This window comes from Lathamus discolor, chromosome 19 (genome assembly GCF_037157495.1).
Source record: "Lathamus discolor isolate bLatDis1 chromosome 19, bLatDis1.hap1, whole genome shotgun sequence".
NCBI classification, from domain to species: domain Eukaryota; kingdom Metazoa; phylum Chordata; class Aves; order Psittaciformes; family Psittacidae; genus Lathamus; species Lathamus discolor.
This window is the reverse complement of record NC_088902.1, coordinates 4,971,890-5,074,017: the sequence shown is the minus strand read 5'-3', so window position 1 is coordinate 5,074,017 and position 102,128 is coordinate 4,971,890. Positions and strand designations below refer to the sequence as shown.

At 48.3% G+C, this 102,128-nt stretch overlaps 2 protein-coding genes across 2 annotated transcripts; both read left to right on the top strand.

Moving 5' to 3' along the window:
- Positions 1-6,719: 6,719 nt before the first annotated feature.
- IGFN1 (immunoglobulin like and fibronectin type III domain containing 1) lies at positions 6,720-37,549 on the top strand. Its single transcript, XM_065698742.1, has 25 exons — positions 6,720-6,798; positions 8,846-8,869; positions 12,713-12,835; positions 15,272-15,411; positions 16,017-16,116; positions 16,586-16,633; positions 17,169-17,214; positions 17,703-17,877; positions 18,443-18,556; positions 19,562-19,733; positions 20,355-20,627; positions 21,618-22,268; positions 22,347-26,606; positions 27,818-27,942; positions 28,658-28,799; positions 29,307-29,603; positions 30,067-30,366; positions 31,271-31,444; positions 32,244-32,372; positions 32,857-33,159; positions 33,547-33,635; positions 34,632-34,827; positions 35,386-35,685; positions 35,943-36,269; positions 37,511-37,549. Exons 1-25 carry the CDS (start codon positions 6,720-6,722, stop codon positions 37,522-37,524), a joined length of 8,601 nt encoding a protein of 2,866 aa, XP_065554814.1. The 3' UTR covers positions 37,525-37,549.
- Positions 37,550-50,088: 12,539 nt separating this feature from the next.
- On the top strand, positions 50,089-90,213 carry PKP1 (plakophilin 1). Its single transcript, XM_065698375.1, has 14 exons — positions 50,089-50,290; positions 57,395-57,495; positions 67,177-67,601; positions 74,284-74,428; positions 75,968-76,175; positions 77,006-77,183; positions 79,090-79,204; positions 80,368-80,523; positions 80,627-80,803; positions 82,736-82,889; positions 83,391-83,577; positions 87,211-87,295; positions 89,305-89,405; positions 90,161-90,213. The coding sequence occupies exons 1-13, from the start codon at positions 50,089-50,091 to the stop codon at positions 89,374-89,376; spliced, it is 2,205 nt and encodes a 734-aa protein (XP_065554447.1). The 3' UTR covers positions 89,377-89,405; positions 90,161-90,213.
- Positions 90,214-102,128: the final 11,915 nt, after the last annotated feature.

Sequence of the window (102,128 nt, the reverse complement as noted above, 5' to 3'; positions counted from 1 at the left end):
CAATAGAGTCCTCTCACGTGTCCAGCAGGAAATCATCTTTGTGAGGGCTGTCAAAGGGAAGGGAATACCCAGGCTTACAAATCACTGGAGTGGGTTATAGGGACGGGATGTGTCAGGAGATTGCTAAGTTAAACACATTACATGAGCTTGCCCTTTGGATTTCTGAGCCTGGTGACTGGGACATATTTTCAAGTCTGTGAGGCCGATTTTAGCATCTCCTGGGTTGTTGCAGTACGTTGCTTTTGGGAGCAGAAGGAATTTTTGCTCTTCTACAGCACTAAATAGGACCTTATATTTATATATTTTGCTGACTGTAAATGTGCGTAAATGTGTACAAATGCAGATTCGTTGGGATGTGTCACCTGCACTTTATGGCTTAAATCTGTTGCGGTATAACCTCAGCAGATTGGGTACCAACTTAAGCTCTCTCATCAACAGGAAGGATGCTGAACTATTGAGCAGCAAGATAAGAAACTCCCAGTAGATTTCAGCTGGCCACTGTGATGCCAAGGGACTGAGAATCCAAACCCCAAAACCTGGTTAATCCAAAGTAAAAGACTTTGGGAATGATGACCACATTTCGGTTATCTGACTTAAAAGCCCAGGCAAACCTGCTGTCCTCCTGCTTGTTCACCCTGCTACCTCTTGCTATGCCTTCTTACAGTTACTTGCTTGCCCAGCTTGGTGCATTGGAGGTATAGCGTTATGCAGGGGGGCAATGGGCCCGTTGCCTGGTGTGGGGGGGATTACTTTCAAGGGTTAGAAGCAAAACCTTTGGAAATGAGGTTGGCTTTAGATTCTTGCCTCTTCTGTTGGGTGGTGCTGGACTTGGTGTGATGCCAGGGCAGGTCACATTGTCGGGGCTGTGGAGTCTGCCCACATTTCAGTGCTTGGAGTACTTCATGCACAGTCTATCCCACAAACACATTTTCCTCCTTGAAGAAGACAAGCTGTTGAGCTTTATCCATCTTCATAGAGGCATTGATGTGCTCATGTCCCCCCTCTCATGGGGTTGCCTTTGAAGTTATTGGGTATGACTGGCATTATCACTCAAGGTGTGACTATTTGGTCAGTGAGAAAATGAACATGGGCTGGCAGTGTGCGCTCGCAGCCCAGAAAGCAACCGTATCCTGGGCTGCATCAAAAGGAGCGTGACCAGCAGGGCGAAGTAGGTGATCCTGCCCCTCTGCTCTGCTCTTGTGAGCCCTCACCTGGAGCATTGTGTGCAGTTCTGGTGTCCTCAACATAAAAAGGACATGGAACTGTTGGAACAAGTCCAGAGGAGGCCACAAGGATGCTGGAGCACCTCCCGTATGAAGACAGGCTGAGAAAGTTGGGGCTGTTCAGCCTGGAGAAGAGAAGGCTGTGTGGAGACCTCAGAGCAGCTTCCAGTGTCTGAAGGGGGCCTATAGGGATGCTGGGGAGGGACTCTTCATCAGGGGCTGTAGTGACAGGACAAGGGGTGATGGGTTCAAACTGAAACAGGGGAAGTTTAAATTGGATCTAAGGAGGAAATTCTTTCCTGTTAGGGTGCTGAGGCACTGGAATGGGTTGCCCAGGGAGGTTGTGAGTGCTCCATCCCTGGCGGTGTTCAGGGCCAGGTTGGATGAAGCCTTGGGTGGGATGGTTTAGTGTGACAGGGCAGGGGGGTTGGAACTACATGATCTTGAGGTCCTTTCCAACCCTAACTATTCTATGATTCTATCCCTGTGGTGAGCAACATGGGCAATGAAACACCAGAGATGTCTACAACTTTCAGACCTGCGAAGGGATGGGAGCAAGGGGAGTGCTGGGTGCTCCATGGGTGCCCACTACCATCTGCAAGCTGGAGAAGCTGCCTGTAACCTCTTCATCTCCTGCCTTGGATGCTTGAATTTTGGGACTCGGTCTTGTTTCTCTTGGATTATCTACATCAGCTCCAGGTGACTCTGGATTGCTGTTCCCAGCACAGAAAGCCTTTACTGATAAGCAGAACCTAGTCTGCAGGAGCATCTGATCTCCATTTCCAGCCTGACCTAATGGTTCCTAATCCCCTGCTAATGCTTCAGAGGGTACCTTTTATTCCCAGGGGTGTACAAAGCTATGGGGGTAGCAGCCGCTGCTCCCAGCCATGTAGCTGGAGTGCAGGCTCCTGCTTTTCAACAGTGAGGTGCCCTCTCTGTCCCTCATATTCATAACCCGAACTCTTCAAGAGTTATTTAGAAAGGAGGAAGCTTGGGGAAGCCTCATCTTTCAATGTGCTTTGAAGCCAAATTCACCTTACCTGGTGGGTTACTAGCCCTGGTTCGTGTCGAGATTGGCTTCAACCCAACTCAGCGGCAGTTTCCTTTAAAGCACCCGGAGCCCTTGGGTTGTGTCCGTTTTTAATGAGTTGCCGTGAGGAGGAAACACAATCTGCAGTGAAAGCCCCACTCCAACTGGGACACATTGGAGAATTACGTTAATCTCAAAATCGTCCAGCACCATTACTGGTATGGACTGAAATAATAACGAATAGGAGTCAGGTGCATCACGTCCTTGCACAGAAATCATCTGTCGTGCCGGCTAACAGCCCTGTGACAGGCTTCACCTACCAGAGCGACGGAGTACGTGTGAGAGAAGGGGAGGCAGAGGGAGCAGCTGAGAAGGATCCCAGGGACTGATCCCACAGCTGAGCGCAGGCTGCAGGAAGGACTCGGCTGAGCTGCGGCTTTGCCAGCGCCAGGGAACGCAAGGAGCTCTGCTGTGGCACCCGCAGGTGAGTGCTGGGCTCCTTGTGGTCACCTTCACAAGGCAGAGGAGGTGACTGATGGGGAGCCGCGGTCCCTGCTGGTTTCATGCCGGGGAAAAGGGAAGCACTGCGACCTTTTTGGGGCACTGGGGGGTTGCTGGAGCAAGTCGGGGTGAATGGGGAGAGATGGCCTCTCCTTCCCCTGGGAGTATTTCTGGTTTGGTTGTTTCTTCGCGGTGTGCTGGCATCATTTTCCGGCTCTCAATGGCACTTTGTGGCGCGCTTGGGAAAGGCGAGCGTTTGACGGAGGACAACCTTCAGAAGGAATAGGACGGCATTCCCAGCGATGGGAGTCCTCTGGAGGTGCCGGACTTGAACTTGTGCAGGCACAGGTCAGGCAGGGCAGTACTACAGCAACGTTGGGAATAATGTGAAGCTAAAGCGAGTGGGAAGGTGCCACATGCTGGAGCCTCTGAGGGTTTCAGAGGGATTTTCTTCCCATTTGCTTCAGTGTCAAACTTGCTGGCACATCAGGGCATGGAACATTAAAATAGCTCCTCATGAGGACTGGGTTTTCCTCATCTGTTGCTCCTGGCTCCTTGGGAAAACAAATAAATCACAACGGGAGGGTTTGTTATGTCTGGTTGTGTTGTGTTGTTGGGGAGGGGGAGAAATGAGAAGCAGCTTTGTAACTTGAATGCCTCCTGGCATCCAAACAGCACAATATAGTGGGTTTCAGTGCATGCAGTGAGCTTTATTAACCCTCCGCATGCCCAAGGGGTGCATGTGAAATGGTTCGGGCGTGCATAGTTGGGTTTAGCTGGAGAAGAAGACTTTTGGCAAAGCACAATGGCCATATGAGGTCAAGTGCAGGTGGTGCAGGCATGTCTGACTGCATTCACTAAAGCACGTAGTGGGTGAAGATGTCGTCTTCAGCTCCTCAAGAAGTGCTGATGGGGTGTTGTGTCTGGTAACGTGTATGTTTAATTGCATCTTTGTTGTCCATGATTTTGAGAAGGGCAAGGAAATTCCAACGCTGGCCAGCCCAGGTGTTGGAAGATGCAGGAAAAATAGTTGTGAGAGCAGCTGTGGCAAGGGAAAAGGAGGAATGTCAGGTTTATGGGTAGCCAGGCTCCATCTAAATCACAGATCATGCTAGCAAGTCGCTTCCAGTCAGTCATGGATGCAAACAGATTAAATCAGTCCTGAACAAGGGAACAGAAGGAATTCTATACACTGTGGGAAGGAGGGGACTAATCCTCAGTGTGAAAGCAGACACTGCTGCTGCGTGAATTCATCACCCTGATTTTAATCTTTTCCTTATGTTGAGTTGCATCTCAGCATGTGAAAGTCCAGTTAACTGCAGATCATGGCTCTGTGTGAACAATGATGGACCTCAGCTTGCTGGTGACAAAGGGCACTGGCATCTTGAGTGTGGTTGGTAAAATAACCAAGGCTTTGAGCCTTAAAATAGTCCCTTACATTTCTTTTGGGGTGTACAACATGGATGAGATGGTCTTGAGGGCCCAGGCGTCTTAGAATCATAAAATGGTTTGGGTGGGAAGGGACCTTAAAGCTCATCCAGTTCCAACCCTGTGCCATGGTCACCTTCCACTAGAGCAGGTATCTCTAAAGAGCTCCAAGCTCCATCTTCCACTGAAATCAGAGGGAACTGTGAGTGCTCAGTGCTCAGTGCATCACATTTATAGTGAGCCCAGAAGACTCATTTGGGGCACCCCCATACATGGTGCATGTGCATTCCTCATCCTAGTGCAGGGCATTCTCCTGCTAAAACCAAAATGCCATTCTGTGACCTGCCTGGTCCATTGCTTGATCTGAACAGAGAATGTCCTTTAATTTGTACAGGACCAGCAAGATCAGTGCTCTCAGCCCACCTGATCTGATAAAGTGTGTTGGGTGGTTGTAGGGCTGCCGGTAGTCTTCACTGAATTTGGACCTTTATTCCATTTTCCATGCCCTTGTCCCTCCTTGAATGCAACTTTTTGTGTTCTTGCATAGTGTTTATGGGGTTCTCATTGCTATTATGTCAAAAGAGACTTTGAACCTAACTACTGAGCTTTGCATGTCTTCACCTCTTACATATCTCTGAGTATTTCTGCCCCAAAGCCTCCCTGACATCACCTTGACCTTCAGCGCAGTGACCATGCTGCAGGGGAATGGTGCAGCTTGGCCAAGTGACTCAAGTATTGACCTTGGTCATCTGCTCATGAGCTGGAAACTCCAGTCAGCTTTTTGGACCTACTACGTCCTGGTTTCTTCAATTCTTGCTTCAAGCCACGTGGTGGGCACCAACAGTCTGTAGGAGGTGTTGTGCCCGTTGTCACTGGTCAGACCGGGTCGCCTTCATCCTCATATACCAAAGAAGGGAATCGCAGGGAGAACAGAAGATCAGAAGAGTCTCATTTCCACATAAAATGCACTTTCAAATACAGTCCTGAAATAACTGCCCTGCAGCTGTTGCCTCTTGACACTTCCTCACTGCCCTTCATCAGCGGGATGAACTTGCTTCCAGGGCAAAACGCGTCCCCTTTGCAGTGGAAGCAGTGACCGCTGCTGAATGTACCCGGGCTTCCTTGTGACATTTTGCAGGTTTTCAGTGGTATGTGGTAGCTTATCCACTGGCATGCAGGGGTTAACAGGACTTTTGGGTGGGCGGGTGGCAAACAAACTGTGAAATGGAAGAAGGTCAGTCGCTTGGAGGAGTTTGCTCTGTCACAGATGGTTTTGAGTTATCAGCCCATCTGTAGGAGAGGTCTCCATTCCTTCCAGCCAAGGAAACCGTAAAACCAGGGCTGGAAATAAGGCAAAGCCTCATCAGGTCTGGCCTCGGTGGACCAGGCAGAATTGTGGCTCTTCTGGTACTTGCTAGATCCAACTGTCTTTCTAATCGGGAATTCCTCAGTTGTTCGAGCAGATCACACCAGCTAAATGTGACTTGAGACTAAATATCATCGGCAGTGCACTGCCAGTGAGGAGCAAACCACTGGAAAGGGAGCGTACATGGGAACAGCAGGAAGCCGTGTGGCTCTGGGAAGTGCAGGTCCTTTGGCTGGGCTAACTCTGCTTAGGGGAAGGCTCTTGCTGCAGCTGATGAGCCCTCAATTCAGGTTTCGGTAGATGCCAATAAATGCTTCCTTTGGGAGCGTTCCTGTGGCTTACATGAGGTGTCTTCAGAGACTTGTGTAGCAAGGGGTTGTATTAAAGGTACTTAATGTTATGGCTACAGCACCCAATCAAGGTCTAAGGATGATGATGTCCTGATGGCCTAAAGGTGGAGAAAGGTGCTGTGGGAAACCGCCGAGGACATGGCTAGAAAATAGGATCTGCTACCAAGAGAGAGGGTTCTCCAGTATCAGGTGGGAAATCCTTGTTGGTTTCTTTTCTTAGCTTGTTAACTCTCAAATTGTTCATATCTTTGGTTTTGGAATTGCTTCTACTTTTGTGTCACTGTGAACATGACAAGGGATGCAGAACAGAATGATCTCAGCCCAAGCTTTGGAACAACTGCAGTTTCCTCTATTGACATTGTTTTCTTAGGAATGGGGAAGGTGCAAGCACTGTCACCAGCAACCACTGTCAAAAAGAAAAGAAGGAACGAAGAAAATTACTCCAGAATTTAATTGTCACATTTATATTTTAACTGGATTAAAATGGTGCTCCCCAGTGCTGCAAAGGTTTTGATCTCTGGATCAGAACAGTCGATGTGTGATAGATCATAGTGCTACTGCCAGTGCCTTTTCAACTGAAAGCTTCTCTCAGATGAGCAGAAATGGTGCTCTTTGTGGTTCTCTTCTCTTTGTCCTATTTGACACGAGTCCCAGCTACAGGACCAAGTTTTTGCTGTATGTTCCTTTTGTTGACCACAGATTTAAGAACTTGAGTCTTCTGATGGGAAACCAGGGGAAAACTTCATGTGAGCCATGGTCACCGTGATAGAAATACTTTGATTGCCAACTTCAGGAACCAGCCCTTCACCTCAGAGTTGAACATGAGGATTGAATATGAGTATGTTGGACACAATGCAAAGGGAATCAAGACTGTATGCTCGCAGCCAGAAATGAATGAAAGTAGACTTTCATGCTCAAAGAGAGCAGGCTTTGTTGTCTGCATGTAGTGCTGCTGGGAGAAGGTAGCATTCAGTCCTAGACTGACCATCTCTGAACATCAGGAATTAAACAGAGGTACCTCGGTGTTCTGAGTAGGGGAAGGAGGTTTACAAATTGCAAGGGCAGACTGGAAACAAAGGATTTCAGGGCACAATATGCTGCACTTGCACTTCTAGCATAAACCTGTCCATGGAAATCAGTGGCCCTGTTGCTGCTCATGGAATCAGCCTGTGGCTTGGATGGAAGGAAAGACTGCGCTTTGAGATGTCTGGTTTGGCTGTAGCAGTGGGGCTGTTCTAGGAGGAGCTGGGTTTCTTTCAGACCTCTCAGAATAGCACAGACTGAAAGACTCTGGGTATGAAGGCCAAGCCCAGGCATGGTCACTCTATGCAGAAGTGCAATAACCCACTGTTTTGACTTCTCTGCTAAGGAATCATGAGATCTAAGGACATGCTGCCTCCAATCTACTGGTGTGTCCTACAAAACTTGGATATACAGCTTGTCTCTTCTTTGGAGAAGCCATTGATCCATACAAATGTTTGTCCTTCTTTGAGGCACGAAGTCTTGACTGAGCTTGCATTTGGAAATCCAGTGTTGTCTTGACTGATGGTCACATCTGACCAAGCTGGCCCGCTGCCTTGCTTGGGGCTTGCCAAAGGCTTTGGGTTCAATGGCACCTCCCCTGGTCCTGTGGGACTATGGGTGTAGAATGAGCCCCCTACAACTACACACAGCAGACTGTGGGCAGGTCCTGAGCACAGACATAGCTTCTAGGAGAGGGGAGAGGTGTGAGCGGGACAGGAATCTCATTTCTTTTGCCACTGAGTGACATTTACAACAGGCTAATAAGGGGCACGGCTTCTTTCAGACAGATCGCTAATACCTGTGCCCAAGAGACCTATTGAACTGCTATGAAGAGCTCTGCGGTCTGAGCCAACAGAAGAAGCCACCGTGCTGCTGGGAGATGCAATATTGACTTCGAGCAGGATCATCTCAGAAGCTCAACCTGTAAAGCAGTGAGTTTGGTCATGTCCCCGCTGAGATTTGCGTGTGGATGATAGAGAGCTGGGAGTGTGCAGTGCCCCCATCACTCTCACGGCAGCCGGTGCTCTGTGGTGTAGTGGGTCTGAAAATGGGTGTAGATGTTCTGGGAGGAGTGGTGTCCTGTAGCGTGCACTGGTTTCCCTGGGAAGATGGCAGGTTGCTGTAGATCTGCCATAACTATCCCATGCAGCTAACGTGGGACTTGTGGTATGGGTACACTATGGTTTCTAATGTGTTTTGCACGCATTTCTTGGGACAGTAAGCAGGGATATGTTGGTTTTTCCTAAAGGACATCTGTTGTGATCCTTGCTTGAAATTCATCGACTGTGTGAAAACACGTCTGCTAGGCAAGAATTCATGGATGTGTTGTGGACATCGACAGGAACAGACTGACCTGACCTTGTGTTGTCGTCCCAAAGTGACCCGAGTTCACTCTTCAGTTCATTGCTGTTAGGGCTCCGTTGCTTTCCTTCACTTCGAAAATGCAGCTGGTGCGTGTCTCCTGATGGCATTTTGTGTCAATGCCACTTTTGTAAACAAATAGCTATAGAGCGTATCTGGTGTATGTGTACGTAACTTGTGGGCAGCGTGAGCAATCACTTATAGTCATAATCCCCGAGGCAGAAGAGAAGATCAAATTAAGTATAGATTTACCAAAGGAATAAGTCACACAAAATCTGATCCTTGGGCATTCCTCCCCACTCTCCACAAGACCTCAATTCATCACTGGAGTGCTTGTGACGTTCCCCCTCTCTGACATGCCCAGGAATTTGCATGGAGCTGTGCTTCTGCAGTTGCTGGCCTTCAGTTCCGTGGTTCTAACCAAACTCTTAGAGATTTTCCTTCGAAAGTCTTTTGAAATAGGAAGATTCAAGTTGAAAATATTAAAGTCAACAAATCATAGAATGGTTTGGGTTGGAAGGGACCATAAGATCATCCAGTTCCAAGCCCCTGCCATGGGCAGGGACACTTTCCACTAGGCCAGGTTGCCCAAACAGAGAAAGTCCACCCAGACATGAAAGAGCAATTTAAGGTGAGAGATGCTTCTTCTCAGTGAGTACCTGGGTCTCTGGTGTAAAGCACGGCAAGGATTCGAGACTGAGCTCACAGCGCCTTGGTGTTTTGTTTAGGACATTCCTTGTGTCAGGACTGTCCTGATCTTTAGGAATTACAAGAACCAGACTTGCATCTGCTGCTGATTGATTTGTTGTAATGATTCAGGTCTTCTACTGCTGTCTGTGCTAATGGCTTTGTACTCCTCATTACTCATGGGATGTGGTACCTCCCATGGCTCTGTACCCATCACCTCTACATGAACCACTCAGTGCCTGTCACTTCTCCACAAGTCTGGTTAATTTTGCTCACCGGCCTCTGCCAGCAATTATGTCACATCTTGTCTGTGTGTTCCACTGTCCTGAACCTCGTAAATAACTACTTGTGACACCACGAGTACCTCCAAACCCTGTGACTCCAAAACGTTTTGCTTATTCACTGAGCTGATTTATGGCCCTGTCACTAATGTCCAGTCCGGCTGCAAAAGGGAATGGGCTCTTGCTCTGCTTCAGCCAGCCAGAATGATAGATGGACAAGCTGAAGAGCAGACCTCCCATCCCACCAGGCTACCTGGTTTATTTTGGTAGGTTAAAAATAGCCTCACTAGCCAAGGGCTTGCTCCAGCTCTGCATTCAAAGCCGTGGAAACTTTGCCACTACCTCCAAAGGGGACATCTCTGCAGCTGAAAAGCAGGCAGCCTTCTGCCTGGGGTGAGGAGTATCCAAGCCTTGATTATGAACAAGCCTAACGCATAACAAGGATGTGTTTTTCAGAGGAGTGGGATAGTTGAGCCACTTCCAGTATTAGCCCTCTTGTGCAGGGGATGTTGGTCAACAGCATTTCCCCTAGGGAGGAGTAGGTTGCCTTTTGAAAGTACTTGCCCCTGTTGAATAAATAGCAACCTCTGTGATCATCTTAATCTGGACATCCATGTTTGAAGCGCCTGTGAGTGAAGATGTGATTTACACTGTGGTCATTCTGGGAAGGCTTTTGCTGCCTTCCATTCCTTTGCAAAGATGCTGTGATTTCTTTTTCTGGGATTGACCTGAAGTCAAAGCAAAAACCATGGTTATTCGTGAAGCAAAGGAGTAGAAATGTTAACAGTAAGCAGGGCAGGGTCTGAATGGCTCTGCCAGCTGATATGTCATTTTGTGGGCCTCTTTTAACACAGACGACACTAGGAAATGCAATGTGGTTGGGTTAATTCTGCAGAAGGAATGTTCTCTCGCATATCCCGGCACTGTTATTTTAACTGTGCAATCAATGTGTGGCATTACCATGCTGCTGTCTCGCCCTCCAGAAGGTATGAATTCACAGGAGTTTAAGCACTCACAGCAGCTTATCTTTAATCCAAGTGGATTTCTGGGATATTTCAGGCCCTATAAACTCAGCAGTTTACACATAGTGCACATAGCGCATGTTGTACATTGAGAGAACGCGTACATGGTGCCTAACACCACCTATACAAACATCACCAGTATTTGTTTCCTTTTATAAACTAGGTTTGCATGTAGCACTCTCTCAATAGGTTAGCATTAAACGTATATCCACTGTCACTCTGGACTGAGAACAACCATTGGTACCGTAAGCAATAGGTTTCTTGATGGCTTTGGACCTGAGAATTCGGACCGTGTTTGTGTTTCGGTATAGATGCTCGTCAGTGTTGCCAAGTGTTGGGGGGGGAAGAAGTCCGGAGTAGCAAAGAATAAATGTGAGTGTAACATCATAAGAGCTTAGGGGAATGCCTCTGCGAGCTAATGTCAAGCAATCATGTCTGTTGAAAGTTGTAAGCATTAGACACTTCAGCTCCAGGAGTGGTGACATGTTTAGGAAGATAAAAGGCTGCAAAAGGCAATAGGGGATTATAATGTTTGCTATTAATACAGTTCAGTACTTTGGAGGACAAATTACATCCATCAGAAGAGGGTTATCAAGAGTCTCTGAAAATCTCTGCTATTTGCTGTGCAATGCCCTGCCGGCTGCAGGGCAGGGTGCCCTGGAATCATCTTCATTTCATGTCTGGTTTGTGTCTTTTTCCCTCCCACAAGCTATTCTTCCCCTTCATTGGCAATTTTTACACCACCTACCAGTGGTTTGCAGCAGTAACTGTGGGGATGTGCCAAAATATCAGCACACAAAAGCTGAAACACTCTTGTTTTGGTGGATAGCAACAAGTCACCCACGCCAGACCAGGAGGTGCGAGAAAGCGACTTGGCTGTTGTTCACGCAGTCCCAAGTATCATTTCCCATTCCTGTTTCATGTGCATGTCCACTGAAGTCCACAGGCTCACAGAACGGTTTTCCGAGTTAGGAGATTTGGATAGTAGGTAGAGCCCTAAAATAAGATTTGTGTTAAGGTCACAAAGTCAGTATCATACAGATCATGCAGCTCCGAGCTAGATGTATGATAAGGAGGTGTTGGGGTCCTGCTCTGGGTTTTCATCGGGTGCAGTGTGGCAATACCAGGCTGGATGGCTGTCTGATGTAAGGAACTGAATTACAGTCATAGGTGTGCTGACAAAGTCCGTCTGCCTTTTCAAGCTGTTCAAAGTCTCCTGCTCTTGTGTGCCTTTGTTGACTGAAGGAGTGCAAGAGGTAAATGGAGACGCAGCATTAATGCCACGCGGGAATCTAATCTAATTGCTCTTTCAGGCCTTCGGTAACTCTAGAGTTTCTGAGCATCTCTCATGTGACAAGAAATCTGCCTTCACAGTTTGCTTGCAGGATGGTGATGTGTTACATTACATGTTGTCCAGTTTATAAATACAGGGGGAGAGACACCTTTGGCAGAAGGTCACACGAGTGATCTGTAACAATAAGTAGTTAATGCCAAGTTCACACTTTACCTTTTCCTTCCAAAGTAAGTAGTAGCTTTTAGTGTGCTCTCAGGTCTGTTGCTAATTTAGACAAGCTAATTTAGATCAGGAGGTGCTGCTGCTTCATGCCCCAGTTTAGACATCCATCTCTGGCTTTCTTCTCAGCAACTGCTCTTGCCATCCATCAGAACTCACCACATGAGTGCCATGTGGTGTAATATTTGCCTGAAACACGAGAGGAGGTCTTTGGAGGAAAGCCAGGTGACATGGAGATGGAAGAGGTGACAGAGGGATGCTGTTACATGTGTACATTTCCCATTTAGCCCCGCTAGCCATTTTCATACCTGGTTTGTGTTGGTTCAGAACTGTGTCATGATGTGTTCATTGGCAAGCCTTTCAACTTGGCTGCTAGGATGTGGCAAGTGAGGAAGGGCAAACGGTGTCATAAAAGTGAGCATTCCCCTTGGGAACTGTCAATAACAAAATGATTTGTCTCTTTCACAGGAGAACCCGTAGCCTGTTTGTGCTGACCAGAGGCAGCTGAGCAAAGCATCATGACAAGCCATCAGGAAGGTAAGAGAACAGATGTGGCTGTGAAAGCTCCTTGCGGTACCCATGGGAATAAGCCCAACTTGCTTTCCTTGTTCAGCAATCTGACATCTGCCTCACCACCATAAGGAGAGACACTGGTAACTGGCCCATCAGGTTCTGCTGACCTTTGCAATGGTGTCTTTCTTATGCTAGATTTAGAAGTTTTCTATAATAACTGATATAAAGCCTGCTCTATCCAAATCATGGCTAGACCTCTGATGCTCCAGCCTTCAGACATGCTTCCAGCCTACAGTACTGCAATGGCTGGGTCCTTTATAATCCAAGAGGAGCTGAGCAGGAACAGTCCCAGAGAGACAGTGCAAAGGACAAACATGTTATTTAACGAAATGTATTTTTCCCTGACTTTCTAGTAAAACCCCTCAAGAAATCTTTGATCCCGGGCGTTCTCATCACCCAGTTTGTGGATGATGTTCCAGAGGGATGCAGTACACCTGACTTTGAGCGGAAACCTGTCTCTCTGACGTTGGAGGAAGGTGAGAGTCTTAAATAACAGTCAAAGCCACAGTCCTGGAGACTTGACTCCAAGTCTCACCTACATGAATCATTGTAGTTAAATCAAGCTCCTTTCTGAACAGATTTGACTAGACCAGAAGTTTTGTATGGCCCAAATCTTTATCGCACTGTTGACAACTCCATCAGTACTGATAGATGTCTCTTGAGCTTTCATTAGTGCCTGCAAGATCAGAATCTGGCTCCTAACGAATGCAGCAATCCAGAAAATCCTACAGGAAGCTCTCTAAGTATTTTGCTGCAGAAAATAAAGCACATTGAAAAAGTTGGGGTTTTCCTGTTGAACTACCTTGTATTATGAGTGTTCAGCTCTAAAATTCACTGCTTTTTAAAGGCAGCTGCACTGCTTGCAGATGCAAGAAGCAATATCAATCTCACATAGAGTACAGAGAAGACAGCATTTTAGTGCTGAGACCTAAAGCAATGGGAAACCTCCCGATAATGTCTTCACTTGCAGAGCAATTGAGTAATTTTGGGTTTGGTTGGGTTTTGGAGTGGAGTGGCCTGAGGAGCTCGTGTGGCTCCTCTTTCCTCATAAGACTGAACCCATCCTGGCAGCCTGGATTTCAGTGCGGGCACACTCGTGCCTTGAGTTTCACGAGCCATTGAGATGTTCTGAAGGAGCACAGTGGCCTCTAGTGGAACATCCTTCCTGCTCCACCAGCTTCCCCTCGCTCAGCCATGAGCCACGGTGTGCCAACTCACCCTCTCTAACGTTTCCAAGTGAGTTCATTTACAGTAGGCTCCTCGTAGCTCATACACAACATATTAGGGATTTCAGGCACGATGAGTGTCTTTCATTATATCATCATTGCCCCATTGCCGTCAGTGCGTGGCAGAGCTGACACTCCTAGCTGGGGAGCTGTCTTGGGACAGATGGCAAGCATGGGGAATTGCAACCGGAATGACTAAAATTTGACAAAGGCATAATCAGAGTTTAATAATAGTGCTGCAATCCCAGGAAAAGTCAGAAGATGCCTTTTGATGAGAATCTGCTGGCAGCAGCGTTTGCTGCATCAAGTGAGTGTTTTGGTGGTGACTGCAGAAGGGTGTGGGAAACATTGCAAGACTGCCTGGAGAGGACTTTGTGTTGGTCATCTGAAGGCCAGAACTATTGCAAAAGAAAGGTAGCAATTATTCCCACCCTGAACTACGTCCATGGATAACTCATCTCCATTTCTATTGCCCTGTGACAGACACTCCCACTTACCTACACGAGTCACTTCTCTGGTCTGTTGGTTCATAGTGTTTCTAATGTATTTGACCTCTTCTGGAAGAAAAGGTTTGTACTGGGCAGTGGTAAAGCTGTTGGAGATGTCTGTTTGCAGCTGCAGCATACTGAGTTTCTTAGGGGAGCAGAGAGGAGAGAGCTCACAGGTAAACCCCCTCCTCTTCTCCCTCCCTTGCCTCTTCGAACAGCAGAGCCTGGTGTGGTTGGAGGACAAAGTGGTGCCAGGCTGGCAGATGAGGAAGAAGCTGCGGAAAGATGACATGTAGGGTGAACCATCTTACCCTGCATGGGTGCTCCCAGTTGTGGTACAGTGTGGTCTGTTCAGAATGCGTTTTCTTCAGTGTGCAGAAGGGGTATTTTCCTTTTTCCACCTTCTATTAAATCCAAACTCATCCAAATGAAAGAGAGCCCAGGAGCTGCAACTATTCCCAGATGAGCTTTACTGATGTCTAGAGACAGGGGACTCCAGCACAGCGAGTCCTTTGTTATTTAACATCCTGCCCAGCATGGTCCCAGCAAAGAGAAGGAATGGAGAAGGAATGGGAACTTGCGGGGGAATATGTGTGTGATAAGAATGGATCTGGGCATTTCATGGCTGTGGTACAAGTAGTGCATGCAAGCTGCCAGAAGCAGGTCTAGGTTGAACTTCCTATAGCATCATTTAATTCAGAGCTGATCAGTGGATGTGTGCAGTCATGTCTGTAGGCTAAGACCACATGGTAAAGGACTTTTATGATTGAATACAGACAAACCTGCACTTGAGCTAATAACTGCTTGTTCTCTGGCCCTGCCCAAATATTGAGGGAGATGAAAATCAGACCAAGACACCAAAGAACTGCTCTTTTGGCTGCATAACTTCCTATCTGTGTGGCAGTGCGATAAATCCACTGAGACCAGTGATGATTTTAGACATGAGTTTTCAAGTCATCCCTTTGAAAACCAGTAAATTAGAGTGGAGATTATGGCAGATGGCTTGCAGTGATTTGGGCATTTAATGCAACTTTAACTGGTAATTTAGGTGTCTTTTAAAAAGGAAAATAAAAAGATAGAATTGCCTAAACCAGAGATGTCTCACTTTGGGGATCACGCTATTGATAACCTAAGGGGCCTGCCATGAAAGTCTTCATGTTCAAGCCTGTCTTAACTAATTTCTTGCCTCTTTTCAAAGGTAAAAATGCCATCTTCAGAGCCGTGGTCAAAGGTGTGCCATCCCCTGACGTGAAATGGACGCGTGCACAAGGCAGAATGGATGACCCTGCCAAATATGAAACATCCTTCAATAGCGTTACAAATGAATTCATTCTGCAGGTACATATCAACTATTTCAGACAGGACTCATGAAAGCAGGAGAGCAATGGAAAGGGAAAACCTGCAGTGGGCTGATACAGATGTGATTGGAGACCTCATAGCAACCTTCCGGTATCTGAAGGGGGCCGATAGGGATGCTGCGGAGGGACTCTTCATTAGGGACTGTAGTGACAGGACAAGGGGTGATGGGTTCAAACTGAAACAGGGGAAGTTTAGATTGGATCTAAGGAAGAAGTCCTTTACTGTAAGGGTGCTGAGGCACTGGAATGGGTTGCCCGGGGAAGCTGTGAATGCTCCATCCCTGGCAGTGTTCAAGGCCAGGTTGGGCAGAGCCTTGGGTGCCATGGTTTAGTGTGAGGTGTCCCTGCCCATGGCAGGGGGGTTGGGACTGGATGATCTTAAGGTCCTTTCCAACCCAAACTATCCTATGATTCTATGTCACCAGATCTGAGATATCATAAAGGTAAGCAAACAAAGCTCTTTAGAGTAGTTCTGGGAACACAAGAAAGATCTGAGACATCACTGAGTAGCTGTTAGAAGCTGAGCGGGTGTGAACTGATCCACAGCACATCCCTGTGAGCTTTCACTGTGTTCTTCTTTTTAAGATAAACAAACTCACTGCAAAAGACAGTGATTTGTATCGTTGCTTTGCTGTGAATGAATATGGGGAAGCTTCATGCTCTGCTGGCCTCAGGATCATACAAGGTAGGATTGACAGGTTCTGTGCTCCACAGGTCTGTTGGGCTCAAGTACTTTTGCTGCCCTCAGGGGGTGGGTGCCCAGAGCATTGTCCAAGTTTCCTTGGCGTGAAGGTCTACTTTTTCCCTCACTGAGGACTGGAGCTCCTCTGTGACTCCCCCCAGTTTGATCACTCCATGACAGTATGAGGCAAGGGAGAAGGAAGTGGTGTTATTATCACCACACTGGACCATAATCAGGCACTCTGGATTTAGTGTCGAAGTGGCTCAGTCCTTTCTTTATAGCATTGAATGAAGCAGTCTTTTGAGAGGGATCCATCCCACTTGGATGCCACCTGACCTTAGTTCCCTGCTTCCCTTTATAGTCAGTGTGGAGAAATGGGCACTTTGTGGTTAAATATAACTGACCCATTCTTGTCGCTGATTTACTGCTGTTAGTCTGAATTATGGCTTGTTCTGATTTGTTTTGTTTTCAGTTGGCTTTAAGAGGAAAGCAAAATATGTCCCTGTTCATGCTGCTGATGGTAAGTTTGCTAGATTACTCCTTTCTTTTGAGGCAAGGGGTCAAAGCTAATACTCTCTCTACCACATTATTACTGCCCCAAACTTGTAAAGTGAGAAGGGTTAATGGATCTCTAATGTTCTGTTGTCTCTGCTTACTGTTCACCTTTGGGAAAAGTGATGATCTCAGACATGGCTTTGAGCTGTTCTCTTTAATGATTCAGGAATCATTAGTGCTGGAAAAGGATTTTGTGATGTCAAATACAGCTGGATCCAACATGTTAACACAGCTGGGAAATAGTAGGTTTCTTGAGTCTCCTCTCTAGAAAGAGAGGAATCACTAGGAAGCGAAGGACTTTAATGACATCAAAGGGCATGAGGATGGCAGAGAAAACTGGCTCCAAGTTTCATGTCAAGAGTGGAAAAAATCACCAAAAGTGAACAGCATCAGTAGAATGGCCTGTGGCCAGGGGCTATTTTGCATTATTATGTTTTGGGGGATATATTTTACACTGTTGGGTATCTGAATGTGTCTTGTTCCCCCTCCTGCTGTGATAGAGTTGAAGAGGACGCTTGAGGACTCCAGGAAGCGGCTGAGGAAGCGGTAAGCCTCCCCAGCGAAAGCCATGGTTACACTTCCTAAAGGTTTCTTGAGGATAGGGGACAGCTTCCTAGATCTTGAAGGCAACAACACCTCTTGGTTCCGATCCCTTCATTCCGCAGGAGTTAACCCCCAAAGATTGCCTCATGGGAATGACCTCGGAGTGTGCCAACTCCTGAACTGTGCTGAGAAATTACCTGGGAGAGGGCAAGTTAGCCTGAACCAAACAGTGCCAGTGGCTGCTGCTGATTGAACAGTGTACGACTGCCTATATGTGCCAGGGCAAGACTGTTCCGTGGCAGCAGTTAATGTGTAGTATAGATGCAGCAAACCTATTCTGTAAGAGTCCCATTCTTTCTCGCCTACATCTCCAGGGCCAAGTGAACTACAGAACTGACAAAGAGAGATGGAAGAGGCTTAAGTATAGAAAACCAAGACCTTTTGTTGTCTGTCAAAATGTCTAGATATATATTTTTTCCCCTGGTTCTAAGGGCCCCAGCACCAAAACCCAAACCCTTGGATAAAGAAGCAGTCTGGCAATTGCTGCTGCATGCAGATAAGAGAGATTATGAGAAAATCTGTATCAAATATGGAATTGTTGACTTCCGTGGGATGCTGAAAAAGCTGCAGGAGCTGAGGAAGGACGCAGAGAGTGAACAAGGAGAGGTAAAATAAACTGCAACCACAGAAGGCACTGATCTTATCAAACTAGAGAGTCCTACAGTTTCACAGGAGCTTCTTCAAATAGGTTAAACCTTCCTAAATTGCTTTGTAGATGCAACTATTGTATGACAGAGGATGTTTTAAAGGAGTCCTACTTTTCTACTCATGCAGATGAAAATGCTAACAGTTCTGAAGTTCAATTCATAAGTTTTAGGAGTTATACTGAATGTAAGGTAATGCTAAAATCTGTGCTCAGGTGTCCCTGATGAGAATTTGGATGCCCAATTGACAAGTTACACACCTGAGAGTCAAAATTGGCTTTCACATAGAGGGACATGTAGAAACCTGGACAGCGGTTGCATAGTGTGTGAATGACCAGGAGGGAGCATGTAGAATATAACTTGCCTACAGGAGAAAACTGTGGAAACTTAGAGCTGCTACTTCCATTCACTTGGAGGTAGCTCTTTTCCATGTAGATATGAAGTAGATTTCAGATTAGTTCGACAGCTGAAGAACTTCTGTTGTGGCAGCCTTCTCATTTATGAACTTCTTGTGTCTTTCTTTGCAGCTAATACACAGTATCAAAAACCTCAAACACATCAAAGTCACCAAGGATGGAAAAGCTACGTTCAGCCTGGAGATGGACCTGAAAAATAGAAAAAGCAGAGTCTATCTGCTTAAGGTGAGGGAGCGACATCACTTGGCCAGTTCATAGCAGCCACTGAAGTCATCTTCACCATTAAATGCTTGATCTGGGCAGTGGCTGAGAGGAAATAAGCTTCTTAACGTTGTCTGTCCATTGCAGAACCCTCGGCTGTTCAGGGAGAAGTGTTGATGTGGGGGTCCAGGTGCATGGTGGTGAATATCACTTGGGATTTGTAGCTCTTCAAGCACAGGGGAAGCAGTCGGTTACTGACATCCTTTTGACTTCAATAGCTCTTCCAATAAAAGGAAATTCAAGCAGTGCCTTTCAGGCTGCAGAAATTCTGCAGGCTCGTCTAAAAACCAATTCTGCAGTCTCATCTAAGAACCCCAGGCCCATTTTATGCACTTTCTAGAGCGCTATTCCACTAAAATTCACTTCTGTGAAAGAAGATCTCAAGGAAGTAAAACATCCCATTGAGTTCTGTGGTTATTGCAGTGTGATGCCCAGGTTGATCAGTGCTGTAGATGTTTTTCTGGAAGATACATTTTAGTCAGACTGTTGTTAGTGGCTTTAATACAGGGGAAATTGGAATCCATTGAAGAGGAGGTCACACTAGCTCTATGAACTTCCAAATCAAATGCATGATATGAAGTCTATGCAGCCACCACGTGGAGAAGTAACCAAAGTGGTACAGAAAGGTGGTGAACTCACCTGCCTATCTATCTATTAGGATGCTAAAATCTAAGCAAAGAAAGTACTTTGTCTTCAAGGTTATAGTAACTGTGTACTACTTAAGCTTGAAAACACCCTGTGAGCTAGTATTGTTTTGCCTAATTTGAGAGCCTGATGCTCTGTTCCATGCAGGCCTTACTGTGAGTAGCATTGCCTGGGTGTTCCATGAGCAATGAGTCCACTGTGAGTAGCACTAGTGTAGAATTCTCTGTTCTTATTCATTTATATCAACAAGGAGATCCCAGCACAGATTTAGCCTGGTGTGTTTGAAATACCTTGCCTCGAAGTGTCTGCTCTTCTCTCTTCTAGGATGGTGAAAGGCTCAGGTATGAAACGAGTAATGAGTATGGGAAGCACTGCCTGAGGCAAATTGGGAAAAAGTACATATTCATTGTCAATGATGTGCAGCAGGAAGATGCGGGATTGTATCAAGTCCGAGTGGAGGATGTGCCTGTTTTCTCAACTGAACTGGACCCTGACTGTAAGGAACTGAGTTACATGTATGGGAGGTGCAATTGCAGCAAAAAAGTAGCTCCTGCTGGAAGTTTTCTACTAGGAGTAGTTGCAAAGCTCAGCAGTAAATCCCGGTAACTCCAGAACATGTTGTTTGGTGACCACATAAGGGCTCCTTAGATGACACAGGTGAAAAAGAGCAGGGGGGTGATCGTGTGATTTGGGCATTGCATTTGTAGTCCAAAGGACTAGGTTCAAGTGCCACTTTGGCTCTGAATTTTAAATGACAGTGAGGAACCTCCTTATCTTACCCCATGCCATAGTTCCCTTTTGTAAGCTCAGAATAATAACTACTACCAACTCGATACAAGTATCATGCTGCTGAAATACATTAATGACTACAAATCCTCAGCACATCACAGTGATGTGGGGTGTAAATGCCTCTGAAGATAATAAAGACAAAAATCTGCTCTTCTGGCTGGTAGAAATGGGCACAGGAGCACACCTCAGTCTTTCCTTTTTCTGCTTAAACCAGTGCTCACAAGCGTGGCACGTTCTTGTCTGTCTGGCTTCCTTTAGCTGCAACAAGTTCTTCTTGGAAGACAGAAATAGCTGTTTCTGTTCTGTAGCATTTGATTTTCCATTGCAGCCATCCCTGTGGGATTTGAGCAGTCACTCAGCAATATGAGTTGCCCTGAGAAAGAAGATGCCATCTTCAAGTGTGTCCTACGCACCCCCTGCCATGATGCTGTGTGGCTACACAAAACCAACATCCTGGAGGCAAGTGAGAAGCACCAGATCTCTGTAAGTCCTGATGGGCTGACCCACCAGCTGACTATCAAAAACACTGTGCCCTCTGACAACGGCATGTACACCATTGACACTGGACTTTCCTCCTCAAATGCCTGGCTTATTGTAGAGTGTAAGTGCCACTGTGTTATTCCCATGGTGCTGGCTTGGGGTGTGTTAACAAAATTACATTCCACTCGCTGCCTGGTTGTTCATTGAGATGATTCTATGATGAAAACTGAATTGCAGAGCATCTGGTTCCTAAGTTACACCTGGAAAATGAAGGTCTGGATAGACCCTCTTTCATCTTCAGATAAGGCACATTTTTCCCTTTTTCTTAATCCTGACAAATCCTATTGGCTTCTTTACAGCTGCTATGTAGTAATATGTTCTCCATCAGTTATTGAAAAATACCTCCATAACTCAACATATGCTTTTGCTGAAGCTGTCCCTGTGTGAACGCAGCACAGCATGCAGAGGATAAAGCAGCCTTAGGTACTATCAATTCTATACTATCAACACTATTCAATACTAGCTTGTCAGGTAGTAATTTCTTTCCATACTAGAGGTTAAACAGGTTAGAAGAAGCTCAAAAGAAGATGGGAAACACTCAGTGTATTTTTTTGGGTCTGAAAGGTGGTTAATTGGTTGCTTTTGAGATCCTGCTTTCTAAAAAGTCTTTCCTAAAGTGGGAACTGATGGCCCATCTGTGTGCTAGTCTGTAACTCCTCCAGGGCTGGAGGGAGAAGGCAAAAGGAACTAATGGGTCCCAGCTACAATCTAAGCCCCTCCAAAGTAGACCTATTGTGCTGGAAATGTGCCTTGGTTTAATCCTCTTTTTGCTTGCTTGGTTTTCTTTAACAAGCACATTTCTACTCACAGTGACTGTGTCTTCAACTAAGAAGTGGCAAATTAGGTGTGAATGTGGCACTGAAAAGAATCAGGACTTGAACTGAATTGAAATACATTATGTCCCAGAATGGAGCTATAACAGAAGCTACCATATTCTCGTTGGTTATTTATGCAGTGCATGACTTATTCTTTGTCCTCTTTTTCTCCCCCCCTCCCCCCCTTTTCCTGTAAATTCTATCTCCTCCAATCAAACCATACATCTTCAATACAGATGCCAAAGGAAAGGGGAGACCAGGTGAAGGAGAAGAAAGCTCTGAATGGCTGGAAGAAACATTGCCAAAGAGAGACTGGGCAAAGAAACTTCGACAGAGAGAATCTGTTGGTGATGGAGACCATCTTATGGACACTAGTGAGGAAAAAGGTGGCTGGTACAGAAACGGTCAAGGAGGAAGCCAAGGCCATTCTGTTGATGCTGATGGAAGCCATAGATTTTTGGGAAAGGATGGACTACGCAGAGCCAACAGAAATGAAAGTATGGGGGGTGAACAGTTTTCTGAAGCAGATCTAGATGAAGACACCGTGACAAGTGACAGGAGTATCTTTGGATTAAAAGGCTTTGGAGGCAAAAGTAGATTAAGGCCTTTCCAAGGCAAGGATTCTATGGCAGGCGGAGCAGATACTGGTGATGAATCAGGAGCAGTAGGGGAATGGAATTCTGTGGATGGCAGAGGTGGTGTTATCCTACGTAGTGTTAACGTTGACATGGCTGATGAAGAAGGTGTGGGCTTTCAGCATGGCAAGGATGGTAAATTAGGTGATACTAGTTACAGAGCTGGCTTTGGGGGTGTTGGGAGATCAGGTGCTGCTGGTGGAAGTTCTGAGGTAGATGGACTCGATCCCGATTCGACCAGAGTGGGAGATGGTAAGGGTGGCTCCTTCAGAAGGACTAGTCCATGGACTGGAGCTAGAGAGAATGCTGCAGGCACTGAGACTGCAGGAGGAAAGAGGTCCCCCTATGGCAAGGGTGGTCTGCCAACTGTGGTTGATAGGGATGGAGCAAGTATGAACACAGAAGGACAAATAGGTATTCCTTATGGTGAGGATGGCCTGGCACTTCATGCTAAAGGTCACTTAGGTCAGAAAGGAAGGTCTGGCCTGATGTATGGTCCAGGTGGTCCTCCAGTTGGAGATGGGGCTATATCTGGTGCAGGTGGCAGTTCTATAGGGGAAATGGAGGCTTTGTATGGTCCAGATGGTTGGCCACTTAGACAAGGTACTGGTGTAACTGGTGCAGGAGGAGTTGGATCTCCATATGGAAAGGATGGTCTCCCAGTTGGAGGTGGTCTTGGTGGTGCTGGCGTAGCTGGTGCAGGAGGAGTTGGATCTCCATATGGAAAGGATGGTCTCCCAGTTGGAGCTGGCATTGGTGGCGCTGGTGTAGCTGGTGCAGGGGGAGTTGGATCTCCATATGGAAAGGATGGTCTCCCAATTGGAGCTGGATTTGGTGGTGCTGGTGTAGCTGGTGCAGGAGGAGTGGGGTCTCCATATGGGAAGGATGGTCTCCCAGTTGGAGCTGGCATTGGTGGTCCTGGTGTAGGTGGTGCAGGAGGAGCTGGATCTCCATATGGAAAGGATGGTCTCCCAGTTGGAGCTGGATTTGGTGGTGCTGGCATAGCTGGTGCAGGGGGAGTTGGATCTCCATATGGGAAGGATGGTCTCCCAGCTGGAGCTGGATTTGGTGGTGCTGGCATAGCGGGTGCAGGAGGAGTGGGGTCTCCATACGGAAAGGATGGTCTCCCAGTTGGAGGTGATCTTGGTGGTGCTGGTGTAGCTGGTGCAGGGGGAGTTGGATCTCCATATGGAAAGGATGGCCTCCCAGTTGGAGCTGGCATAAGTGGTGCTGGTGTAGCTGGTGCAGGGGGAGTTGGATCTCCATATGGGAAGGATGGTCTCCCAGTTGGAGCTGGCATTGTTGGTGCTGATGTAGGTGGTGCAGGAGGAGCTGGATCTCCATATGGAAAGGATGGTCTCCCAGTTGGAGCTGGATTTGGTGGTGCTGGCATAGCTGGTGCAGGGGGAGTTGGATCTCCATATGGGAAGGATGGTCTCCCAGTTGGAGCTGGATTTGGTGGTGCTGGCATAGCTGGTGCAGGAGGAGCGGGGTCCCCATATGGGAAGGATGGTCTCCCAGTGGGAGCTGGCATTGGTGGGGCTGGTGTAGCTGGTGCAGGGGGAGTTGGATCTCCATACGGAAAGGATGGTCTCCCAGTTGGAGCTGGCATAAGTGGTGCTGGTGTAGCTGGTGCAGGGGGAGTTGGATCTCCATATGGAAAGGATGGTCTCCCAGTTGGAGGTGGTCTTGGTGGTGCTGGCGTAGCTGGTGCAGGAGGAGTTGGATCTCCATATGGAAAGGATGGTCTCCCAGTTGGAGCTGGCATTGGTGGTGCTGGTGTAGCTGGTGCAGGAGGAGTTGGGTCTCCATGTGGAAAGGATGGTCTCCCAGTTGGAGCTGGCATTGGTGGTGCTGGTGTAGCTGGTGCAGGAGGAGTTGGATCTCCATACGGAAAGGATGGTCTCCCAGTTGGAGGTGGTCTTGGTGGTGCTGGCGTAGCTGGTGCAGGAGGAGTTGGATCTCCATACGGAAAGGATGGTCTCCCAGTTGGAGCTGGCATTGGTGGTGCTGGTGTAGGTGGTGCAGGAGGAGTTGGGTCTCCATATGGAAAGGATGGTCTCCCAGTTGGAGCTGGCATTGGTGGTGCTGGTGTAGCTGGTGCAGGGGGAGTTGGATCTCCATATGGAAAGGATGGTCTCCCAGTTGGTTCTGGCATTGGTGGTGCTGGTGTAGCTGCTGCAGGAGGAGTTGGATCTCCATACGGAAAGGATGGTCTCCCAGTTGGAGGTGGTCTTGGTGGTGCTGGCGTAGCTGGTGCAGGAGGAGTTGGATCTCCATACGGAAAGGATGGTCTCCCAGTTGGAGCTGGCATTGGTGGTGCTGGTGTAGGTGGTGCAGGAGGAGTTGGGTCTCCATATGGAAAGGATGGTCTCCCAGTTGGAGCTGGCATTGGTGGTGCTGGTGTAGCTGGTGCAGGGGGAGTTGGATCTCCATATGGAAAGGATGGTCTCCCAGTTGGTTCTGGCATTGGTGGTGCTGGTGTAGCTGCTGCAGGAGGAGTTGGATCTCCATATGGAAAGGACGGTCTCCCAGCTGGAGCTGGCATTGGTGGTGCTGGTGTAGCTGGTGCAGGAGGAGTTGGGTCTCCATATGGAAAGGATGGTCTCCCAGTTGGAGCTGGCATTGGTGGTGCTGGTGTAGCTGGTGCAGGAGGAGTTGGGTCTCCATATGGAAAGGATGGTCTCCCAGTTGGAGGTGGTCTTGGTGGTGCTGGCGTAGCTGGTGCAGGAGGAGTTGGATCTCCATACGGAAAGGATGGTCTCCCAGTTGGAGCTGGCATAAGTGGTGCTGGTGTAGCTGGTGCAGGGGGAGTTGGATCTCCATATGGGAAGGATGGTCTCCCAGTTGGAGCTGGTCTTGGTGGTGCTGGCATAGCGGGTGCAGGGGGAGTTGGATCTCCATATGGAAAGGACGGTCTCCCAGTTGGAGATGGATTTGGTGGTGCTGGCATAGCGGGTGCAGGGGGAGTTGGATCTCCATATGGAAAGGATGGTCTCCCAGCTGGAGCTGGATTTGGTGGTGCTGGTGTAGCTGCTGCAGGGGGAGTTGGATCTCCATACGGAAAGGATGGTCTCCCAGTTGGAGCTGGCATTGGTGGTGCTGGTATAGCTGGTGCAGGGGGAGTTGGATCTCCATACGGAAAGGATGGTCTCCCAGTTGGAGCTGGCATTGGTGGTGCTGGTGTAGCTGGTGCAGGGGGAGTTGGATCTCCATATGGGAAGGATGGTCTCCCAGTTGGAGCTGGCATTGGTGATGTTGGTGTAGGTGGTGCAGGGGGAGTTGGATCTCCATACGGAAAGGATGGTCTCCCAGTTGGAGCTGGATTTGGTGGTGCTGGCATAGCTGGTGCAGGGGGAGTTGGATCTCCATATGGGAAGGATGGTCTCCCAGTTGGATCTGGCACTGGTGGTGCTGGTGTAGCTGGTGCAGGAGGAGTAGGATCTCTATATGGAAAGGACGGTCTCCCAGTTGGAGGTGGTCTTGGTGGTGCTGGTGTAGCTGGTGCAGGGGGAGCTGGATCTCCATATGGAAAGGATGGTCTCCCAGTTGGAGCTGGCATAAGTGGTGCTGGCGTAGCTGGTGCAGGGGGAATTGGGGCCTCATATGGAAAGGATGGTCTCCCAGTTGGAGCTGGTGGTGGTGCTGCTGTAGGTGGTGCAGGAGGAGTGGAATCTCCATATGGAAAGGATGGTCTCCCAGTTGGGGCTGTATTTGGTGGTGCAGGTGCAGCTGGTGCAGGAGGAGTGGGGTCTCCATACAGAAAGGATGGTCTCCCAGTTGGTTCTGGCATTGGTGGTGCTGGTGTAGGTGGTGCAGGGGGAGTAGGGTCTCCCTATGGAAAGGCTGGTGTCCCACCTGGGGGTGTGTCAGGATCTGGTCATTTTCCTTTTGGAGGTGCAGAAGTGATGGGGTCTCACCATGGCAGGGATTCTGTGCCTAGCAAAGCTGCAGGATATGCAGGTGGATCAGGAAATGTCTTTTTCTCTGAACGTGGTGGTATAGGTGGATCTGCAGTAAGGGATACTGGGTCTCCCTATGGCAAGGACAGTGTGACAGCTGGAGCTAGGGCTGGTGTGGATGGTACTGGGAGTTTGAGAGGTGATGGGAAGGGATTACGTTCTGTAGGTGATAAAGAAGGTGTGGTAGGTGTTGATGGGCGAGGGGGTAAATATGGGCTGGATTCACATCCTGGCAAGCCTTCTGCTGGACATGAAACTGGAAAGGGCACTGCCAGTGATTTCAGATCAGGGAGCAAAGGTTCGTCTGATGACAGAGGTTCACTTTCAGGTCAAGGAGCTGCCAGGGGTGGGGGCAGAGATTTAGGGCAGTTACGGTCCCTTCATGGCACAAAATCTGCCTTTGGAGGGGCAGGGAGTAAATCCCTTAACAGATTTGTTGGTGGGAGGAGTTCAGGTAGTTTTGGTCAAGGTCCATTGGATTATGGTCAGATGTCAGCTCGTTGTGGTGGACTTCCTTCAATAAACCAGCGGAAAGAGGAACCCAGCCTCGATTTTAAAACGAATGATTTCTTGAAGAATATAGAAAGTGTGGAAAAAAGACGACATTATTGCCTTGATGATCTGAAAGGTACGTGTCTGATCCATGACTTCTGTTCTCCTGGCCTTTGCATGCTGATCCTCACATCCCTAATCCTGGAGAGAAATGGGATCTTGTGCTTTAGACAACTGCAGCTATATGTCACAATTCGGTTATACTATGATCTGTTCCTAATTCTACCACTCATTTGCTGTTGGACCTTACACAATTTGCTCAGCTTGCACTCCTTAAAAGTCTAAATTCTCTTTGTTTAAATTATCTAAACCAGGTATCATCTGTTCAATCAAATATGTGATTCAGATCCACATGGAACAGACTCGAGTTCACAGACATACTAGTTCCCATAGAGTTTCAAGGAATATGGCCATGTTTCTTTGATATTGTTCCAATTTAAAACTTACTGTTATCACCTTATTTGTCCTAAGATCTAATGCAGGTATCTTTTCTTCCAAGTTCTGGGAACAAATCTGTGCCTGTGTATAATGGATCAATAGACTCATTGGGCCTGATTTAAAGTGCTCTTTTCTCTTGTAACATCAGAAGTAATAAGGTGTTGCATATACTAAAAGGAAAGTGTATGCAGCCATTTGACTAAGACCAATGGCTACACTGGCGAGATGATAATGTGAAAACACCTTCCACTAGTCTGGTTGCTCAAGGCCCCATCCAACCTGGTCTTGAACACTTCCAGGGATGGGGCATACATATAAATAAGGAAGAAAATCAATGGAATTGGAGTTAATAGGGAAGGAGGTGGGGTGTTTGTAAGGGAGGGGCTAAGGAGAACAGGGGAAGAGAAAGAGGGGGTAGAGATAGTGACACTTGGGGCTGTTTAGGGGGAAGTGGTTGGGCAGTCCTATATCTGCTCAATGCAGAGAAAAGAATACCCTGCAGTAGCCCAGTTTTCCCAATGGCTTCCATAGAGGGAGCCAGGAAAATTAGCAGAGACTTAAAATAGCAAATCTGTAGATAGATGATGCGATTTGTGATGAATCCATTCCCCATGAGGTTGATGTTGGGGCTATATTGTATGCCAACCAGTTGGCATGTCCCTTCAGTGCAATGCATTCATGCCAGCTGGCCCACAGCCTTGTGGTACAAGATCCTGTCATGACTACAGTATATATAGCCCCAAAAGCTCTGTTCTCCTCGTGTGCACATGCATTTTCATCTATACATTTCTTTGTCAGTGTTAATGCAGAGTTAGCATCTTTTCAACATCTTCCTTTCTGAATGTTCAGCACCACGCTGTCATGTCAACAAACAGCTACTGAATGTCAGAGTCCTGAAAGGGGAACCAGCTGAGCTGTCTTGCACTGTCAGTAAAGATGGAGTGACAGGAACCTGGTTTAAAGATGGATTAAAGGTAGGTGTCTTCTAAGTGCTGTATTCTTCGATGAGCTCTGCTCTCTGGCTCTGCCTCTTAGGTGGTGCGTCAAAGTGTCCTTCCCTCTGCCATTCTTACTCTAGTCCGAGTGTGGCCCTGGAAGGACTCTGCAGGAGACTGTTGATAATAAAATTCTTGATAGAAATCCAGCAAGATTTCTCCCTTTTACTGCTACAAGCCAGTTTCATTCTTGCTGACCATAGGAGGCTTTGTGTTTGCCATTCATTTTCATGGGTGGAGATGGTGTGGGGCACTTCCTTGCCATGCGATGCTTTTCTTTGGTGAATAAGAGAAATATGCAAAGAGCAAGGGGGAAATCTTCAAAGGATACTTCAGAGGGGTGTAAAGCAAAGAGTGGTCTTTCAAATCAGTGCTTAAGGTCAAGTGTAGACATCATATTCTATGTTCCAACACATCACTGAAGAGTAATTCCTGCCATGGGATCCAGTCATACTCGAGCATGGACCCAAGTTTTTGTCACTAAGAATACAAATAGAGAACTTGGACGTTGTACTAAAATGTCTTTTAATGGACTTTAAATCAAGCCTTTGTGGAGAATATGTTGATGATGCTTGTGCAACATTATCAGATGAGTAACCTCAGATTATTACTGTAATTAAACGTGTGTCATTCCTGAGCCTTTTCAGTTACATCTCAATTTCTTGTGTTTTGCTTTCTGTGCTTCATGTCGTAGCTAACCAGCATGGAGGGAGTGTGTTTTAAAAAGGAAGGTCTAGTCCACAAACTAATTATTGACAAAGTGGAAGATATTCATGCTGGGAAATACAGGTTTGAAAGTGGAGATATAAAAACCGAAGCTTCAATTTTTGTTGAAGGTGAGTCTACTCAAAAAAAACCTGCCAATGCAGCGTGCTGGGCTTGATGCGCTTCAAACAGAACACGTCTTCTCAGAGACCTGTTGCTGGTTATTGAGAACTTTATAATAATGAGTTACCATGTAAATGGGAGATGGTTTTTGTACGGTTTAGTGCCTTTTGTCTTTACAGATTTAAGTAGGGAGCTTTCCCGAATAGCTTCTATTAGCTCAGAGATTTTTGAGTGCACTGACGCTTTATCAGGCAAGATTCTTCATTCATGTGTTCAGTCTATTTCCTATGAGAGATTTGCTCCCATGAAAAGAATGGTGTGATACCAAATATACCTTATGATAAACATCCCCTAGCAAAGTACATGAATGTATGTGAAACATGCAACTAAAGGTGAAGGTCCAAATATGAGCTTCTAAGCATTATTTGCAGCATCAAGAGGGAAGCCCTTCCCTCCAAGGTAAGCCTTCTCCTCTTTGAACTGCAGATTTTAATGACCTTGTATTACCTGCTTAGATCCTCCACAGGTTGACAAAGTGCTCCTCAAAAACTTAACGAGTGTTCCTACTGTGGCCAAGGCAGGGCAGAATGTAACCATCAAGATCCCTTTTGAGGGCCGGCTGCCAATCAGAGCAGCTTGGCTGAAGGACAAGATGGAGCTAGCAGATGACACAAGGATCCGTGTTGATAAAACAGACACCTTTACCAAGCTGTCCATCTCCAGCAGCGAGAGAAAAGATGCTGGGGATTACAAAGTCAGGCTGAAGAATGACAGTGGGGTCCTGGAGATCAACTTAAAACTTGTGGTATTTGGTAAGAGCCCCGCAGCATCCACTGTCGTTTTCATTGTAAAGCTGAGGCAGGAAACCCATTAACAGCGGTAACAATCTTATTTAGAGCTACCGGGTGTTCCAAGATGAATTTCCCATCAAACCAGAGTACAAGCAAAGATTGCTGATGTGTTTCTTACTACAAGGTGACACAGATCTAGTTTGGTTTTGCATGGCATCAGCAGGTGGGTTTTGAATGTTGGGCAGCTGTGGGAGATGGGACTATGTGCAAGAGGCACATCTAAAATAGATGATCAAGGCCAAATTCAGCCCTACCATAAATGTCTGAGCTCTTTTGGAAGACCAGAAATGGTGCTCTTCCTTTATAAGCAGGCTGAATTGGTGCAGTGCTTATGAGAGTAATGGGAGCATGGAGGAAGGGCCTGGCTTCCACCCAGCTGCTGAGCAGGAGGCAGCTCATTGACTCTTTGTGTTCATCTTTTCAGACAAGCCCCAACCACCTACGGGACCCATCAAAATCGTGGAGAGCTCTGCAAACGACATCACCATTCAGTGGAAGCCTCCAAAGGATGATGGGGGCAAACCAGTGCAAAGCTACATCATTGAGAGACAGCAGGTGGGCAAGGACGAGTGGGTGACTTTGGGAGAAACCCCCAAGAGCTGCACTACCTTCACTACCAACAAAGTGGAACAAGACATGAGCTACTACTTCAGGGTGAGAGCTGTGAATGCCGAGGGCACCAGTGATGCACTGGAATCGGAGGAAGTGAAGGCTGTCAGTAAGGGTAAGGAAGAACTTTCCATAATGGTGTTCTGGGGAATTCATTGTCAAAGATGACATCAAGGGAATCTCACCACGTTTCAGATGTTGCTACAGACCTAACGTTGAATTGCAGCTCTGAAGTCTGTGGAGATTGCACATCAAGACTAGATGTTTTCTGTAGGCTTTGGTGATGCTGAGTGGGGTGGTGTTAGGTTCTCAGTTCTGCTCCATTCTGAACTGGGAAGTGAGTTTCACAGGAGAAATGCAACACTGCGTGAAGATCCAAGAACGTTTTTCCCAGGGTGGCTACAAAGGGACCATGTGAGGCCTTTTCTTAACTCCATAGGCCAAGGAATGTCTCCCTTCTGCGCAGCAGTTTTCAGCATGATGACTTCATTCCCCTCATTTCCAAACAACTAATTCTATTCTTTGTCCTTCCATGAGTTTAAATACTAGAACACTTTTGCCATGAGCATGAAAGTAGTACTAGAGAGAAAGCAATGCTCTGATTCTGACTTTAATCTTTCTACACTCTTCTCATGATCACGAGAAGACCTGCATTTTGAATGCGTTAGCAGAGGGCTAAGAAGAGCTATTCTGTTTCTGGTTTTTACCATTAAAAGCAGGAATGATGCTGTCTTTATCTTACCATGTAAGAATGGTATTCCTCACTCTGTAGGCTGACAGTGGAATTGTCACTTGTGATGGCAGCAGGTTGTTAATGAAAACAAAATTGAGGAACACAGGTCCGTGCTGAATTCTCTTTGTGTGGGGGATAGGATCCACAAGCTCAGGTCTCAGTCAGGCTTTCAAGACACATCCGCATGAATACCTTGGGGAAATCGGAATGAGAAATGCCACAGAGCACTTTGTCATCTTGCGATGAAAATATACCTGCTAATAATGAAACGTTGACCTCTTTCTAGCTACGCCTGGTGCCCCAGATCCCCCTGAGATTGTCAGTGCCAGCAGAGACACCATCACAATAGCCTGGAAAGCACCTCAGAAAAGCGGCAGTTCCCGAATTGTGGGGTATCTCGTTCAGAAGCGCAAGAAGGGTACCATGACCTGGCTGCCAGTCAACAGTGTGCCTATAGCAGGTGGGTTGCTTAAATCCTGGAGCAGACTGGAGGGTCTGGAGAAGGCAAAAAGGTCAGCTGGGTTTCGGAGCTGCTGAGCATCTTACACCTTTTCACATCAGTGTTTCCCCTCTAATTCTTGAGCTGCTGCCTGTCCCCATCACAACCACATCACCCCTGTATGAAGTTTTACCTTCTCTTCCGTAGTGTATATGTTTTCCCACAACTACATTCTTCTCACGACTAAGGTTTCACAGCGGTACCACAGCAAAGCCAGCTCTTGGGTTTATATACAGCTGAATGCCTTGGATTATGAGGATTATGATCTCCAGCATACGGCTGGAGAGGAGTGCAGACAAGCTCGCACCTGTATCCTCTATAAATAAACTGATGTCTTCAGTTTCTGGAGCTGAAGTCTTCATTCCATGTGCAGAACTACTGTCCTTAGTCCTTGCACTAGGAACTTGGCAGACAGGAATTTATAAATGCAAGGACTATGTAAATACAATACATAAATGCAACGAATATATAAATGCAAGTGGTGTTTTGGTTGTAGCTAGCATTATCTATCAGGTGAAAGCTAGGACTTCTTATCTGGTATAGAAGAGTTTAGGATTATCCCATGAGGAAAAGCAGTATTTATCCTTTTTTCAAACTTCATAGCTCTCAAGTGCTGTTTGGTTTGAAAAGAAATACAATGAGCACATTCTGGAAGTACACATGCACTTGGATAGGGAAGGGCAAGGGAATCAGTGACAGCATTCATATGTGACTTCTGATGGCATACATCTGAGCCAACACGCTCCTTTTCATTCTGCAGACAAGAAGCTGGAGATGACCAATCTCAAGAAAGGTCTGCAGTATGAGTTTCGTGTGGCAGCTGTCAATGCTGCAGGCACAGGAGATGCCAGTGAACCGTCAAAGCCTGTCTTTGCACGGGATTCCACAAGTAAGTGCACTGCCCCCCCCCATCCTTCTGGCTTGGAATTGGTACATCTGAATGTAAACTGGTGATAGTGGAGAGAGAATGGCTTCAAGTGCTTGGTAAAAGTATGTGAAGATCAAATAATTGGGAACGTTTCATGGCAATGGATAGAATCCATTACCAGCATGAGAAAGGAATGGCAGGATTTCCTGTGTGATGTCTTAGTCAAGATGTGGCAGACTCCATGTATGGGGGAGATGTACAGTGTGGAGAAGTACTCAGGATGGGTTGCAGACTGTTTCGGGGTTGATATCCAGTGCACTTCAAGTATGTAACCTGCTTTAAGTAGCCCTGCCTTGGGAGGGGAGTTGGACTAGATGATCTCCAGAGGTCCCTTCCAACCCTAATGATTCTGTGATTCTGTAGTGCTGGGGTATCTCAGAAAGTGACTGAAAAAAAGGGGACAAAATTCCTAGAAAAATAGCTTAAATAAAATTTCACTTTTCAGAATCTCTAGGTCAAGTGCAGGACCTTAAAGTGAGCAGCAGTGACAGCTCTAGTATCACCTTGACGTGGAAGAGACCTGAAACAAATGATGGGAGTGATGTGAAGGGCTATGAAGTGGAAGTGCGGTCTTCTAACAACCTCAACTGGACCAAGTGCAACGCTCTTCCCATAGACACAACCACTTACACAGTCAAAGGCCTCCAAGCCAAGGAGATATACTTCCTGCGTGTGAGAGCCGTCAATGACAGTGGCCCAGGAGAAGCCGCAGAGCTGGAAGCTCTCCTTGGCCCTGCTCCCCCTGTAGGTAAGCCAAAGTGAGCTTTCAGAATGAGCAAGGTCATTCTATAGGCAACAGCATGCAGGCAAGGTCCGTAGCTCACTGACAAGCTTCTTTTAAGTCCCAGACTGTAGCAGAAGGACAAGCACTGCGTTGCTCCTCTACAGTATGGTCTTATGGTCACATCATCAGGAAATTGAAGATATAACTGATAATAAATGTGCAATCCACAGTGTTCAGCTGCTGTTAAAGACTCACTATGACAAAAACCCCTCCAAAACTGCCTTTTCTCCTCTTTTCTTTCCAACTAGCTATTGGGGAAGGCATTAGGAGTATAACAAACACAAGTGTGTGGCTGTCAGCTGGAGACTGTAGTAATGTACAACTTTTCATTGTGATCACTGTCTTTTCCAGTTCCTCCAAGGCTACTAATAGACAACACAGTGAAAAGCTTCCTGGTTATAAAAGCAGGAAATACTATCCGAGTGAATATTCCCTTTGAAGTAAGTATTCAAATGTGTTAGTAAGAATTCCCCACCTGTTTTTATGTTGTATTCAGTAGCAGACAGGAAAACTGAGCTTTCTTGGTGTGGAATTTTATTTACTAGACATTGGGCAGATTCTTTAAGCTGCATGTGCTGTGTATGCTCTCTGCATGTGGAAAATATGAGCAAGAATTTGGCTGTCACTCTTAGCATTAGTGCTATAAGAGATTAGGGTCACTATTTAACCTCTGCAGATGGCACAGTGCTGGCCATCCAACCATCGCAGTATTAGCATCATCTGGTACTCATCTGTCACACTTAGTCTAAAAATCAGTTCTTTCCCTCTGCCTCCCTCAGAAGACCTTGAGGTAGTGTTTCTAGCCACATCTTCTTAGCTGTGTTTGTAATACTAAGCAGCAGGGCTTCAAATCTATGACTTGAGGAATGGATGCACTGAAATCCTGTCTGCTTAGACACGAGCTGGGGGTAACACAGGTAAAGTCCGGGATATCCGGAAGAGGAGAGACCAAAGATGGCATAATGGAAACAAAGACTTTGAAGATGTTTCTTCTATCCAAAGCCAGCAGTAGAAAATATTAACTACTGATTGCCATCTGTTTGTCCTGATGTCGCACACCTTGTTTGACATGGTTAACCTGGACAACTTATTCCAATAATAGTCTTAAAAGACACAGAGAAAGAGAAAGTTGCAAAGAAACTTTAGAGCAGCCCTTCCTTTAGATCTGTTATGTCCATCTTGCATCCGTATTTCTAAATATTACCTTAGTGTGCCATGTAGCTACACATTTTTGCAGGTATGCTTTGAGCAACCTGCTCTAGTGAAAGGTGTCCCTGCCTGTGACAAGGGTTTTGGGACTAGATGAGTTTTAAGGTCCCTTCCAACCCAAACCAGTCTGGAATTCTATGATACGGGACAGGATAATGAAACCAAAGAATTAAAGCTGCACTCTGGAGGCAAAACAAGTGGGCCATAACTTGTGTTTTTCTCTACAGGGGTCTCCAGAGCCAGTGGTGACCTGGTTAAAGGATGGGCATCCTCTTCCAAGCCAGGCTACAATAAAAACCAAAGATGATACCACGCAGCTGTTGATTGGAGCAGCTGAGTTCACTGACAGCGGCACCTACACTGTTGAGCTCCAGAATGGGTTAGGGAAAAGAGAAACATTCAGCTTCCAAGTTCAAGTTACAGGTGACTCCCTCGCTACCAGATATCCATGCAGATTTATTGCAGATAGGCCACAAACTGAGTTGATTGTGGTGAGCGCTGGTGCGATTCAGTGCAGTTTTCTATGAGGTTGGGTGATGTCTGCAGGACAGAGCAATCCACTGGTTAAAATGATACCTGGTTTCCCAAGTGACTTTGCTTAAATAGGGGAGTGCAAAACACAGGAGAGCAGATCACACCCTTTGTAACAGTCTATGGTTAGGCAGCAGCAGGCTGTAGGACATTTAGTCATAGCTACTACAACTTTATATGCTGTCTCCCCAGGAGGTGAAAATATTTAGCTGTACCACCCTCATCTCCTCCCTATAAGAAGGGAAGAGCCGAGCAATGCAGATGTAATGTGGCAGAAGTGCAGTTAATAGCTACTGAGTTGGTGTGACGGGTGAAGGAATCAAATCTTGTCCCTTCTAATGACCAGGCTGTTTACTCAGCCCCCAGAACTAGAATATATTCCAAGTTTTTAGGGTTCTGTACTGTGCCACTTTCCCTGCATCTTTGATACTATTTGTCTTCATCTGACAGATATCCCGCAATCACCTGGACCTATTCAACTGCAAGAGAATGTGCCAAACACAGTGACAGTAACCTGGGAGCCGTCAGCATCCGAGAAATGGGAGAGAGATCTCCACTACACAGTCCTGAAACGCGAATCACAGAAGGGCATGTGGCGTGTGGTGGGTGACCTGATCTACACCAACAAGTTCACATTCACCCACCTGATCCCAGGCCGGGACTATTACTTTAGAGTTGTGGCAAAAAATAACTTGGGAACCAGTGGTCCATCTGAAACTGTGCAGCCTTGGCGAATCGGGAAACCAAAGGGTAAATCAGCTTTTACAGGTGTTTGTGTGTGCTGTCCTGCTTTGTTTCTTGTATTGTTTCTAACACACCATCCTGAAATGGGGGTGGTCGCCTGGGAATGTTTAGCTGCCTACAGAATGCACGGAGACACCCTAAGGCCTTCCAGTGTGTCAGGGAAGGAAGTGTCATGATTGAAAGTCAGTCTTGTAACCGCTGCCTTCTCCTGCTGTGGAGCAGTGTCTGAGCCGGGTTTTTATGCTGCTTGTTGTCTTTTACAGCCGAGTTTCACGTCAAACCCCAGAAGTACAAGGGAGTTAATCAAAACCAGCCCCCGAGGTTCCTTGTCCCGTTGAAGCCTCACGTGGTGACCACCGGCAGCGAGTGCCACATGAGCTGTGCGGTTGGAGGCCATCCAGCTCCAAAGATCAGGTGGTACAAGGACAGTAGAGACCTCTCCAATGATCCCACCTATTTTTGCACAAACGACTTTGGAGTCTGCTCCCTGGTCGTCCTGGGTGTCACGAAACAGGATGAAGGAGAATATATGGTAGAAGCCACCAATGAATCGGGCCGTGCGTTCAGCAAAGCCTTCCTCACTATTAAAGGTAACAACAATCTTTTGTGCTCCTCTTCTTGCATGTCAAGATACATCGCTGCTGTTAAGATGCCTTAAAATTGTACCCATACAGCTTTATTTAGTGGCAAGAGCAATCTCCCATAAGGCAGTGGATATTTGGACTGCTTCATTGAATTTTTAGTTATCTTACTAGTCATCAACTATGAAATGAAAGAGAAATGAAAAGGCAGGCATGAGAAAAGCTCCTGATTCCTACATGATCCCGGAATTTTGTTTTTCTTTTGGAAAGAAATATCCCACCTTCATTTGATAAGATAATGTCTGAGGTTTCTATAGTGCAGGAGCTGCAGAGCAGAAGGTCCTGCAAGATGTGCAAGATTGGGTGAAGCACTGAGGAAAGAGCTGGTGGCCAAAGGGAATGAGAAAGGAGGAAAGAGAGGGATGAGGTGTAAGTTAAATAGGGCCATCCAGATGTGAATAGAGAATCAGTGTGGTTGACTGAGAATAGGACTGATCATAGAATCATAGAATGGTTAGGGTTGGAAAGGACCTTAAGATCATCCAGTTCCAACCCCCTGCCATGGGCAGGGACACCTCACACTAAACCATGGCACCCAAGGTTCTGTCCAGCCTGGCCTTGAACACCACCAGGGATGGAGCACTCACAACCCCCCTGGGCAGCCCATTCCAGTGCCTCACCACCCTCACAGTAAAGAACTCTAAACTTCCCCTGTGAAATGTTTAACCTGTTACCCCTTGTCCTGTCACTACAGTCCCTGATGAAGAGTCCCTCCCAAGCATCCCTATAGGCCCCCTTCAGACACTGGAAGCTGCTCTGAGGTCTCCACGCAGCTTCTCTTCTCCAGGCTGAACAGCCCCAACTTTCTCAGCCTGGATCCATACAGGAGGTGCTGCAGCCCCTGAGCATCCTCGTGGCCTCCTCTGGACTTGTTGCAACAGTTCCATGTCCTATTTATATTGAGGACACCAGAACTGCACACAATGCTCCAAGTGAGGATGGTGTTCTTGTAGCTGTTCTTGTTGCTGATGGTGGATTATACTTACAGATAAACACTGCTGGCAATTTTACTCAGTTCACTTTGAAATATCCTTTACTTTGAGCTAAATATTTTCCTTCTAATGCAATTCAGAATACCTTGGTGGGATTATATGAGTGGAGAAGATGGGTCAATTCAGTCCCTGTAATCCTTTAGCAGACATCTCCCTTATTACAATATTGAGCTACTTCTCTCTTCCTCTTCTTTTCAGACTCCACCCTGTAGCATGACCTTCCCGAGAACATCCCTGCGCTGCTGTGTAAATATGAAGGGTTTTATTGAGAACTGGTCTACACAAAGGCTATGTCTTTATTTGCAGATGTGTATTATAGTCCGAGTGCTTTCGTTTTCAGATCCAGTAGTTGCATTTGGAACATGATGCTGCACCGTAGCCAAAATGGGGGGGGGGGGGAAGCATTAAAAGGATTTTATCTCTTTGTAATGATCATGGCTTTCCACTAGACCTTTAAAGCACAATTAGAAGCTTCAGGAGCTTAGAAGATGAGAGGAAAAATAATTGGCCAAAATGAAACTTTCCATGGAGAACAAAGGTGGGAGAGATTTTCTAATAGTGCGTGATTTTCTAATCCGAAGCAATCACTTCAGATTCCATGTAATTCTCAGCAGGTTTCCTGATTGCGTTCTGCATTTATTCCACCTCCAATCGCAGCCAAGTGTTTTATTTTCCTTAACCTCTAAGCTGAAACCAGGATCTGCCTGCTGGTTTTATCTGGGCTATAAAGGGATGCATTCTCAGATTGGCCAACATGGGGTAGTGCTACTCCCAGTGAAAATTCATTGATGGGAATGATTGGAAACCTAGAATCAGTTGTATTCGTGTGTGCAGATCAATGCTGTACTTAGAAAATCTCCTCTAGCAAGTGCTATAAATCAGGATGTATCTGTCCTAAACCATCACCTTTGAAACAGAACTGCCCCTGCCTCATGTCCTTGCTGGAATGTTTTTGCCTAATGCAAAAAGAGGTTCAAAATCTTCCATGTTTGACCAGAAAGATGAGTTACCACCAGAGATCTTCTGCCATGGCTGGGGAATTCCATCACTGAGTGGAGGAGGAGACTGGAAAGCACAAATGTTATGAGGACTGTATGAATATATAGCACTGGAGCCTTAGCACCGAAGGTACTTTGACAGCATCTAGACAACAGGAGAGCGTAGATCAAAGACTCAAAGGCACTGGATCCTCAGACCCAGTCAAACATTTATGTGGGGCTTAAATGTTCTTTCTGCTGCTATTTTGTACGATGTTGTAGACAAAGCAACGGTAGATTATGAAATTAAACCGTCATTCAGGCAAATCCATCATGAGTAAGTTTTTATTTCAGAGAAGGAAGCGCAGCCAATTCCTCACTGTAATCCCTGTCAGCCATGTAACGGCTGTGTGAGCTCAGCCCCTCACCCTGCATTGTGTGTGTAGGCTCCTGTTTCACCTGGGGAGAACAGAAGAGCAGCTACAAGGCTTTTACAAGTTTGGTTCTTGCTCATCTGTGCCCGTACTGATGGGGTGGCAGAGTGGTGCAAGCTCTCCTCATGCTAACTAGGCTCGAAAGGATATAAGCATGTTCATGGTGGCATGAGGCAACCACTCGCTAATGAGGTTGTACCCATAGCAAGTGATCTCATGCCTCCTTGGAGCTATCACTACCAGTTGCTATGTACTTTCATGTGGTATGGTAACCTTCAGCAAGGATCAGTTTATTCACAGTGTGATAACCCAGGGCTGCTCCCCACTGAGTGTTGTCTTCCATCAGGGCCCAGCTTCTGCCCTTGCTCCTCCCTTGGCTGCTCAACTGGTCCCATCCCTTCATCTCCAGGGAGTGGTGCTGTAGGACTGCAGAGCCCTCCATGTCTCCCCAGGCTTCAGAGCAGGAGCTCTGTGGTTCCAGCTCCTTCAGAGGCCTGAGAAGCTTTAGATCTCCCATGAAACTCCATTTAAGAGCTGCCATTGGCAATGTCTTCCCTCGAGCTAAAGGCCTGAACACTTCTTTCCTGGGTTATGAGGTTATGGCAGGAGTACATTCAAGGGAGCATCACCCTCAGATCATTGAGGATGATGCCCTTCTGTGTGCTCCTGTAGCTTAGATACGAACATCATCCAATACATAAAGGGGGCTGAGAAGAAATCTAGAGAGGGAAGAGGGCATTTGGGATCATCAGCTCTGCTTCCAAACCTGTCTCAAAACTGCCTTTGCTCCTGAGTGGAGACAGTGCAGCTGGGCTGGAGATGCAGACCAGGAGGTGGCTGCTGCTGGAGTCCCAGAGGTGGGTGAGGAAGCCACTTACACCCCATGCAGAGGGGTTTGCAGGCTGCACCAAGGCAGGAATTCAACCTGCATGGAAGCTCACAGCCGTGGTACCCTGGTGCGTGTCCTGCTGCATTCCCTCTGTTCCATGGTGGTGTGGCTGGAGGATGGAGGCCAGGGAGCAGAGCATGGGTGCACACTAGCCACTGTGGTTTACATGACTGTGATCACCAGCACGGGGCAGTGTTATGTGGTGGGGCAGGATGAGGCCGTGGCTTTGCTAAGGTCCAGCTTGGCGTCCTGCTCTAGATGGGAGAACTGCCCTGGTCTGCCTGGTGTCCATGGCTTCCTTTTCTCAGCATCAGGTAAGACTTTTGTCCTTTTATGCTGTTTCCCATTCCCCAAGGGAGCTGTCAGCCTGGCACAAGTGTGTTCTGAACTGGCGGAGTGCAGTGTGAAGGGGCTGATGCCCGAATTCCCTGCCTTATCTTACTTCTGGACCTGGTACCATGGCAGACAAAACCAAACCATTGCAGCGGGGATGGGGTTGGCTGTTCACTGCTGAAGTCAGTGAGGTGAACGCAGTGTGGACAGGATCTTCACCTGTGTGACCACTGAGTATGGTCTGTGGGCCATAGGTGTGCGGTTAACCTGAGTGCTGCTCAATATGATGGAGCTCGCTGTTGTTCAAGTCTCATTTTAGGGCAGGATGCAGCAGCACCAGCTCAGTGGAAGTGATGCTCTGTGTGCTCAGTTGCTCTGAGAGCAGCCTCAGGAAGTACCTTAACTCACACAAAAGAGCCTGTTAAGCCTTAAGGAGCTGGGGTGTGGGTGATGGGGAAACCATCGCAGCATTAGTGCAGCTCACCTGCTATTCTTGCTGTAAATAGGGATTTAAGAGGCCTCCAGCTTTAGTCCATTCCCTCCGCCCTGCCCTGCCACTGGGTGGCTGCTGTGGTGCTCCAGGGGGTCAGGGCTATTTGAGAGCTTGCCCAAAAGGGATGGTGCTGAGATGAAATGGGAGTGAAATCTCCCAGAGGAGCACACTGCAATGTGCTTGTGCTGGCTGCTTCCCTCAGCCTCACTGGTGACACTGGCACCTCCTCACCCTCAGCAGGCTTAGCCTTCTCCAGCAGCTGCAGATCTGCACGTCAGACCCAGAGGCACTGACCTATGAAGTTCTGTTACCCTGCAGGTGGCATCTCCTTGCTCACTCTGACCTGGTCCAAACCTCTGGTCTGGGCATCACCATTCCCTTTAGGGTGGCCTTGGAGCACCCGGAGCTTCTGGACGTGTCTTTGTGTCCATGTGCAGCCGCCTGCCCTCTGCACTGACCCTTGGGTGGGATGGTGGCTGCCTCCTCCTTGCCTGCTGCAACCGCTTAGTGCCGGGCAGGCAAACCCAGGTTTCTCTGCCCTCTTTCCCCTCCTCTCCCTCACCCGCCATTCCCAGCACAGCCGCAGCTTTCCACATCCCTGATGTAAGGCTGGCAGTGGGCTGAGGTTGTTTTGCCTCCTCCAGCCGCCTGCATTGCCTCTGCCTCCACCCGGCCCTTGGCTCTTCTGCCTTGGTGTGGCACGTAGTGGCCTTTGTTCTCACCCGTTGCATGGTGAGCAGATGAAAGCCGACCATGAAGCATAATTTATAGCTAGCTTGAAACAGAGTTTTGGCAGGGCAAAGCACGCCAAAAGATGTAGCAATGCCTGAGGAGCTGCGCTCATAGTGCTTATCAAATGATGCTTGAAAGGCTCCGTAATGCAAGAGGAGGGTTGAGTTGCTCAATTCTAGCAGAGGATAAACTGCCTCTATTACAGGGACACGTGTTTGGGAGCAAGGCGCTGATAGCTGGCTTTTGGAAAACTCGTCCGGCGAGGCAAATCAGAGCTTTGGGAGCCTTGGTCCAGAGGGCAGCCAGGCTGCAGGAAAGGGCCCATGCGTATGCCTGATCAGGGCTGCACCACCTCTCCTGTCCACCCTTCTAGAAAACTGGCCTAGAGAGGAGCTCATTGCCTTTAACGCAATCAAATATGTGAGTAACCTTCACGCTGACAGCCCTGGGGTGCCTGGGCAGCAGGAGGTGGGCACCAGGGCTGGGTGCTGAGTGCACAGTTACCCCCAGCCACCAGGAAAGCCTGGCCATGAGTTGATTCATGGTGAGAGCTGAGCTGTGTGTTGTCTGCCCTCAGACAACGCTGAGCCTTTAGCCCAATCATGTTCCCTGTGTGGCACTGAGGGGAGATGCTCTTGTGACGCTGCAGAGCCATCCCAGCAGCTCTGCTGGGGCTATTGAGCTTTTCAGGTTAGTGAGGACCTTAGAGAAACCAGAGCCATGCGTGGATCAGTTCCCTGTGTCTGTGTCCTGACATGGAGCTGCAGTGACCTACCTGTCACTGTGTGCTGTCGAGGAGGGGGGTCCAGGGAGCAGCTCCACTCCTGACCCAGGCTCCTCCATCATTATCTCAGTCTTCAGCTTTGTTTTATTTCATCCAGCTCCTTCCAGGACACGGGCTGGGGTTTGCGCTATAAAACCCCCACCCCACACAGAAAGAACCCTGATGATAATAATAATAATAATGATGATGATAAAAATGATAATAATAATGTTGCAGGCCACCACGTGGGTCCAACAGGCATGATCCGTAGGTGCAGCCTGCTCTGAAGAGGAATGTCCCAAAGCAGGGTGGCTGAGAGCCTGTCCATGCTGCCTGCCTCAGAACCAGGATTAATCCCTGTCCCTCTTTCATTGTGTGATGATTCTGACCGCGTTGCTGAGCAGGGAAGACCGCTGGGACATCCAGCTGCGAGTCCCCTTGGCCAAGGCTTCTGTCTCCCATCCCCTGGGACAGGATGTTTTGTACTGCCCAAAGCCAAGAAGGTGTCCTAGTTGCAAACGTGCCCTCTTTTCCTTCCCACAGCCAGTTCAAACACTTTGAATTCCATTTGCTGTGCCAAGGACAAGTAGTTTCCCTTCCCAAGGAGGTTGTCCTCCTTCCAAAGCTCCTGCTGGGCTGCAGCAAGGTGCCCTTTCCTCTCCCTTTTGTTACCCATGTGGGCAGGAAATTTCCAGGACGTGAGACCTCAAGTAGAATGTGGGGTAAAGCTGCCTGGAAAAACGGTGTCAAACCCTATTTCTGCACAGAGAGGTGTGAATTTTGCTGTATTTTGTCAAATCCACTTAAATTGGGGATTATTGAGAGCAGGTGCCACCCAATAACTACTGAAACATCCTTCGTTTTCTAGGTGAAACCTTCCTACAGAGCGTCAGCCTGTTCTTATTGCAAGGGGAGGATGAGATGCTTTGTTCTCCAGAAGTAAGGTGAGATACTGGTTTTCAGTCATTCCCAAGCAGTAGAGCGGTCCTTAATGCTTTAATTGGAGTGAAATGGTATGTGATAACCCCAGCAGTTACAGTATCTCTAAAGCAAAGAGGAACTGTTTGCTGGTGTCACGGAAGTGGTGAACCTCCTCTTCAGCCTCAGCATCTTCACACTGCAGAGCACTGGCTTCGAGTCCCGCAGCCATGGCAAACAGATGTGACAGACCCCAGTGGGAGCCGCAGTTTCAGTGCCAGGCTGCTCATTCCTACCCTTTCACAGGGATGTTTGCAGCCCCTCAGGTGCCATGGAGGACTCTAGAGTTAACAAGGACAATGTTTGGCTGCACAGTTACCATCCAGCCCCAGTCTGTGCACTGAAGCTCTCCATATGTCCATGGAGCTGCTGGTCATCTTGCTTAGAACCCCACTTTTCTCTTCAGGGCCAGAGCACAGCATGGATGGGGAGGATGGAGGAGGTGGTGCCTTCATCCTGGATGATCAGAGGTTACCCAGGAGCCTTCCTCAGCCACAGAAGGAAGAGCCAGGTCCTCTCCAAGGTGAGAAGGGAAGAGTGACACCCCGCAGAAGCTGCAGCAGGGATGCTTTCAATGCATGTAAAGAACAAGGTTTTTCCCATAAGAGATGTGCAGCCCTGGGATGGGACCTTTTATTGAGGGTACTCAAAACTCAGCTGGGCAAGGACTGGAGCCACCTGAGCTGGCTTTGCAGTGAGCCCTACTTTGATCATGACTCAGGACCTCTCAAGGACCATTCCAACCTAAACATCTCTATGATATTCCCCTAGTGAAGGGCAGTGACGCTTACATGCACGTGGTAGCTTATTGCATCCTACAGAAGACTTGAGGAAGGGAGATGGCACTCGACAATGACACATCTCATTTGGGCTTTGGCAGCTTAGGAAATGGGAGGAGGAGCCTCCTGTTGTCCTCCTTGATTTTGTGTCATGGTCAAGACATCAGACCCCAACTGAGAGCCAAGTGCAGGTTCTGCCCCAGACCCCACCTTGGACTTCCAGCCCCATTGTGGGGCAGCCGGGATGTGGAGCAGGACACAGCCACTAGCCAGGAGATGGAATGAACTGCATGCAGCCATCTCCCTGGGCCGTGTCTTCATTTATAGTGGGCATGGGCTTAAGCCCTCTCCTTTACTTTTTACGCAGTGCATTCGTATGGTCCTGGACCTGGCAGCATCACTGCTGCAGATGGAGTCCCACACCGCTGCCCTCCCTCCGCCAGCCTTGGAAGCAGCAGATGGAGCTGGCAGGACCTGACTTGAATGCACTGACAGGGCAACACCCAGGTAACTCTCATGCACCCCACAGGGCCCCTGAGATGCACTTCAGTCATCTCTGGGGTTTTCCATGGCAGTGTGGGCTATTCTCCCCGGTCTGAGCGTGGTTATTCCAACCCCAGCCATCCTTCATTGACAACCAGGACTTGCCAGACATAGGATGACACAGAGAGGGATGGCTCTTCAACCCCTTAAGTATCTAGAAGCAAGAGAGGCACTGGCCAGGTCCTTGGGTGGTGACCTACAGAAATGGAGCAGGTAGATAGGTGAAACTAGGGAGAAGACGCCTACCGCAAAGGCTGTCAGGTCTTCTGGGCGCAGTCAAGTAGAACTCGCTGTCGCTTGGCAGCCTGCAGTGGGAACGCAACCATGCTGAGGGGCTGGCACATCCTCACAAACAGCCTTGAGACCCCAGCCTGGCGTGCACATGGATGTGGTGGGGGGTACCATGACACAGGCATGCGGAACAACCTCCCATGTTTGTCTCAACAGCATTGCCCACTTTCAAGAGAAGCCTCTTGCAGCAACCCCACTTAAGTGGTCCCCAAGAACAGGCTTCAGCATCACCACAGGTAAGTGCCACGAGCACGAGGTGTCCCTCATTGCACCCATCTCCTCCCACATATCCTCTCCTGCAGATTAGCAGCCTGCACTGTGGTGCACCAGGGAAGACCCTGGGAGAGGCCAGCCCCAGAGATCCTGAGCTGGGATCTGATGCAGCCTCCTGGAGCTCTGCAGAGGAATTTGTTATCCCAGACCCATTCAAACCCTGTCACAAACTTTGTCCTTGAGCTGCTGGGCAAGGACCGTAGCAAGGAGAGGCTTTGCCACAGGTTCCCACATGGTGAGTCTTGGTGTGAAGCATCTCTCCCTTCAGAGATGGGTGAAGAGACAACCACAGGCTGAGCTCGCCCTGAGCTGGACATTGCCGTGGCAGAGGGTACTGGGTAGAGATGGGAGGAGATCACCAGCTCCTTGACCAATCTTGTGGAGGCTCCTCAAGTGAGATGGGGACACAAAGAGACTAAACTGGGTGGATTGGCCTCTTCGATAGCCTTCTCCCAGAGGGAAAGCAGAGCTCCCTCCTTCTCCATCACCATCCTCCCCTCCCAGGGCACCTCCCTGGTGCCTGCTCTTCCCTGTCACTGCATGGTCACCCCTGGTGCTTGTTTCCAGAGTACCTGCTGACCACAGCACATCCCTTTTCAGCTGCTGACAACTGTGAGCAGTTCAGAGCTGCGATGCTGCTGTTCATCAAAGGTGGGACCTGGGATGTGCTGTTTGGTTGGGGTTGTCTGAGTGTAGGGAAGGGCAGAAGGGACAACCTGCACCCTCAGCCTGGATAGCAACTGAGTCCGGACCTGCTGTCGGGCACCTGCAGGTTCCCTCGCAAAGCTTGAAGGATGGTCTCCAGCCCACAGACATCCTGCCCTGCTCTGTGCTCCCTCCTGTGCATTACATGGGCCACCTGCCACAGAGGCAGGAAAAGCAGGGAACCAGGAATATGAGGCCAAGGAGGTCCTTGGCAAGGGCAAGGGCTTGTCCCGGTCTCCAGTCCCCCAGGATGGTCAGAAGTGGAGCTCAGGGTACACAAAGAAAGGCTGGGAGAGGTGGGTTGGTTCAGACTGAATAAGGGAAAATTTGGAGGGATCTTACACTCTATGCAGCAAAATAACTGGAAGATGCAGAGAAGATGGAGCCAGCTCTTCCGAGGTGCATGGGGAGAGGGAAAGAGGCAGCGAGAACAAGCTGGGACATGGGAAATTCCTTCTAGATACCTGGAAAAAGAAATCCACTATGAGGGAAGTCAAACACTGGGAGAGAGGCCAGAGAGGCTGCGGGATTGCCATCCAACCTCAACCGGACGAGGTCTGGAGCAACTGGATCCTGACCCGGCCCAGCCAAGCTGGCTGTGTTTGGGCAGAAGGTCAGCCTCTTCCTATCTCAATTATTCCATGTTTCTGTTAGGACACACCTTGATGATGCAGTGACTTAGTTCCCAGGTACTCTATCTCCATTAGGCAATGCTTTCACCTGGCTGCATGCAGCCTCGCAGCTGCTCTGTGTCAACGATCCTTCCTTACTGTCCTCACCTAAGCTCCCATCCACAATAGGAGACCTCTGGGGCTCGGTGAAGCCTTCCTGCTTTGCCAAGGGCCAGCCCATGGTCTGCCCGACCTCCTCATCCTCCTGCAGCACCGCCTGAGTGCCACACGTGTGCGAGGAGCGGAGGGAAGGCTTTGCTCAAGAGCAACCTGCCCGCATGTCTCAGCAGGCTTCTGCATGGCTTCCCGCAGCCTGGCAGCTCCATGCTCGCTTTCGGCTGGATCCTGGTTGCCCTATTGGGTCTGAGCCCTCCATCTGCCCCGTTCCAGTGCCGCTTTCTGGTCCCACAGAAGAAAGAGAACCTTTCATGGTTCAGACCAAAGACCATGGGAGAGAGGCCAGAGAGGCTGCGGGATCGCCATCCAACCTCAACCGGACGAGGTCTGGAGCAACTGGATCCTGACCCGGCCCAGCAAAGCTGGCTGTGTTTGGCAGACTCTTCCTATCTATGGTCTTCATGGAGCAGACCAAAGCTAAGGCTTTGCGCATCTGAAGAGCAAGGTTTCCTCATGGAGAAACCGTGCCAGGTTTTGGGAAGCTTCAGCTCTGCTGGGCAAGGCTCAAAGGCAAATACAGGGAATTCCCAGCACCTTTACCTCTGTCCCTCCTCATCACCACCCACCCTGAGGACGGAACAACCCCGGGTGCTAAAGGAACACCACGGCAGCACTCCCTGCCTCCAGCTTGGGGAGCCAACTGCTCTCCCGTGGCAGATCTCACAGCAGCCCGTAGCCACTTCCAGCTGAGGAGTGCCTGGCAAGTTGGAACAGCGAACCCTGCGCGGCTCTGGGAGCAGCGCTGGGCCAGCGAGCCCTTTGATTGCGATCAGCGAGCTGGCAGGAATCCCAGGAACTCGTACAAAAATGCTTTGAAGAGGGCAGATGCACAAGGTGTGTCCCGTGTGGGGCGCGGGGCCGTGAGTCACGGCATCGCCATGCGATGCACATGCACCCCGCACCGCGGCCACGGCCCCGACACCCTCGGATCACTACAGCCCTGATTTATTGTAATGTCTTCTTTCTTTCACCCTCCAATCTGTTGCCCATCGCACCCTGAATTCGGGTTTGCTGCCCTCTCCGCCTTCCTCCCCCCGCTGCTGCCTGCGAGCTCCAGACAGAGAGGCAGACAGGGAATTTGCTTCAGGCACTGGCAGATGCAAGCTCTGCTGCTGCACTGGGGATGACACTCGCCATGCCCTGCTAAGTAAGCATCCCCAGCCCGAGGTACAGAGCAGAAGCAGCAGTTTGCACAGAGGTGCAATGAACTGCTTCGTTTAAATACCTTTTTGCTCTTTTGGATACGGGTTTGGAGGGTTCTGCTAAAACCAGGGAGGTTTGGGTTGGAAAGAGCCTTAAAGCTCCTCCAGCTCCAACCCCTGCCACGGGCAGGGACCCCTTCCACTGGAGCAGCTTGCTCCAAGCCCCTGTGTCCAACCTGGCCTTGAGCACTGCCAGGGATGGGGCAGCCACAGCTTCTCTGGGCACCCTGTGCCAGCGCCTCAGCACCCTCACAGGGAACAGCTTCTGCCTCAGAGCTCAGCTCAGTCTCCCCTCGGGCAGGTTCAAGCCATTCCCCTTGGCCTGTCCTTGCAGGCCCTTGTCCCAAGCCCCTCTCCAGGTTTCTCTCCCTTGTGCTGGACCGTACAAACTTGCCCAAAGAAACTGTTGTTTCTTGAAAGCCTTCGTGAGCTCCATCCCCAGCTCTGCAGCCCAGCTCAGCATTTTGGGTGAGTTATGAAACAGGGCAGATGCCGGAGCCAAATGACGGGCTGTGATAAACACTTGGCTCTCCCGTGCAGGGACAGGGTGAGGGCTGTTCCTTGCCGTAGGGGAAATGACATTACAGGTTTGCAAGAGCTGGGCACTTTGTTGTGCAGAAGCCATCTGACGCTGACAGCCTGTCATTGATTTGCGAAAACATCGCTTGGCATCGATAACAAGCTTTCAGGAGAAACAAGTAGGACAGAGCAAAACAACACCCAGGTATTGCTTTGCTGTTCCTTACCCAGACTGGAAGCACCCAGACCCATCCCCACGCTTCATCCTTCTCCATCCCACTTAGGATCGTCCATCTGCTCATGGGCAGCACTCAGCCTTCATCCTGGCTGGCTTTCCTTGGGCGTGCTCTAAATGTCCAGGCTGGTTGGATGATGGAGCAGAGTGAAAGCTCTGCATCCCTTGTGTGAGGTGTCAGGAAATGCAGGGAGAGGGGACTAAAGGTAATTACCCTCTAGTTGCTCTAGTCCTGTGTCTCAATGGGTTTCTGCAGTTGGGTTTCACTGGAAGAGCATCCTGAAGCATCAGAAGAAGGTGCACAATGCTCATCTCTCTGAGGAAGACGCCCTGTGCTTTCTGATACTGCTCTTACTCTTATGAATACAAAACACTGCTCACAGGCCACCAGAGAAACACAAAACCTGATGAATAGACCAAAACAAAATGCTTGCCCTCTCCTTTCAAGGAAGGACCCAGCGTGTGGGTGCTGAAAGCATCAGGCCTGTGGGCAGAGCCTGGGCACCGATGATTCCCAGCAGAAAGAAACCCCATGGTCCTGTCCATGCGGCTCACCCTCCATGGGGCAGCAGGAAGGACCCTGCTCCTCCTGGCCCTTCTCTGGGCTGTCCTGGGAGACTCAGGAAACCTCTGCCCTGTGCACCCTCCCCTCGGCCTCCCTGCAGTTGTGCCTCTTCTGTATCAGCCTCTTGCGGCTTGGCAGGAGCTTTGTCAGCGCTTGCTGCGACCTGAAACTGGTCACACCAGCACCGAGGTGTTCGGCTCTCTGCAGGCGAGTTGCTGCAGTGTGGCTTGGCAGAGGGAAAGTTTTCTGCTCGGATTCACAACCTGGAATGTCGTTTCCTGTGCAGCCACTTTGTCTTCCCTTCTGCTGGCTAAAAGTCCTGTTTTCCTCCGTGCTACCCCAAGTTACTTGCAAAGGGTGCCCCAACTCTTTCCCTGGTGCCTGCCCTCGTTCCTCCAATGGCTGTCCATGAAGAAAGGATAACCCCTTTTGGGAAGAGGTCTCACCCCCGTGAACACAGCAGGACCCTCCATGACCCCTACTTTAGGTGCTGTGCAGGTGACCCTGCAGTACTGGACAGGTAGAGCAAGCAAGTGGGGAGCTGGACACCCTGACCAAGGGAGGAGCATCCTGGCAGGATGGAGGCTGGAATGGGCACTGAGGACAGCAATGCTCCTCTGACCTATGGTGTGTTCAGTGCTGCCTCCTACTAGAAGGGGTGTCCCCAGGCACCATTTAGACCATTTAGATCCATTTTAGATGAAGGGAAATAGTAAAATACAAGCTGAGCAGGCTGCGTGGGCGATCCTGCAGCTCTCCATCCACCAAAGAGCACTATTCCCTACCCAGACCCACAGAGCCTCACCCACGAGCACCTTCACAGTGAAAGGAAGGGCGATGTCCATCGCTAACCCTCATTCCTCCCAGCCTTGCCTGGTCCCCATTGGTACCCACAAGCTCCCCTTGCCCCCAGTGTGTGCCGGCACAGGCTGGGGGAGGCAGATGTGGGGCGAGGGCAGCGGGAGCTGTGTGTGCCCTGCAGCGGGGAGCGGTGGGTGTGTGCAGGCAGGGCTGTATATCCAGTCTGGCAGAGGGTGTGCCTGCTCACACGCCGCGGAGCCGAGCCGGGAGCAGGAGCCCTCAGACACCCTTGGCTGGGGGACGTATGGCAAGGAGGGGTTCAGGAGATTAACCCCAGCCTTTGCTGTCGCCTTGCGTTGTGCGCGGTCCGGTGAAGTGCAGCCCCCTGTCCCCAGCCCCGCGGTCTGCTCGCAGCCATGCTCCACTCTCCACTGAAAACAGCGTTGGCGTATGAGTGCTTCCAGGACCAGGCCAGCTCCACGCTGGCTCTGCCCTCGGACCACAAGCTGAAAACTAAGGGCACGGGAAAACAGCGGGTCCAAGAGCAAGTGATGATGACGGTGAAGCGGCAGAAGCAAAAGTCATCCGTGTCGTCGAGCGTCGGACACTCCAATCGAGGTAAAACCCCACCATGCTCCAGACAGCAAAGGGGTCCCCTCTGGGGACAGAGCAGATGTTACGGGGTGCTTCTATGGTGTTTTATTTGTGGGGGACAGAGTGGTTCGCATCGCTCACAGGTTATCCCGGGTAGGGGATGCTGAGGTCTTTTCCACTGGATAGAAGGGTTAGAGCTGGATGCATCGGCTCCCTCCCGGTGGAGCTCATCTCCCGGGAGCGCTGCGCTGCTCCACATCCTGGAGGCACTTGGACAGTTCAGTGTGGTGCTATTCACCATCTGCTCCCTGGCCCTAAAGGAGGAGTTGCTGCACCTTTGCAGATCCTTCCTCTGCGAGTGCCCCTATGATTGGAATTCTCCACCAGTCTCATCTCCTCCCATGGGTGGCCAAAGCCATCCGCTGTGCTGTGGGGCCGGGAGCTGGCCACGAGCAGGGGCTCGGCTGCCTCCTGAGCGTTGGGCAGCTCTGCCTGCACACGGGACACAGACCTGAGCTTGGGATTCGCCTCGGAAGCTCCCAGCGCGTCTCCCATTTGCAGGCTGAGAAGTGTGGGAGCCTCCAGGACACCCCGGTGTGAGTGCTAGGGAGGAGATGAGTTGGGAGGAGCGATGTCTTTTAACCACAGTGGCTTGTGTTGGTTCGGTTGGAGTGCTTCCATGTAGCAGATGGGTTGAAAGGGGTGTAGGAGTGCGGGCAGCCGGTCCACCTCTATGCACTGAGTCTGTGTCGTAGAAGATGAGTGATCCTCTGAGTCCTGGAGCTGGGTTTCCTGCAGGGATACCTTCCTCTTGGGGTCAAGGCTTGGCTGATTGTTTCTTTGCTGTCCCTATGTCTGGAGGAAGCTGACTGGGAGGTAAACCCCAGCTTTCCCCATCCGGGAGCTGCAAACCCAGAGGGCTGTGACAGGCACAGTGCAAAACCTCCCGGTTCTTGGAAGTGCTTTTCCCAGCAGCTGCAGTGAGCTCACTGCCCTGGCTGAGTTCACCCGGAACAGGAATTCGCAAGGCTTTGGGGGAGAGAAGGGGGCTGGGGCTGGGACTGAACCGTTCAGCCACGTCTGCAGTGGGCAGCGTGTAAAGGGCCGTTTGCTGGGATGCTGGGTGAGCTGGGCCAATCTCTGCCACCTCTTTCGGGGACTATGGCTTGCCCGGCAGCTATTCCAAGCAGGATCATGAGGCTGAATCCGGTGCTGATGAGGTGTAATGGTGCAAACACACGTTCTGGGCTGGTTTACTAAGAGAAGCGGGGCGGCAGGAGGCTGCGGTTGAGGTGGTGCTGCCCTTGGAGCCATCCTGGCTGTGTGCGTTGCAATTGCAGCAATGGAGGAAATAGAGCAGCTTCACGGATGCAGTGACACTGCCGGGAACAAATCCCTGCTTTCTCTTTATTTGAGTGCTTGTGGACACAGACCCCCAGGGGTATGTGGGGGACAGGGCAGGGAGAGCTTTCTCCTGCCACCAAAATGGAAGATGCCAATCTCCTCCTGCCTCAGGGGTGTTTAGTGCTTGAGGTGCTATGGTGCCAGACCTGACAAAATAAACTACAAACCAGGGTGAGATGAGAGGCTCTGGATGGGCACTGGCACTGCCTTTCCAGCAGAGGGGTATTTCCAAGGGAAGCAGGCAGAGCGATGTCTCCCACTGCTGCCTGTAGCAGGGAGGAAGGGAGGCAAAGGGGGATTGTTCCACTTGGAGAAGCTCAGGTGAAACCTCTGGGAAAGAGGAGAACAAAAAGAGGCAAATTCTCAAGCTGCCCATCTCAGCTCGAGGCTGAAGGTAAACCCCTCCTCCAGACACTGCGGGGAATGCCTGGGAATGGGAATTGCGTGGAAATGTGCAGCTCTGGTTTCTGTGTCCCAGGGAAGCTGAGTCACATCCAGCTCCCAGGAACTGCTTCCAGACACAGGGCTGAGGCTGCCCCGTTCCCACTGTGAGGAGGTTGGTCAGTGTGAAGGTCCTGGTGCCCATGCTCAGTGCATTCCTGGATAGAATCCCAAAGAAGCTCCCATTTATTCTCAGGGTTTTCTCCTGGGTCTGAGCGGGTCAAGCTAAACTTTCAGGTATTGCTGTTGGTACAAAGGTTAGCCCAGCAGACCTAATGAGAAGCATTAATGGCTCCTACAAACAGGCTCCATGGGGCTGTAGCTAGCTACGGATGTCTGCTCGTTCAAATGCTCCCCCAGCATCAGTTTCCTGCATCCCTCTATGGTTTCTCAGAGATGCTCCTCAAAGGCAGCACAAGCTGGGGAATTCACAAAGCCCCTTGAAGAATGTTCAGGTCCTTTGCTACCTCTGCACCGAGACAGTTTCCTGCATGTGTCTGGTTAGGTGCTGGTCCAGGTCCAGCCGTCTGTTGTGCGTTTTGATCTGTGGTTTGAGCAGGAACTGAAGCACAGCACAGAGCTTCCCCCACCTTCAGTGTGGGCTTCTCTATGTAGGATGAGAGCGTGGACATGGACCCCTTCTGCATGTAGCAGGGATGGGCACTGCTGTATCCCATAAATGGGGTTTCTTTAGAGGGTCAACAGACATTCCCTCAATGTCCTGTTAATTGATGGATGTGTAAAATCACTTGGTTATTTGGAGTCCACCAGATCACCACTCTCTGAAGATCTGGTGTCGCTCAATACATGGCGCAAGCCAGAGCAGGGAATGTGATCTATCTGGGCTCAAACTGGTGTGCACTGGGGTGGGGCAGTGAGCAGAACCCTGTTACAAGCAGCATAATCCTGCACCCAGAGTGGGGCCTTCTCCCTGCAGAGCAGCTATGGGTGTTCTCAAGGATGGGTGCAGTGTTTTGGGTCTGTGGAGTCTGCAACCCTTGGGTTTTGGGTCTTTGGGCTCTGCCTTAGGATGTACCTGCCCTTCTCCCCATGGGAATAGTTAACTGGATGGCTCCCTCTGAATCTGTGAGTCATGCAAATTTCCAGGGAAAAGGAATTTCAGGGGCAGGAGACAAGGCCAGGCCAAGCTGAAAAAGCTCCTCACAGCCAACAGCACCGGTCTGCACAGTCCTCTAGCTAGAGAAGTTTTGCCAGTAACTCGTCACTGGCTGGCAGGGTATATCAGGGAGCCAAGACCTGAGGAAAGCCAGCCAGGGACCATCCTATCCAACTGTCTCACAGCTGAGCTGTGATTTAGATGTTTGTCACTCTGACATGGCTGAGAGGGGAGAAATCCCACCTAGCTCTAACGGCATCCCACTTAGCTCTAATGGCATCCCACTTAGCTCTAATGGGATCCTACCTAGCTCTAAGACAGGGTCATCACTCTGATATGAAGAGGAGATTTGGGGGATTAGTAAGTCTTTTGAAGACTTCTGCAACGTTACCCTGGCACGAGATGGTTCAGTGAAAGCCATCCACTGTTCCACAACCCTTAGATTATCAGTATAGAAACAATACCAAAACCCTCTAGCTCAATAGGCCAGAAGGCAGAAATGGAGTTTGGTCATTCCTGCAACTTGCAGCTTCTGGAACTCCACTGACACTTCCCTCCTATGAAGCATCCAGGCTTTGCTTTGTGCCTCCCACAGGTCCTTTTCTCTTACTATGCTTTTTCTATGTTTAATCATCCTTACTGTTTTAAAGCTGTGCATAGTTTATTATTTAACTTGTTTAGCCTGCACTACCAGTGACTGGTTCTTGTCTTGCCTTTTGCTGCCATAGATTAATATTTATTAACGTGTATCCATTTCCACAATGCTCCCTGTTAGCTCCGTGTGCCTCTGAAGTCTTTCACTGTCATGCTTGAAAAATGGCATTTAATTCTCCTTGCCATCAGTCTCTTAGCTTCAAGGGGTGTAAAGTTGCCATTGAAGAAAGTAAATAACTCATCAAGGACAGGCATATTGGGTTGGATGGAAGTCGCAGTTTGCTCTTCAATGATCTATAACAGCTATAGAGAGCAGGAGGGCAAGGCTCACAGTGACCAAGTGCCAGAGCTTGCAGTAGTTTTTACCCTCAGGAACTGTCCCACTGAAGTTCAATGAGGATTTAAACTGATCAGGTTTGGAAGGAGGTGCCTTGGGTGAATGACAGTTTGGGGGCTGGGAGAGAGGGGTCCCTTCAAAGCCCAGCCAGCACCTGAGCAGCCCTCAGCAGTATTTTCTGCCCACAGCCACGGTCACTGGGAGGCTGTTTCATCTGAGTGATTCTCATTCATGTCTTTTCTGCCTCTGTCCCATCTGTTATCTTCTATTAATACAGTAGGTTTGATTGTCTCTGTGTTTGTCGAAGGACTTCAGAAACTTGAACGGCTTCTTGGACGACAACAAATGGGATGCAGGGACATAGCTACAAAAAAGCACCACAGAGGCATCTTCCCCAAATAGCATTTCCACCCCTTGTCAAGATGCTTTGCTCAGGAGATAGATAGTCTGTTTTCATCCAGATTCTCAGGGCCTGTGAGCAGTTTGTATGGTTTTTACCCTTGAGGTGGTTGAAAAGAAGAATATCCTTCCTTGCCCCAAGGGCTGGTGGTACACCTCCAAGGCGGCTCTCAAGATGAACCAGGCAGAGAAGTGTCTAACGTTGCAGGACTAAACAAAGATGATGTTTTCTTAGCTAGCTCCATCAGAAAATCCTCAGGTTCCTCCTGGCCTTCACACTGAGCTCTCCAAGCAATAAACCACAGTTGCATGGTAGCAGGAGAAGCACCTTCTCCAACCAGCAAGGCGGCTTCCAAATGCCTTGAACATTTGAGGTTAGGTGTAATTATGTACTTACAAGCTTTTATATACAAGTTCTTGGAGGTGAAGGCAACTCTTCAACAACTGAAGAATATAAACTTGCATGAACTGCCTGCTCTCTTGAAGCTGGCCACGTAGCAGTGAATTCATACACGAAAATTAGAAATGTGCCTAAACTGGCTTATTTTTGGTGTCTCCTTGCTCAACCCCAAAAGCTTGAGTGCAGTGCATAGCAAGAGTGGATCCTGAAAGGAAAGGCATGGTCCCCAGGAGGGACTGCTCAGATTAACTTGTGATTCATGACTAAAAACCCTTGCTTCCAATTTGTGGCCAGGAAAAGGCTCCCAAGTGCTCCCACCTGCAGTTCCATGGTGTTTGCACAGAACAAGAGGTTGACAGTAAGAAGGAATTCCTAAGAAACTGTTGTCATGAGATTGCCTTATCTTTGTGCTCAAAACTACGGTTATTGGCTAATTCTGTCTCCTGGTGAATCACTCGGCCCAAACTTAGCATTTCAAGCCCTGCCTTGCTTCTGTTGAAGCCCAACAGTAATGTCCTGATCTGGAGGTCCCAGGAAATCTCAGGGTGAAGAGGGAAGCACAAGGCAAAGGGCACAGCTGAATTGTATCTCCAGTTGCATGTTGATGGCCATTTCCTTGCCTTATCAGCAAGTTCTGTGCAACTAGAGATGTATTAAGATATATGAAAATCTATATCATTAAGATATATGAAAATCTATACCTTAATAGATTTTAATATGCAGATATATCTTAACAGATCTCTCAGGGCTGGAGAGATATTAACAGGGAACAATGCCCACCAAGTCTTTAGACTAAGGGCAACAAGATCCTGTGGTTTTCTGCATAAGTATATGTCTGTGAGACTACTCCGCTGCTGCTTATTCTGCATGCAGTGGTGCTCTTCAGATGCTGCCATCCATGCAGCCATGCTCATTTCTTGTTGACAATAGAAAGCAAATCTCGTTATTTGTACCACATCTGCAGGAATCATCTTCCTGAGAAAATGCAAGAATTTTTAGCCACAAACCGAATCACCATAACAGGTTCCAGACGCCCCAGGCCAGGCAATAAACTAGATTTATTCCAAGGATCAGTGGCTGTAGAAGACCTGAGTGGCTTCAGGGCCTTTGTGGTTGAGCTTATCCAGTTTATCTAAGAGATGAGTCTTATCAAACAATCAGAGAGATTAGGATATTTCTGACATTACCCACCAGTTTAGGTGCATAACTTAAGACAGGTACGTCCTGATTTTGTACTTCGTTAGACATTCAGAGCTTCCCCTGGAAGTTAATTGGAATGTAGGGTTCGCACTTCCTCATAACGGGACTTGGGATGCCACAATCATTGAGCACTTCTGAAAACGAAACTTAAATGACCTTATACCCTTTCAGACCATCTGAAAGGGGTGAAGGGAATTCTAGCATGGAAAGAGATATAACTCGCTTCACTTTTTCTTCTAGTGATGAATGTAGCACTGAGTAAAATACTTACAGGAGGGATCCAAAGAGTGCACTGCCAAAGGCTACTGGTGAGAGACAGCTGGAAGAGCTTTTAGTAGGGGTGGGATAGGTAAATCCAAACACTGAATAAAGCACTGAGAAATGGTGCAAATGGCTCCCAATCCAAGATATTTGCCTCTTTACAGCACGTGTCTGAGATCTGGTCTCACACCAGCACCTCAAGGACAATGATGGACCTTAATACATTTTCAGAAGAAGAAAGTACAAGTGCACAGAGTGATCTTTTAGAGACTGGAGATGGAAATTTAAGGCAGTGCAATTAGGGGATTTTTAGTGTTTGACTATCTCAGATCCCCAGGTGTTAAATAGACTGGATCATCTTTTACCCATCGTGTTAGTTATTTACGATTTATTGAGCCTTGCTCGGGTTGTTCGTGCTGATGTGGTTGTTAATATTCAGACCAGGAAACCCAGGCTGGTGAAAGGGTCTGGGATGGGTTTTGCCTTCAGAGAAGAGGCAGATTTTATTTACTTCCAAGTCAGAATAAGGGAAGAATGTTCCAGGTTCAGACCTTCCTGGATGTGTAGCACAAACTATCATCCAGTTCCTCTCATATAGCGATGACCTAAGACATTGGGCCAGTCTCTGACCTTGTCCACTGTAGATCTTACAGTACTCACTCTTTTGTGCTGAAGACCTTAGGCTGTTGCTTGTGGTCTGAGGGCTGGAATTTCCAAGAGCTTATTTGAAATGAACATCACCTATGAGTGGTCTGCAATGGCAACGGCTCAATAGCCCCTTTCCTGTGTTCCTGTTAAGGTTTCTAGCTCTGCTATCTTCAGGAACTAAACTCACTGGTGGAAAGAGCACTGTGCTCTGAAGGAGTGCCTGCTGGGAATGCTTTCTCCTGCTGACTGTGTTTTTTTCACTTCCAGGTTCCATGTACGATGGTTTAGCTGATGGTTATGGCTATGGGACATCCCGGGGCAGCTATTACACCAAAACCCAAACAGGAAACAGCAACTGGGGATATCCGGTAAGATACTCTTTTATCTGGGAAGTGTGGCATTCTATTGAGGTAACCTATGCAGAAAGCACCCTCTAGCCAGCGCAGTCATGTAGCAAGGTCATAGCACTTCAGAAGCCTGCCTGAGAGAGATTATGCATGGCTATGCCTATCTTAGACAGTAATTCAACATAATGGAAGAGGATGATTGAGGACTCTCTCTCTATATATATTGTATGTGGTTGAGGATTTTAGTGTGGACAAGATCTAGTTTGGTTTTGTGGATTAATATCCACATAGCACAAGAGGTTTGAAGCTTTCTCTAGCGTCAGTTACGGGTTCAGACTCTTATAACTCAGTTCAAGTTTGGAGCACACCCACTGCTCACCTGCAAGGGTTTCTCTTTCTGTTTCCATGTACCCAAATTCCTATGTGACTGACACGAACGTGGTTGAGTAGTGATGCTCAGGGGATTTGCATTATAACTGTGTTGCTATTCCCAATTGCAATGCCAGTGCAGACCCTTTGCAGATATTCTCTGAGCTTGGAAAAGAGATGGTCCACTTCTCCCATAGTGATTCCAAAGAAAATATTATGGATTGCCAGAAAAAGCACAGGGGAGATTGCACTTGTCTTTGTGCAACCTGAGTTTATATAACTCATAGAGGTCCTGGTCTTATCCTTGGTGACAGACTCTAGGTACAGTGGGAATGACTCCAAACCACTCCAAAGTCTATTGGGACAACTTGTGCTGGTGTTCCTCCTCCACCTATTCTGTTCTTCCTTGGTTTTCATTAGCTATAAAGTAGAAAGAAGCAATGCACAGATCTGGGATTTGAATGAGGGCAAAATAAAGGGCTTTCTTCAACAACTCTGGGACTGTAAAGCAACTTCCTGTCAACCATCAAAGGGTTGAACCAGGAAGAGTGCTTATGTTGGCTTTGAGCACACAGACAGAGGGTTGAAGCTGCTCCTGGTAGTTGCCAGATCTTCTGCCTGTTCACAGCATTCTTCAGCTTCAGAGAGATTTATCTGTTGCCTTGGTGTAGCATGCTTGCTTCAATGCGGTGACATTGCTTGTGAAGTTTGCGTCACTGGATTTGCTGCCTGCTGCATGTTCAGTAGGAAGGACTGAGAGCACTGGCATTGGAAACTTTTATTTATGGACTGCCTGTTGACTTGTTTCAGCGTCCTTTGCTGAGCTGGTTAAATCCCAGACAGTGCTGTTTCTGCCTGGTGTAAGACCAAAAGGGTGCCTGTGATGGGTAGGAGCAGAGGTCCAGCCAGCCAGGCGCCCCGTCTCCATCACTAAGGCAGGGATGGGCCCCTTCAGAAGGGTCTAAGCATGGCAAGCGGGCAGTGATGCATCCCAGAGTGGTTTAGTGGCCACCAGAAAGTTGCAGCTGAGAGACCTTCTGAGCTAGAGGTGGAGTCTCTGAGCTTCATAAATCAAATGATTGTCCCTGCCCGTGGCATAGGGGATTGGAACTGGGTGAACTTAAGGTCCTTTCCATTCCAAACCATTCTATGCTTATGATGTTTTGGTTCAATGATACATTGCTGGTTTTCTATATTCTAATTCCTGAATGGGGTTTATTATGCTTTGTCTAAGCAAAACTGCTCTGACCCAGCCATTCCAGTGGTTTCTAGGTGCTGGGGGTTTTTTGTTAGAGAGGAAGCTAAGCCCTAGCTCTGCCGTTGCCCCTCCAGCTCACGCTCATGCTGGCAAGGTGGTACTGCAGCTGGTGTTGCTGGTGTGAGGATTATTGCTTAATTTTGTTCACTCCTGATCATTGTAACAGAGAGACAAATGCAATGTGGTTATAAATGCCATTGGCTGCTGGGGGTTTCAGGCCAACAATGTCGGTGTTCTGGTGAACAGCTTGCAAGATGATTATGAAGATCAGGGCCTCTGTTAGACACCATGGACACATCAGTTCAGCCACTTCTGGTTCACCATGGACTTACGTAGCTCATGGCTGTATCTGAAGGGCTCTTCTGCATTTGCCATTGAGGGAAGGTCTTTCTCCAAACCTAAGTGTCTCACAAGCCTTTCCTCCTGGAAATTTTTGGTCAAGGTCTTCAGGACCTCCGTTACTGTAGAAAAAGGGACTGGGACTTGTGAAGGATTCACAGTAAGAAATGTCTTACCTAACTGTGTCTATCTGAAAATCAGCCATTTGGTCTTAACAGGTAGTCTAGACTCCTCCCACAGCCAACAAAGGGAGAGGTACGAGGAGGTGATTCATCTCCTCTATCTTGGAGATCTGTCAGGTCAGGATGAATCAACCCCTCTGGATGCCTATCTCTTTTCACTGGTAGCTGCATCAGAGCAGTCACCTAACAGGTAGATGACTGCAGTTAGGGGCGATGAGTCCCAAGTGCCATTGGCACATTGGAACATATAACCTCAAGCCTAAATCTGCTTAACAAGCTTAACAGACATCATACTCCCCAACCACACTGAGGAACCTCCTCCATTTTGCTTCTTCCAGAAGGGTGTTACAGGTTTACACACATCCACAACCAGCCTCCAGCTTGGGTTACCTTGAACTTTCATCTACAGACCTGTTCGAAGCCTGTGCAGGTTGTAAGACATGAAAACGAAGATAAAGCAAATCAATGTTTGAAGAGAACATTGCTGCTCTTCTTTAAAGCTGGAGCTGGTGCTGTGAATGCTTCCAAGGAGTTTGAGATGCACAAGCAAATTCACGTATTTCAAGGAAATGGCCCAGGACAGCATTCAGCAAAACTACTTTTAGTACTTACGGAGTTAAAAAGGTCTGACAGGCATTCCATGTCTGTGTTGCTGCTGCATAGCACTGCAACTTAGACACTGCTCTTAGACTGCCTTAATCTAAGACATTGCCTTAGATGGTGACTCCAAGTGGCGGGAGGTCTCCTGTCTCACCCACAGCTCTTAAAAATCGGTATTCCTGACTTCCTCCTTTTGTTTTGTTTTGTGTCTTCTTGGAATCCTCAAGCTTTTTGCTTTGGAGTTTTCTTCCCAGCCTTATGATACTGACATTCAAATATTAGAGCAAAAGAAATGATAGCTCTGGAGGGAGCTCTCTCTGGCTCAGCTCAGTCAACACTTCTGACTGAGATCTCTGATTTACAAAGACTACGTTGTGTTTACTCCTCTTGCAGGGTGCTTCGTTTCACCATCGCTGTGGCTAAGCGTTGCAATGAGTTCTTATAATGTAGGTAACACTGAAAGTAGTGGGACCACTCCACGAAAAGGCTCTCTGAGGGCAGCAGGTTTGCACTTGGCTGCAGCGTTTCCTCGGTTCATTTGTTAGGGGTTGGCTCAGCCTTCAGGCATGAAGTGTCCAGTCCCATCTGCACAGTGACCACAGTGGGAATCAGTAATGGGGACATGAGTGATTGCAAAGCTGTCTGTGTTGGGTGATCTTTCAATCCAGGTGCTGTTGAATCCAGAAGACCCTTAGAGACATTTGTGACCCTACTGATGGTGTGAGTTATGAGTGGCCACCAGTCGCCAAAGCCATCCAACCACAGGAGCTGGCTATGCCATGCCCTGATGTAAGGCCTGAGCAGTGCCTGAGGTCCCTCAGGAGGTACAGTGTGACCACAGTTTACACTGACATACCTGAGGGAGGTGTAAGTAAGCTAAACTGGACACCTAAAACATTGCAGTCATGGCAGAAGTCTCAGCATGAACTGCATCCTTGACTCTGACACCTCAATGCCACCCCAGAAATGGGATCTGTTCAGCACTGGGCTCAGAGCCATGGTCACAGTCTGATGTCCTTGGGTTGCAGCAAGCATGCTGTTCACCCCAGCTGCAGGCACAGCCAAATCCCACCTGCTGGAAGCTACTGGAATGGCTGGAACCAAGGGAAGGCGGTACATGGAGCCAGGATGCATGCCACCACTAAAGACCCTCTGAGGCTTAATTCCCACCTGCAGCAATACTGGACCTTCAAAGCTCATTTAGTCCAACCCCTCTGCAATGAGCAGGGACATCTTCTTCTTGATCTAGACCAGAACCACATCCAGCCTGGCCTTGAATGTCTCCAGGGATGGGGCATCCACCGCCTCTCTGGGCAACCTGTGCCAGCGTTTTACTACCCTCATTGTACAGGTTTTTTTCCTCACATCCAGCCTGAATCTTCCTCTTTTAGTTTAAACCCATCACCCCTCATCCTGTCGCAACAGACCCTGCTAAAAAATCCCTCCCCATCTTTCTTATAGGCCCTTTCAAGAGCTGAAAGGCCACAACAAGTTCCCCCTGGAGTCTTCTCTTCTCCAGGCTGAACAACTCCAATGCTCTCAGCCTTCCCTAACAGGAGAGGTGCTCCAGCCCTCTGATCATTTCTGTGGCCCTTCTCTGCACCTTATCCAACAGTTCTGTGTCTTTCCTGTCCTGAGGATTCCAGAGCTGGACATAGTATTTGGGGTGTCTGATGTCTCCAAGCATGTCTGATGTTGTTCTTATTAAAGCAGTTAGAATCGAGTTGGATCCTGGCACATGAAAGCCAGGGACTAGGGCTACGAGGCTACCAGTGCTCACCACTGCTTCTCGGGCAACACTGATGGGGTTTTGGGCTCTTCTGCACTGGCCACCCAGCTTGGCTTCTGTTTAGTGCCGTTATGGTGATCCCTCTGTACTAGAGACCTTATGTAGATCCTTAAACAAAGGTCTTCTGTGGGAGAAAATCGCAGAGCTTTCTCTCCCAAATGCATTATCTGCTTGAGAGGTGTTCTCCACATGAAGGGAACGCTCCCTGCCATCCCTGGCTGACTTTGCCTCTGTGCACTAAGATCTGTCATCATCAGTGGGAGCTTGTTCCAAAAGGGTTCCAGGACAAAATCTGCCATTTGCTGTGATGACACATTCAAGTTTAAAAGAATTCCCCCAAATAGAATGATTTGGGCAACCTTATCAAAGAAAACAGATTTATGGTTGTTGTACATCACTGCTCGGTCAGACCCTCACCTCCCTGTGAGGTTTTGCAAGAGGGTTTATGCTTTGGAGTAGCAAGTTGGACATCACCTTCCCTGGCCAGAACAAGCTGAACCATCCAGCCCTAAATCTCAGCTGCATCAAGAACCTGATGAAAAAGCGAAGGGCAAAGCAGCACCGGGGAGAGGTTGGAAAGAGCAGTTCAGAAAGAGATAAACAATATATTTGCTGCTTTTGCAATTTTTCTCCCTGCAATGGAGTGTGCAGCAGGCAGCAGCTACGGCATTTCGCAAGCAGCATCGAGAGTTCTCCCCACCCATCACTCAGGGTGGGACGCTGTCATGTTGCATTGCCTGCGCTTTGCCCTCCAGCCTGGGAGAAACCTGCTCCTGACGTGTTTATACGGAGTCCTTTACTTCTCTCTGTCTGCTGCTCTAGAAACAAACAAATTGCAAGGGAAAAAATGAGAGCCAGGTAATGAACTGATCGCGTCCTTAGATGCACAAGTCAGAAACACCCAGTTATCTGGGAGAGCCTCCGACGTGGAAAGGCAGCACTGAGATTGGAGCGTGATAGTCGGGGCTTCCAGAGAAGCCTTGCTTCTGTGCTTCTGCTTCTCTGGAAAGCAGGAGGAAGAGAGGGACTTTTCAACAAAAGCCAGGAAGAGGCTCCCGATCACGGTTGGGATAATGCCATTTTGACTTTCTCTCTAGCACCAGTAGAAATAAGAGGTTAAAGATACTTATTTATATTTATCTGTCTTGTGTCACTCTTGGATATTCCAATTAATGTTCCTAAAGTGGTTCCATATTGCAGGCTGAGAACTGGGGATCCACAAATTCTTGTGAATTTAAAGGCAAGTTTTTGCTGCTGCCAGTGGAGGAAAGCCCTTACTCCTCGGGTCTGATAAGAGAACCTTTGTGCTATCAGTGCTCATCTTTGCTGGCTTTCCTCCTGGTGCCTGCTCTCCTTGTTTTAATATGAATGAATGGCTCCCAAGGCTTGGCCTCAATCATACAGACTCATTTCGCAGCAGGGAGGAGAAGTTCAGGGTAAAATTCAGGATGTTGGCATTGCCTGGCTGCACGTGAGCATCCTCCTGCATCCTACGAGTGCAGGGTACCGCCAGTGTGTGATGGTCTCTGGCTGAAAGAAGAGACCTACCAAGCTGCCCCGACTTCTTGGGTCCCGCAGGGAGAAGTCTTGGTAACAGCCTGTGCTTGTCTGAAATGGTTTCTAGATCTTGCAGCGCAGAGGGAATCGCTGCTTTCTGTCTCCACCCTGCTTTGAGGGACTTCCTTGTCCTTTCTAGCATTGCTGCGCCCTCCTAAAGGGAGGAGGTGTGGACCTGGCCCACCTGCCCCATGCAAACACCTCCGAGCAGTGGGCAGATGCAATGCAGGGTGTTAGGAAATCTGGGCGGTTTATGAGGTTTGAAGGCGAGAGATTGATTATTTCCTTTCACTAATGCTGTTCTGCATAGGGAAAGCTCCCTCCACACATAATGGCATCAGCAAAAGTTACGAGATTGTTGTCAGGTGGCTCTTTAAACCACAGACTATGTAATAGCATCACCTTCACCTTCAGACAGTCACCTCTTCTCCAGACAGCAGAGTGCCTCGCTTCTCCCTTGCTGTGCATCCTATCTCACTGATCGCTGCATCCAGCAGACAGATAACAACAAGGGGAACTCCATTCTCTTGGCCATGTTTGCTCCAGAGTTAGACATGGAGGTCTCAGGCTGGTGAGCGTCTGCAATGGGGACACAGGTTTTAGTCTGAGAAAGCTGCTCTTAAGGCACAGACACGACACTCTGTGGAGATCAAGAAGCAACCAGGTCAGCTACATCCATGCAAGGGTTCATAGAGGCTATTTGGCAAGCAGGTCTGAAATCCACCGGAGCTGGCAGGAGGCTCCTCATTGATCTGGAGGCTTTGGATAAGCCTCCTGCTGCAAAGAGGAATTCTAAGATACCAATTAGGTCCGTGCCACTTGAAAGAGATTAAAATGGGCTCAGCCAAGCATCTGGTAGAATCAGCAATAAAAGTCATGCACTGACTTTGGTAATGAGCTTCACATCACACGGGAACTATTTTCCCATGAGTTTGCAAAAGGCTTCCCCGCCCTGCCAGGACCTGCACTGACTTGCTGCTCAGGGCTCCCTGTGTTGCAGAAAGGTGTCTTTCCAAACAGGCGGTCGCTTTGCTTCACCCATCATCTCAGGGCTGGCAAGGAAGAGGACAATGCTGCACACCACCATAAAACACAGCAGGAAATAGAGAATTGATAATTCTCTATCTGTAAACACAGACAGCCTCACGCCTTCCCTCACCCGCTCCGCTGGCGGAGAGCCCATGTGAGTACACGGGAGAGCAAACAATAGCTTTAGATAAATAACAAGTTGGCTCTTCCATGGTGAGCTGAGTTGGTTTCAGTAAATGCCCAGGGGCTCCACGGCTCTGCCAAGCTTCTGACAGCCCTACAGAGTAATCCCAGCTTATACTGACTCATAAAGGAAAACGACAGGGCTCATGTCTAACAAGCTGCTGCTCCGTCCTCCAGCCCACAGTGAGCCCTGGGAGTGGGTTCCCCATCCGCAGAGCAGCAAAGTCCGTCCCTCACCCTGCTGCTTGTCCCACCTCTCACTGTCCCAAGGGATTCTGAACCCAGAAATATAAGCTCAAAATGAGGATGATGTCACCCTCAGAAGGACATACTCTTCTGCAGTGGGGTACATCTTGACTTCTTGAGAGGTCTCTTTGCTGTCGTTGCATGCATGCTGCACTCAAAACCAGGATGGAAGAGAACCTCCGTGTGTGGCCACCCTGGAAATCCCAGTGGGCTTGCCTGGGTGCCAGGGAACCCCCCGAGACTCATCACACTTACCCATCTGCCTCATCCTTGCTCTTCTCATCGCATGCAAATTCTTCCTCCAAGTCCCTGGGAGCTCTGCAGGATGCACCAAACCTGTTACCGGCTGTGCTGCAGAACCAACAGGTTTTTTCTGTGTCCCCTGGAGTGAATGCAAAGGGAATTTGCTCCTCTTTTCTCCCCTTCCAGCAATTCACCTGTTTAGACGCAAACCTGCAGAATGAAAGTATGAAAACTGCTTCAGACTGGTGCTCAAATGACAGAGCAATCTGGGTACCAGTGTAGCTGAACTAAAGGGTTTCTTCTTCCCCAGATGGCATGCCTGCTAGGTGACCCCTTTGAAAGGTCTTCAGCCGTTACCTGTGCAGCTCCCTGGGATGCAGCAGAGAGGATTCACTGCATTCCTGAAGATCAGTGTGTTAATGGAAATATTGGGCTTAATTAATTAACATAATAACAATTCTGCAGAGTGCTGGAGACAGGAATGATGCTGAGCGTGCTCAGCGCCGGGATGAAGCTGGAGCAGAGCAGCGGGTCTCCGGGCGAGCCTGCAGAGGACACCAATGGCTTTGTCGTGTGCTGTTTCTAGGTTAGGAAGGATGGATATTTTCCAGTGACATAACTATTGCACCAGGCACAGGCTATTGTTTCCATGGAAATAATAAGATGCTGGTGTTGACTATTTTAATCCCATCCCAAGGGATCCGTGGGTGGCTTTTACATGCTTGTTTGCTGTATGTCTCGGGGATCTGCTGAGGGGGAAAGAGCTCAATATCATGGGGCAAACAGCACTAAAACAGCTCTATTGTTTCCCTTATTGGAGTACACACATTAATAACTTGGTTTTCACTCATATACCACCCTACAGGCTCCCAGAAGGTTTAGTATTGCAATATCTGGGATTCAGTCCTGGTGTAGGTGGGGCAAATCTGGATGGCTTCTGGTGGAGTGGTGAAGATACCTTGAACCGACAGCAGGCAGCAAAAGCCGTTTTCTCATTGGATTAATTGTAGTTGGGATTTGTTACTGACTGGCTTAGTCATTTCAATATTCCCCACTGTTCTCTGAACATCCCATTACATGAACTGATACCAGACACCTTGTAACTCATAAGCAGATATTCATTGTCTCCACTTGTTTCTTGGCAGAATGAGATTCAACAATCCCTTTGCGATTTTTCACTCCCTTTACTCCCTTTCTAAGGAGCTTATAGATGGACGGGGAACAAAACAGCATAAAGAAATTGAAAACAAATGGAGGCAGCACTGGAAGGTCAGAACGAGGCATCATTCACTGTGATAGCAAGAGATGTGATGTGGGCCCCTCTAATTACAGGTTGGGTTAGACCCCATGCGTCGGAAATGGCTTGAACCTGCCCGAGGGGAGACTGAGCTGAGCTCTGAGGCAGAAGCTGTTCCCTGTGAGGGTGCTGAGGCGCTGGCACAGGGTGCCCAGAGAAGCTGTGGCTGCCCCATCCCTGGCAGTGCTCAAGGCCAGGTTGGACACAGGGGCTTGGAGCAAGCTGCTCTATGGAAGGGGTCCCTGCCCATGGCAGGGGTTGGAGCTGGAGGAGCTTTAAGATCCCTTCAATACAAACCAGACCATGATCCTATGATTCTATAAAATGAGGCGTTTTGTTTATTGCCAGGGTCATGTTTGAGTTTTCAATTCTGTTTTAAAGCTGCTGGATGCCATTTCCTGATCACTGAGTATCCCCACATTTCAAACTCTCCGTTTGGCACCTCTGCAAACGTTGTTCTCTTGTAAATTTATCTCTTGTCAATTTGGGGCCATGAGCAGACCTGAGGCAGAGGAATCTGGTGATGCTCATACGGGAGCGGGCTTGTCCATGTCAATCTGTAGCTCCATCCTTGCCTAATTTCTCTGTCTTCTCTTTTCCCATTGTCCAGCTGTACAACGGGACGCTGAAGCGGGACGTGGAGAACAGGCGCTACAGCTCGTACAGCCAGATGGAGGGCTGGGGCGGCAAGCACTACAGCAAGGCTGTCTGCAGCCCCGCCAGGGCCGGCAGCGACTACTGCTTTGTGCCGAACATCAAGAGCAGCCGCAGCGAGCCCGACCTCTACTGCGAACCACCCCGGGGCACGCTGAGGAAGAGCCAGGTCGGGGGCCGGGCAGAGCACAAGGCAACCTTGAACCGCCAGAGCATCTACAGCAGCTGCAGCACCCAGCAAGGAACTACCAGGACAAGTAAAAAAATGCCAGCACGAGCCCTCTCCTGCCCCTCAAGCAACAAACCCGACGTGGTCTATGCCCAGCCCATGATGAGCTGCAAGCAGGACATGGTTTATGGACAGGCTCAGTCCGGCTCCAAGTAAGTCTGCTGCAACGGGCTGAATCTGAGTACACGTAGGCATCTGCTGTGGAGCTCTGTCCACCCGAGCTAGTCATCTGAGCTACTGTACAGGCGCTGGAGATCTGTTCACCAGTGCACACTGTGCTTAATCACATCCTGCAGTAGAGTCTAAAGTGGGTCAGATGAGTCACAGTCTTAAAGGGCTCGTTTCTTTTCCTGGGCTAGGGAGGAAAACCAATATGGCTTATTGTATCTATCAGTGTGATGCTGGGCAAGATGATCCCCCGGTCTCTGTGATGGTATTAGCTGACAGCTCCTTTGCAAGCTGAGGGTGGGGAGGTGAAGAGCAGGAAGCTTGGTGTGCAGTTGAGGTGCCTCTCCTGGCTGTCACAGTGCTTTGATTTGGCAGAAAACCAACCTAAAAATATCAGCGTGCTTTGAAGGAGTTGGTTCCTGAGGGTCTGACTCAGAGCAGAGCTGAGAACATGCTGAGCAGTTGTATTTACTCCTCTATCTTTCCACCCAGCCCTTGCTTCGTTCTAACAAAGGGTCTGATTTGGCTTCCAGAAAAAAACTGAGTCAGAAATTGAAATAAAAACCCCAATTGGAATAATTTAGCTATCCAGAAAAGAGAAGGGAATGGAAGCTGTTCAGTTCCTTCCTGTCCAAAGCATCCGGTCCCACTGGGGTTAGGAATTATGCAAGGGTGGAGGATGGTCCTTCATGTTTCAGCATCAGGTCCCTTGTAAAAGTCACCTACAACAACAGGGCATGTAAAACACACGAATGAGCTCGGGCAGCCCCAAGCTGATGTATCTGTGCAGCAGAGCTCTCACGACAAAAAGACCTGGTGGGGTTTTGATGGCATTGCAGTGCTGTTCATTCAGAGCTGCCCTGATGCTGATGGCAACGCTGCCTCCGGTGCTGGAGCATCAACCATATTCTGCCACCATCTATGAAGAGCTTTGATCTGCACAACTGCAGTCTTGGAGGACTCTGGTTTGTGTGGTTTGAAGTGCACTACCGTTGCTGCATCACTGTCACACAGGGCCTGCTCTGCACCAATGCAGAGGTTATCACAATGCCCAGCCAGACGTGGCAGCTTGTCACACAAACCCTAGAAGCTCCTGAGCTCGTTCCTGGTGGTCCCTAGTCCAAAGGAGAGCTTACACGCTGCAGCACAAGAGTGAGGCTAATTAACTGGGCCCATAGGCTTTATCCTAACTCACACCAAAAGCCTGAGACTGTTGAGCCATTGGCTCAAGGCATGATACAGCTACAGAGAAAATCCTGCCTCAGAGTCATCGGTGTGAACGAAGTCATACCCTTTATCACATGGAAATGTTGATTTCCAGATTTCTCTGCTAATTCTCTGCTCAGCCTCCCTCTTTCTGTATTGAGTAGATGTCCAGAGTGTGTACGCTAAGAAACGTGACTCAGCCATTAGCATTGTTGCCATGAAACCTCAGCTTTCCATGTGCCCTGTTACTCCATGTTTAACACATGCAAAATTAACCCGGGCCAACTCAGAGCACCGGTGGTGTTGGTTTGCTCCTTTCAGAAGCTTTGTAATTCTTCTGGAACAGGAAACAGACGTTACAGGAAGTGGAAGTAACTTGTTCTAGGGAATTTCTGACTAAAAGAGTGGCGGGAGGGATGGCAGAATGATTAAACGTGGGGCTGCAGCTTCCCTTCTGCCTGGGGAAAACGCTGCTCTTCAGAAGCTAGGCAAGCAGGCTCTGTCCAAAGCAAGCCTGGCTCTGCACTGCACAGTGCTCGTCGTTATAGACTTGGCCATCGCTTTGGAAAGGTCACTTGAAGAATAATGGCATTTGCTGAAGAGAAGAACTGCTGTTGTGAGAGGAACACTCTCCAGTGCCGGCTGCCCTTCGGTTAGGGAGTGGCTCCATTTATACACTTCTGGCTTGGGGCATGGCTCATCTGGCAGAACTGGTTCTGATGTGGAAATGTCGGGCTTCACGTCGCTGGTAGCCTCAGCTGGGGCTGTGTCCCCTGAGTAAATCTGATTTGGCTGGTGCACACCCCCTGCTCCCCCTGAGACTCACAGCAGAGCTGCATTTGTTAGAGGGGGCTTGTACAAGCGCTTCTGCTCTTGACTCGAAGGAGATGAGGTTGGCACAGGTTTTTAAACATACTAAGGAGCTATCCTGTTTGAAAACAGTGCTTATTTGGAAGGCCATTAGTGCTTTTAATAGGATGTCTGGCAGATTGCTGTTAGCCTTGGCCTGTAGAGTGCTTTTTATGGGGAAGGGGCATCCAGGGATGGGTTAGGACCGTGTCTGGACTCTTTTTGCTGTGTACGACTGTTTCTGGTTGGAGGATTCTGCACTTGGAGAGCTTGATCTTCATTTGGGTAGGTTGATCTGTGGGCAGGGAGAGGGTTGCTTGTAGGCATCCCATTATTAACCTCTGCATGCAGGAAGAGGGCTTACCTGGGTAATAGCTGCTGGTAGTTCCCTGTTTGGGGCTCCGTTCTTCCTATTCCAGCAGTTCTTTGGGTAGAGGTTTTGCCTTTATAACAAGGATAATTTTGTGTTCAGTTTTCCTGCTGCAGATCTCCTGTGTAGGTGGGTATCTTGTCTGCAGGTCAGCAAACTGTGAGCACAAGGAAAGGCTAGACTCCACAGTGATCCAGTGGGGTGATTTCCATTGCTGTGAGAGTGATTGCAGTGGGAGATGCGATCCACTGGGGCTGCCTGTGATACAGAACTCCTCTGTAATGCAGTGACTATGGACAGCGTCAGTGCTGGTTCAAGAGTGGTGCTTCTCAAGTGTCCTGTGCTACAGATCTGATCTCTTTTGATGATGCGAAAAAGGGGCCATTGGACGCTCATTCTCAGGTCATGAGAATGGCGTGTAGGCATCAAGATACTGAGCATGCAAGCACTGCCAAACTCTCTGCACTGAACAGATAGTTCAGTTATTTGTAGATCGGTCACAAAGTTATTTGATTTCTGGAACTACTCTTGATTATGTGATTGCTTCCATTTATTGCACTGGCTTTGGCTGTGTCAGGCATGGAAGAGCTGTCTTTTTGATAACTGAAGATTCCTTCCTCTTACAGAACCCATTCTAGCTGCTGAAAGCACCTTTCCTCCAGCTAGCTGATGAGTAGTTTACCTGAATGTTTTTAGGGAGAAACCATTCAATGATTCTATGATAAACTAAACCATGATGTAGGGTTTTACTCATCCCACAGTATTGGTTCTGGTGGTGAAGTCTGAGTTTTGCACTGTTTGCTCAGATCAGGAGGTTAAACAGTACTGACTTGTTTTGAGAAACAGTATATTCTCTTCCACCACCCCATCATTATGATCCTGCCTCAGTGAGCAGAAGAGGGAGTTTCTGATATCCCTTCCAGACATACTTCTCAATAACCACTCAGGGGATTAAGCCTTTGTAAGCATTATGTCATATCTGGAACAACATTTCCAAGCTCAATGCATCTGTTCTGGGCTCAGAAGTTCATGGGCTATTCCAGTGGCTCCTGCCCAAAGGTAGTTCTCAATGAGCAGCACTCACTTTTTGCCACAGTACAGGTTTCTGCAGTGGCAATGTCAGTGCCCCTTGGTTAACTCCAGGGGAAAGCCAGATGTCTGAGCAGGAGGCATTGCAGAGAGGCCACACTAATCTCATCCCTTGTGAAGGATTCAGAGTATTCTCGTTCGAGAAGATGAAGAGGTGAGCTGGGATGTCTGCAGACATTCCCCAGTTGGTGATACAGATCAGGAGCCGCTAATGGACACCTACACTGTGTGTTGTCTTCCATAATACCACATGCACCTTTGGCCTTATTTTAAGATGTGGATGCATTTCCCTTTGGTGTTCTCTATATTGAGCAATTGCTGTGGAGCTGTGAGTGATGCTGCCCTGGCAGGGTTTATATCATTGCACATAGTGAGGATGCCCTACTCCCTGGTTCAGTGTGTGCCATCTTTCCTGGTATCTGCACTAAGCAAAGCCTAAGGGGAAGCTCCAGCTGAGATTGCAGTGGCATCATAACCTTGGTACCGTGTTCCAGAGGTGGATGTGGCTGCTTGGCATGAAGCATGGCTACTGGGTTTGCTCCAGTGTGGCCTGACTGTGGAAGTCTTGGATGCGCTGGACACTCTGAGTGTCTTCGTACCGATTTTGCTAATGAACAATGGAATTTGTTAGGATTTTCTGGTTTCCTCCTCTCCTGGGAATTGTAGCCCCAACAAACAGGATGGAGGCTTAGATCCAGTTAACACAAACCAATCTGCTAATAAAAAGTGAACAAAAGGTGTTAGTATCAAATCAGGGAATTTGCCTTTCTGTGATACTGATCCTCTGAAGTGTTTGTTTCCCTTCCACACCTGAATCTGATCATCTAATTTGTCTCCTGTTGAATCATTTCTAATTGAGGTCTCTCCCTGTTCTGATTGCTTCTTTCTTGTGGAAGAAGAACAACCTTTGGAGCTCTTCCTACCAGGCACATCAGCCCAGGCTGGAGATGCCCACAGTCTTGGAGCAGGCTGTTGTGCTCATAGTGTAGATCTGGTTGGGAATATCCCTGACCGGCTGATGAACAACCTCCCATTAGCATGGGATTTGCCATGGTGGTTATGTTCCCAGTAGGAGAAACTGAGGCAGCATGACTGAGCCCGACCTCCCACCCTCTGTGAATTTCTCCTGCTGGTGAGCCAGCAGGGGAAATGGAACCTTCCCTATCTTTTCCCAGACAGAATTGGACCCAAATGTGTCCTTTTTCCATGCTGAAGGAGGATTTGGCCATTATGTAGTGGATGTGTAGAAAATTGCCCCCCTTCAGTAGCTGGACCAATAACGGATGTCTTTTCCCATAAAAAGTGCACCTCCTATGGGGGTTTTTCTCAATTGGATAAGTTATAAAGAAAAGAGGTCCCTCTGGTGCTCCTTATGCTGGATCCATTGCTCTATCGCGTGTCTCAGGAGCGTGAAAAAGACTAAGCGAAAAATCACAGCACCTGGATCCAAACCAAAGATTTCTGAGATCCTCTACTTTCTAGTTTAAACTTTGTCTTTCCAGTTTTGTGTTCCCACGCTGAAAGTACAATGGAAGTTTCCTGGAGTTTTGATAGATGTACAAACTTGAAAAGTCATGTGATGAACCGATGTTTTATTGCTAATACAGACATAGAAGTGAAGCGAGGTTCAGCTAACATTAGACAATGATTAAGGTCCAATCCCAGACTGTGGTCTGTCACTCCCACATACCAGCAGTGACAGAGGTGTCTCCAGTGGGCAGGTCTTCCTGTCTTAGGAAAAATGCCTAAGATACGGGGCAAGTTGCTCTTTGGAAGCATCTGTGTCTCTTCATTAACTACACAGGTGCTTAAAGAAGTCATTTAAACTGAATACAACCTTATAGCGGTGAGGGTAGGGGAGACAAAAGGTTCTCTTGCAGTGTCACAGCAGAGTCGTTGGCTTTTGACGTGTTTGTTATGGGATTTCCCATAGGATTGTGGGTATTACTCTGTGCTGTGAATAGGAGCTGTGAAAGGAGGTGAACCTTTGGGTGCTTAAGGACAAAATACCTTATTGCAAGCTGCTGGTGCTGGTGACTGCACATGGGTGTCTTCTCTAGACCTTTATTCTTAACATTTATTTGGCACAATCAAAACGTGTCTGCACATTCCGTGCCTAGAAGAAGCCATTCCCTCACAGTGATATTTAATACTGCAAATATAATAGGTTCATTTAAAGAACTTAACAAAACCCACTCTGTTTTGTTAGTCTATTGGACTGTCTGAAGATGTTCAGCCCCTCTACATAGTCACTCACTAGTATGACATGGAGCAAAAGCTTGTATACAGATTAATGTGGTTCAAAAAGGAACTGATCATCCTGATCTCCAGGTAAATTCCCCCATCAATCATGGCCGGATTGTGAACAAGGAATAACATCAGACAGGCACAGCAATGACCTAGTTGTCCTAGCAAAGCCCCCACACTTGATTTCATCCACTGCTAACAAAGCACTTCCCATTTGTATCCTGCCACTGGTGTTTGTGTTTTATCCAAGCCCTGCTCCAACCCAGAGGTATCAATACCCTTCCGCTGGGGTCTGTAGGCACATTCTTTACCTATAACAGGGGGTGATGATTATGGCCAACTTCTATGAAGGGCTGGAGACTACCAATGTAAAGATAGCCTGGGAGCAGGAAGTCTCAGTGCTGTTATTAGTATTTCATGCACTCAGTATTTGTCCATCCCATCACTCCAGACATGCCTGTTGCCTTTTCTTTCAGCATCTGTCTACTTCAGATTGTCCTAACAACCTGATGGCTGGTTTCACTCTTGTCCACGAATTCTGTTATTTGATGAACAGTTTATACTGGTTCTCTGTTCATGAAACCTTCCACTGCAGACATGAATAGACATCTAGCACCTCAACTGAGTTCTTCTTTGCTGCCTCCTTTGTTTCTGGACAAACTGGATCCATAATTTCTTGTTCTTAGTGTCCTCCACTAGGTATTTTCCACTCTTATCATCTCTTGTTTTTGAGACAGAGAAATGCACTTGGGGTGCACGATGTGGTTTATGTGGCAATATGATAATATTTTACATTTTGCAATTGATTCCTTGTCGTGGTTTAAACCCCCTTCCTTATAATTCCCAGTACTGACGTAGCCCTTTTGGCTGAGCACTCAACCAAACTGTATTTCTCTTTAACACAGAATATGTGGTGATGAGATAGACGGCGGTACAATGACCATCCAGAAAGCCATACAACTCCTGTGCTCCTCTGATGACAAATACCAGGCTATGGGTGCTTACTACCTCCAGCACACCTGCTTCCAGGAGGAGTCTGCCAAGCAAGAGGTGAGCAAACTCCTTCAGAGCTCTGCTGTCGCACTGGATGTGGTGGCACATGAGATGGATGAAACTGGTTTCCTCAGTACCTAGGATCCATAGGTGCCCTCGGTTTTAATGGTGGAGCCTTGCATCTCATTAGTCACACTCAGGAATTAATTAAGTAGATTTTCAATTACTAGTGGCCACTTTCTCTTAGTAGCACTCAGGATTTTAACACAGGGGAATAGTTATGAGACAGCAAAGGAGACTGTCCACATTGTCACCGCGAGCTGCTGTGACACATTGATGGGTTTTGGTGGTACGGACGCAGTCATTTTCAGCCATTTCAGCTATTTTCATCTATTTTTGCCATGTAAGCCAATGGGCAGATTAGAGATCTTGTACAAGGATATTTGACCAAACAGAAGCACTTCTTATAGTGAAGCTTATTTTTCTTATGCTCTTACTCTCCCATTACTACATTTGTGCCAACATGCAGCAAAGGAGGCAGCCTCAAGGATGGATGTGCTGTGGCACGACTGTCACACAAGTTTGTCCCGCCCTAGCATGTCTGCAGTCATACAGACACGGGTTCATCAAGATTCCACCCTTATTGAGGTGGTTTTCCATTTCCTGGCACAACAGTGGAGCGGGATATGTTGGCAGAGGGTGGGAATGTACCCATTTGTCCCCAACGGGTGCGGGTACCCCAGCCCACATCACAGAGGGGAATGGTGGGGCAGCCGCACCCTTTGTTGCTGTTGAAAACACTCTCCAAGCACTGGCCTGTCCCATCGCTTCCCAGAAGGATGTGTCAGAGCAGGCGCGTGAGTCACCCCAGCGCACGCTTGTTTGCTGCCCTGTCTAAAGGGTGCTCGTTCATGTCCTGTTGTCAGCAAGCTCTCCAGCCCATGGGCTGGTTTGTGGCAGGAGGGGGCTCCATGTGGGATCATCTTCCCAGAGTGGGAGCACTCATCATTCTGGAGAGGATTTGCCTTCAAAACCTCCCCAGCATCTGTGCGGTGTCCTGCAGGTCGGGGTTCACACCCCTTTCCAGTGCTGGCCCTGCTGAGTGCTGCGGCATGGCCCAGTACTGCTTCTGGCTGCCCTGGAGGGTGTTTACACTGTACCATGGCTGTCTCCCTAAGCTCAGCCTGTGATTTCAGGATGCAGATAAATTACCACATCATGTTATTATATTGCTATAAATGGCCTCTACAGATAGCCAGAGCAACATTTTCACCTGATGCAAACTGACAGAGGTAGGAGAAAGTTTGTGGGAGCAAGCACCTTTCGTCAGCAAAGGGTTCGGTCCATGGCCATTACTCATAGACATCTACTTCTAGAGTTTCAGCTCCAACCTCAAGGCCAGCACCTTTGTGTTCATGACCTATGGCCTGAACCAGATATGCCATCTCTGAGTTCTAGCCATCCTTTCCTGCCAGGTCTGCTTTTCCAGCTTCCCTGCTTATGTGCCATGTTGACTGCTTGCATTGCCGTGACAGTTCCCTGTCCCAGCGATGCTCCGCACCCTGTGCTGATGGCAGCATGTCTCTCCTGGCACAGGTCTATCGGCTGGGGGGAATTGCCAAGCTTGTGGAGCTGCTCCGCAGCACAAACCAGAACGTACAGCGGGCAGCAGCCGGAGCCCTCCGGAACTTGGTCTTCAAGAATCCAACCAACAAGATAGAAACCCGGCGGCAGAACGGGATAAGGGAGTGCGTGAGCCTCCTGAGGAGGACAGGGAACACTGAGATTCAGAAACAACTGACAGGTACACAGCAGACTGCTCAGCCCTCAGCAAGGACCATGGTCCTCCATGCCTATGGTCCATGGTGCTCCAGCACGCAAAGGCCTAGTAACCATGGTGCTGCCATAGCACCAAATGGATGTTTTATGTTCCTGTCACACCAAATAGCTGTCTAAAACAGAAGGCGGAGGTGGTCTTGGCCTTTCAATGTCCCATAAGGGCTCCTCACACCATTCATGTCCACTGGAAAAGCACCTGACCCAGGTTTCCCCCCACAGCTATGATCATCCTGCCATTCCCATGCCTTTCTGCACCCCTGGCCTCCATGCTGCTGCCAGGGAAGGTCAGTGGTGTTGGCAATTCCAGTATGGTTGGGCAGGTTATCTCACTGAGGTCTCATCTTTTCTTGAAGGATTGACATGGCAGTGCTGGGGAACGGTTGGACCTGATGATCTTGGAGGTCTTTTCCAACCTGGTTGATTCCATGACTTAATGGCTCCATGACATGGGTTTGTTGCTGCAGGTCACCCTCAACTGTGACTGAGGTCTTGTGTGTAAGCCTTCATGAGATCCCTGGGGTAACGCCTTCCCCCTGCAACCCAATGGCCATAAGCAGTGATTATGGGAGGAGGGAGGATGCTTAGATGCCCACCTCCACACCAAACGCTGCTGCTGGTGCCCATCCTGCCTGTCTCCCATAAGGATGGACAGAGACTAGGATTTAGGGCAGCCTCTGCACCCTTAGTTCAAAGAGGGATGAGAAGGACTTTGTTACTGGAATTCACTCCGACCTAAGGGAAGTTTCTAAAGCATGGGGACCCTCTGCTTGAGCTTGTCTTCTGCCTCCTTCCTAGGACTGCTCTGGAACCTCTCCTCCACCGATGAGTTAAAAGAAGAGTTGATACAGGAGGCCCTCCCCGTCTTGACAGACTGTGTTATCATCCCTTTCTCTGGCTGGTCTGATGGCACCTGCAACAGGACAAGAGAAATTATTGACCCAGAAGTATTCTTCAATGCTACAGGGTGTTTGAGGTGAGTCATCACACAGAGGTTTACTGCAGCTTGTGTATGCTGAGAAACGCTGAAGCTGTCTAAATCACCTTACAACAAGCTAAAGACATGCTCGCTCCAATTGCATTAATACAAATCTCTCCTTTGAGAAAGCTTTCCTGACTAAGGGATGGTGCAGACCAATGTAAACCATTTTTCCTCGTATTTCCTAGCACTATCAGACAGAATTCTCTATGTGGGGAAAACATTCCCCTACTGGCTTTAATAACTTAAGTCCATAGCAACCCCATTGCCTGGCCTTTTTCCGGCTCCTATCATCAGGCTGGTCAGAGGAGGTGCAGACGGAGCCCAGCGTAGTTTATTTTGTTCTCGGGAAAGCCAGATCCCTTTTGCAGAGGATCTTCGCCCTGACTTGCTGTTTCTCCCACCACCCTCCTCCACTTGGATGCGAGCTCCTCGTCTCACTGGGAACAAGTGGGAAAGAAAAAAAATGCCCTGTATAATTAGGTACTTTCATCAACTGAAGCTCTCCCCGAGGGAGTGCAGCACCAACCACACCCTTACCAGACATGCAGCTAGTAGGAGCTGTATCTGCTTATGAAACGAAGTGGGTGAACACAGTGGGGGCCTTTTGAGACGTGATACTATCGTCTTCTGTGGCTGGGAACCGTGTCTGAAAGATAGCGAGTGCTGCTCCCTTCCCTGTCTTGGAAGGCACCTTCCCCGTGCAGGGAATGTTGGGGTGTGCGGTATATGTTCATGTGAGCTGCTCCACTTTTAAGACCATCTCAACCCACCAGTGCCATGAAATAGCCCTTTAAAATGAGGGAAAGGGTAGGATGGTGGCTTGTGAAAGGAGCTCTCCTTGGAGTCTGGCTCAAGGTGGGCTCTGTCTCCTGACTGTGGCACTAAAATCCAACACCCCCAGCGACATCCGCCAGACGCAGGTCATCCAGGGAGCAAAAGAGGCTGGGGGGAGCAGGACTGGGGAGCAAGGTGAGTAAGGAAAGCAGAGTGGTTGTGCCCAGAGCCCCTGCTCTGAGGGGTGAGCCAGGATTGCTCTGACTCACTGCCCTGCCACATCATAACACAGAGATGAGAACAGCCTTGTGTTTGCCCTGGGCTCCAGCCATTGCTGCTCAAGCATTTCTGGATTGCAGATGAATTCATGTTAATGAGGAGGCTGCAAATCACAGTGAACACCAAATCCAGTTCTGGAATGCCTGGAGTGAATATCTCACAAGGACTGCCAACCTCTCTTTGTTTTTCATTTGCAAGCTACAAGGCAATAAAAGAGGGAAGAGAAAAAAAACCCCAACAAAACAACGAAAAACATTTCCTGTTACTGGAAAAACTCCCCTGTCCCGGCAGCAACCAGTGCTCAGGAATACGTTACACCATTACAAACTGGTCAGTCCCTTTGGTCAGGGTGACTGCCGCTCTTCAGGCTCTCTGCCCCCGTTTCCCACACCAATATTGCCGTTGGACCTTGGTAGCTCCATATGTGCAACCAGATGCACCTCCCTGGTTTTCACAATCATCTCAGCTGGTCCTTATTCAGTCTTCTCTTTGGAAACACCTCCAAGGAGGTGATGAGTCTGTGTAATGTCACACGCATAGCCTCTAAGGCAAAATATTGCCGATAGTTACTCTCACTAGGAGGATGTTTTCTATGCAGAGCATCTTAAAGGGACATTTTCCTAGATGCAATCAATACTAAAGAGCAACAAGAGGCCTGTGCATCACTGGAGTCCTGCAGAAGGTCTCCAAACTGAGAGCAGTACACCAGCCTTGCTGAATCTACAGAAACATCCTTAAATTCAATGGTACCCATAGCCAGAACAGAGCCCATAGAGAGTGATAAGTAAACCCAACTAATCCTCTCTCCTCCCTCTTTCTTGGCATGCTCTGCGGTGGCTTCCTTCAGAAACCTGAGTTCTGCAGACATGGGGCGCCAGACCATGAGGAATTACCCTGGCTTGATCGATTCAGTCATGACTTATGCCCAGAACTGCGTGGCTTCCAACCGACCCGATGACAAGGTACCAGATGCTCATCCCAAGCTCTTTGCTAGCGTTCAGCCCCATAGTTAAGCACTGCAACTTCAGGAATACCTCAAAATCTCTTTCAAAGAAACATAAGAGGGGACTGCACCCTTTGTGGCTGCTCTTGTCCTTCCAAATCCCAGTGCAGATTGTTGTAGGATTGCAGTCTTCTGTGCTCTAGGCTCTGAAATAGAGATGGGTTTACAATTTTCCTTTAACAAACAAAGAAACAGCAAAGTATTTTGGCTCCTGATCCCCTAATATGTTTTCCATCCTTTCACTCCCACTCTGGAATCCTTCCAGCATGTTATCCACCATCTATTGCTCTTCCCACCACTACATCACTTCATCCAGCAGCACTCAAGTATGTAAGTCCCAGAATGGCACTGCATTCAGCAAGAAGCCAAGAGCTGGCATTTCTCTGCCAGTCCCCTAACTGTGACTGGTTGCTGCATGTAGATGACCCTTACCTTGGATAAAATAGCATTTATAGCCGTATTTTTAGGAGCTTAATACCTGTGATACTAAACAGATACCCTAAAGTCCTCAGTGTCCAGTAAGTACTAAAATTACTTCAGATGAGCTCAGGATTAAGCAAATCATCTTTTGGGGATGCCTTTTGCAAGCAGCACATACTGAACGCAGCTCTCTGGACATGTAAACACAGGTTTTGATGCTGGTTACAGGTGTCTAGTGGAAATTCTCCCTTGCTCTTTACGCTGGGAACTCTGACTTACAGGTAACGGAGGCTTAAAAGCCTCTTCTTAGTAAAAAGCGTCCCCAGATCTGTAGCTATTGCTTGGAGAAAGTCATTAAAAGTTGACTTGGCAAGAGGAAGACTTTCAAGATTTGGCATTTCATGATGGGCACTTTGATACAACCACCCTCTGCTCTCTTTTCCTGTTTATCAGCTTGTCCATTACAGTGGGACCTAACAAGGTTCAGAGTAAGCCAGCTCACAGTATAGCACTTGGGCTATGTAGCCTGCATTCCTGTCTACCCCCTTCCTTCCCCTCATTGCTACCTTAAGCAGGGTCAGGAGCTTACGTAGTCTAACTGCTAAAAAAGCAGGTTATGGCATGGTGTATGTTCTCTCTATAGCTATAGCAGGTGCTGCTCCTAATGTGATGCTTTGATTTTTATTCTGGGGGGGATTTCAGTCTGTGGAGAATTGCATCTGCATCCTGCACAACCTCTCCTACCGCCTGGATGCTGAAGTTCCCAACAAATACACCCAGCTCAACCACATGGCCCGGAGCGTTTATATGGACAAAACTCTCACAGGCTGTTTCAACAGCAGGAGTGGTAAAATGGAGGTAAGATGTGCCACAGGAGACTTGGGAATGTGGTATTCAGCCTTGGGCAGGGGCTGCAAGCAAAGAGCAAGATCTGAGCTCCCACTTTCTCATCTCTTTGTAGAATGATGAGTATGGTGTCCCCCTTCCTGAGGAGGATTTTAAACCCAAAGGACCCAGCTGGCTCTACCACTCTGATGCCATCCGCACTTATTTGTCCCTGATGGATCAGAGCAAGAAGGATGCCACCCTGGAAGCTTGTGCTGGAGCTCTGCAGAACCTCACTGCAAGCCGAGGGCTGGTAAGGGCTCCTCTCTCCTCCACATGCACTCAGCCAAATGTGACAGCACTTTACAGTAATCAGAAAGGAAAATGCCCTCCTTAAACCTCAGGGCACTATTGCAAGTCTTTGCACAGTGGATGCTCCAGCAAAGTATTTAATAATGCCAAACGTAGGGTCTCATGAGGGGCTATCATCAGCATCCTAAGGGTCTATCCCACTGCCATACACCGGGTTTCCAGGTTTCTTCAGTCTGTTGGTCATAACTACCAGCATCTACTGGTATTGCCACTCCCCGCAGGACATGAGTGAGTATGTGCCCAGATGTGCACATGTGGACAGATGTCATTAAAGGAGTGAGAGAGGATGTGTGTGTGCCACCGCCTGTGTGCGTTTTCTAAGTGGGAGGTGGCTCTAATAACAGGGTGGGTTGTGCTCTGGATTGTGGCTCGTCCTCACATCATAGCTGCTTGTAAAATAGCTCTGACAGGTGTCCTAACCTGTAGGTATGGCAGCGTGGAGGTGACACGGGCTGAGTGACACTGTGGGTATTGCAGGAGCTAGGGCACGGCAAGGCACACGTCACGACAGCAGCTCTGCTGTGGCCAATGTCGTTACCGTGGGCATGTCCTTGCAAGCTGAGTTCACGTGGACAAACCTCAACTTGTCTGTTTGTGTCAAACTTCATCAATTCCAATTTAAATAAGATGGTTGGGGAGATAAAGAGATAATAGTTTCATACGTAGGGGAGGCGTGTCACATGTGCGAAGCGTTCCACCCAGAAACATGGAGTGACTCATGAATGGAGCCTTCCTAATGCTAGGACAGTATTAACTTGCCAGCTCTCATCCCTTGGGAGCTTTTGTTCCAAGTCTTCCAATGTGAAATACTTTGGGAACGTTTTGTGTTTGCAGTTTAACTAAGCAGTGCTGCTTACAAGGTGGACAGAGGATGTCACTGTATGGGTAGAGCTGATCAGAGAAATGGGACCGGAGCTATGTGCTCCGTGGCAATCAACATCATTACACAAGAATGTCTTTTGGACGGGGGGGAAGGAAACAAACACAGAAAAACCAGCTCTGGCAGTGTTGAAGCAACTTACTTCATCCTTCTGGAACAGAATGGCTGGAATTTGCCTGAATGTGCTGAAGTGGCTTCTTCTTTCAAGGGGCTTATTCCAGCTCAGAGCTGGAGTAGGGTTGGGTTGCTGGATTTGCTGTCACTTGAAGGAAAGGAAAACTGAGGCATGTGCCTCCTGGAGCATGGGAGGATAACTGGGTCTCAGCCCACTGGAAGAGGATTGCCTTCTAGCCCATTCCCTCTATTCCCATGTCACTGTTGATGTGTCACTGGTTGTGCAACAATCTCCAGCAGCCTCTCTGATGGGGCAGTAGTTGAGTTCCATTTAAAGTCTATCAATAAGAGGGCAGTTTATTAAGGGTATGTGACTTCAACATCCATGAACACTCATCTGCATTGGCTACATCCTGAGATCTTCTAGATTTACATAAGCAAACATGAGATCAGGATCCAAGATGAGTATTTTTGGTCTTCAGACTTTTTTTAAAGGTATCCATTAACTGTGCCTATTCCACTGCAGCCGATTACTTGGGCATGGCAGGGCGATGCAAGGGCATTGTGAAGGGCAAGGGCAAGAGGGCCATGAAGGTAAAACTTACCTAGCTTTTGGGAGTTATCTGTTGGATGAGCAATTGTACCCACTCAGGCCCCAGAAAGAGGACAGAAGCACCAGTTGTATCACAGAAGATGAGAGTCTGACTTTGCAAATGTCTGTGGAGAAGAGGGTAAATGACAAAGTAAAGGGAATTATGGTAGCAAAAGATATACAGATGCTTATTTTACAATGCAGTTGTATTTATCTGGCCCTGTACATCATTCCAGTTGTGTCCTCCTGGCATAGAAGTTATGAGATATCTCTGTTCTGTCTCCTAGATGTCCAATGCAATGAGCCAGTTGATTGGTTTGAAAGAGAAAGGTTTGCCTCGCATCGCACGGCTCCTCCAGTCCAACAGCTCTGAAGTTGTCCGGTCTGGGGCTTCTTTGCTGAGCAACATGTCCCGGCATCCTGTTCTCCACAAAACCATGGGTAAGCCATTTCCACCACAGTGGATTCCAGAACAATGTCTGGTTTCCAACTCTAATACCTGCCCCTCTCGCTTTGTAAACCCTGTAACAGGACCTAACCCAGACGTGAAATTGGGCAAAGCAGTGTTATTTCTTCTGTCCAAAAGGACAATTACAGGAGATACCTGCAGGCTTAACTAACAAAACATGTGCTAGCTCAGTCTTTACAAGCATGTGGAATACTTTATAGACAATGACAAATCTATAGGATCATGAGCATGATAGTGTTTGGGGAACTGAGTTGGTCTTGACTATCCATCACCAGTGTCATTGCCCTTTCAGCGACCTGCAACACTCTTCTTGTGTCTGAAAATCAAGTGATGACCATTATGCCATTACATTATTAGTGCCTCCCCACAGAGATAACACTGCATTCTTGACTTGAATAGTGCTAATGCAAATAGTATCATTCACTTGTGCTAGGCTTTATTTAAACGTTGATTGGAACGTTCCACCTCTTTAGCTCACCAGGTGCTCCCAGATGTATCACGTCTCCTGTCATTCCAGTCTGGAAATACCAACAGCTATGGCGAGATCATGACATCAGCATGTTACACTCTGAGGAACCTCATCATGTCCAACCCACACCTGGGGAAGTCTTACTTGACAAGCAACATGCTAAATAATGTAGTAAGCCTGTGCCGAAATGGGTGAGTTTGGGGCAGAAGGCATGGAGAGGGTCAGGCGAAGACATTTTTGAGTCCATACACTCTGTACAAAGCCAGATTAACCCCAGAGCATTTCCAACACCCTTCAGAGCCTTAGCAAAGCATTATTGTTACTCTGTGCTCATAGATTGAGAACCAAAGAAAACTCAAGCATGTTGGTAGACAGAAACCCTCAATCCTAGTTTCTTAGAAACAGGCATGAGCCATCCAGGGTGAGATTTGTAAAGGGACCTTAGGAGATTTGCTGCTTGTTTTAGGAAATTCTATAAAGAACTGAAGCACCAACATCTTAAAGCCTTTTCAAACTTCCAGCCCTCGGAACAGAGGATGTCAGTGCGTGGCCTGAGTCCTTGGCACCCTGGCTTCCCACTCAGATCTTCCTGCAAACCTTACTATGAAGGTCAGGGCTGAGATTCAAGCACTGCTGATAGAGTGGGGTTGTGCTTAGCTTCAATGTTCAGATTTGTTCAACCTTACCACTTTTTCTGCTTCAAAGTCCACCTCAAGTGGCAAAGATGCAGCTGTGATGATAGGTATTATAAATGCCTCCAGTGGTCTACACACATGTATTTTGCAATGACTGAGCAAACTCAACACTTTTTCTTTTAGGACTTGGTGTGGGTTTTGATGGTAGTAAATCCACCCTGCTTGTTATTCACACTCCTACAGCCCTGTGCAAAAGCTTGTCAACCCTTGCCAAGCTCTATGCTCATTTCTGGCCAAACTGGTGTTAAACTTACATGAGCTTTGACCGTGTGTTCTGCTTCCTAGACTTTCATCTCTCCTACCATCTGTCTTTGTTTTAAAATACCTTCTACATATAACCTATTGTTTTCTGTTGTGAAAAGACATTTGCATGCCTCCTCAATCAACCACTTGCAATCTACCGCTTGTTTCATGGCAGTGAGAGATTCTCAGCCATCAAAAGTGGCCTCTATGTTTAGTTTGGACCTCAACCAGTGAACATCAGTCAGTTTGCTGCTTTTATATGCTTCCACTCTCCAACAAGCCGTATTAACATGAAACCCAGCCCTCTCCTAAGTCTTCGTTGTTTCGAATGATATTTACTTCTGCTTAAAGCCCCACTTTGGATCCCTCAGACCAGTCGTCAGCTAATTTACTACTTCAGCAAAGCATTGCACAACTGGGGTTGTGCTTACCTTAATTGTCTCGACTGCTTTGTGCGATGAGCTTTGTTTGCAGTGAGTCACTAAACTGCGAGGAGTTACTAAACTCTGGGGATGTTCTCAGCGTGTTCCTCCAGTCTGTATCACAGATTCCTTCTGAGAAACTCCCCAGGTCTCGCAATATCCCAAGCTCAAATTGTTCCTGTTCCTCCGTTGTTCATTTCTGTCCCCAAAGTCTTTGATGCTGTTCAATTCTTATGAAGAAATGACAGCAATTTACACCCAGGACTAATCTTACTTATTCAAGCCATATGATTTCAGACTGTTCCATAGAGCAGATGTGAAAGAGCTCTCCCCACCAGTGAACTGGACACTTGGCAGTTCACAAGTTACTTCACTTCTCCCACTTTCCTATGCAGCCTGTGAAGATAAAGAAGAACCTTTAGGGTGGGGTTTGTCCAGTCCTGCACCAGAAACAGCCTCATCCAGTCCCTGCGGGTAATAACTAGATCCAACACTTCTAATGGGGGTTCTTACCCAAGTTAGATGCAGACCCCAGGTTCCCCATATCAACAATGAATGAGGCAATTCAACACTATCAACCTCCTTCTTCACAGCACCACTGCCAGCAGAAACAGAGAACCAAGGAGGTCTCAGTGGTGACCAAATCACCATGGAGAACACCACCATGTTGCACCTTGTCAGTATTTTGCAGAGTATTTTCTAATACTCTGCCTCAGTTTACCTGTGGACACACTTCCCTCGCCTTCCAGCACTGGTGGTGGCTTGTCTGCATAATGCACGTTTCCTCTTGTTGTGTTTGAAGCTGTAAATCATTAGTTTAAGATGCTCAGACAGTTTTGTATTCATAATATAGAAAGTGCTTCCAGGTTACAGACCAGCTTTTCCCTTCTTGTGCTCTCCAGTGCCAACCATCCCTCCTCCAAGCTGACGTTTCTCTTTCTCGATGCTTCTTGTAGCTGTATTCTGAGTGAAAGTCACAAACGGTTCAGCAGTTTATCTGATAGCTGTGGTTTCTTCTCCTTCCTGGAGATCCCAATTAAATAATTGTCTCTCTCCTGCATATATCCATGTTGATGACATGGCCTCCACAGTGAGGAGGTCTTGCTCTTTGCTACTTCTAATCCAAGTTGCCAAAATATTGCATATTAGCTTCTTTTTTTTTTGTTGGTTGGTGATTCTGGAAATCAAGCTGCTGTTACTGCTTTTAGTGGGATGTCTGATGGGTTTTTCATCCTTTTTCTCCAACTAAGCTGAAAAATATTCTTCTTCTGCTCATTTTCAAGCAACATTATTCCACTAATAAAATCACATCATTTTCCTCAATAATTTTACTGGTTCCACTAAAAGCTTTTCTCCAACATCCCTTCCTGTACTTTAGAGCCCCAGATTTTAAGTTCATCTCACAGTCCCTTTTTCACTTACTTGTTTTAGTTTCTCTTTGTTCATTCACTTTTCACATCTTTTCTATTGTACAATTTGATGTTGCAGTTTAATTCTACCACAGCATTTTACCAAAATTCACCTTTCAAGAAACCCGAGTCCCTCCTTCTATTTTTTTGTTTGTGAAAGAGAGTTCTTCTCATCCACAGACTTCCGATTTCCCATTTCTTCCAAAGATTGCTCCTTGATAATCGATTTTGTAAACCTAGGACATCCTGAAAGAATCCTTCTTCAAGGAACTCCTTGGCATGTCCAGTTTCATGATGAGCACCATCAGTCCCATTCCTCATAGTCTGATGAGGATTATTTTGAGGACACAATGTTTTGTGAAGCTGTAACATACAGGGAGGGTCCTGAGTCTGGCCTCATAGCTCTCCATCACCCTGGCTGACGCAGGCTGGGGCTGTTGCACTGAGCCCAAATCAGGAGTCTCCCACAGACAGGACGAGGCCCAGGAGATGAGGAGCAGTGATTGGAACCAGCAAGGAGGTTCATATCTGGGCTGTTGTATGAAATGTTCTAAAATCATAAAAGGTGCTGCTATGACTCACGGTTTCGGAGCTGTTACATGAGCAATTATCTATTAACTTGTGCTGAGTAAGGACTTACGGTTGCAGGCGTTGTTACAAATGTTCCCATCTCCTTCGTTCTCACCAGGCAGTAATGGAGCCCGTTCCTCTGCTGCTGTCCCAAACTGTCCCTACAGACGCCAGCGAAAGGCTGGCAAAATTTCCCTTCTCTTTCACTCTCCCAACTTTCACGCCCCTGAAACACTCTTTTAGCTCAGTTTAATGCCCAATTTTCCACTCAAATCCTCCTCTTTTTCATTTGTCCTCTTCTGGTCCCAGAGGTTGTTGTCGTGTATTATTGCTGAGAGAGGAAGGAAGGTTTTACTGACAGCCCTCCATCAAGTCTAGCCAGCCTCCCAGCTGGAGATGGCCTTATTTAAAGGCTGTCAGTAACGCATGTGGGTTGCTGCTCTGTGGCCTGCCAGAATTCACCGGGATTGCTTTCATATTCCCAGCTCCTGTCCAAAAGCGGCCGAAGCTGCTCGCCTCCTCCTGACAGATCTTTGGTCAAACAGGGAGCTCCAGAGTGTGCTCAAGCAGGTAAGGAGAACGCTTCTGCTGCTTGGTCTATAAGAACAACCCAGGTCTTGACTCACTCGCTGCAGTGGGTGAGATTGCAAAGGCCATGATTCAGCAGCCAGCCTGGGCAGTGGCTGGAGGAGCCCAGGGTGCTGGGAGGACCACGGTGCTCTTGGCACATGGGAACCCACCTCAGATGTGAACAAGAGGCAGCAAATCACAACCGCCACTGCTGGGACTGACTTTAGGGACCAAGTGGACAGTGGTGTGTTGTGTTGGGTGGCTTGTACCCTGAGGATGATGCTAGTTTAGGTGGGCTCTTCCATAAAAGAGCCACCTTAGAGTCATAGAATCATAGAAGAGTTAGGGTTGGAAAGGACCTTAAGATCATTTAGTTCCAATCCCCTGCCACAGGCAGGGACACCTCACACTAAACCATCTCACCCAAGGCTCTGTCCAACCTGGCCTTGAACATTGCCAGGGATGGAGCACTCACAACCTCCCTGGGCAACCCATTCCAGTGCCTCAGCACCCTAACAGGAAAGAATTTCCTCCTTATATCCAATCTAAACTTCCCCTGTTAAAGTTTGAACCCATTACCCCTTGTCCTGTCACTACAGTCCCTAATGAAGAGTCCCTCCCCAGCATCCCTATAGCCCCACTTCAGATACTGGAAGCTGCTCTGAGGTCTCCACGCAGCCTTCTCTTCTCCAGGCTGAACAGCCCCAGTTTCCTCAGCCTGTCTTCATATGGGAGGTGCTCCAGTCCCTGAGCATCCCCATGGCCTCCTCTGGACTTGTTCCAACAGTTCCATGTCCTTTATATGTTGAGGACACCTTGCTCCTGGCGCCGATGCTGTTGTGTGTGCACAGCATTGCTTAGTGCTGAGAACAGACCTGGACGTTTAGTGCTAGCTTGGGAGACTCCCTTCGCTGCAGCCCGTTGTGTAGGATCAGCGTGTCCAAACAGATCCCTGGCAAGGTTCCTCCTCCTTTTCCCCCTATTTTCTCCTGTGTTCATAACCCTACCCTGTGGTTACATCACCCCTACACTCGGGGTAATCTTTTCAACCAAGAAGAGGAGTCTTTAGGATTTGTTTTGCTCCCTGCAACAGAAACTGCGGAAGCGCAGAGCCAGACGGGGCCGTGAGCCAGCTCCCAGCTCGCAGTGGCTGTCTTTGAACAAGTTGGGTTTTTCCAACTCCACAGCAGCAGCACCTGCAGAGAGTAAAGGGCCAAATTAAAGAGAAGGAGCAGCATCCACAAAGGGGAGCACCCTGGGGGCAGGAAGGTAGAGAGCACCTAAATATGATTCTCATATTAACGGTTAGGGACTTTCTTCATAGGAGCTTGTGTAGCTTTGCGCCGGGCTGTGCTCAGGAGCCTGTGCCAACTCAATTTAATGTGACTGAGTCACTCCTGTGCTCACACAGATGTTCATTGCATAGGTATACATCAGATGAGAAGGATGGGAGTATGCAAGGATAAATCATGCATAAATCTTTGCCATTTTTCCAGGGTGAGGAATAAGATGAAATAACGTTCCGTGAATGATTAAATAGAGGTTTCTTCCAGTAAAGCTGGAGAAGTCTGACTGTTGAAGGGCAGAAAGCAGTGCGAGGAAGATGAAGTCATAGAATCATACAATGGTTTGGGTTGGGAGGGATCTTAGAGCTCATTCAGTTCCAATCTTCTGCCACGGGCAGGGACATCTTCTAGACCAGGTTGCTCCAAGCCCCATCCAACCTGAACCTGTCAGAGACTTTGAAGAAGCCTCTTTGGGGAAAAGTTAGAATTAAGAAAGTCCATCAATAGGGGTGATGTGTTAAAGGCACACAGAGGGAGGGCAGAGGCTGTCCTGAAGCTGTCTAAGAACGAAACACACTCCTTAAATGGAGCACAGCTGTTGAAGTGGGGCAGAAGGCTCTCAGATCAATAGATAGCTACCAGTTTTGAAATTGACACGTACTCACTGCACTTCATCTACTTCATATATATATATATATAGTTCCTATTTATCTGCTTTTTCAGCAAGGATTTGATAAGAACATGATGGGATCTTTAGCTGGAACAACCTTCAGGACCCTCTCGTCCAGGTTTTAGGAGCACCTCCATGCACCTTTAGGCTGCAGGTGAGAACAGGGCCCTCGTGCATGAGGAAGGGGTGGTTTGGAGTAAGGCAGTATCTGATTAACTGTATTTTGCCAGATCCTCTCAGGTGGGGCTTTTCACAGGCCTCTTTCATTCCTGAATTTTGGGGAATGTTGTCCAGTGTCAGTAACATGCGATTAATTCCAGCACACGCGATGACCTCCCTTAGGGGGTTTTTGGGCACTCAATAATCCACCTGTAAACCTCATGTCAAAATTTGCAGCTACATGCTGTCATCCCAAAAATCCCAATAAAGAAACCAGGTTAGAGAAATCCGAGGCAGAATTTACAAGGCACCATTATGGTTTTTCATTCGTTGTGAACTGAGGATTTGGTCTGTAAAGCACTTTATATCCGTAATTCCCACTGAAGGGAAAAGCTTTAAGCACTTCTCAAATATCCGAGGTCTCTATGTGGATTGAGATTATCCAGAACGAATGGGTTTGCTCTCTTCCCCAACATGCTCTTTGCAAACCAAACTGTGTGAGAAAATGGTGCAAAAGACCATTCCTTTCCTCTGCCCAGGTTTGGATTTCACTTCTTGCTCTGTTGGGATGTTTCTACTGAAACTCAGAGAAGCGTGGAAGTCTAGGGTGGAAAGCTATGGGCCGTACAGAAACTGGGTACAGGCTAAGAAATGAGATTGAAAGTTGGTTTTGAATGTAATGAAAAGATCTCTTGAATGCTTTAATTATCTGGGGTTTTGTTTTTCCTTTGTTTTTTTATTCCATTTCAGAATTTGGAATTGGTTCCTGTCCAGGAAGACAACCCTTCCACAATTACTTAAGGATGTTAAAGGTGTAGAGTGTTACTGAGTTTAACTCAACTGTAAAGCAAACTAAACATATGGATTTCATGTGGATGATACTAATATTTTTAAGCATTTTCTTCTTTTTAGGGGGGAGAAGGGACTTTTATTGAGGTTATACTTTCTTGATGTCAATAACTATGGTTTTGTTTTTGCAAAGAGTGTGTCTGTGTAACTATGTGCATGTTGCTGTGTATGTGTGCATGCAGGCAACATACATGCGCACACGTGGCGAGTAGGATCTTCCTACAGGCTTATTCCCCTGTCTTCCACTGAAAGTCGGTGTGAGTTGTGCAGTTTAACCCCCTTGGAGAGTTTTGTCCAATGCCACCCAACCCAGGCACCAAATACTGCCACACTACAGACTTGTCACAACTTATTTTTACCCACAAGTATAAAAATCACCGATTTTAGGTCAAGTTCCCCCATTGCATATGGCCGTTATCAACAGATACACACGATACTCTTCTTTACAAAGGCTGGTTATTCCTAACATTAATGAACACGGGCTTCTTTTCTGCTTATGATTTTTTCTCCAATCAGCTCTTATAGTTATTAGCATTTTCTTTCCTGTTACGTGAACTCTTTGTCTCAAGAAGTGAACTGACGTCTGCAAAGTCTTTCCCGGGTCTCAGTAACCCTTCTCTGAAGCTACATGTGAGGGGACAACTACAACACATCTGCAAAGCACTACTGAGTCCCAAACCATTCTGAGCACCGGAACAACTCAGTCTCATAATTGTACCTGGACAAATGTGGCATTCGAGAAGTTGAACTGGAGACAGGCAAAGCGGTTTTCCCCTGGGATCATTGCCTGCCACACAAGAATGAGAGAAATGAGGGGGTATTGATATGCAAAGGAATGTAAGCACTTGTGTGAATTCAAATTCGGAAATGTTTTAATTCTTGGGATGCTTAATTACATGAATCACGCTGTGATGCTAAAGCTGTGATAGGCAATTGCTGAGCTTATCTTAGGCCAACCCACTTCTTACGGCAGGAACTGTGTGATGAAAGAAGCTGATCTTCCCCTGTCCAGAAGAAAAATATCCTCTACCTGTCCCCAGAGGGGATGGAGCTCAGATCCACAGGGAAAGGACCAGCTGAAGATACATTTGCTGGCTCTCCCGCACCCACAGTTATTGCTTCTTCAAACAGTGCAGGGTTACAGGACCCTGTTTTGCAAATATCAGGGTGCAGGAGGTGCTTGGGAAGGATGAATCGTGAGCCTTGGAAAGGGAAAAACAGTCTCATTTATTGCAAGTATCAGACTCCTAAATTGGTGGGAAACAGCATGTCCCATTCCTTCACAGAGATGGGGTGGTTCGTGCCCGCTAAAGAACCGTCCATGAAGTTCAGATTTGATCTGACACAGCTCTAGAGCTAAGAAATGCGGTAACACTTGTTCGGCCCCCGTTTAGACCATAGGGAGCACGTGTCCACAGAAGAAGTTCATTTCCCAGCTGGTTTTTTCTTCTCTTGGACTACAAAGAGTGGCTTAATCTTGTGCACTTCAATGAGAAGCAACTCTTTGCTTGCCTTTACCCACATTCAGTCGAGAGCTTTCTGCACCGCGCTCCCAGCCAAATGAGAGAGGAAAAAAAGCACCTTTGAAGTGGGAGCTAGAACCAGGAGAATCCGGTAGGACAGTTTCAGGAGCATTTAAAGAGTGGCAAAGGAGCCCCAGCCCTTGGGCATGCCCTTCCCATACCTGCCAGCTCTTCCCTACCTGGATGCATATTCTCAGTTCAAAATGGTTTTGGCAGGACCCAACACTGGATATCCAAAACAATGGCAGCATCCACAGGCAGGATTACTACAGTTTTGGTGTAAAAGCATGTTGCATGCCATTTTGCATTCAGATTTGTTCCTGTAATTACATGTTCAGCAGAAGTCCTGGGAGCTAATGTTTTTCTCCGTAAAATTAATTGGGGAAACCTAACTGCAAAACGTAATGATGGAATATTGAGGAAATTCATTCTAATTGGCTGTTATTTAGGCTTTATTTTAAAGTGCTGCCATTGCTTTCATCGGTAATGCAGTTTGCTGAATCACTTTATAAGGCGCAAAGAGCTATAGCTGGATGATCATCATCTCACAATTAAATTTACAAGGACTAGAGATTTCATTAGTATTAGACTCCAAGAGACAGATGCATCATTTTATGAACACAACAAAGTTGTTTTTCCAAAGCTAATAAAATGATAAAAATAAAGGTCTGTCTCCATCCTCAGAGATGTTCAAAACATGACTGGGCACAGCCCTGAGCAATCCCATCTGGCTTTGGCGTTATCCCTGCTTGGACCTGGGCACACCAGAGAGGTTCTTTCCGGTCTCATTTGGTTTTTATGATGCTGTATGGTACTGCTTTCATACCTCAGAATACAGCTAACTCGTGGGAGCAGTGGGCTGTGTGAACTGGAACTGCTCTGCCAGCCCAGGGCTATTTTGCAGCTACTACTTCCCAGGAAATTCCTGATGCTCGACTCTATTTTCCTCTCAGTCGCTGGACTACAAACTCCACTCAAGTCAGTGAAGTGACACTGATGCCAGTTTATGAGAAGAGAAAGGAAAATCAGACTTATTGGAGTAAGCGGTGTTGCTCATAACCAGCACTTTCGGGAGCTCAGTGAGGTTCCCTCCTTCACAACTGGATGCTGTTTTCACCTCCAGTCCAGTTTTTATTCTTTCATTCTAGGGAGGTATCCTTAAAGGCGTGTTTTTGACTGCAATACCCTCTTCGATGAGCTGGTTTCCTGTTTCTTGCTTCTTTAAGAACCAAAGTAGGGTGTACCCCCAACGACAGGGACAAGAGCAGGTCCTCAGCATGTAGCACATGCCCTGGCTCACAGTGCTGGAGAATGACTGAGGAGGGAAGGGCCATAGCTAGCAGCACCTTTAGCTCTGCCGGCAGCAGAAATCAAAGCGGTTGGGGCCTGATTTGTGCGCAGGACACACAACCATGTAAATAAATACCACTCTTGTTTGTCCTGGGCTTAGCAGAGCTTTTTGGTCTATTTTCTCATAAACGCTTTGTTTTGTTTTGTGTATGTACAATCCAACCCACCCCAGCATTTCAGAAGCCTCATGGACGAGTAGAAGGCAGTAGGCAGTTTTATTCCTCTCTGACCACACACTAGTTTGAGACCAACATAGCCTACCAGTCCATAGCTATACAGTGTATTCTGTAAGATACAGGTATGTGAGAATAATGTATCAGAGTTTTGTTTTGGCTGTACTGTATGTATTTGCTTCATTGGAAAAGCTGAAATCAATAAAAATTGCTGGAATTTCTTCAAGCTTCCCAATTTGACTGGTTTTATTTTGTTTGTCTTGCCAGTGTTAGGAAAGAATAAAGCATCTGCATGATGGTTTGTAAAGGCCTGTTAGCCTCCAGCAGTGATCAGACTGGGCTGCTGTCTTATGCCAGTCTGAGTAATGAAGCTTTAAATCCCATTTCCTCCATGTATGTGCAGATGCTCTTACTGTTTATGGCTTATTCTTCTGATTTCAGCTAGTTGCTCCTTTAACTCCTTTTTGGCACATTTAGGATGGTTTATGCTAAACCTGATGTCTTTCCTATTTTTGTCTTCAGCTTTTTGAAAGACACCTTCTAATAACCTCCTTCTCCTGCTGCTTAACCAGGCCAGCTCCCTTCTGCCCTTCCTCCAGTATTCCTTATTGGTTGGGGATGCTGGGATTGTGTTTCAGTGCGATAAGCACAGTCCACATTGCCTGTAAAGTTCAATTCTCCCTTTCTTTTTCCCTTAACAAGCACTATCCTCTAAGTCCCCCTTTTGGAAGACGAGTACTGGCAATTTAGGCTTTTGCTGATCCAGATGTTGATGTCATGGGGCAGCTCTATAAATGTAAGGTTTGAGGCCAGACTTTTCACGCTAATCAGGACCACATTAATGCTGCATCTGCTCTGGGGACTGCCCAGCCTGCTCCGTGAAATTGCCAACAACAGCATCTAAGGATTTGGTCTCTGCCTCACATCCTGCAGTAACGTAAGCCCAGCCTACATGGGGATGGCAGGATGTGCAGGATGCACAGAAGACTTTGTACTTCCAGTGCTGGGGAGCACTGCAGTGTATAAATGCTGGCTTTTACAAAAGAAACAAGGAAGCAGCATCCTCTTGATCTCCTTCAGAAGAAAGTTCTTCAAAGCAGAAACCTGGCAAAGGGGGAAGTGATTTCAGTGTTTAGGTTTACTCAAGGCAAGGCTGAGGAATAATTCTTACCACTGACAAGTATCTTAGGCTGCGAATCCTCTTTTCATATCAGCCAGGCTTGGCACAGCCTGTGCATCCATGCATGGACCAAGGGACAGGCGTCACCCCGTGCCACGCTGCTCAGAGCTCCTTTCCAGGAGCAATTCTGAGGTCTTTGAAAGGTGGGCAAGCACTAAAGGATTAAGCACAAAGGCAAAGTACCCAAACCCCGACATCGGAGCCAGGTTTGCAGCAGCACGTCAAAACCAAAGCTGCGTTGGCAACTGGGAGCATTCCTTACCTAAGCTGCTTCTAAGCCACAGGGCAGCAGGCATACCTGCAAGTGGTTTTCAATGTAACACCTAAGCATTTGTCTTACAAAAGTCCGTTAAGGAGCAGTGTATCCAGAACTCCTTGGGAGGGTTAAATACTGATGTTGCATACATAGTAGAGACGTCCATCCCGCAGTTTCTTCAGGCACAAATCACATCTGAGAAAGGTCCTATAAGTTACATGCTAGAAGAGCAAGTTCAGCATAATGCAGAGTGTCTAAAACTAATACACATAAGTCCTACCTCCATATTCTTGAGTGGGCTGTCTGGACACTGAAGAAGGGCAGGGTATGTCAGCATAGCTCTCAGCACATGTCTCCAATTTGGAAATGAAGAGTTGCTCAGCAATAGATCTGATACAGGACTATGTGCTTGGATCTCTCTCTATCCATTTGAAGCATGTAAAAGGAACACCAAGAAATGAGCATGCCTTTTTATTTTGGGATCTGTATCCTTTGTATGAACGCATAAGAAAAGCCCATTTTGGACAGGACAGTCAGCAGACACACACAAAGACCACAGTGCAGTTTGAAAGAAAAAGGGCAGACCCTGCTGCCCATTTTCAGGTCCAGAGGATACCTTCCCACAGATCCCAGGCATACCCAATATTCCCAAGCCATACCCCAGAGGATCACCACTTCCCAGCCAAGAGCAGTTCCCAGCTCCACAGCACAGCCACCACACTGCACTGTGCAGGGCACCCAAGCCCAACCCACACACCGCAACAGCACCTACGACCCCACAGTACCAACATCTCCTGCTGGGACACCCCTAACAAAGCTCCTCTATCTCGGTTTCCCACATGCTGGGTGAGATCACCCCAAGCAGAGGCATTGCTGTGGCATCCCGGCCCCACGGCACACTGCTGAAGGACACGTGGCAGCCCATACCAGAAAGCCCTGCCCCATGAAAGCAAGGCATATGCAGAAGAGGTTGAGCATATGCATGGCACCCACAGCCCAAAGCCCCCACAGCGCTCATGCACCCACACCCCAGGGCATCTCCACCACAGGAGCCGGGGGCCTGGGTCAGGAGCAAGCACAGGGAGTGACTCATTCCCTACTCACCTTCCCTGTAACGTGCATGACTTCGTGCTCCTCTGCCTATAACCCTCATTTGTATCTTTCCCACAGTTATGTGTCCCTACAGATTTAATCTTGCCAAGCACAGACGCCGGTACCTATCCAAGGTTGTACTCGGCCTCTTCCTCGCTGCTTTCTAAGCTTGCCTTTCTCTTGGAGAAGCCTTTTGATGGACTCCTGTGAGGCATCCCAAACACAGGGCCACGTCCACTTCGTCTGACAACAGGAGGTCTCTCCTTTGCACTGCTGGGATGCAGGAAAACATTGAAGCTCTACCTGAGCCTTCACAGCATATTCTTCTCCATCAGGGTGGGTGAAGTGGTGACATCCAGAGCAACACTTCCCGGATTAAGGAAACTGTGTGCAGTTTGTCAGGATGTGGGACCTCATCATACTGGATGCCTTCCAGCATCTGAAGGGGGCCTATAAGACTGCTGGGGATGGACTCTTCATCAGGGACTGTAGTGATAGGACAAGGGGTGATGGGTTCAAACTTAAACAGGGGCAGTTTAGACTGGATCTAAGGAGGAAGTTCTTTACTATGAGGGTGGTGAGGCACTGGAATGGGTTGCCCAGGGAAGCTGTGAATGCTCCATCCCTGGCGGTGTTCAAGGCCAAGTTGGATGAAGCCTTGGGTGAGATGGTTTAGTGTGAGGTGTCCCTGCCTGTGGCAGGGGATTGGAACTAAATGATCTTAAGGTCCTTTCCAGCCCTGACTGTTCTATGATTCTATGCTCACATTGAGCATCCTGTATCTGTCTGAGCCCCAGCGATGCTTCTCCAGCTCTGTCTCCCATTACAGCCCTCTGCAACTTGTTAATCTCATGCAGGAAAGGCTTTGACAAGAGGGTACTTACCTTCCCACCACCACCCTCCTGTGCACTCGTTCTGTGCTGAGATGACCAGCTGTGAGCACTGCTCAGCGCTGTCGTACCCACTCACAGAGCCTGCAGGAGACCCTCCTGAGCCTGGTTTCTCTCTTGACCTTCTGCATTTCTGCAGATGAGGAGCAGAGCAGTTGCAATCCCCCCAGCCTCTCAGCAGTGAATGCCCCCTCCCTGCCTGGCGTGCCCGGCTTCCCAAGGCAGTGCAATGGGAAAAGCAGCAGGGAGACATTTCCACAAGCGATAAAGCTGTTGGTTCCTGGCACTGCAAACCCCAAATACTTTCCCAGAGAACCAGAGTTCCTCCCTCCTTTCCCTGGCACTTCTCACCACAAAAAGCCTTATAATTGCACTGCGGGATCTTACCTAACAGATCGGAGCTCGGGCAGTAACTGCTTTTGGGTCCCTAGGCCAAGTTTCAATCTGAGAGATGACCCAGACTGGGTGCTGTGCAATGAAATATAGCAGAGATTCGCTTTGTGCATCTTATTGCTTTCTTCCTTATGTTTTCTATTCTTTCCCCAGGAAGCTTCTTTATCTCACAGTACAGGTAACTCCTGCTTCACTCAACAGGGATCTCTCCCGGCAGAACAGGAAAATCAGTCTCATTGTCAGCAGGGCTGAAAGAAACGCTCAAAGGTAAAGGGAGAAACGGGAGATGATCTGGGTGTCTTTGTGTTCCACCCTGAGCTTTCTGCAGCGCGTTTTACACACGATGAAAACTGATTGTTGTATCCCATCAGCGGATGGAGGGGGAAGGTGCTGGTTTAGCATCAGAGCAGGGCCATTGGCAGGGTCACAGTGAGACTCTGGGTTTCCCAGGCAGCAGCACATCTCCTAAACAGCTCCTGTCATTTTAGTCTGTGCAATGAGAAACTGGCTGTGCCTACCCCTGTTTATTGATTTGATTTATTCAAGGGTAATCCAGAAGTGACATAGAAATGCTTTCCTATAGCGTGAAGGAGTTAAAGAGCCAGGAGAAAGGGGAGAAGGGGGAGATGGCTCAGGCGAGTGTTGATGCTGGTCAAAGCCATGACTGCCTGGTGCATGGAGCAGAGCCCGCACCCATTGCCATGCCCCTGGAGCCTCCTGGGTGATGCAGCAGCATCACTGCGGGGCTCAGCCACCGTGGGAAAGTCAGCGGAGCCACGGCACATCCCGGCTCAGGTGAGTCAGAGCCGCACCTTGCTCCGAGCAAGGAGGCAGCAGAGCCCCGAGAGGCACCCAAGGAAAGGCAGAGCACAAGAGGGTGCTTTGTACCCATGGCGGGGCTCGAAAACCCATCCCCACAGCTGAGCACTGGAGCTTTATCCCAGTAAAAACAGGGGTGAGGCCGTGTGCTGGAGGGTGGCAGCCAGTGGGAGAAGGAGAATGGATGGAGGAGATTTTCCCAAGCATAGCAGGGAAAGACTGACAGTGACTGGCGGGTCTCCAGCAGGCAAGAAAGGGAATGGGATGAGCAGTCACCATTACTCATGGGCAGGTAGGTAACTGCTCAGCATTGCCCTGGGAAGGGTCAAACAGAGCCCAGTGCTGGAAAAGCCGAGACCACGGCATGTGGGAATATCTTCTGCATGACTCCTCTAAGCTCTGTTCCTGTCACAGCCCTCCTGCCATGAGCACATCCCAGCATGAACACGCTCTGCAATCCCCAGAAACCAAGGCTGGGGAGCTGGTCCACACATCTGGTGTTTGGCAGAGAGATGGAACCTTTTCATCTCCATTCTGAGTTGGAGGGACAGGAGTGATGGTGGGGGACACATGCGATGCCATGCAGCCCTATGGCTAAGAACAGCGATGTGCGTGTGTTCCAGCAGCAGCAGAGCTGAGGTGCCTTCCATAAGCTATCCAAAGGGGAATGCAGCCTTCCTGGGAGTGGTTCGAGGGCAGCATCTCCATGGCGTCCAGTGCAAACCCAGACTGAGCACCCGTGTGGCACAACCTGAGGCCAAACCCTAAGGAGGAGCCAGGCCAAAACAGCTGGTGTCTTCAGGTTTCATTTAGCAAGATGCTGCAGGGGCAATCCCCACTTTTCACTGCATCTTTCTATCCTTACTTATGGATGTGCCACCGGGCTGCTCCTACTGCCCAGCATGACCAGGAGTGTTGTCATCACCCTGTCACCCTCCTTTGGGACCACAGAGAGCAGAGGAGCTTGGTACAAGCAGAGACACAAGGGCTGGCATCATGACAGTCTCTCTCTATTGCTCCAGCCTGGGTGGGATGTGTATCTTCTCACCTTCTCCTTCAATGTCTTAGGCTCATCTAGGAGTGAGTTTATCTCCTTTACAGGTGCGTATTTTGCACCTTGGGCATCTGTTCTGCTGTTGTTTGAGAGGGTCTCAGGCCATTAACACGTGGTTCCTGCTTCAGCGCTGAGCTGCCTTCACAGCACCCTGCAGGCACAGATCCTGGGGAGCTTGCTGTGCCTCTTCCTTCCCAGAAATCCTGGCACAGAACTCCTACATCACCTTAGGTGCTCTGAGATACCCCTGGATACCTGCTGGCTGCTGGAAGGGCTCAGGATGCACATCACGGATCAGGAATCTGCCTCCAGCAGGAAAGCTCATGTCCCTGGGAGACAGCCCAAAATCTGAGCCTTCGTGTCTGGACCCAGACTCTTGCTTTCAGCATCCTGCCAAGGAACCAGGCTGTTGGCTGCAGACAGAGCTTGGCACCCACTAAAACCAAGCTACACATTTAGGGCCTTAAATTTCACTCGCCAGGAAAGGGCTGCCCAAAGCCAGCGGTGATTTTACATCATCCTCTGGCTCCAAGGTGCAAACCTGGAATGTTTTAGTGGGACCTGAGGATTTTCACAAAGGATGAGTGAACTCAGAGCATCCGGATGCTCACATAGCTTTTAAAGTCATCTTGAGGGTCTCCAAGCATAATTTGCTCAGCACAAGTTTGCCAGCAGTGATAGTGGTGGTGCAACAAGGGGTACCCTGTGCCAGGCTGCTGGCATTGCGGAAGGAAAGGCTCTACCATCTCCTCCCCTCTAGCTCTGAGCAGCTACCATTTGCCAACACCTACCTCATCTGCACGGTTTTGCAGGGCTTGCAGGGCAGCTTCCTTGCTTTTATCTTGTTTTTAAGCTGCCAAACACCAGCTCTCCACAAACTGAGCTAAACAACCACATCTATAAAGTTTCCCTTACCACCCTGGCCTTCATTGCTTATTCCTCCCCATGGCAGATTAAAACTGGACACTGAAGTCTAAGGTAGTTGCTCTGGGCTCGCTTCAAAGCTAGTGGAGGGAAAGAGTGTGGTTCACCCCATCGACGGACAGGGATGGAAGGAGGGGGAAATTAATGTTGCTATTTCCACTGCTGATTCAGGAAGTCCAGATTGAGATAAGTGATGCTCAGACACTGGTAGGTGGCCTGAACCTCACCTCTTATCTTTTGTGAGCGCACATACACAGAAACACCCACTCTAATGCTGTACTGCAAAGGGACAATCTTCTTTCTAGGATGTCAAACCCCAGACCCTCCCTCCTACCCTAACTTCTCCTACCCCTGTGTACCCTGTCTCTATTCACAACCCACTTCTCTGGTGTAACCAGTCTAATAAAGCTCTACTAATCCTAAATCAGCCACATGAGCATACCCTAAATGCCACCTATGCTACCCAACCCGCCACCTACACTTCCCAAAGTGCTCTACCCCCAGGATGGGACAGCAAACAGCGCATTTCTTGTGTCTTTCTGACGTGACCATGAACCTGCTTTCAGACCACCAAAAAGGGTGAAAACAGGCAGAAGCTTCGCAATGCTGCTGCAAACCCCTGCTGCAACCCACCATTAGAGATAAGTGACGGCCATCACCACTTCGCTGACAAACCCATCTCCTGGGGTCGTGAAGCCACCCAGGACATTCGCTTTCCTTGGGTTGCAAGCAAAAGTCTGAAGAGAAAAGGTTGACATCCTCAGCACCACCCATGTGCTGGAGGGGAAGGCTCCTTTAATGGTTAGGATTAAGAGGACTTCACTGTAAATAGCTGGGCTCTCTGACTCACGTTCATAGCTTGATTCCTTTTGTTCACCCTTAGAAGGAAACCCTTCTAAGTGAATTTCCTTTGTGACTTGTGCCTGCTTTCACTGTATACGGTTGGACACAAAGTAATGCAAAGAAAGGCTTGCGTGGCAAAAGAGTGCTTCATCTGATTGGGCAGCCTTGCCTTTTCTGGTGGTGCTCTGACCCCCCAGGTGAGGGTTGGAAACGGTGCCAGTAGCCTGCAAAGGCAATGCAAATGAGACGTCTCATTCCCCAAACAGGGATATTGTGAATCCAGCACCTGTGGCCAGCAACACAAGGAAACACCTCACAGACTTGTACAAAGGTGGCTCGGCAAGGGGAGATGCTACCAGGTGAAACCCACAGGTAGGAAGAAAGCAGTTGGGTATTTCATTTACATTTGTGTCATGGGAGATCTCCTCTCACGTGTGTGGGTTTGTGCAGGCACATGCACGCGCCTGAGGGATGAGGCTCATTGCTCAGCCTGGCCTTTTCCCATGGACTTAAGAGCTTGTGGTACTGTTGGAGCACATTCGGGTCAAGCTGGAGACAGGTTGGAGGTCTGCAGCGTGATCAGGGCAACCCACATGGAATCTTCTCCTACAAAGCAGGTGGGTATTTATGCTCATGGTCTTGAATTCAATAAGAGGCTCAGTTTTGCATGTGAGGCCATTGCAATGGAGCCACAGGGCTCCATTCATAGAATCATAGAATCATAGAATAGTTTGTGTTGGAAAGGACCTCAAGATCATCCAGTTCCAACCCCCCCCTGCCACAGGCAGGGACACCTCACACTAAACCATGCACCCAAGGCTTCGTCCAACCTGGACTTGAACACTGCCAGGCATGGAGCACTCACAACCTCCCTGGGCAACCCATTCCAGTGTCTCACCACCCCAACAGGAAAGAATTTCCTCCTTAGATCCAATGAACCCGTTACCCCTTGTCCTGTCACTACAGTCCCTGATGAAGAGTCCCTCCCCAGCATCCCTATAGGCCCCCTTCAGACACTGGAAGCTGCTCTGAGGTCTCCACGCAGCTTCTCTTCTCCAGGCTGAACAGCCCCAACTTCCTCAGCCTAAACTTTCCTTGCAGCAGGCCACATCGCTGCACACACAAGCTTAGGAAATGCCCTGGCCAGATCCCCAAATTGCCAGATACACAACTAGTGACCAGCTATGTAGACAGAGCTGTTCTATGTATTGCTCTCCACAGGGCATGGCAGTTGTCCGGCCAGCATGGCCTTTGCAGACACAGTAATAATGCTTCTAATACTGACTTCTCTTTGAATGTAACCAGACACACTTAAGCTGCTTTGTGAAGACAGATGCTAATTCACCTCATTCATAACCTTCTGGGCTGTTTC

Bases quoted from the DNA above. Each gene is read 5' to 3' on its own strand.
- IGFN1 (XM_065698742.1), top strand. From the start codon at position 6,720: ATGAGGATTGAATATGAGTATGTTGGACACAATGCAAAGGGAATCAAG. The intron at 19,734-20,354 runs GTAAGGAACTGA...TTTCCATTGCAG, and splicing joins AACTGAACTGGACCCTGACT to CCATCCCTGTGGGATTTGAG. The intron at 35,686-35,942 runs GTAAATCAGCTT...TGTCTTTTACAG, and splicing joins GCGAATCGGGAAACCAAAGG to CCGAGTTTCACGTCAAACCC.
- PKP1 (XM_065698375.1), top strand. From the start codon at position 50,089: ATGCTCCACTCTCCACTGAAAACAGCGTTGGCGTATGAGTGCTTCCAG. The intron at 67,602-74,283 runs GTAAGTCTGCTG...TCTTTAACACAG, and splicing joins CAGGCTCAGTCCGGCTCCAA to AATATGTGGTGATGAGATAG. The intron at 77,184-79,089 runs GTGAGTCATCAC...GGCTTCCTTCAG, and splicing joins AATGCTACAGGGTGTTTGAG to AAACCTGAGTTCTGCAGACA.